The sequence below is a fragment of the Emys orbicularis genome, chromosome 21 (genome assembly GCF_028017835.1).
Source record: "Emys orbicularis isolate rEmyOrb1 chromosome 21, rEmyOrb1.hap1, whole genome shotgun sequence".
NCBI classification, from domain to species: Eukaryota; Metazoa; Chordata; order Testudines; family Emydidae; genus Emys; species Emys orbicularis.
Genome location: NC_088703.1, coordinates 12,333,703 through 12,477,881, shown reverse-complemented (window position 1 = coordinate 12,477,881; position 144,179 = coordinate 12,333,703). Strand labels below are relative to the sequence as shown.

At 43.2% G+C, this 144,179-nt stretch overlaps 1 protein-coding gene and 1 pseudogene across 1 annotated transcript; both read left to right on the top strand.

Moving 5' to 3' along the window:
- The first annotated feature begins 16,550 nt into the window (after positions 1–16,550).
- Positions 16,551–19,691, top strand: LOC135892896 (uncharacterized protein K02A2.6-like; annotated as a pseudogene).
- A 17,412-nt stretch (positions 19,692–37,103) lies between these two features.
- Positions 37,104–133,564, top strand: LOC135892895 (myb-like protein X). The gene is made up of 63 exons (XM_065420660.1): positions 37,104–37,190; positions 38,484–38,516; positions 51,371–51,593; positions 52,872–52,892; positions 53,187–53,207; positions 55,596–55,616; positions 57,525–57,545; positions 59,611–59,631; positions 59,926–59,946; positions 62,305–62,325; positions 63,070–63,090; positions 64,194–64,214; positions 66,278–66,298; positions 66,593–66,613; positions 68,988–69,008; positions 69,753–69,773; positions 70,878–70,898; positions 72,961–72,981; positions 73,276–73,296; positions 75,670–75,690; positions 76,435–76,455; positions 77,559–77,579; positions 79,642–79,662; positions 79,957–79,977; positions 82,351–82,371; positions 83,116–83,136; positions 84,240–84,260; positions 86,323–86,343; positions 86,638–86,658; positions 89,030–89,050; positions 89,795–89,815; positions 90,919–90,939; positions 93,002–93,022; positions 93,317–93,337; positions 95,711–95,731; positions 96,476–96,496; positions 97,600–97,620; positions 99,683–99,703; positions 99,998–100,018; positions 102,396–102,416; positions 103,161–103,181; positions 104,285–104,305; positions 106,368–106,388; positions 106,683–106,703; positions 109,075–109,095; positions 109,840–109,860; positions 111,003–111,023; positions 113,086–113,106; positions 113,401–113,421; positions 115,794–115,814; positions 116,559–116,579; positions 117,284–117,304; positions 119,805–119,825; positions 120,120–120,140; positions 122,203–122,223; positions 122,518–122,538; positions 123,285–123,305; positions 124,447–124,467; positions 126,290–126,310; positions 126,605–126,625; positions 129,096–129,116; positions 129,532–129,588; positions 133,050–133,564. The coding sequence occupies exons 1-63, from the start codon at positions 37,104–37,106 to the stop codon at positions 133,562–133,564; spliced, it is 2,133 nt and encodes a 710-aa protein (XP_065276732.1).
- The last annotated feature ends 10,615 nt before the right edge of the window (positions 133,565–144,179 follow it).

Below are 144,179 nucleotides of genomic sequence, written 5' to 3'. Positions count from 1 at the left end.
GACTAACATTTTGGAGGAAAAAAACCTCTTTGTTAAAGAGCAAATACCCTAATTCCCTTGATTACAGCATGTGTAGTTAACCACATGCATCTTCTAAAACCCTCATCAAATCTTTCAGAAAACTAGAGAGATCAGAGTTGATATTCCTGTTAATCTGATATTCCTAAAATAAAAAGCAAGCAGGAATACTAGGAAACTAGGCTTGTTCTCTTTTCAGTTTTTTCATGATGGATAGAGTAGGAGTGAAATGGCTTGTTTTCTTCTTTTTCCTTCTTCTGCTTATACTTTTACATTAAAATATCTTCCAGCTATGGCAGGACATTCTTTGTTGTATGGAGAACTGGTGAAATAACTACATCACAAAAGCTAAGAAAGCAAACACTGAGTTGTTGAAGGGGAAAGATTTTTTTTATTTTGAATGTTCAAAAATTGTTTGTTTTTTTTAAACATCTTCTAGAAACTGGGGAGGGAAATCAAGGTTGATATTCCTGTTAATCTGATATTTCTAATCTGATCTAAAATCAACAGCAAGCAGGAATAGAATAGAATAGAATAGAATAGAATAGAATAGAATATACTTTCAGGCCCTGTTTATACAGCATGAAATGTGTATGTGAGGAGCATCTATCTATTTTGTTTTCTGAAGTCCTTTCAAGTTCACCATTAAGTTTTGTCATTTCTCACCTCTGTAACTCTACTGAAAGTAATTTATGAAGCTTTACACTTCTATAGAATCCTACTGGATTTTTATCCATTTAAAAAATGGTTGCCGTCAATTCCATCCCCCTCGTTTAGAAAAAGAACAGTTTTTTCCACCGAATACTTTTCATTAAAAAAAACAAAACAACAACAACAAAAAACAGGACCTGGCAAGTGAGTTTTAGCTATTTTGTGAGGTGGGGAAGAGCAGAAGGTGAAGAAGGGTGGGTGTATTGTGACTGCTCTCACAGAAGAAGTGGGTCCCATGGAGGGAGGGGAGCCTCTGCAGGGGAAGTGAGCAAGGAGGAGGGGTACAGAAGGTTCTCCAACTCATAGAACAGGAAGGGACCTCAGAAGGTCATCTAGTCCAACCCCCTGCTCAAAGCAGGACCATCCCCAGATCCCTAAATGGCCCCCTCAAGGATTGCACTCACAACCCAGGGTTTAGGAGGTCAATGCTCAAACCACTGAGCTATCCCTCCCTTACTGCCTGAAGGGTGGCATGTGGAGGCAGTTGGGGAGCCAGGATGAAGCCTAAGCAGGCACTTTGGCCTCTTGGAACCAACCGATGAACAAGTTAATGGCCAACATTGTGGCCCGTGCTGTGGGTTGGGTACACCAGAAGCCCCAGCCTCCAAGGATTTGGAGATGGGGACCTCAGCCACAGGCCAACCCAGCAGCAGGAGAAGAAGGAACAGCAGAAGCAGCAATCACCACCAATGAGCTCTGGCCCCTTCTCCAAAGAACAAGACCAGGTGCTGTTGCTGCTGTGTTTTCTGTGAGTGTGGACAACTGAGCAGCTGAGAAGCACAAGGAGGAGAAAAGGGCCTTTTGAGATCAACATGTGGTCCTGGAGGAGAGGGAGGTTACCCAACAGGAGAAGGGACTAACTTCTCATGAGCAGGCCTTCTTCTGCTGGGTGAAGGGAGTTAAGGCTGCCTCTTCCCCTCCTGAACTTGTTCTGTTTAAAATAATAATAAAAATATAAGTTGGCTTCTCAGGGTAGTATGCAAGGGGAGAGATTTGTCCAAAGCCATGTCTCCCTATCCGTGTTTTGTCCCTTGTTAGTTGGTGAGTCTGAGAACACTGCATTTACAGGAGCTCTCAAACAACACAACATGACTTTCCCCAGCCCTCGCCTCCTTGCTTGCTGTTGGGATGCCTTCTCCAAGCCCATGTGTGTTGCTCACCCTGTCTTTGGTAACTATATCCTCCACCTCATTGGCCATGGAACATGTGCCTTCCTACATTTCTGTTTTCTGAGGGGCACACAGCACCAAATGCAGCAAAGCCCCAGAATGAAGACCCTATGCATTGAACATGCATTACTAAGGCAGAACTGTAGCCAAAGCAGCATGACTGAGGTAGGCCTGGTCCTCCATTCTGCTTTATGGTCCTGACTTAGTCCAGACACAATCCAGGCTTGTATTACAACAGTTTACTACTGCTGGCATGGCAGCAGCCCTTGAAAGGGGAAACCCTCCTCCCGGTATGTCATAAATTCTGTGCGTCTGTGGTGTCCATCCTTATAAATGCTAGATATTGATTTTTAATTTTGATTGTAAACCCGTATTCTCTGTATAAAGTTGCACTCTACTGTGCTATAAATGATCAGTTGTAATATCACTCACCCATCAAAGTGACAGGAGAATCCATCATCATCAACTCTAATACATTAGTGAAAAGCTACGCACTTCATGTACGTTTTGACCACCTTCTTGTCCATTTTATCCCCCCCCAGATTCTGTTCCAAATCCTACAAATGTAGATCCCAATGCTACTGGTAAGTGAAACATTACTCTGAGAAAAATGGCATGGTTTGTGCTACAAATATCAGAACCTGAAGGGTCTGGAAGGCGATATAATTAATACATATCCTATTAGAATCCATGCATATTAATACACTGTAGTCATACAGCATAACAAGTACTGCAACGTTTGGCAACACGAAAAGTCTTTATTTTTCATACTGGTCTTATTTCTCATGGTTCATCCCCTCCCGTGACAGCTAGAATTGAATTTCCCATTTCAAAATCAGAAACTTCCGTTCTGGAATGGAAACAGAAACACAGAATATGGCATTTAAAAATTCTGATAGTGGGAGAGTTTGGAGAAGGGGAAAAGGAGAATATTGAGAACAGGAGAGGAGAGATAGTGTCTCTGGAAGGGACAGGGAGAAGATGGACTGATATTTGGAGAATGATGAAAAGGGGCGGCGGGAAGAAGAAGAAGGAAAAGGAGATGTTATTGCAGTGCATGACTCCGATTGATGGAGGTAGCAGGTGCAATTGTTTCCTTACTTGGCATCGTTTCCATATGGAGGTCTGCAGATGTTCTGATGATGGATTATATGCAACATGCAGCTAATAAATTACTTAGTAACACTCTGAGCACCATGACTAAGTAGGGGATATTGCACAAATACAGTGTGATTAACTTGTGAACATGCAAAATTACTAAAATGTACATAATATATCTGCTGATTATATTTTTAAGCTCGGGCTGCACCAGCTGAGATCAGAGATTACTCTGGTAAGTAATCTGAGAATTCCCGTTGAGCTACATATGTCTTAGCCGCACTTCATAACAGATTCATTTAGTTTGGAGAATAAAATCTGCACTACGCTGAATTTCACCCACAGAAAACACTGTTACAATAAACATGATAATTACTGGTAAATGAAATTTTAATCTGTGAAGAATATCATGGTTTGTGGGACAAATGTCAGAAGCTGGAAGGCCAGAACAAAGATAGTAAATAATATATTTCATTTTGGAATTCAGGTACTTTAAATACATACCTGACTCAGTGAAGTGAGAGCCTCTCTTCTGGAAACAGGATTTTAAGACTATAAGAAGTGATTTCCCAAATTCTAGCCTGTCTGGAAACACAGATTAAACAGCTGACTAATCACTTGTCTTCCATTGATCAAAAAGTTTCCCAGGACAAAGAAAAAAAGCTCCAAACTATACACAGCATGCAGTTTGCCAGCAGAGATGAATTGAAACAATGGAAAGATCTCCTAGAGAAGAAACTTTCAACTTTACAGCCCACTCTGGAAATCAGTCATTTGGAAAAGAAATTAGAACAGCTAGAGAAATCAGGTAAGAGAAGACAATTTCAAATATAAATACATACATATATTTATATATAATATAGTTTTTTACCCGGAGTAGCAGAGAGGGGACATATCAGGCTGTACTTGCATCAGTCATACACAAGCCCTCTTGGGTCTGGAAACACAGATTAAACACCTAACTAATCAGTTGTCCTCCATGGATCAAAAAGTGTCCCAGGAAATAGAAAAAAAGCTCCAAACTATACACAGCATGCAGTTTGCCAGCACAGATGAATTGAAACAATGGCAAAATCTCCTAAGGAAGAAACTTTCAACTTTACAGCCCACTCTGGAAATCAGTCATTTGGAAAAGAAATTAGAACAGCTAGAGAAATCAGGTAAGAGAAGACAATTTCAAATATAAATACATACATATATTTATATATAATATAGTTTTTTACCCGGAGTAGCAGAGAGGGGACATATCAGGCTGTACTTGCATCAGTCATACACAAGCCCTCTCTGACGATGAGAGGAATATCTTCCCGGACTCTTATTGGATTCAGTTTAATTAGGTGAGGAATAACAAAAGAGGCTTCTAGCCAGTTTTAAAAGTTTTTGAAGTATAAAAAGAACCTGAGTGTCCCTTCCTCCCTTTGTGTATCACTCAATGGCACAAAAACTATGTTAATGCAGAGGTACGCTTGCTTAGTGGTATGTCATTCCCTTGCAGTTCTCAGTTTACCTGATTGATCGATGAAGGCATGATTGTTTACAGCTGAAAGCACCGACAAGTTTTCAAGATAAGCAATATGTACATGCTTTTTTGTTAAGGGGGTGGCTTCCATGAATATCTGGAGTTCTATAGACATGGAGGTGCCAAGGATTAGTAGATTCTGCCTAATGCACAGAATTCCTGAATGGGGTTACTTATAGGCTAAAGACCAGTGTTCTGGACTTTAGATCCACTATACTCTTTGTTAATATCATAAAGATTTTAAAGAATAGTTCATTTATATAAATGAATTAAATATACAAAAGGAGAAGGACTACAAGTGTTAATATGTACTAACAGGTACTAACGCAAATATTCTCCTTTAAGTTGCTCTGCATATGATCATATGTGGGGAGTGCTGCCTTGTGCTGCTTTATGGTAGAACCTTCTCCAAGCAGTGCCTGCTGGAGCGCACGTGCACCCTCTCCAAACGCCCCCTTAGTGTCTCTCAATGGTCAATAGCCAGGTCCGCCTGCAGAGGAGGATAGAAGAAGAATCAGGAGACCTGGTTCATCTTGGGTTATGCCAACCAATGCCCTCACCGCTTATGATCCTGGATGCCACCTAGTGGAAAGTGTGGCAGCCATTGGCTTTTTGGGACCTACGAGATCCAACCACAACAGTATTTTAATTATCCGTCTTATAGATGGAAGGGCTAAGTTTCCTCTAATGTGGATCCAGCGGGCAATAAATCCTCTGATCCATCTCCTACTGATCCTGGCACTGCTGAGAAAGCAAGGTATTTGCATGTAGCCACTTTCAGCAGCTAAAGTTCCCTTGCATCACATCAAAGTTGCAATCTCCCTCTTCTCAGATCAGAGGCTGCTTTTCAGTGTTACAAAGTCTAATCTCTGCCCAAGTCAGTGGATTCTTTTTATGTGTTTTATCATAGAATCATAGAATAACAGGGTTGGAAGGACCTCAGGAGGTCATCTAGTCCAACCCCCTGCTCAAAGCAGGACCAGTCACCAACTAAATCATCACAGCCAGGGCTTTGTCAAGCCTGACCTTAAAAACCTCTAAGGAAAGAGATTCCACCACCTCCCTAGGTAACCCATTCCACTGCTTCACCACCCTCCTAGTGAAAAAGTTTTTCCTAATATCCAACCTAAACCTCCCCCACTGCACTTGAGACCATTACTTCTTGTTCTGTCATCTGCTACCACTGAGAACAGTCTAGATACATCCTCTTTGGAACACCCTTTCAGGTAGTTGAAAGCAGCTATCAAGTCCCCCCTCATTCTTCTCTTCTGCAGACTAAACAATCCCAGTTCCCTCAGTTTCTCCTCCTAAGTCATGTGATCCAGCCCCCTAATTATTTTTGCTGCCCTCTGCTGGACTCTTTCCAATTTGTCCACATCCTTCTTGTAGTGTGGGGCCCAAAACTGAACACAGTACTCCAGATGAGGCCTCACCAATGTCGAATAGAGGGGAATGATCACGTCCCTCGATCTGCTGGCAATGCCCCTACTTATACAGCCCAAAATGCCGTTAGCCTTCTTGGCAACAAGGGCACACTGTCAACTCATATCCAGCTTCTTGTCCACTGTAACCCCTAGGTCCTTTTCTGTGGAACTGTTGCTTAGCCATTCGGTCCTCAGTCTGTAGCAGTGCATGGGATTCTTCTGTCCTAAGTGCAGGACTCCGCACTTTTCCTTGTTGAACCTCATCAGGTTTCTATTGGCCCAATCCTCTAATTTGTCTAGGTCCCTCTGTATCCGATCCCTACCCTCCAGCGTATCTACCACTCCTCCCAGTTTAGTGTCATCTGCAAACTTGCTGAGGGTGCAGTCAGTCCACACCATCCTCCAGATCATTAATGAAGATATTGAACAAAACCGGCCCCAGGACCGACCCTTGGGGCACTCCGCTTGATACCGGCTGCCAGCTAGACATGCAGCCGTTGATCACTACCCATTGAGCCTCACGATCTAGCCAGCTTTCTATCCACCTTATAGTCCATTCATCCAGCCCATACTTCTTTAACTTGCTGGCAAGAATACTGTGGGAGACCGTATCAAAACCTTTGCTAAAATCAAAGAATAACACATCCACTGCTTTCCCCTCATCCACAGAGCCACTTATCTCGTCACAGAAGGCAATTAGGTTAGTCAGCCATGACTTGCCCTTGGTGAATCCATGCTGACTCTTCCTGATCACTTTCCTCTCCTCTAAGTGCTTCAGAATTGATTCCCTGTAGACCTGCTCCATGATTTTTCCAGGGACTGAGGTGAGGCTGACTGGCCTGTAGTTCCCCGGATCCTCTTTCTTCCCTTTTTTAAAGATGGGCACTACATTAGCCTTTTTCCAGTCATCCGTGTCCTCCCCCGATCGCCATGAGTTTTCAAAGATAATGGCCAATGGCTCTGCAATCACATCCGCCAACTCCTTTAGCACTCTCATATGCAGCACATCCGGCCCCATGGATTTGTGCTCATCCAGCTTTTCTAAATAGTCCTGAACCACTTCTTTCTCCACGGAGGGCTGGTCACCTCCTCCCCATGCTGTGCTCCCGAGTGCAGCAGTCTGGGAGCTGACCTTGTTCGACTCAGTCAGGATCGCATCCCATTGTTCATGAATCTGTTGAATGTCATTGATAAGACTTTCAATGTTATTCCTCTAAACATCAAGTGTAGCATTGTGTGCTTCAATTACCAGATTAGTTTGGTGGATCATTGTAAATAGCTTCATCCACAAGGATGACATCAGAATACATTCAAATTTGGACATGTGCTTCTGAATAAACTGAAGTTCAGTTCGAGCCTGTGCAGTGAGATTGAGAGATTCAAGCTCATTTAAAGACTAATTTGTGGAAGTCAATTTAAAATCTGTCAAAGATATTTATGTCTGTCTGTATCTGTATGAGTTTTTTCATGAAGTTGATGGATTTCCACTCCATATGGCTAAATGCAGTGCCTTGCATAAGGACAGGTTTCAAAGTAGCAGCCGTGTTAGTCTGTTTTGGAAAAGAAGATGATGTCTGTCTGTATCTGTGTGAGTTTTTTCATGAAGTTGATGGATTTCCACTCCATACGGCTAAATGCAGTGCTTGCATAATGACAGGTTTCAAAGTAGCAGCCCAGATCCTCCTTCTTCCCTTTTTTAAAGATTAGCCTTTTTCTAGTCATCCGGGACCTCGCCCGATCACCATGAGTTTTCAAAGATAATGGCCAATGGCTCTGCAATCACAACTGCCAACTCCTTTAGCGCCCTCGGATGCAGCGCATCCGGCCCCATGGATTTGTGCTCATCCAGCTTTTCTAAATAGTCCCGAACCACTTCTTTCTCCACAGAGGGCTGGTCACCTCCTCCCCATGCTGTGCTGCCCACAAAGTCTGGGAGCTGACCTTGTTCGTGAAGACAGAGGCAAAGAAAGCATTGAGTACATTAGCTTTTTCCATATCCTCTGTCACTAGGTTGCCTCCCTCATTCAGTAAGGGGCCCACACTTTCCTTGACTTTCTCTTTGTTGCTAACATACCTGAAGAAACACTTCTTGTTACTCTTAACATCTCTTGCTAGCTGCAACTCCAAGTGTGATTTGGCCTTCCTGATTTCACTCCTGCATGTCTGAGCAATATTTTTATACTCCTCCCTGGTCATTTGACCAATCTTCCACTTCTTGTAAGCTTCTTTTTTGTGTTTAAGATCAGCAAGGATTTCACTGTTAAGCCAAGCTGGTCGCCTGCCACATTTACTATTCTTTCTACACATTGGGATGGTTTGTTCCTGCAACCTCAATAATGATTCTTTAAAATACAGCCAGCTCTCCTGGACTCCTTTCCCCTTCATGTTATACTCCCAGGGGATCCTGGCCATCAGTTTCCTGAGGGAGTCAAAGTCTGCTTTTCTGAAGTCCCGGGTCCATATTCTGCTGCTCTCCTTTCTTCCTTGTGTCAGGATCCTGAACTCGACCATCTCATGGTCACTGCCTCCCAGGTTCCCATCCACTTTTGCGTCCCCTACTAATTCTTCCTGGTTTGTGAGCAGCAGGTCAAGAAGAGCTCTGCCCCTAGTTGGTTCCTCCAGCACTTCCACCAGGAAATTGTCCCCTACACTTTCCAAAAACTTCCGGGATTGTCTGTGCACCGCTGTATTGCTCTCCCAGCAGATATGCGGGTGATTGAAGTCTCCCATGAGAACCAGGGCCTGCGATCTAGCAACTTCTGTTAGTTGCTGGAAGAAAGCCTCGTCCACCTCATCCCTCTGGGCTGGTGGTCTATAGCAGACTCCCACCACGACATCACCCTTGTTGCTCACACTTCTAAACTTAATCCAGAGACTCTCAGGTTTTTCTGCAGTTTCATACCGGAGCTCTGAGCAGTCATACTGCTCTCATACATGTAATGCAACTCCCCCACCTTTTCTGCCCCGCCTGTCCTTCCTGAACAGTTTATAACCATCCATGACAGTACTGCAGTCATGTAAGTTATCCCACCAAGTCTCTGATATCTTAGGCGTGCGCACGGGGTGTGCCAGGTGTGCCTGTGCACATTCTAATGCAGGGCAGTCAGTGCTGTGGGAGGCGGGGCTGCGTGCTCCCGCGGGGCTGTATGTATGGCTCCGCGCTGAGCCAGACGCTGCTAGGAGCCTGAGGGGGGTTGGACAAGGGGCGGGGGAAGTCGGGGGACAGGGAGCAGGGTGGGTTGGGCCGGGGGGTGGGGTGCTCTCACCTTGGGGGCAGCTCCTCCATCCCCAGCGTCCCTGCGTGCAGGGAGAGTCTCGGCAGAAGCAACGCTGCCCGCTGCCTCCCTCCCAGCGCTGACCCAGTTCCCAGCCCATTGGCCAGGAACCCCGGCCAATGGAAGCTGTGGGGGGGTGGTGCTAGAGCTCCCTGACCGCTCCTCCCCAGCAGGGAGCTGCTCCAGCTCCTCTTGCTCATCCTGCCCCGCCTCCCGGGGCTGAGCCACCTGGGACCAGTGCGGGGTCCGCGTCATTCTCGGCCAGCATGGGGGGAGGGAGGGCTCGTCTGGGCCCCAGGCAAGGGAGTTATGAGGGGGGCAGGCCCCCTCTGATTCCCCCACCAACCCCAGCTGTGACCCTGGCTCAGCCCAGGCAAGGCAAATAGCCCCCACCCAGCAGGCCGGTGAGTGTGGCTGGGGGGCAGGCAGGTGGGGGCGCTGGGTCTCTGGGGATGGTTCTGGGCAGTGGGGATCTATGTGGGGTACTCCTGAGCCCCAGGGGGAATGAAAACAGCCCAGGTTCCCCTCCTGCAGCGTTCTTTGCTTCCCTGCAGAAAGTGAAGGAGAAACAGGGGTGTGTGATTGGGAATGTTCCTGGCATAGTTTGGGGGCATTACCCCCCAAATAGAGGTGAGGGGTGGGGGGCCACATGGGATGCAAGGTCACGCCACTGCCCCCCCCCATTTCTGTGAACACAGAGTTGCTGCAGCCCCGCTGAAAAAAGAAGGTGCTGCTCAGGTTCCTGGACTTTGCAGCTGGACATGACCTTCTGGGTCCTAGGGCTGGTTGAGCTCCCTTCTGTGTGCTAGGAGCCATCCTTCATTTTGTACAACAGTGAGTTGTGGGGCGGGGCAGGGCAGGGGAAAAGAGGCAGGGGGGAAAGATGGGGGTGGGATGGGGAGGAGATGGAGTGGTGGGGAAGGGGCATGGGATGGGAAAGAGAAGAGAATGGGGGACGTGGGGGCAGGGGGGAAGGAAGGTGGTGGGATGGGGAGGAGATGGAGCTGTGGGAAAGAGGCTTGGGATGGGGAAGAGATGAGGATAGGGGAAGCGGGGGCATGGGGAAAGAGGCAGTTTGGGAAGGAAGGGGGTGGGATGCGGAGGAGATGGAGTGGTGGGGAAGGGGAAGAGAAGAGGATAGGGGAAGCGGGGACAGGGGAAAGAGGCAGTTTGGGAAGGAAGGGGATGGGATGCGGGAAGAGAAGGGGATAGGGGAAGTGGGGGCCCAGTGTGCAGATCACCTTGGCAGCAGCTGGGGCTCCCCTGTTAAGCAGGCCCCTCAAACCCTCACTCTGACAAGCCCCACGTTTCCTGCATCTGTACCACCCTGATGAGCCCCCCCAGACACCCTCCCCACTGAGCCCCAACCACCTACACCCAGACCCCCACCCAAATGAACCCCACCTCCCCTGCACCCAGACCCCCCCGCTGAGTTCCAACCACTTTCACTTGGTCCCCCCGCAGACTCCCATTACCCCTGCACCTGGAATCTCCCTGTACATCCAGATCCCCCACTGAGTTGCCTGCACCCAGACTGCCCCACACAGAACCCTCTTACCCCCGCCCAGCCAATCACCGCCTCCCCAGCACTACACATGACCTTTGTTGACTTACATCAGTCATAGCGCTCTTCCACCACTGCGCTCCAGCTTGGTTGGTGCTCTCTGCGCCCACCCTGGAAGTGCCATCACGCCATTGGTCAAGGGGATGTCCAGGGGGTGGGATTTGGTGGGGACTCTGTTCTGAGCTGCGGTGTGGTAAGGGGACTGGGCCAGGTGGGTTGGATATAGGCCAGAGGGTCCTCAGGGGCAGTCAGGGGATGGGGAGCGGTTGGATAGGCATGGGAGTTCTGGGGGTCTGTCTGGGGGCAGGGGTGTGGTTAAGGGTCGGGGCAGTCAGGGGACAGGTAGGGGGTAGGGTCCTAGGAAGGCAGTTACAGTGGGGGGGGTCTCAGGAGGGGGCAGTCAGGGGACAAGGAGCAGGGGGGGTTGGGAGTTCTGAGGGGGGCAGTCGGGGGCGGGAAGTAGGAGGGAGTGGATGGGGGCGGGGCTAGGGCAGGGCGGGGGCAGGGCTAGGGTGGGGCTCCCTGGGTGCACACCCTAATGAAATGTGCTGCGCACGCCTATGTCTAATATTTCAATTGCGTCATAGTTCGTTGACTGTGCCAGGACTTCCAGTTCTCCTTGCTTGTTTCCCAGGCTTCTTGCATATGTGTATAGGCACTTAAGATAACTCGCCGATCATTCCGTTTTCTCAGTATGAGAGAAGAGTCCCCCCCCCGCTGCACTCTCCTGCTCGTGCTTCCTCCCGGTATCCCATTTCCCCACTTACCTCAGGGCTTTGGTCTCCTTCCCCCGGTGAACCTAGTTTAAAGCCCTTCTCACTAGGTTAGCCAGCCTGCTTGGAAAGATGCTCTTCCCTCTCTTCGTTAGGTGGAGCCCGTCTCTACCTAGCACTCCTCCTTCCTGGAACACCATCTCATGGTCAAAGAATCCAAAGCCTTCTCTCCGACACCACCTGCGTAGCCATTCGTTGACTTCCACGATTCAACGGTCTCTACCCCGGCCTTTTCCTTGCACAGGGAGGATGGATGAGAACACCATTTGCGCCTCAAACTCCTTTATCTTTCTTCCCAGAGCCACGTAGTCTGCAGTGATCCACTCAAGGTCATTCTTGGTAGTATCATTGGTGCCCACGTGGAGAAGCAGGAAGGGGTAGCGATCCGAGGGCTTGATGAGTTTCGGCAGTCTCTCCGTCACATCGTGAATCCTTGCTCCTGGCAAGCAGCAGACCTCTCGGTTTTCCCAGTGGTGGTGGCAGATAGTTGACTCAGTCCCCCTGAGGAGGGAGTCCCCGAACACCACCACCCTCCTCCTTATCTTGGGAGTGGTGGTCATGGAACCCCCATCCCTAGGACAGTGCATCTCATGCTGTCCAATCGATGGAGTGTCCTTCTGCTCCCTTCCCTCAGATGTATCATCTAGTCCACTCTCCACATTAGTACCTGTGGAGAGAACATGAAAACGGTTGCTCACCTGTATCTCCATTGCTGGTACATGGACACTCCTCTTTCTTCTTCTGGAGGTCACATGCTGCCAAATTTCTTCACCGTCCCTCTGTCCCCGCTGTGCAGCCTGCTCTGATTCTTCAGAACGTTGTGCCCGTAGAAGCATCTCCTGACACCTGTCCAGGAAATCTTCATTTTCTCTTATGCAACGCAGGGTCGATACTTGTTTCTCCAGACCTCGAACCTTCTCTTCCAATATGGAGACCAGCTTGCACTTTGTACAGACAAAGTCGCTTCTGTCCTGTGGAAGAAAGACAAACATGGCACAACCTGTGCAAGTTACAACAGCTGAACGCTCACCTTCCATATTACCTTCCTTCTAAGAGCTTCCTCAGATGTTGCAGTATCTACTCAGACAAGCCCGAAAGATGAAAGCCTCAGTGGGTGCTCCCCAGGCAAACTCCCAGGCAAACTCCCTCTGTTAGCCTCTGCTGTTCGCCTGAGTAGGGGAGAGAGGCCATCTCCGGCTGGAGGAGGAGCAGTGATAGGCATTGGACTTGGGTGGAGATGGCAAATACTAGCAGATCCCCCAAGAGAAGCAGAGGCAGGAGTGGGTGTGCCCAGCAGAGACCCCTCTCTTTGATAGGGAGCATGTATTTTCTGTCATGCAGCACCACAGCATCCATGCCTCAGCCCATAGTGTGTGATGATGCGGAGAGGGATGACCTCTAGGGAGACAGGGGGGCCTTGGAGGAAGAAGTGGGTGTCCTTAAGGATAGAAAGAAGGGTTTTTATTTTATTTTATTTTATGGTTCCTGTCCTCAGGCTGCTGAGCGCTGTCTCTCCACCTGTTCCCAATCTGACCTTGTCACATTTGGCATATGTTGTAGTTTTTGGATCGTTAACACAAAGTCCTTTTTTTAAGGTGAGCTGCAAAGGGACAAAGTAGGGCTCATTCCCTTTTTAGCTTTTTCATGATGAAGAAAGTAGGTTTGAAATGGCTTGTTTTTTTCTTTTCCTTTCTTCTGATTATTTTTTATATTAAAACTCTGTCCTGTCTAGGCTGGAAGACTCAATTGTGTGTGGCGAACCAGTGAAATAGCTACATCACAAAAGATAGGAAAGCACACACTGAGGGTGGGTCCATCCTGACTGCTCTGTCAGAGGAAGTGGGTCCCATGTAGGGAGGGGAGCATGTGCAGAGAGCAGCAGAGGAAGTGAGAAAGGAGGTGGGAGGATGGGGGCACAGAGGGTTCTCCCACTGCCTGTAAGGAAGGGGAAAGACACACTCAGGAGTAGGTTTGACATGTGGTGGCAACTGGGGAGTCGGGATGAAGTCTAAGCAGGTACTTTGGCCTTTGAACCAACTCATGCACATGTTAATGGCCAAGAATACAGCCTGCTCTGCAGTTGTGAGTTGTGGTTGGGTACACCAGCCACCCCAGCTTCCAAGGTTTTGGAGATGAGGACCTCAGCCTCAGGGTAACCCAGCAGCAGGAGAAGAAGGAACACCAAAGTAGAAATTGCCACCAATGAGCCCTGGCCCCTTCTCCAAAGAAGACCGGGTGCTGTTGGTGCTGAGTTTTCTGTGTGTGTGGACAGCTGAGGAGCTGAGAAGCACAAGGAGGAGAGAAGGGCCTTTTGAGATCAACATGTGGTCCTGGAGGAGAGGGAGCGGGAAGTTACCCAGCAGGAGAAGGACCTAACTTCTCATGAGCAGGCCTTCTTCTGCTGGAAGAAGGGAGTTAAGGCTTCCTGTCCCCCCGCCCCCTGAACCTCTTCTGTTTAAATTAATAATAAAAATATATGTTAAGATGGTGTCTTGGGTAAGTTTGCAGGACGAGGGATTTGTTCAGCCCTATGTTTCCCTACCCATGTTTTGTCTGTGATTTTTTTTGGGGGGGGGAGAGACTGAGAGCACTTCATTTATGGGAGTTTTCAAACAACAAACAACTTTACTTTCCCCAGCCCTCTCCCCTTTGGGCTGCTGTTGGGGTCTTTCTCCAAGCCCACACTGTGTTACTGGCCATATCTGTGGCTACTCCCTCCTCCACTTCATTGGACATGGTCCTTCCTCCATTTCTGTTTTCTGAGGGGCACACAGCACGAAATGTAAGCAAAGTCCCCAACGGAGTAAAGACCTATGTGTGGAACAGGCATTTCTAAGGCAGAGCTGTAGCCAAAGCAGAGGTAGGCCTGGACCCCACTTCTGCTTTTTGGTCATGACTTAGGCCACACACAGTCCAGGCTTGTATTACAACCGTGTGCTACTACTGCATGGCAGCAGCCCCAAAAAGGAGAGAATCGTCCTCTAAATATGTTGTCAATTCTGTGCATCTGTGGTGTCCATCCCTGTAAATGTTAGATATTAATATGAAATTTCTCTTGTAAACCTGTATTTATGTATAAAATTGTAACCTACAGGGATAGAAATCATCAGTTGTAATATCATTCCCCGTCAAAGCAATGGGAGAATCGATAATCATCATCAACTGTAATAGAGTAGTGATAAACTATTCACTTCATCTACATTTTGCCCACCTTTGTATCCTTTGTTTTCTAGATGCTGTTCGAAATCGTAGAAATACAAACTTCAATGCTCCTGGTAAGTGAGACTTCAATCTGTGAAAAATACCATGGTTTGTGAAACACATATCGGAATTTGGAGGGTCTGGATGGAGATATAATACATTTCCAATTAGAATCCATGTAAATTAATATAGTGTAGTCACACTGCAAAACAACCACTGAAATATTTGGCAAAACTGAAAGTTTTTCTCTTTCATACTGGTCTAGTTTCTCATTTTTCATCCCCTTTCCTCACAGCTAGAATTGAATTTTCCATTTCAAAATCTGCAATTACCACTTTTTCATGAAAGCAGAAACACAGAATAAGGGATTTTAAAATTCTGATCCTGGGAGAGTTTAGATTGGGGGAGAGGTGGAGTACTGAGGAGAGGAGAGGGGAGATAGCATCTCTGGAAGGGACAGGGACAAGATGGACTGGTATTTGTAGGATGATGAGCAGGGGAAGGAGAGAAGAAGGAGGAGGCAAAGGAGATGTTACTGCATTGCATGATTCTGATTCAAGGAAGTGGCAGGTGCAATTGTTTCCTTACCTGGCAACTTTTCCGTTTGGAGGTCTGCACAGGTTCTGATGATGGATTATATGCAACATGCAGCTACCACATGATATAGTAACACCCTGAGAACCATAGAATCATAGAATATCAGGGTTTCAAGGAACCTCAGGAGGTCATCTCATCCAACCCCTTGCTCAAAGCAGGACCAACCCCCAACTAAATCATCCCAGCCAGGGATTTGTCAAGCCTGACCTTAAAAACCTTTAAGGAAGGAGATTCCACCACCTCCCTAGGTGCTTCATCACCTATTTGTGACTACTCCTGTTGTGTATTTGGTTGTCGTGGTAATAGAATCTTGTTGTTGCTATGGCAACTGAGTTAGATTATTAGGGGACAGCCCAGCCAGTTTTGGCTGGTTCTTGTTTAGTTCAGTGTGTGGCAATAAGTGGCTGGTTGCAAGGTTTATAGCTCTCTGTGTCTCCAGTGATTTCTTCCTAAAACTGCTACACCCAAGGATATAACAACATGGCGACATGGTGGGATGTCTGTGCTGCCCCAGCAACAGAAGGAAGTAGATGTCAAGGTCCAGAAAAACCTTTTTGCTGCTGGAAGGGCATGAGAACTGGCTTGTTTGCACTGACTGTGGAAACTGAAATTTAAACCATGGCTGCACTTACAGGGCTACTGGAACCTTTTGAGGAGACTATAGTGCAATGGCACATATATACTGAGTGTTTTGAGCTTTTTGTTATTGCAAATGACATTACAGAAGAAAAGAAGGTGCCAATATTCTTAAGTTTTGTAGGGGCTAAGACCTACTCCCTGCTATGCAGTTTACTACACCGTGTTAAGCCAGAGACCAAATCTTACAGTGACACTGTGGACATCCTGTGGTCCCATTTTTCTCCAAAACCATTGGTAATTGCTGAAAGATATAGGTTCAACAAAAGAGCCCAGATAGTAGACGAAACAGTTGTACAATTTGTAGCAACTTTGAGAACGCTTGCAGAACACTGTGAATTTAAGGAGATACTAAATGACGCCCTACGTGCAGGTTAGTGTGTGGCCTGCACAGTGAAGCTATATGGAAGTGCCTATTGATAGAGGTTCAGCTTACTTTACAGAAGGCTGCTGACATTGCGGTCTCTATGGAACTGGCAACAAAGGAGGCGCAATCCAACGGTGTATCCCTTAGGGTGCATAAGGTGTCACAAGAACCTACCCACAAAACTCTGGGGAGTCAGGAATGTTACCAGAATGCTGGTGTAAGGACCTGGTGTGTCGACACTGTGGCAAAAAGGGACACATCAAGTGTGCCTGTAAACAAAAGAAAAAGAGGCCTGTGGTCTCGCCGACCAAAAAGGGAAATCTGCATACCCTAGAGCAGACCCAGGATGACCAAGGAGACATCTCATCACAAGAAGAGCCACTCCACGTTTTGTCTTTGGCAGTGGACTCACATGAATACTGGGTAACCCCGTTGTTGGACGGCAAACATATATGCATGGAACTGGACACTGGTGCAGCCGTCTTGCTGGTTTCTGAGACTGTATATAAAGAAAAGCTACAGCATCTTCCTCTGAAAGCAACAAAAAGAGTTCTGAAGACATATACGGGAGATGCTGTGCCCATATTGGGCACTACTGATGTTAAGGTGGAGCTCAATGGACAGGCTGCTAAATTGCCACTGTTTGTGGTGAGAGGTAATTATCCAGCCTTAATGGGTAGTTCATGGCTTAGGAAGATCCAGCTGAACTGGGCAGAAGTGCACTGAATGACTAAAGAAGAAACCAGTCTGCCTGCTATACTAAGGAAACATGCTGCTGTTTTTGGAGACGATCTGGGAAGTATGAAGGGAATCACTGTGACATTGAACATTAAACCTGACAGGTTTCAGAGTAGCAACCGTGTTAGTCTGTATCCGCAAAAAGAACAGGAGTACTTGTGGCACCTTAGAGACTAACAAATTTATTAGAGCATAAGCTTTCATGGGCTACAACCCACTTCTTCGGATGCATCCGAAGAAGTGGGTTTTAACCCACGAAAGCTTATGCTCTAATAAATTTGTTAGTCTCTAAGATGCCACAAGTACTCCTAAACCTGACAGTCAACCAAAATATCTGAAAGCCAGAACTGTGCCATATGCCATCAGGCCAAAAGTTGAAGTGGACCTGGAGTGCCTGGTCACAAATGGAGTCCTAATACCAGTTACCCATAGCCCATGGGCAACTCCTATTGTTCAAATAGTGAAGATAGATGGCTCCCTCTGGATTTGCGGTGATTTTAAAGTCACTGTCAACCCACTGTTGTGTGCAGAGCAATACCCGCTTCCCCGCATCGATGACCTCTTTGCAGGCCTGGCTGGGGGACAAAAGTTCAGTAAGATTGATCTGAGTCAAGTGTATTTACAGATGCACATCAATGAAAAGTCCCAAAACTATTGTGACACATAAGGGGCTTTATCGATACTGTCGCCTACCCTTCGGAATAACGTCTGCTCCCGCCCTGTTCCAGAGGGCTATGGACCAGATCTTGTTGGCTTGCCAGGAGTCCAGTGCTATCTGGATGACATCCTGGTCACTGGAAGGAATGAGGAGGATCACCTAAAGAATTTAGAGGCTACCCTACAAAAACTGGAAGAGTATGGCCTACGAGTCCACAAAGACAAGTGTGAATTCTTCCAGCCCTCTGTTGAATATTTGGGACACATCATTGATGCTACAGGTCTTCGTAAGACCCCTGCAAAAGTTAAGGCTATTGTGAAGGCTCCCCCTCCTTGAAATGTTAGCCAGCTTTGCTTATTTCTAGGACTATTGAACTATTATGGAAAGTTCATCTCACAGTTAGCCACACTGCTAAAACCACTTCACGAACTCCTTGGGCAGAACAAGGCCTGGAAGTGGACTGAGGCCTGTGATGTTGCATTTAACAAAGCTAAGGATGCATTGCTAAATTCTGAAGTTCTGACGCACTTTGATCCATCCTTACCCCTACAGTTGGCCTGTGATGCACCCCCTTATGGAGTGGGTGCAGTCGTGTCACACATTATGCCTTCGGGAGAAGAGAAGGCTATTGATTTTGCTTCACGCACTCTAAGCAAAGCAGAAATTAACTATGTCAAAATTGAATGTGAGGCATTGGGAATAGTTTTCGGAATTCGGAAGTTTCATCAGTACCTGTTCGGACAGAAGTTTACTCTTCTCACAGACCATCGACCACTGACTTCAATTTTTGGACCCCACACAGGCATTCCCCCATTATCTGCTAGTCGTATTCAACGTTGGGCGTTGTTGCTTTCCGCGCACACCTATGAAATCAAATATCAGAAATCCACTCTGCATGGCAATGCGGATGGTCTCTCAAGGCTGCCTTTGCCAGTCAAACATCAATATATTGCCCAGAAGGAAATCTTTTACTTTGAACAGGTAGAGAATACACCCATCCCCGCTACTCAGGTAAAGATGGCAACTTGAGTTGACACAGTATTGTCCCAAGTTATGGACCTGGTGATGCATGGAACGGACCTCTCCGGTCTCACCTGACCTTGTTACCTACATGTCCAGGAGGACGGAGTTATCAATCCAATCTGGTTGTTTGTTGTGGGGGAGATGTGTCATTATCCCATCACCATTGAGATCACAGATATTAGAACAGCTCCATTCCGGTCACTGTGGAATAGTGCGCATGAAGGAAATTGTGCGAAGCTATTTTTGGTGGCCTGTATTGGACAGTGCTATTGAAGAGAAGGCAAGAGCTTGTCTGTCATGTCAGGGTGTGAGGAATGCACCCCAGTGGGCACTCCTACACCCATGGGACTGGCCTGAAAACCCGTGGCAACATATTCACGTTGACTTCACTAGCCCACTTGAAGGAAGCATGTTCTTGGTGGTGGTAGATGCCCATTCTAAATGACCAGAAGTCTCTATAATGCAGTCCACTACTGCAGAGAGTACTATCCAAAAACTACAAGGACTCTTTAGTCGGTTCGGTCTGCCAGAACAACTTGTGAGTGACAATGGACCGCAAGTATCAGGGGGTAGCCGTGTTAGTCTGTATCTACAAAACCAACAAGGAGTCTGGTGGCACCTTAAAGACTAACAGATTTATTTGGGCATAAGCTTTCGTGAGTAAAAACCTCACTTCTTCGGATGCACCGCAGTTCGTCTCTCAGGAGTTTCAAAAGTTTATGAAGGCAAATGGGATACACCACATCACTTCAGCACCATATCATCCATACACCAATGGATTAGCTGAAAGATTTGTGCAGACAATGAAACAAGCTTTGAAATTGACAAGGGAACAATTATCCATTCAAAAGTGTTACTGGCCCTATCTGTGGCTACTCCCTCCTCCACTTCATTGGACATGGGCCTTCCTCCATTTCTGAGGGGCACTCAGCACCAAATGTAACCAAAGTCCCTAATGGAGTAAAGACCTGTGTGTAGAACATAATTTCTACAGCAGAGCTGTAGCCAAAGCAGAGGTAGGCCTGGACCCCACTTCTGCTTTTTGGGCCTGACTTAGGCCAGACACAGTCTAGGCTTGTATTACAACCGTGAGATACTAATGCATGGCAGCAGCCCCGAAAAGGAGAGAACCGTCCTCTAAATATGTTGTAAATACTGTGCATCTGTGGTGTCCATCCCTGTAAATGTTAGATAGTGATGTGAAATTTCTCTTGTAAACCTGTATTTTCTGTATAAAATTATAATCTACTGGGATAGAAATTATCAGTTGTAATAGTATCGGGGGTAGCCGTGTTAGTCTGTATCTACAAAAACAACAAGGAGTCAGGTGGCACCTTAAAGACTAACAGATTTATTTGGGCATAAGCTTTCGTGGGTAAAAACTTCACTTCTTCAGATGCATAGAGTGAAAGTTACAGATGCAGGCATTATATACTGACACATGGAGAGAAGGGAGTTACTTCAGAAGTGGAGAACCAGTGTTGACAGGGCCAATTCAATCAGGGTGGATGTAGTCCACTCCCAATAATAGATGAGGAGGTGTCAATTCCAGGAGAGGAAAAGCTGCTTCTGTAATAAGCCAGCGACTCCCAGTCCCTATTCAAACCCAGATTAATGGTGTTAAATTTGTAAATGAATTTTAGTTCTGCTGTTTCTCTTTGAAGTCTGTTTCTGAAGTTTTTTTGTTCAATAATAGTGACTTTTAAATCTGTAATAGAATGACCAGGGAGATTGAAGTGTTCACTTACTGGCTTTTGTATGTTACCATTCCTGATGTCTGATTTGTGTCCATTTATTCTTTTGCGGAGGGACTGTCCGGTTTGGCCAATGTACATGGCAGAGGGGCATTGCTGGCACATGATGGCATATATAACATTAGTAGATGTGCAGGTGAATGAGCCCTTGATGGTGTGGCTGATGTGGTTGGGTCCTCTGATGGTGTCGCCAGAGTAGATATGGGGACAGAGTAGGCAACGAGGTTTGCTACAGGGATTGGTTCCTGGGTTGGTGTTTCTGTGATGTGGTGTGTAGTTGCTGGTCAGTATTTGCTTCAGGTTGGGGGGTTGTCTGTAAGCGAGGACTGGCCTGCCTCCCAAGGTCTGTGAGAGTGAGGGATCATTTTCCAGGATAGGTTGTAGATCGTGGATAATGCGCTGGAGAGGTTTTAGCTGGGGGCTGTATGTGATGGCCAGTGGTGTTCTGTTATTGTCCTTGTTGGACCTGTCCTGTAGTAGGTGATTTCTGGGTACCCGTCTTGCTCTGTCAATCTGTTTCCTCACTTCCCCAGGTGGGTATTGTAGTTTTAAGAATGCTTGATAAAGATCTTGTAGGTGTTTGTCTCTGTCTGAGGGGTTGGAGCAAATTCGGTTGTATTTTAGGGCTTGGCTGTATACAATGGATCGCATGATGTGTCTTGGATGGAAGCTGGAGGCATGTAGGTACGTATAACGGTCAGTAGGTTTCCGGTATAGGGTGGTGTTTATGTGACCATCACTTATTTTCACTGTAGTGTCCAGGAAGTGGATCTCTTGTGTGGACTTGTCCAGGCTGAGGTTGATGGTGGGGTGGAAATAACAATAACAGAACACCACTGGAGCAAATACTCACCAGCAACTACACACCACACCACAGAAACACCAACCCAGGAACTAATCCCTGTAGCAAACCTCGTTGCCTACTCTGTCCCCATATCTACTCTGGCAACACCATCAGAGGACCCAACCACATCAGCCACACCATCAAGGGCTCATTCACCTGCACATCTACTAATGTTATATATGCCATCATGTGCCAGCAATGCCCCTCTGCCATGTACATTGGCCAAACCGGACAGTCCCTCCGCAAAAGAATAAATGGACACAAATCGGACATCAGGAATGGTAACATACAAAGCCAGTAAGTGAACACTTCAATCTCCCTGGTCATTCTATTACAGATTTAAAAGTCACTATTATTGAACAAAAAACTTCAGAAACAGACTTCAAAGAGAAACAGCAGAACTAAAATTCATTTGCAAATTTAACACCATTAATCTGGGCTTGAATAGGGACTGGGAGTGGCTGGCTCATTACAGAAGGAGCTTTCCTCTCCTGGAATTGACACCTCCTCATCTATTATTGGGAGTGGACTACATCCACCCTGATTGAATTGACCCTGTCAACACTGGTTCTCCACTTGCGAAGTAACTCCCTTCTCCTCATGTGTCAGTATATAATGCCTGCATCTGTAACTTTCACTCTATGCATCTGAAGAAGTGAAGTTTTTACCCACGAAAGCTTATGCCCAAATAAATCTGTTAGTCTTTAAGGTGCCACCTGACTCCTTGTTGTTTTTATCAGTTGTAATATCACTCACCCATCAAAGCAATGGGAGAATCCATCATCATCATCAACTTTAATACAGTAGTGATAAACTATGCACTTCATCTACATTTTGCCGACCTTCCTATCCTTTGTTTTCTAGATCCTGTTCCAAATCTTATAAATGCAAATTCCAGTGCTCCTGGTAAGTGAGACTTCAATCTGTGAAAAATACCATGGGTTGTGCAAATATATCAATATTTGGAGGGTCTGGATGACGATATAATACATTTCCTATTAGAATTCATTTAAATTAATACAGTGTAGTCACACTGCCAAACGATATTGCACTGCATACTGAAATATTTGGCAAAACTGAAAGTTTTTATTTTTCATACTGGTCTAGTTTCTCATTTTTCATCCCCTCTCCTCACAGCTAGAATTGAATTTTCTATTTCAAAATCTGCAATTATGACTTTTTCATGAAAGCAGAAACATAGAATAAGGGATTTTAAAATTCTGATCCTGGGAGAGTTTAGATTGGGGGAGAGGCGGAGTACTGAGGAGAGGAGAGGGGAGATGGCGTTTTTGGAAGGGACAGGGACAAGATGGACTGTTATTTGGAGGATGATAAAAAGGGGGAGGATGGAAGAAGAAGGAAGAAAAGGAGATCTTACTGTATTGCATGACTCTGACTCATGGAAGTGGCAGGTGCAATTGTTTCCTTACCTGGCACCTTTTCTGTATGGAGGTCTGCACAGGTTCTGACGATGGATTATATTCAACATGTAGGTACAACATGATATAGTAACACTCTGAGAACCAGGCCTGAGTAGGGGAAAGAAGCCATCCCCTGCTGGTGGAGGAGCAATGGTAGGTGCTGGACTGGGGTGGAGATGGCAAATACCAGCAGCTCCCCCAAGAGAAGCAGTGGCAGGAGTGGGTGAGCTCAGCAGAGACCCCTTCTCTTTGATAGGGAGCATGTATTGTCTGCCTGGGAAGAAGGGGGTGTCCTTAAGGATAGAAAGAAGGGTTTTTATTTTATTTTATTGTTCCTGTCCTCAGGCTGCTGAGAACTGTCTCTCCACCTGTTCCCAATCTGACCTTGTCACATGTGACATATGTTGTAGTTTTTGTATCATTAACAGGAAGTCCTTTTTCTAAGGTGAGCTACAAAGGGACAAAATAGGGGTTTTTCACTTTTTAGCTTTTTCATGATGGAGAAAGTGGGTTGGAAATGGCTTGTTTTTTTTTCTTTTCCTTTCGTCTACTTATTTTGTATATTAAAATTCTGCCCTGTCGAGGCTGGAAGACTCAGTTGTGTGTGGCGAACCAGTGAAATAGCTACATCACAAAAGATAAGAAAGCACAAACTGAGGGTGGGTCCATCCTGACTGCTCTGTCAGAGGAAGTGGGTCCCATGTAGGGAGGGGAGCATCTGCAGAGAGTGGCAGAGGAAATGAGAAAGGAGGTGCGAGAATGGGGGTTCTCCCACTGCCTGAAAGGAAGGGGAAAGACACACTCAGGAGTAGGTTTGTGATGTGGTGGCAATTGGGGAGTCGGGATGAAGTCTAAGCAGGTACTTTGGCCTTTGAACCAACTCATGCACATGTTAATGGCCAAAAATACAGCCTGCACTGCAGTTGTGAGTTGTGGTTGGGTACACCAGCCACCCCAGCTTCCAAGGTTTTGGAGATGAGGACCACAGCCTCAGGCCTACCCAAAAAAATAAATAAATAAATTAATGGAGATATCCTATCTCCTAGAACTGGAAGGGACCTTGAAAGGTCATCGAGTCCAGCCCCCTGCCTTCACTAGCAGGACCAAGTACTGATTTTGCCCCAGATCCCTAAGTGGCCCCCGCAAGGATTGAACTCACAACCCTGGGTTTAGCAGGCCAATGCTCAACCACTGAGCTATCCCCTCCCATCCACCCAGCAGCAGGAGAAGAAGGAACAGCAAAGTAGCAATTGCCACCAATGAGCCATGGCCTATTCTCCAAAGAACAAGACCGGGTGCTGTTGGTGTTGAGTTTTCTGTGTGTGTGGACAACTGAGGAGCTCAGAAGCACAAGGAGGAGAGAAGGGCCTTTTGAGATCAACATGTGGTCCTGGAGGAGAGGGAGCGGGAAGTTACCCAGCAGGAGAAGGACCTAATTTCTATGAGCAGGCCTTCTTCTGCTGGCAGAAGGGAGTTAAGGCTGCCCCTCCTCCATCCCCCTGAAACTTTTCTCTTAAAAATAATAATAAAATTATACGTTAAGATGGCTGTTTGGGGAAGTGCTCAGGAGGAGGGATTTCTTCAGCCCTGTGTTTCCCTACCATTGTTTTCTCTCTGGTTTCATTGGGGGAGACTGAGAGCACTTCATTTAAGGGAGTTTTCAAACAACAAACAACATTACTTTCCGCAGCCCTCTCCCCTTTGGGCTGCTGTTGGGGTCTTTCTCCAAGCCCACACTGTGTTACTGGCCATATCTGTGGCTACTCCCTCCTCCACTTCATTGGACATGGGCCTTCCTCCATTTCTGTTTTCTGAGGGGCACACAGCACGAAATGTAAGCAAAGTCCCCAGTGGAGTAAAGACCTATGTGTGGAACAGGCATTTCTAAGGCAGAGCTCTAGCCAATGCAGAGGTAGGCCTGGACCCCACTTCTGCTTTTTGGTCATGACTTGTGCCACACACAGTCCAGGCTAGTGTTACAACAGTGAGCTACTACTGCATGGCAGCAGCCCCGAAAAGGAGAGAACTGTCCTCTAAATACGTTGTAAATTCTGTGCATCTGTGGTGTCCATCCCTGTAAATGTTAGATATTGATGTGAAATTTCTCTTGTAAACCTGTATTGTCTGTATAAAATTGTAATCCACTGGGATAGAAATCATCAGTTGCAATAATACTCACCCGGGAGTTATCATCAGTTATAATACAGTAGTGATAAACTATGCACTTCATCTACATTTTGCCGACCTTCCTATCCTTTGTTTTCTAGATCCTGTTCCAAATCCTACAAATGCAAATTCCAGTGCTCCTGGTAAGTGAGACTTAAATCTGTGAAAAATACCATGGGTTGTGCAAACATATCAATATTTGGAGGGTCTGGATGACGATATAATACATTTCCTATTAGAATCCATTTAAATTAATACAGTGTAGTCACACTGCAAAATGATATTGCACTGCATACTGAAATATTTGGCAAAACTGAAAGTTTTTATTTTTCATACTGGTCTAGTTTCTCATTTTTCATCCCCTCTCCTCACAGCTAGAATTGAATTTTCCATTTCAAAATCTGCAATTATGACTTTTTCATGAAAGCAGAAACATAGAATAAGGGATTTTAAAATTCTGATCCTGGGAGAGTTTAGATTGGGGGAGAGGTGGAGTACTGAGGAGAGGAGAGGGGAGATAGCGTCTCTGGAAGGGACAGGGACAAGATGGACTGGTATTTGGAGGATGATGAAAAGGGGGAGGAGAGAAGAAGGAGGAGGCAAAGGAGATGTTACTGCATTGCATGATTCTGACTCATGGAAGTGGCAGGTGCAGTTGTTTCCTTACCTGGCACCTTTTCCGTTTGGAGGTCTGCACAGGTTCTGATGATGGATTATATGCAACATGCAGCTACCACATAATATAGTAACACCCTGAGCACCATGTTTAAATTCGGGAGAGAGTCCATCTCCGGCTGGAGGAGGAGCAGTGGTAGGCACTGGATTGGGGTGGAGATGGCATGTACCAGCAGCTCCCCCAAGAGAAGCAGTGGCAGGAGTGGGAGGAGTGGGTGTGCTCAGCAGAGACCCCTTCTCTTTGATAGGGAGCATGTATTTTCTGCCATGCAGCACCACAGCATCCATGCCTCAGCCCACAGAGTGTGATGATGTGGAGAGGGATGCCGTCACGGGTGACAGGTGGTCCCTGCTGGAAGTAGGGGGTGTCCTTAAGTATAGAGATGAGGGGTTTTATTTTATTTTATTTTATTTTATTTTATTCTTCCTGTCCCTAAGCTGCTGAGAACTGTCTCTCCAGCTGTTCCCAATCTGACCTTGTCACATGTGGTATACGTTGTCGTTTTTGAATCATTAATAGGAATTCATTTTTCTAAGGTGAGCTACCAGGGGACAAAGTAGGGCTTGTTCTCTTTTTACCTTTTCCATTATGGAGAAAGTACATTTGAAATGGCTTGTTTTTTTCTTTTCCTTTCTTCTGCTTATTTTTTATATTAAAACTCTTTCCTGTCTAGGCTGGAAGACTCAGTTGTGCGTGGCGAACTAGTGAAATAGCTATATCACAAAAAATGATAAAGCACACACTGAGTTGAGAGGGAAAGGGATTTTTTTAGATTTTTTATAACTGTGTTTTTTAACACCCGTTACTTAATTCATTAGCTAGCATATTTTAAAGGACACTTTTTAAGATGGTTCAATGATACAGTTATGCCACTTTGAAAGTATCAGCTGTTATTCTTATTCTAAAGCTTCTGGTCCTGTGAGCACTTTTAACTTTATTACCATGCGTAGTCCCATTGAAATCAAGTGAAGTTAAGCAGATCCTACAAACACTTCTGCATGTGCTTAACTTCAGCTGTTTTCAATAGGAATACTCATAGTAATAAAGTTAAACATGCTCGCAGGACCAGGGGCTTCAGAATGACAGCTGATATTTTCCTAGTAGCCTAATAGTATCTTTGGATGGACATAAGTTTCACTGATAAAAACTTTGCTGCTGTAAGGGCTGTCGTGTAGAAATAGCCTAAGCCAGATGGAATCGTTTCTTTTAAAAAATGTTTGTGCTGCTCTATAAGGTGATGTTAAAGCTTCCGGTCTGGTGTGAATCAGGGACTAAGCCTTGGTTTTCACTATGAATTATTTCCCTTTTCTCCAGAAAAGAAGAAAAGTTTCTCCATGTCGTTTTTCTATTTTGCATCAAACAAAATCACAGAAATAACTCTAATGTGAACTGTCTGAGCAATTTTTTTATATCTGAAATAGGAATATATTTCCAACAATATAGTACAGTAACTGGAATTTGTAATAATGCTTGGATGATACTTCTTCTACCACAGACTGGATGCAGACACTAAATTTTATAGTAGCTGGCCTTACTTTCATCACATCTGCCATCATCCTGTTTAACCAATGCAGACGGGAACGTCGTGGTAAGAATTTGTACTTTAAAAACTATTGAGTTATAGTATATTTTGAATGGATTTGGGATATGAGTGGAAATTTTGTCTTAAAATTGTTACAGTTGCTGAGTTCTCATATTGCAATAATGACAAATGGATTTGGCATATTAAACGCCAAAGACATTGTTTTAACCGTCCTTCTTCTTCAATTGGCCTCTGCATATTTTCACTTGTAGGATCAAGGCACCTGTGCCAGGAGATACCATAATGTTCTGGAGGGCAGCATCTCTTGGGTTTGCTCACCCTTCTCTCCCCTCCCCTCCCAGAGTACTTGGAGGGTGTAAAAAGGAAGCAGCCCCAACCAGCCTTCAGTTCCTTTCTACCATGGAAAGTGCAATGAGCTTGATTCAATCGCACACAGAATCCACAATACTTCTCTCATCGGCTTTATTTCTTTCAGCCCTTGGGAGGCAAATGTTATTTATAGTAGATCAATGGTCACTTGGTTTGATTTCCTATAGGAAAGGAAGAGAAAAGGAGATGCCTGTGACAGTGTACCCCATAAGGCTTTATGGGGGGGGGGGGGGTTTCTTATAAATGTATGTATGACATAACTGGAATATGTTTTGTGCTGCCTGTGCCATGTAACATATCTCCGTAAAGGTTATGGTCTACTATATCTATTCATCCTATTTGTAATATATATCATTTTCTACTTGAGGTTAAGAATATGGGCTGTATACTTGCTTGGTTTCTAAGTAAGCTTTGGGAGGCATTTGGTCAGATTCTTTAGGAAGGAATTCGCAAGGTTAAGTACCTGATCAGGAAGCACTTGGGGAACAATGCATCTTGGAATGCTCCAATCCACTTAAGAAGTCTTCCTGGAGACATACAAGATACCAAGTGGACAATGGCTTCGGCCTGTAAAGACTGAGTCATGCAGGGACATGTGACTTGCCCAGGTGACTCCAGAACTCCATCTTGGAGCTGGACTTTGCATAGAAGGGAGGAGGGGGGTCTCCACCCACAAGAGAGAGTCTATTTAAACCCGTGGGAGACCCCTCCATTTTGTCTTCAGCTGGCTAAAGAAGGAGCCTCTCCATCCCCCCAGGATACTTGAAGGAAACTGGAACAAAGGACAGTAACTACAGGGGGTGTGAGTGATTGCTGGACCCAGGATAAAAGGAGATTAGCCTGTAAAAGGGAGCATTCTGGAACTGGTGAGGATCTTATCTGTATTTAGTTTGATTAGACATAGATTTGTGCATTTTATTTTGTTTTTCTTGGAGACTTACTTTACTCTGTCTGTTACTACTTGGAACCACTTAATTCCTACTTTCTGTATTTAATAAAATCACTTTTTACTTAGTAATTTACTCAGAGTATGTATTAATACCTGGGGGAGCAAACAGCTGTACATATCTCTCTATCAGTGTTATAGAGGGTGAACAATTTATGAGTTTGCCCTGCATAAGCTTTATGCAGGGTAAAACGGATTTATCTGGTTTTAGACCCCACTGGGAGTTGGGCATCTGAGTGCTAAAGACAAGCACACTTTTGTGAGCTGTTTTCGGGTAAACTTGCAGCTGTGGGACAAGTGATTCAGACCCTGGGTCTGTGTTTTAGCAGACGGGAGAGTCTGGCTCAGCAAGACAGGGTGCTGGAGTCCTGAGCTGGCAGGGAAAACAGGAATAAAAGTAGTCTTGGCACATTGGGTGGCAGCTGCCAAGGGGGTTTCTGTGATCCAACCCGTCACAATGCCCATCCAGCATGGGCTTTTTCTGTACCCTCGGAAGTGGGAGGGATACCTCGCACACCCCGCAGTTCCAGTCAGTTTCAGTCTGATCATCTGTAAGTCCAGTATCCATTTAAGGATCCATTCACTCACCTTGGAAGTGAATGAAAGGCCTGTGTGACAGGGTGCTATCACAGGGATTGTGAGCTCTTGGCTGACAATCCCTGAGTTAACAAGGTAATTGGGGAGAATATAAAGGGAGGAAGCAGGAAGCCAGGGAGAAGCTCAGGAGGAGTTTGGAAGGAAGCTCAGAGAATGAGCCTGGGATGGGGAGTGAGGGCTGCAAGGAAGCCTATCTTTGTTGTAAGCCTGTGTTGTGTTGTAAGAGGGAAATAAATACACCCCTTGGTGTTAGATAAACAGTCTGGTGTGTGTTTGTGACCCTGAAACGATCTGAGCTGCCCAGGCAGCGAGGTGCACCGGGTAGTGACAGAGGTGCCCTGTGACAGCCTGTATCAAGTCTTTGAAAAATTACTAACTAACTAAGCTGGAGCTCTTGCACTCACACCTAAGGGTTGAGACATCCATTGCCTACACTTACTGGTGTGTGAAGTTTACTTCTGACCCACAATACAAATGAGGCTTGCCCAGGGTGAGTAATAGGCGTAGGAGGCACAGGGTAAAATGCTGTCTGGCTGTACTAACACCCTCAGGGACGTTGTAGTCAGCTCTGGGGTCCAGGGACAGAGCTCTATGATTTCCAGAACTGTTCCTGAGGCACTCTCCTCTATATGCCATGGTTGCCTCAAAACTACAAGCAACAAGCATAATGAGACAGTCTTGAAAGACAATCATTGTCATATATTGATCTGCCTCTCTATACATACCTCTGAGTGGAGTCCCAAAACGGCACCCTAGGCCAGCAAGTGTTCAGTTAAATGATTGGGTGTTATGGCCATTCTTCTGGAGTGTCTGAGTAGGTGTCTCTCTAAACTTGACCCTCAGTTGGCCACTTGAAGAATAAATACAGGTTATTACCCATAACTGTTGTTCTCCAAGATGAGCCTCTGCATATTCACACTCCCCTCCAACTTCCCCATTTCTTTGCAGTCTTAGGTTAGGAATTCTCTTATTAGGGGAAGGAAATGAAAGGTGTTTGGGCTACTTCCCCTTTGATACCCTCAGAACCTTCCAGGATGTGAAGAAAAGATGGGCGAGTAGCCCCCATGTACACTGCTTCCCAGAACATCCTGATGGCTCATACCTCAGGAACCTTGGTACTATGAGTCTGAATATGCAGATGCTCATTTCAAACATCTCCAGTTATAAGTAAATAACCCTCATTTCTAAAATGCCGTACTTTAATGCTCTTAATTTAAAAACTTGAGTGATGATAAAACAGTGGAATAGCTCTGTTTCCTACACTAAGTTGCTCAGTGCAGTGCTTGGGCTGCTGGAGGAATGCAAGACCAGTCCACTGGGTTCAGTATACTCCCCCACTGCACCAGTTCTACTCACAGGCTGGTGAGGTAGGAAGGGGGATGGCCCAGAGCTGGAAGTTGTGTCTTGTCCTTACATGAGCGGTGCGAAAGGGAGATGGCTTGTTGCACCCTCTATGACCACATAAGTATGAGGCACAACATGGCCTTTATTTTGTTTCATTGGAGTGGGTGGGAGGGTGGGAGGTGGGGCTGGAGATTAAAATAAGAGGGAGGAGGAGACATCTTGCCAGTAATTGTCAGTTTAACTTTTGGGAAAGTGGTCAAGATGCTGAGCAAAGAAGGATGTACATTCAATAAAGCCAAGTGGAAAGAAATAGACTTAGAAAGTAAAAATCAAATATACAACTACAAAATGGGAAATAACTGGCTAGACAGTATTATTGCTGAAAAGAATCTGGTGGTTATAGTGGATGACAAATTGAATATGAATCATCAGTGTGATACTGCTGCAAAAACTGCTAATATCATGCTGCAGTGTATTAAGAGGAGTGATGTGTGTAAGATATGGGATGTCACTGTGCCATTCTGTTTGGCAGTGGTGAGACTTCAGCTGATGCCACACTTTAGGAAAGATGTGGAGAAGTTGGAGAGAGTCCAGAGCAGAGCAACAAAAATGATCAAAGATTTAGAAAACCTGACCTATGAAGAAAGGTTAAAAAAGTTAGGCATATTTAGCCTTGAGAAAAGAAGACTTAGGGGGGAGCACATAGCAGTCTTCAAATATGAGAGCTGTTATAAAGAGGATGGTGACAATGTCCACTAAAGGAAGGAGAGGAAGTAATGGGCTTAATCTGCAGCAAGGGAGATTCAGGTTAGATAGTAGGAAACACTTTCTAATGATAAGGGTAGCTAAGCTCTGGACTAGGCTTCCAAGGGAGGTTGTTGAATCCCTATCATCAGAGGGTTTTCTGAACAAGCTGGAAAAACCCCATGTTGGGGATGGTCAATGTTTACTTGGTCCTGCCTCAGTGCAGGGGGCTGGACTTGATGACTTCCCAAGGTCCCTTCCAGCCCAACATTCCTATAATTCTATAAGGAGGAGACTGTAAAGAGGATTATAGAAGGGAATTGAAGGTAGAGAAGAGGTGGTGGGGACAGGTTGTATGAGAAGCATGTATGGAAGAAAAGAAAACTGTTTTGAAAGGAAGAAGGCTGAGATGAATTATGAGAAAATGGAGTTAGGGCTATGTGGAGACTTGCACTGTTTTAACGTTAGATGAGATTTTTAAATCCATTTAGTTTAATCAGTGCAAAAGGTCATGTTTTATTTTAACCAGGTTTATCTCTGGTTAGCTGGATTCAGAATAGGTTTAATCTAACTCAAAGTAAATCACTCATAACAAAATAAGAGTCTGTTATTGGTTTAACTATATCAGATTAAAATAATGCCTTAAATTAAACTGGCGCCACTTTCTCATGTAGACAAGCTTGTTTAATTGGTACAAAAGTCTGTATGGAAACTCATGTTTCAGGGTAAAATTGGCTTATTTCAGTTTATTTTACATCAGTTAGGAACAGGTTTAAATTAAACCACAGAAGCTGTTCTTCAACAGAAATAATATCGCTACCACTTGGTAGGGTTGCACTGATTTAACAGAATGGGTTTCACTGAACCAGTGTAAATTTGTGTGCAGACAAGACCTTAAGCAGAAGAAAGTTGTTACCCACACAATCTAGGGCACCCCACCTATATCCTACTGAGGTCTCAAGGCGTGACATGGTCAATTTAAATACCCCCACCCTTTCCCTTCTGAGGGCTCAGGGAGTAAGGCACTGTCATGGGACTGTTCACTATCTGGGGGAGGAGTGAGGGGTATTATAGCCCGACGTCTGTGTCCTAATGACTACCCTTAGCCCCAGGGAAGTATGGCCTAATGGCCAGAGTCAATAAGGCAGTCCTCCTCTTCAGGGCTGCAGAGCCTTGCATCCAGACTCAATAAAGCGGCCCTCCTCTTAGGGGCCTAGCAGCCGGAGTCATTATGTCTGCCCCCCTCTGCAGGGCTGTGTGGCCTACTGGCCGAGAGGGAAGTGGGCTGCCACCCAGGGATGGATGGGTTTAGGGTAGGGGAGCCCTGGACCTTCCTGCTCAACCAGGTCCCAACCCAGGGCCTTAATAGCAGCGAATGGATTAGTGACTAGCTCAGCGGAGATCCATTAGAAACACGCTGCCTTTATCCCAGTTCCACAGCTGGACCAATGTCCAGTTCCCCAGGGTTACTTCCTGTCCACAGGGCTCCTGGGCCTCTGGGGTAGGGTGACCAGACGTCCCGATATTATCGGGACAGTCCCAATTTTAGGGGACTTGTCCCGCGTCCCGACCTTACATTGGTCGGGACGTCTGGTCACCCTATATGAGGGGGACTGCGGCAAGCCGGCGCCGCCAGCGCCACTCACCTTTCCTCCCTGGGCCCTGGGGCAGCGCGCAGCTGAGCTCCCGGCGCGGCGGCGCCAGCCCACGGGGCCCGCCGCCAGGCCGGCAGGAGCCTGCAGAGCGCAGTCCTGCCCCTGCCCGGGGCACACAGAGAGGCAGCGAGGAGGTCTCGCTCCCCTGCGTGCTGCAGCGGGGCAGGGCTTATAGACTCCGGCAGCAGGCAGCGGTCGCCGGGCAGAGAGCTCCCCCCGCCTCCCTCCCCTCGACCTGACCCTAGGAAGGGGCCAGAGGGACTGGGAGGGACCTGCCTGCTGGATGCTTCCTGGGAGCCGCTCCAGGTAAGCACTGCTGGGCTCACCTGGCCCCCTGGCAGGTCCCCTCAGCCCCACTGCCCTCATCCCCCACCCTGACCCTGTTCCCTCTGCCTCCCCCACAGTCCCTCCCCTCCCCCCGATCATCTCACCCTGCTGGATGTGGAAATCTGTCCTGGATTCCAGGCTGTCCTTAGCCCCTGGGGCAAAAGATCAGCAGAGGTTTCCAAAGGGAAGTTTGCAGCCTTTGCTCAGACCCAAACATTTTCACTTAAAAAAAAAAAAATACCCAAACCCATCCTGACACCCATCTGCTCTGTCCAGATTTGCTGTTATCCCTGTTGAGGCCAAAGTGGTTTGAAAAATTAAAAATCCTTGACACCATTGTGTTGCTTCCCCCTGTGTTGCTCGTTAATCTGATGGACCTGCCGACAATGAATAAAGATGAATGCCCTGGGAGCAATGTGCCAGGCAGACAGTTTGTCAAGTAGGAAAGTGAATGCTGAAGCCCTCACAAAATGCAGAAGTTTTCTTAACCTGAGAACTGAAAAAGAGCCGGATACCTGCATGGGTTTGAAAGTGACAAGAGCCTAGCGACTGACCAGAGCAGTGCCAGGTTTGACGTGATGAGGAGGGTCTGTGTCATGAAGTCTGCATTTCCACTGAGGACTCTTCCATCGCCAGGGTAGTGCTGGTGCAGGTCTGCCGCCCGGCACAGCAATGCTGAGAGGTGCCAGTGTAGACCCGACCCACTGCCCTCAGCCCCACCCTGACCCTGTTACCTCAGCCTCCCCCGCAGTCCCCCCTGTACCTCCCACCCCAAACCCACTGCCCTCAGTCCCTGCCCCCATTCCAACAGCCTCCCCCACAGTCCCCCTGCTCCCCCCAACCCACTGCCCTCAGCCTTGCCCTACCCCAAATCTCTTCTTCAGCCTCTCCCGTCATCCCACCCCCATCACTCCTCCTGCTGTCCCACCCCCTCAACTTCCCCCCATTCCAGTCCTGCTCCCATCTGTCTCATCCCCTCCAGACCCTGTCCCTCTCCCCAACCCCCCACCCCTCCCCAGCCCAGCCCCATTGTCTCCCCCGCCCCGCCCCACTCTACACAGCTCTCTCTACTCTGTCCCATTCATGCTCCCCTCAGCCCCTACCCTACTCCCCCCATCCCAGTCCTGTCCCATCCCCCTCAGCCCCTCCCGACTCCCCCAGTCCCAGTCCTGTCCCCCTAAGTTCCTCCATCCTGCTTCCCCTGGTCCATCCCCACACACCCACTGACTTCCTCAACCTCTCTCCCCCCAATCCCACTGCCTGGACCCACCCCCGTCCCACTCAGGACATGCAGGAAAAAGAAGCAATGGGCTTAAATTGTAGCAAGGGAGATTTAGGTTAGACATTAGGAAAAACTATTAAGATGTGGGCTGAAATAAAATCAGCATGAATTGCTCAACAATATCAATGGAATCAGCATTGCGCTGCTATATATTGTAAAACATTACAGTGAAATCTTGCAAGTATTACATAGCACGCCGCCTTGCCCAAGTGGTAACTAAGCATAACATCTTCCTGTTTCAACATTCTTAACTTGTATCCCATAGCTCCTAGAAGTTGTTTTTTTTCAAACACTGAATACTGCTAAGTTATGAGTTTTAACAGTTTTTTTTTCTTTTAAACCACAGCACTGAATGTTATTCTAAAATTGTTTTCCAAATATTCTTAAAGTTTATCCCCCGCTGATGTTCATTGTGAAAAGTATTGCAGGTCTAATAATAATATTTGGCAGTTTTGTAATTCACTGTCCAACATGTGTTTTGTGCCCTCCTCTGGTGGATTTTTAGAGGGTAACTGTATAGCTACCAGCTACGGGAGTTATATCTTGAACTCAAGTAGTAGAAGCTCATGCTTTTAAGTCTGGATGGTTTTGGGTTCAATCTGTGGTGACTAGCTATGATGGAGGTTGTTACACTTATAATCCCTTTAATCAGAGGTTCTGAATATGCTTTGTTGTAGGCAGAGCTAGCCTATAGTTAAGCAACCAAAAATTTAGAATGGGAAGTGTTGAAATGTTGGGAAGCCTTATAATTTTGCCAGTCTGGAACGAACATCCCATCTGAGGGATGGGGGCGGGGAGAGAGGAGAGTGAGACAGGACCCCGAAACTGGGACAAGGAATCCAGAGCGGTAGTGGGGGGCAATTGAAATCAGATGAGGAGCTGGGGTGGGTTAGACAGCAATAGGATAGACAGACTGGAGGGGATGGGGAAGAAGGGTCTTTGACTAATAGAGACCACTCCATTCAGGAGCCTGGAATAGACCCAGGATTCCTGAGTTTCACAGTTCCTCTTCTGTCAGCAGATATCTGTGAAACCCAGTGGCAAAAAAAGTGTCTCATCCCCCTATAGAGCTGATCTATCACATATAGGATGACAACCTACTGCCTCTGTCATCACTTACTCCATTAGCTCAAGTGGCAGAAGTCTGTGCAGTGGATCTAAAGGTTCATCAGCAGGGTTGGAGCCATGCGAGTTTCACGATGATTCCACATGACAGAATTTCTGGGGCAGTTCAGTTTTGATTTTTACAAAAAACCCTGGGGAAATGCATACAGAAATAATGTGACCAGATGCCTAAATAGGGGAATCTCAAGCAGGAGTAGAGAGGTTATTTATCTCTGTATTTGGCACTGGTGCAACCACTGCTGGAATACTGTGTCCAGTTCTGGTGTGCACAATTTAAGAAGGATATTGATAAATTGGAGAGTGTTCAGAGAAGAGTTACAAGACTGATTAAAGGATTATAAAACATGTCTTATAGTGATCGACTCAAGGACCTCAATCTATTTAGCTTAAAAAAAAGAAGGTTAAGAAGTGACTTGGTTATAGACTGTAAGTATCTACATGGGGAACAAATAGTTAATAATGGGCACTTCAGTATAGCAGAGAAAGGTAGAGCATGAGCCAATGGTTGGAAGTTGCAGCTAGACAAATTCAGACTTTAAGGCATACCTTTTCAATTGTGAGAGTAATTAACAGTTAACAATATACTAAGGGTCATGGTGTTTTTCTAGAAGCTTTTTCTAAAAGCTATCCTCTAGGAATTATTTTGGGAAAGTTCTATGTCTGTGCTATACAGGCAGTGAGACCAGGTGATCACCGGATCCCTTCTGGCTTTATAATCTCAGAACTAGGTACATCAATTCACATGCAAAATTCTCATTGAATTCAATAGGTGTCCTTGCCCTGTGGCTTGTGGTGCGGGCTGTAGCAGGGGCCGTACAACCCCTCTTGCAGCTTCCCAGGGCCCCGTCTCGCAGCTTCCTAGGGCCCCCTCTCATGGCTCTGTGCACCAGTCTGTCATTGTCGTCCTCTCCCCTCCCCCCACCCCGCTCACCCAATGTGTCCTGATATTTCACTCTTGCGATCTGGTCACCCTATTCTGGGGCCATTGGCTTGTGAAGCTCCAGATTATTCTGTCCCCTCTTGGGCTTCCACAGGCATATGGCAGGGTCTCGGCGCACTTGGTCTCCATGATCTGGGGCTCCAGCAGCCCCTGCAATGTGTGTTCTCTCTCCTCTGCAGTCAGCTCTGACTGAGATGGGATGCTCCCTTTTATACTGAAGCTCCAGTTGGAGCATGCCCAGGAGTGGCGAGGAGGCGTGGCTTCCTCTGCGCACAATATACGGTTAGCCTCTTCTTGTCCAGTGTGGGGCTGGTACACCCCGTCACAGGCACCTACTCTTACCCATGGGGCTCAGTGATAAATCTGGTCAATTTAAGTACCCATCTTTACTCACGGGGCTCAGGGCTCTATGGGTTTGTGGGACCTTTTCCCAGTGAAAGAGACTTGCACAGCTGTGCTCTACACATCTATTTATTAGCAATACCCACAAAATATGTATGCCAAGCAAGTCTATTATGCTTACCACTCCCAATGTACATACAAATTTCACCAGATGGCCAGTCAGGATCCACTCATCTGGGGGTTCCCAGCACCCGTACATGTCACGGAGGAATGATGTCTTGCAGCTTGTTGTTGTACTGAAGTCCGGAGTTGATTCCCGAAGAGATTTGTTCTTCATTTACATAGTACAGATAAAACTAATTACCTCCTTCAAATTTACTAAACCTATCACATTACCCCATACCCTCAAGTAACAAAACATTTAACCAATTACACAGTGGCACCTATGTGTCCTCCTTCCTGCCCAAGTTTTTTATATTTTATCTTTCTTGCCCAAATTGTAACTTTTTTTGTGACCTTCTCTGTTTATACAGATGATCAGCATAAAAACGCTGGCCAGAGCGTATCTTGCCATTTATTGAGTCTCCCTGTATCCTCCCTAATTTCCCAGCACCTAGGTGTCTCTACATTACAACATTGGTGGTTATAACTCTTGTTAGGGGCATTGCTGATGTGCGGTGCTTTAGCAGCAGCAGAGCTTTCTTTTTTTAAAAAAAATTCGAATGGTGAACTCCGTGAGTTTCACCCAAGGCTGGTTTAATATGGGAGGAGTTGATTAAGTCCCAGGCCTACAAAGTGACCATTGTTGAGGTACTGAGAACGAAATATGAGAACAAAAATGAAATATCCAGTGAGAGCAAGGCGGGGAGTTTAAGGCCCTGATTCAGAAGAGTTCTTAACTACATATTTAACTTTAAACACATGCTCCAATTCTACTGGATTGGATGAAACTTAAGCATGTACTTGAATTTAAGCATGTCATTCAGTGCTGTCATGAATAGGAATGTTTTCTTGAATCAGGGCCTAGAGTTGCTGACAGCAGTGTCAAAATGGTCTAAACCACTCACAGGTAGTGGGGAGTACAGAGTGTTACGTATATGGTACCTTAACCATACTATAAATATTTAATTATTATTATCTGAGTTAGGCTTGCACCTGCAAAGTAGTGAGCACTCTGCTTTCAATCCAGCAAAGCACTTACACATGAGCCTTAACTTTAAAACTTGAGTAGTGCACTTTAGTCAATGGGACTGTTCACATGCTTAACTGTAAGCATGTGTTTAAGTGTCTTCTGGAGCAAGATAATAGTTCGCAGTGTCTTGGAAGATTGAGTTCTTAGTGACTTGCATGATATTCCAAAGAACACTAAAACTATCAACTTGAGGGTAACAAACTTGCTTTTTAAGAGCAAGATGAAATTACCATGAAATGTGGTGTGTTCCTGTTAAGAACTGTATAAGTTATTTCAGAAGGAAGAAAAAAAGGTAACCTTTACTGACTGGCAGATTGCTCTCTTTCTCTGCATCTTGTGTTTGGTAAATTGGATAAGAAGATCCTATGTGGTTCAAATGCAGAGCAGTACTGGAAAATTATCTTCTTTGCTTGATTAAATACCTTATATGTGTTTTCTATTTCAGGACATCCCAGGGGATTGGGTGATCATGAAACAGGTAAGAAATATTGTAGACTAATCTAAAACTTTAGCAAGTTTTAAATCATGCCAAGTATAATATTTTTGTTTGATCCTATTTTCATAAAAGGGCAATCCTAATGACACAAGTCTTCCCAGACTCACCTCCTCTGCGATATAACTGGTATTATATATACTGAGGACAATTGGGTTGCAGAGAGAGAGAGTCAGTGGTGAATTTATACATAAGCATTGAAGCCAAAGGGACTATTCATGTACTTAAATTTAGGCCTGTGCTTAAAGATCTTCCTGAAATTAGGTTTCTCAGTCTATACACCCCTAAACTTTGGTTGGTCAGGGAGTGCAACTGTATTTAAACAATACTGGAAAGTACATAGAAAAGCTATATGAAAAGACAGTTATTTAGGCTGCAAAGTCAAGTGCTTGAAAGTTAGACAGTGCCAGATATACAGTTGTCAGTGCAACCTTAATTCTGTCCACTTTGGTATCCATCCTGGGCATTGAATGACACAGGGTTCCTATGGAAAAAATAGTGTTTGATCATAATATTAAAGACTGTATCATAACACGTAAAAGCTCAATCTTTACAAAGCTTTACAAAGAAGTTTAATGGGTTTATATGTTTATTATAAGTTTATAAGTCTCTGTATGGAAAAAATATTTAAGAATGCAGCAAAGAAACTATAACACAATCCAATGGCTGGAATGTGAAGCTAGAAAAATTCATACTGGAAAAAAAAAAAGCATAATTTTTTACCAGTGAGGGTAATTAACCAAGAATAAAATAGAATATAACAAAATTGTTATTAAGCATTGGAACAATTTAGTAAGGGTTGTGGAGGGATTATCTATCACACACAATTGTTAAATCAAGATTGGATGTTCTTTCTAAAAAGATGAGCTCTGGGAATTATTTTGTGGAAGTCAGACTAGATTTGTCATAATGGTCCCTTCTGGCCTTGGAATCTATGAACCTGTGTGTGCACAGGCAACTGGAAATCTGGTATTTCCTAACATTAAATGGCTAGATTTGGGCCCTTAAATAACATTCATTTAATGTCCAGTTTTTGTGTATAAAACTTTCTAAGGTTGTTGTTTTAAAGAAAACAAGTTCAAGCAACTTCTAAGATGTGCAAGTGTAACAACTCCTCCATGATCAGCAGGTTTCAATGCTGAATCTTCAGCACTGCAGCACAGAAAATGACTGTCTGAGCTATTGGATTAACTCTGCTAGCTGGCAGCAGGAAAAGCCTGTTATGCCAGAGGGCTGAGTGGGTGGATGGGACCACTGGGGCCATGCGGTGAATTTGGGGTATTAGTGGAGTGTGAGCAAAATCCTGTTGTCTTCCACTCATTCACTAACTGTGGTAGTTCCTACCTCATATGCTGCTTCCAGAGAGAATATGGGCCACTTGGGATACGTGCAGGTCAGGGTGGGTACTGGCCGGCCCAGCTCACTCCTCCCATAGTTAGAGCTGCTCTGGCAGGTCCCAGTGATACACAGCGTAGGGCGTGCTGCTGATGAACTGTCAGCAGCATGGTTTTGGCCTTAGAATATTTCTGTTTAGCATTTGTTTTGGGGTCTGGCAAAATGTTCCTGAAGAACAAATATGAGAGAAAAGGAAATGGTGATTTTTAACAGTTTTGTTACATGTTTGAGTTTTTAATAATAATAATATAACATGTCAAATATCAGGCTCAAGTAGAATTTATTTAGTTAAAGATTAACCCACAGCAATACAGAGTACAGAAAGGAAGGTTTTATACATTGCAACCAATCTGAAGACTGGAGCTTGATTCACTCCTAACTAAATCCCCAAAGCCCTTGTCTTATATAATGTTCAGGACAAAAACTTCATTTTCCAAAAATTGATCTATCTGTGAATTCTGTCCCAGATATCTCAATTTACCTAATCAGTAATCTAAAGACATCTGCAATTGAGCCATCTGTGATAGCAAGCAATTCTTATTGACCTAACAATCAATCAATAGGTTATTATGGTATCAGTCACAGAACATATTACAATTATCAGTAGACTCTCTTTTTACCTCTAGACACAGTTACTACAGGTCAGTGGGGTCTGAGTAATGTATAACACACACTCCATTATTGATTACATATATTCCAATGTTTTGTCAACCACTAACATTTAATCTAACTCCACAGAACATTTTTAATAGGTGAGGAACACTGAATTTGTAGATAGAAAACATGTTTATGTATACACAAAGGATTTTTGTTAATATCTATCTATGTGGCTATCCATCTAACTAGCTGTCCAAAAGAACTGTAGAGGTTTAATATCTACTAACAGTTTATATCTCAACAAAACCTGAAAGCATTTCATGGGGGAAAGAAAAGGTGCATCCCTAATCCCAGGGTTATCCCCCTGCTGAATTTTAGAGGCTAATTAAAAAAATGGAGATGTGAGAGCTTCTCAAAAAGGTAAATAATAATAATAATAATAATAATTAATAAATAATATAATTAGGCAATCTAAATATAAGAGTCCCTGCCAGATCCCTATATAAATAATATTTTCTAGTATATATGTGCAAGGTTTAGAGGTTGCTGTGAAAACCACAAGACTGAAATTTCCCTGATTTTTTGGTCACTAAAATCTCAGCAATAATAACGGAAGAGGAGTAATCTTTTTTCTGCAGTAAGAGACTGTACCTTCTGTCTTCATTCAAGGAAAACTTCCACTGATTGTCTCATATATACAATTAGAAATAAATCACTCAAAATCCAAAATCTTGGACAAGTTTCTGACCTCAGATACATAAGATCAGATACATAGTTATTCCACTGACTGCAAGCCTTTGTTTCTGGATTCACAGAATTGCAATTGAGAGCAGATTCTGTCCCTTTGTCTCCATATATCAAAAACATGACCCACATAAGATAAAGGGCCCAATTTTTCAGTGTTTGTTTTAGAAAAAAATATTGTGCAGATAATTCTGTGGAAGTCAGTGGATTGGGTGTTCTTCCTAAAAAGATGAGCTCTGGGAATTATTTTGTGGAAGTCAGACTAGATGATCATAATGGTCCCTTCTGGTCTTGGAATCTGTGAACCTGTGTGTGCACAGGCAACTGCAAATCTGGTATTTCCTAACATTAAATGGCTAGATTTGGGCCCTTAAATAACATTCATTTAGTGTAGAGTTTTTGTGTATATAACTTTCTAAGCTTGTTGTTTTAAAGAAAACAAGTTCAAGCAACTTCTAAGATGTGCAAGTGTAACAACTCCTCCATGATCAGCAGGTTTCAATGCTGAATCTTCAGCACTGCAGCACAGAAAATGACTGTCTGAGCTATTGGATTAACTCTGCTAGCTGGCAGCAGGAAAAGCCTGTTATGCCAGAGGGCTGAGTGGGTGGATGGGACCACTGGGGCCATGCGGTGAATTTGGGGTATTAGTGGAGTGTGAGCAAAATCCTGTTGTCTTCCACTCATTCACTAACTGTGGTAGTTCCTACCTCATATGCTGCTTCCAGAGAGAATATGGGCCACTTGGGATACGTGCAGGTCAGGGTGGGTACTGGCCGGCCTAGCTCATTCCTCCCATAGTTAGAGCTGCTCTGGCAGCTCCCAGTGATACCTAGCGTAGGGCGTGCTGCTGCTGAACTGGCAGCAGCATGGTTTTGGCCTTAGAATATTTCTGTTTAGCATTTGTTTTGGGGTCTGGCAAAATGTTCCTGAAGAACAAATATGAGAGAAAAGGAAATGGTGATTTTTAAACAATTTTGTTACATGTTTGAATTTTTTATTAATAATAATAATAATAATAATATAACATGTCAAATATCAGGCTCAAGTAGAATTTATTTAGTTAAAGATTAACCCACAGCAATACAGAGTACAGAAAGGAAGGTTTTATGCATTGCAACCAATCTGAAGACTGGAGCTTGATTCACTCCTAACTAAATCCCCAAAGCCCTTGTCTTTTTTTTTTTGTCTTCATTTTCCAAAAATTGATCTAACTGTGATTTCTGTCCCAGATATCTCAATTTACCTAATCAGTAATCTAAAGACATCTGCAATTGAGCCATCTGTGACAGCAAGCAATTCTTATTGACCTAATAATCAATCAATAGGTTATTATGGTATATTACAATTATCAGTAGACTCTCTTTTTACCTCTAGACACAGTTACTACAGGTCAGTGGGGTCTGAGTAATGTATAACACGCACTCAATTATTGATTACATATATTCCAGTGGTCATGCCTAGTGGTTGGAACAGACATCAGGGCTAGTGCTTGGAAATTATAGTGCTGGGTGGCCTTCTTCCACTTGGTGTCTGCTACCAAGCATCAGAACTCCTCTGTACATTTAGCAACTGGTCAGCTTTCCTGATGCAACACCTGAAGTACAGCTTCAGCTGTAGACTCGTGATTGGGTCATTGACAATCACCACCTCAAACAAAACAAAATCCTCAAATTGTCCCAGAAGTGGGCTTGCTTTTTCCAGGAGTGGAGAAGCCCATGCCAGGGCCTCCCTTGTAAACACTGTTGGCAATCCATCCCATGTTGCCTTCGTCAGCAGGGTACAATTGCGGTCATAGCAGAAATGGGAGCTGATGCTGCTTTAGGAACCCACAAAATTTCTGCAATCTCCATTGAACTTATCAGGCGGGGGAGCTTGGACTCACAGGGAGTGGGGTTTGGACCTGAAGATGGCATGGCTTGAGCTTGCAGGACAGCATTCTGCGCCAGCAAGGTCTGTAGGGCTCCCATTATCTCCATCAGAGAGTTATTGGCCTTTGTAGAATCCATGCTCGCCGTATTGGCTGTAGTTGTCTTATTGTTTCTGCTGAGGCTGCTCAAACTGTCAGTGACTGGGACATGGGCGGTCATGATTTAGTTGGGAATTGGTCCTGCTTTGAGCAGGGGATTGGACTAGATGACCTCCTGAGGTCCCTTCCAACCCTGATATTCTATGATTCTATGCCCAGTGGTTACAGCGGGTGTCATCCCTAGTGGTTAGAGCAGGCGTAGTAGCCTGGAATTGAGCCAGAGTCAGAACCAGAGTCAGATATCAGGAGCTAGAGCCAAGGGTCACAGCTATAGTTAGAAGCCAGGAGTCATAGCTGAGGACCAGAATCAGGTCACCTGGAGCAAGGCAAGGTTGGAGCAGGACTGGGAAAAAGGAGTTGCAGGAACTATTTCAGCCATCAATGAATGACTCTGAACTTCTGCTGATGCTTAAGAGCTGGTCTGCTGATCCATCTGACCAATCAGGCAGTGTAGCTGCCCACTACAGGCCAGCGTCACTTGTTAGGTTGCCTGGAGACTAACTCTGCTGCAGGTCCTTTTTCCTGATACATGTTCTTGGTCCCACAGGGTCACAAGCCAACTGGCTCTGGGCAGTGTCTAGCTGCTGTTTCTAGTTCTGGGTCTCATAAGGCGCTGTCCCAGAATCAGACCTCTGGTCTGATTCCTTTCCTTGGGCAAGAGGGACTTCACAATCCAACTATCCTAGGACCCAAACCTCCCAGGTGATTGCCCCAACCACTGGGCTCTAGAATCACTCTCCTTGCTGCAGTGACTATTCAAATATTGCATATGAAGTCAATGAGGATGATAAGTTGATGAGGAGATACTGAGAGAAGAGTTTCCCACATAATACCCTGTAGCCTGGGAGGTGGAAGGTGTGTGATCAAATCCTTGCTCAAAATCCCTGTCCCACATCTTAAATGAGTGTGCTAACTGCTCCTGCATTTTGTGTGTGTGTGGGGGGGTGATCTGGTAGGTGTGCTCTCAGGCAATCTCTGAGAATGATCATCCGCTCAGGCCCGACAGGAAAAATATGCTGGGGGGACATCTAGCTCGAGCTTCCTGTTGCGGCTGAGGTTTGAACTAGGTGCAGGATATTAAGTGTTAGGCTGCTTTGCACCAGCCCACTGGCCGAAATTTAGACATCTATAGAATTAGGCACAGAGGCATCATTTCAGAAAAAAAAATTGGGGGAGGAGGGCAAAGTTGTGTTAGCATAAAGAACATTATATGTGATGATATTATATCTTAGAAAGTCTGGAAAGGGCAAAAAGTGGAAGACAGACTGGAGCATATTGACCTGCAAAGTCTGGGTGGAGGCAAACCAAAGTCTCTGGGGCAGTCGTGCAACTGCCCCTTTTACCCCATAGCAAATGACCCCCTGGTTAGACAGCACCTGAGTAGAAGTTTTGAGGACCAAAATCTTGGACCTAGGTGTCTAAAGTGGCAGTTAGGCGCCTATCTCCCGTTGTGGACCTAGCCTCTGGGCTTGTTTTTCAACCTCTTTGGGGACAACATGACAGCAAAGAAGAACCACAGGTATAGGCAAAGGGAATTTCTTAACCACAGGTCACTTTACTCTTAAATGCAGCCTTAGAGTTACAGATCTTTGAAAAACAACAAACACCTGAAATGCTGATGTCATCAGGGTCCTCACTACCCCAGGAGGCCTTGGGCTTGGACAGTGTCCCTAGGGGTGTTCAGTTACTTCCTACCTTCACTTTCTCCAGCATTCCTCTTTTAAAACAGCCTCTGACACCTTTTTTGCCTCTGCGCTTCCACTGGGGAGTTTCCAGGGTCCATCCCCAATAAGCTTCTGGGCAGAGTCATTTAAAGTCAATGGGCTTGCTACTAGCAGAACCATTGTCCCACTGCAACAAAGACCCTCAACCCTGATGTCTGCTGATTGCCCTGTCACAGCTTTCCATGCATAGTGTGTCCACTATGTGTTAAATCTCTGCTACAAAAGGGATACTCGAATTCACAATGAGAGACACAATCATAAGTGCCCTTCACAAAACAAAATGGACTTCATCAGTGGTACTTTCTCCCCGCCCCCTCCATGAAAATATGCCAATTTTTTTAAACTGAAACTGTTCATGAAACAAGTTTAGATTCAAAGACTCTCCAGACTAAAAAAAAGTTGAAAAACAGTTTCAAAGTTGTCACAACATTCTGACATTTTCAAAACAAAATATTCCAGTTGAAATGAGTTTTCCTTTCAAAATGTAAGGTAAATACACTAAAAAGGGGGTTACAAAGAATAAAAGGTCAAAATTGAAATGAAACATTTCAAAATTATTGAAACAAAATGTTTCAGTTGGCATGAACTGAATTTTTTGGTTTCTTTTTGGCTTTTTAGTTTGTAAATATTTTCAAAATTTTGGCTTTTTATCTCCAGTTGAGGTGGGGAAAATGTCAAACTCTTGGGCTAGATTCAGTAATCATCACTGGGAAATGTCCTAGTTGCAGTGCAGCCACCTAGTACAATAACTGCAAAGGAATATGCTGGTTTAGGGGGTCTCTGTGACAGATACAATGTGGTGTAGCTGGCTCTAAGCCCCCTTCAGAATTATCCAGCACAGGGGTTATGCTGCTCCAGAGCAGTTGGAGCCATAGCTGGGGCACTCCTATGATCTGGCTGTTCTCAGATAGTGCAACCATGCATAGGTAGTGTTACAGTCAGGGTGCAAATGAAAGCTGCACTCAAGGCTGCTCTAACCTGCTTAAGGGACTGAACCAGCAGCCCTGTAATAGGTGAGGGTGTGGGCGAGTTTACACCCTTCTATTCATGTGTCATCCTCAGCATTGCTGCAAGCTAAAGTAATAAAGTTCATACTCTTTAGGGTAATTCAAAATACTACGTAGACTTAAGGGCCTGAGTTATGTTTGTGAGTGAGGCACAGTTTTAAAGCCTTATGTTGTTTGTGTACAGACTTAAACCTAACATGACATAGTAGGGGTGATATTTTAAAAGGCACAAGAAGGATACAGTCACCCAACTTCCCATGACTTTCAATGGGAGTTGGGCACCTACCTGCCCCTCGTGCCTATGAAAATCTCCCCCTAATTTTTATTGTATTTAATTTCCCTCAATTAATGTGGTTAGTGAATATTTGTGTTAGCATGTTGGGTGATTAGAGACCTGATTTTGTATTTTCATTCATTCCTTTGTATCAGATAATTTTGTAACATCATCTTTAGATGATTTAGTCTGATTAAAGATTTGCTAATTTTTTGCAGGACCATTCCTGGAACAACATGGTAAGTGTGCTTACTTCTGAAAATCTGAGAACAACTCTACGATCAGAGGGTATTGATGTCCCTGTTCCTTGAGAAATGTTTCAGTCTTTATCTTTTGGTACAATGTGTCTAACAAAGCCACAAACCTCTATACAGGGAAGATACATTTTAAGGTTCCATTTCCTGAGATGCAGTATGAGCTTAGCTCCCACTGTTTTCAATGAGAGATGTGGGTAACCCACACATCACAGTACTGAATGTTTTGAGACCATTTTTACTCATCTTATTCACATGAGTATCCTATAAAAAATCAATCTAAACAAAACATTCAATTTCAAATTCAATGAATATTTTCATTTTGTTTCAAAGTTTCCTGACAAAAAATAAATTAAAAAAAAATATTTTCCTGAAAAAAATAAAATCTTTTAACAAAAATGCAGGGGGGAAAAATGGTTGCAAACTTTTTACCAGCTCTAACATGAGCAAGAAGAACAGCATTTAACCCTTAATTCATTAAGTTTTCCCCCAAAAAGTGTGTATATTTCAATATTTGCTTTCCTTTTCAGAGACTCCGAGGGAGGGCAGCAGTGAGTCTTTGCCTATTTTTCATCAGTTTCATTCACACTTTAATTGTAGAAAAAAGAAATATTTTAATTTCCATTCTGAACTCTTCCCCTCCATGATTACAGTGGGAGCATTTAAAAATATACCCTATACTTAAATTAAGGAATATTGCCAAATCTTGAAGAAGTTAGGGAAGTTAAAACTTATAGATTTTCTGGTAGACGATAGTTGTCAAAAACTAGTCAAGGGGAGGGAAAGGGTGTTTTTGTTTGTTTTTGTTTGTTTGTTTCTTGTTTATTTAATGCCTATTATATTTTACCTATATAAGAAGATTCCAGAATTTTCACTCTACTTGTGTGTCACTCTGAAGCCCAGATTATTTGTTGAGTCAGTATGAAATGATATGAACAAGTACAATCATCACTGGGATCACAGTCTGTTTCCATCCAATTTTTAAGTTCTCAGCTTTGAATTACACCAGTGTGACATATGTTCCGCTAGTTCATATACCTAAGCTCTTAGCAAATATGATAAAAATACTTAACATTTTTATGGGGTGTTATGTGTTCAAATCACTGTACAAACATTAACTAATTAAACTGCAGAGTCCTCCCATGATATAGGTGGACAAGTATTATCATCCACATTATGCAAAGAAAAACACAAACAGAACCAAAAAGAAAAAGAAAAAAAAAAGAAAAAAGTTTTTGCTGACCTACTCCATAGGGGGAACAGAAAGAGGCATTCATTTCTTTAAATTTACACCTCCATAACAGAGACTAAAAGTGTTACCCAGAGATTTATTTTCTTTACTCATGTGACTGGGCTGTTATACTAGCTCTGGGACTACTCACAGAATAGAAATTGTGCCCCAACATTAGTGATGTGACTATGTAACCTCAGGATCAGAAAATTGAAAATACCATATGGCAATTACTACTGCGAGGAGAGGTGTCCATGGGACAACATCTCCATGAAGATGTGATCTGTACTATGAAAAAGTTTTAGAACCACTGATTAATAAAAAATATTGATAGTTACATTAAACAGGATATAAGTGTACACAGGGTATGAATCTTCTTACTTCAGGGCAAAATCTAACTGCTCCCAGATAATGCTGGGAAGAAGACTGCCTTATGTGCATGTGTATTCCATTTTTGCCTCCTGCAGGGTTTCTTTCTTACACCTTCCACTGAAGCAACTGGTGCTGGCCACAGGATGGACCCCTGGTCTGATCCAGTCGAGCAATCCTTGGGTTTCTATCAAATGCTAATGATAGATTTTTTAAATGAAACAGGGATATTATATCCATAGTGAGATGAAGGTCATCAATCATACATAAAAGCACTGTCTATCTGCTGTTCCACTGTCTGAAGTTATAGGGATTGAGTGAGCACACGATATCAAGCTGTTACTGAAGTATATCACACACCACTTCTCAACCATCTGTTAAAATACTAGGTTGCAGACTGTGTGATAAATAGCAAGTTTATTTAGTTTCAAGAAATGGTTTCTGAAGCAGTGGCCTTACAACCATCTTTTTGAAGGTCTAACTCACATGTGGTTGGCCACAGCTCCCTCCAATGTATCTCAGTTAATGACAGTGGACAGAACTGCACCAGAGACAGCTGTAAGGTTTGAAACAGGAAGCTGGATCTGAATTTCTTTGCTGCCCCATTTCTCTGTAATTGACCACACTAAAACCTCAGATCTGCATCTCCTCCTTCCTACTCCTACCTGAGGTTTTGGGGCTTTGAGTTTCTGATCCATATTTTGTGACTGGGACCCATTTCTATATGAAATAAATCTACAAACAAAAACATCACTGGCTAGCTGTTATCCATCTCTTCCAGACTTAACTCAGGCTGGCTGTCATCAGAGCTACTGTTGTATACATAGGGCACAAGACCCATCTCTAATTAATATATCCCCACCTGGGGAGGGGATTACATAAAATGATTGATCTCCATTTTGTACTGTCTTCTACAAACAAGCTCTGCTTCTTTCTGGGGAAGAATGAGAGAAAGGATAGGTAGAAGGGAGACACATATTAAATGCTAAGGTGTTTTCTGTCCAGTCTGCATCTCACAAATTAGTAAGGTAATTTTGTTATTTTGTTCAGTGGTTTGTGGAGTATTAACACAGCTGATAAGTGATGTTCACAACACTGATTTGCTTGTAAGTTTCCTCTCTTGATTTTCACAGTTAACACTAACATTTCAACTATGTACCATATTTAAAATGTAGGCATAAAACACAAAGGACCATACTTTTAAAGGTAATTAGTGGTTGCAAATCTATCATTTGTCCTGGAATCCAAGCTGGAGCAGTTCAGGGTGTTCACAAATTCCTACCCACCCAGCTCCATTGGTTGGTGTGGAGAAGTGAGAGTCTGAATGGCCCTGGTTAGAAATGGATTTGGGTGTATGTAGGAGGGTTTTAGCTGAGAACACTTACATACTGTCAAGTTTCAGAGTAGCAGCCGTGTTAGTCTGTATCCGCAAAAATAACAGGAGTACTTGTGGCACCTTAGAGACTAACAAATTTATTAGAGCATAAGCTTTCGTGGGCTACAACCCACTTCTTCTGCCCACGAAAGCTTATGCTCTAATAAATTTGTTAGTCTCTAAGGTGCCACAAGTACTCCTGTTATTTTTGCGGATACAGACTTACATACTGTGTCCATTTTTGAGAAAAAGAAAACTTCTGTTCAAAATAACCCTGTGTGCCTCTCCACTGATTTCCTAGGGTTCATTTGTGCTTAACCAAGGGAGGGTTTGACATCTTTCTTGAAAGCTTAAATATTCATCTTTTTCAGAAAAAAAATCAGTATTGATGGATTGTCTGGTGGTTTCATAAAAATAAAAATAAAATAAAATGAAATGAATTAACTAATTAAATAAAAAGATAAGAGAGAGCCTCTATAATGGAAAAAATGTCTTGAACTTTGTCTTCTCCCTTCCTCCCCCCTCAGCTCAGAAATATCTTTTACTGACTAGGGATCAAATTTTTTAATACTTTTTTTTATACTTACCATTGATTTTGCATCTGTAACTTCAGAGAGCCTGGACTGGACTGATTTTCAAAACTGCAGAGCACTTCTCCAAATTAACTCAACGGGGTGTATTGGTTCTCTGGACATGGAAAATTAGTGGCCACTATTGAAAATTTAATTCTAGATGTGCAATAGCCACAGGGAGGTTACATGTGACTCTGAATAGAACTTTTCATTTTACTTAGTTTTATTATTCTGGTTAATTTTTTCTACAAAACATCTTTTTACATTTTTCTCACATTCCATTCTCTTCTTCATCTTTCCCCTTTAATATTTTTATCTGTGTGCCATGTTCCCTTTCTCTCCATCTCTGTTTTAGTCCTATCATTTCTCATCCTAAAAGATAAGGTAATAATGAATGAAGTATAAAATTCTTGATCTATATCTACCAATATCTCCCACCCCAGATCAGATCACTGGTGCACTTTCTCCTGTGTCATGCCTCAAACACTTTCCTTAAGTTTGGATTTCACAGTGCTGCAGGGCAAATTACATCAAGTTAAATTTGGTCTTTGAAGTTCTCACACCTCTAATTAACTGCTCAGTATCAGTATTCACATTCCACAGAAAAGTGGTGTTAATCACTTTCAGCTGAATTTTGTATCATGGCTGCTTTGACTCTAATATTTGTTCTTGTTCCATGGTGATCTCCAGGAGAAAAGTAAGCTAAGGTTGTTTTGTAAAGAATTTCACTCATGCAGAAGCAGGCGCTGTGCTGAAAATAGGAACCATTGAGGTATTAATTTCACCGGCCTTAAAAAAATTGTAGTTGATTCAGATAGCTCTCTGTTTAAATGTGTGGAAGAAAATCCCCCAGAAACCAGAAAGGGAATTAATATATCTAATTATTTTTTCTTACTCGACCTAGCACTCAAAAATACCTGTGTGGACACCATGGCAGAGGGGGCAGCTCGGGGTAGTCACTCAAGTTTTATGCTGCCTGTCCCCTTGGGTTCGTACTTTGGGATAGCGCAAGCCACCGCCTGGACCACTGTAGCCACACCACAGTTTTTAAGCACTAGTAGCTAGCTCAAATGAGCTGCTTTGTGTACATCCACCCAAACTAGGAATCGCATCTCCCAGCTACTATGTAGACAGCTCATGTGCATCACAAAGAAAGTACAGCAGAGCTGGGAATCTGTCCATTACATTAAATGGGGATGCTACAGCACATATTGCATATTGAAAGACTTGTGTTGTTTTGAAACACATTTTATTTCTATGTTTTTCAGACGAGCTTTGGAAACAGAACAGGAGGTTCTTTGATTTTTGAGTTTAGCATTAATCAGATTGAGCACAAATTACCTGTAGATTCTTGGTTTTATTATAGTGTCTTCAGCGGACTGAGAATTCAACCCATTATCAATAAGGTGTCAGTGGTGATCGGTGGTTGGGAAAATGGCATTTATAAACATGTGGCAGTGGGGTGTGGGCTGGGTCTCCAGCTTTGTGAGAGTACGTGGCCTTGATTTTATTTAGATAAGGAACGCAAGACTCTGATCTGTTACTGAATCTGGGTGATGGATAAGGGGTAGTGTGTACCAGAGGGGATGAATGAGAAAACTGGCAGCTGATGATCCTGGAGGTATGCAGGGACAGCTCCTTCAGTAAAGTGAGGTAATACCTGTTCACCCAATTTGTAATTCAAATCACACTGTTCTATTACAGACTATCTCAGGAGGGAAAATGGTAAGTTCTCTTTGATTTCTCAGCAGCTACTATAATTCACAAAAATGTCTTTAACCAAAAACTGACATTTCTTCATTTCATTGTCTTTCTTCAATCCAAGAAGTGTCCATTATTCAGCCGATTTCTTTTAAACATAATTACATAACTCTGGATAACTTTCTCTCACAGGAAGTTAGTTCTTTGCTCTAGAATATTTGTATTTATTTTCTCTCTGGTCTAAAAGTGAAGGACTGATTTTAAGTATCACTATACAGTATGGATATTCAATAATGCCATATCTCCTTTTCAGTTATTTTTATCTTGCTTATTTTTCAGGATATGGCATGCTTTAGTAATTGGGAAAATCATTTTGAGAAGATCAAAATTATATCTATTTTAAATGTTGTACATATAATTATCAGAAAAGTGGTAGCTGATAATTGGGGAGGTCTGTAGGGACAGTTTGTACACTATCAGGATTGGAAGGGACCTCAGGAGATCGTCTAGTCTTACCCTCTGCTCAAAGCAGGACCAATCCCCAGATTTTTACCCACGATCCCTAAATGGCACTTTCAAGAATTGAACTCATGACCCTGGGTTTAAACAAGCCAATGAGCTATCCCTCCCCCACAAAGAGAAAATGCCCAATGCAGGGCTCAGACACACAACCTTGAAATTAAGCGTCTCATGCTTTACCAACTGAGCTAGCCAGGCTGTTCCTTCAGTGAGAAAAGGTACCACTCTAAAAAGAGCAGTGTAGAGATAGAGGTGGCAACTTCAGTTAGACACCCAAGTACATCACCAGTTGACTCCTTGGGGAGGTGCTTGGTCCAAACCACTGCCACCACACTCCTGTGTTGGGTACAAGTTTGAGAAGAGCTGTTCAGTGTACCTCCACCCAGCTGTCATTCACATCTCCCAGCTGCTGGCTTAACATACCGTGAGTGTCACAAAGGAATTGGAGCAAGGCAGGGAATCGGTCCATTACTTTAAATTTGTCTACTGTATGGTATATTGAAAGACTTGCATTAGTTTGAATTAAATTTTATTTTCATGTTTTTTCAGAGAAGCTTGAGAAAGAGAATGGTAGGTATACTTTGATTTTTGAGTTTAGTGCTAATCAGATTGAGCACAGATTTTTTAAACTCCATAACGGAAGTGTGGAGGATGTTCTCAGACATGAAATTGGTTTGCTACCTTAGAGTATTTTTACTTATTTTCTCTCTCCGGTGATAAATTAGGTGTGGTGTTTAGGGAATGGGATGAATGAGAAAAGTGGCCACTGATGATTGGGGAGGTCTGTAGGGACAGTTCTTTCAGTGAAGAAAGGTGACACCAGTTAACCCATTTTCTAATTGAAATCCCACTGTTCTTTTGTAGAGCAACTCAAGAATGAAAAAGGTAAGTTGTCTTTTAGTTCTCAACTGCTGCTATCTTTCAGTAAAATGTTCTTTAATGAAATGAGATATTTCTTCCTTTCCGAAATCCAAGGAGAGTTCATTACCCAGCAGATTTCTATTTAACCCACAGCAGAACTGCTGAGGATTTTCTCTCACAGCAAATTTAGTCATTACCCTAGTGTATTTGTATGTATTGTCTCTCAAGTCTAAAACTAAGGTACTGATTTTAAGATCACTGAGCAGTAGACAGAGAGAAGGTGGGTGAGGTAAGATCTTTTATTGGGCCAAGTTCTCTTGTTGGAGAGACAAGCTTTCTAGTTTGCATGGAGCTCTTCTTCAGACCTGTGTAACCTGGAAAGCGTGTCTCTCTCTTCAAAAGAATTTGGTCCAATAAATTATATTACCTCCCGCTCCTCGTTCCTCGAATATCCGTGGAGCAACACAGTTACAACAGCACTGCATAAAGAACCGTATACTATAGACATTCAATAATACCAGGCCCCCGCTTTTCTTAATTTTATCTTGATGTCTACGAAGAGGCTGGCATAAGATTTTCACGGTGTTTAGTTTTTCATGATATATTATGTTTTCATTATATTTCCTCTGCTACCAATTTTCAGAAATCCTTTTGAGAAGATCAAAATTACATGTATTTTAAATGTACACTGCTGTGAAAGGAGTGACTGTTTTTATTTAAAAAAAACCCAAACTTTGTTTCATATTCTGCAATACACCGCTGGTTTCTTCAAGCGTCTCTGCCTATGCAACCCCCTGCCAAAAAACAAAACAAAAAAAAAAAAAAAAAATGGAGATGAGCAGGAAGCTATTCTCCTTACACTGGGGAATGGTTGATCTCCCACATCTCCAAAGAAGACAACGGGAGATACAGGTTCTCTGGCCACAGGAGGTCTCAAATTACCTAATGAAACTGAGTGGTCGCTATTGAAATATTGTTTCCTAGAAGTGCAACCCCACAAGGAAGTTCAGCTTAGACTCCGAATAGCTCTTTCTATTTAACTGAGCTTTGATATTTTTGTAAATGTTTTCCACAAAAGCTTTTTGATACCCTTTTCCTCACATTACAATGTTTTCTTAATCATTTCCATTTAATCTTTGTGCCTCGTTCTCTCCCTCTTTCTCTCTCTGTTTTAAACTTCTCATTAAAATTCTTCTCATTTTTATAATTTATCTTCTCATTTTTATAATGTTTATGTATTTTGATATAACTCCCTTCCATCTCAGGTTGAATCATTGGTGCACTTTGTCCTGTGCCATGCCTCAAACACTTGCCTTAGGGTTGGCCTACACTTAAAAGGCCACAGCGGCACAGCTGCACTACTGAAATGGGCCCTTGTCATGCCTTAAACACTTGCCTTAATGCTGGATTTCCTAGTGCTGCCTGGAAAGTTACATCAAGTTAAATTTGGGCTTTGAGCTTCTCACACCTGACTTTTAACTGCTCAGTAACTGTATTTGCATGCCACAAAAAAGTGACATTAGTCACTTTCAGTTGAATTTTTTAACATGTCCGATTTGATTCTCACATTGGTGATTTCCCGGAGAAAATGAGAAGGTTAGGATTGATTTGTGAAGTCACTCAGAAGCAGGCTGTGTGTCAAACTGAGAGCCATTCATATATTCATGGTACTGCCCGTCAAAAAAAAGGCTTTTATGGAGATGTCCCATACAACCCACGGAGGGGGTTCATGTATCCAGTTATTTCTCTTGCTCGAGGTACCACCCTAAAGAGAGCAATGTAGAGACAGAGGTGGCAACTTCAGTTAGATACCCAAGTACAACACCAGTTGACTCCTTGGGGAGGTGCTTGGTCCAAACCCCTGCCACTGACCACTGCCAGCACAGTCCTGTGTTGGGTACAAGTTTGAGCAGAGCTGTTGAGTGTACCTCCACCCAGCTGTCATTCACATCGCCCAGCTGCTAGCTTAACATACCGTGAGTGCCAGAAAGGAACTGGATTAAGGCAAGGGTATTGGTCCACTACTTGAAATTTGTCTACTGTATTGCATATTGAGAGACTTGCATACTGAATTAATTTTGTCCCATGTTTTTCAGAGGAGCTTGAGAAAGAGAATGATAGGTATACTTTGATTTTTGAGTTTAGTGCTAATCAGATTGTGCACACATTTCTTTAAACTCAATAACTGAAGAGTTGAGGATGTTCTCAGGCAGAAAATTGGTTTGCTACCTTAGAGTATTTTTACTTATTTTCTCTCTCTGGTGATAAATTAGGTGTGTTGTGTAGGAAATGGGATGAATCAGAAAAGTGGCCTCTGATGATTGGGGAGGTCTGTAGGGACAGTTCCTTCAGTGAGGAAAGGTGACACCAGTTAACCCACTTTCTAATTGAAATCCCACTGTTCTTTTGCAGAGCAACTCAGGAATGAAAAAGGTAAGTTCTCTTTTATTCCTCAACTGCTGCTATCTTTGAGTAAAATGTTCTTCAATGAACTGAGATATTTCTTCGTTTCCGAAATCCAAGGAGAGTTCAGTACCACATAGATTTCTATTTAACCCACAACAGAACTGTTGAGGACTTTCTCTCACAGGAAATTTAGTCATTACCCTAGTGTATTTGTATGTATCGTCTCTCGTCTAAAACTGAAGTACTGATTTTAAGATCACTGAGCAGTAGACAGAGAGAAGGTGGTTGAGGTAATATCTTTTATTGGGCCAAGTTCTCTTGTTGGAGAGACAAGCTTTCTAGTTTGCACGGATCTCTTCTTCAGACCCGTGTAACCTGGAAAGCGTGTCTCTCTCTTCAAAAGAATTTGGTCCAATAAATTATATTACCTCCCCCTCCTTGTCTCTCAAATAGCAATGTGGACATAAGAGCAGCGGCAGGGGCTTGGGCTCGTCACCAAAGTGCAAAGCCACCCAAACCCCTGGGTACGTACTTGGGCAGATAGAGCAAGTCTCCGCCAGGGACACTGCTACTCTTCGAGACAAGCTCAAGCAGAGCTGTAACATGTCATCCACACAAGCTGAGGATCACACCTCCCAGCTGCTGTGTAAACCCACCCTGGGTGTCCCGAAGGAATTCTGTCCGTTACTTTAAATTGGGATGCTACTGTGCATTTTGCACATGGAAAGATTTAGGTAATTTTGAAATAAAATTTATTGTTATATTTTTCAGACAAGCTTGAGAAAGAGAGCGGTAGGTTCACAAGAACAGGTCCACCTTAACCTGCTGGGTACTTACTTGGGCAGATATCCCAAGCCACCACCTGTTTTCGCTGCCACCGCATTGCTATTTATAGGCACAATCTCGAGCAGAGCAGTCATGTGTACAAAACCCCTGCTTGCTGGGAGTGGCACTCTGTCTCCCCCACTTAGCTAAGGCTGTAGATGGCTCATCAATCTCTGTTGGGCCTAGCTCCCCTAGCGGGGAACAGAGTGGCACTCCCAGCAAGCTGGGCTTACATAGTCACCCTGGGCAGCTATGTACGTCCCCGAGCTTCCGAGACATTCCCAGTTGTATTGCCTGAAATCCTGCTACGGGCCACCCCTTGTAACGCTGGCCCACAAGGGGGCTTTAGCAGTCTGGATCGTACGTGGGACCTCTGGAACTAAATGCATGAGCTAAAAGACCAGACAGGTCTCTGGTAGCCACGGCTGCAGATGGCTCATCGGTCTCTAGCTGGCCTAACCAAAGCTAGAGGGGAAGAGAGCATCACTCACAATGAGCAGGCGTGTCAGGTACATCTACCCAATCTGGGACTCACAACTCCCAGCTTCTCTGTAGGAATAGCCTGAGAGTCACAAAGCAGGGAATCTGTCCATGACTTTAAATATGGAGAATGTAGTGAATATTGGAAGACTTGCATTATTGTGAAACACATATTATTTTTATATTTTTCAGACAAGCTTGGGTTACAGAACGGTAGGTTTACTTATATTTTTCAGTGTAGTGTTAATCAGATTGAGATCAAATGACTTGTAGGCCGTGGGGATTCCTAGGGGTCCTTCAACAGACTGAGGAGTCAAGCCACTGTCAATAAGATAATTACGGTGATGTGTGGTTGAGAGAATGACATTTGTAAACAGGAGTCGTTGGGGTGTGGGCTGGTTCTCCAGTTTTGCGTGTTCACAGGCCTCTGCTTTCTTAATCTATGGAATGCAAGTTTCGGAGTTGTTATTGAATGTGGGTGCGGAATTTGATGCGGTGTGTAGGAAAAGGGCTGAATCAGAGATCTGGCAGCTGATGATTGGGGAGTTCTGTAGGGACAGTTTGTTCAGTGAGGTAAGATAAGGCCTATTTACCCAATTTCTAAGAGAAATCCCACTGTTCGTTTTGCAGACCAATTCAAGAATGAAAAAGGTAAGTTCTCTTGTTATTTCTCAACTGCCGCTACCCTCGAAGAAAATGTTCTTGAATGAAAAGAGATATTTCTTCCTTTCCAAAATCCAAGGAGAGTTTGTTACCCAACAGGACTTTCTCTTACAGCAAGTTGAGCCATTACTGTACAGGTTTTGTACTTATTGTCTCTCAGGTCTTAAATAGAAGTACTGATTTAAAGTACCACTGGGCAGTGCACAGAGAGAAGCTAGGTGAGGTAATATCTTTTATTGGACCAACTTCTCTGGTTGGAGAGACAACCTTTTGAGTTTACACAGAGCTCCTCTTCAGACCTGTGTAAGCTTGAAAGCTTGTCTCTCTCTTCAAAAGAATTTGGTCCAATAAAGGATATTACCTCCCCCTCCTTGTCTCGCTGGTATCCTGGGACCAACACAGCTAAAACAGCACTGCGTACAACACCATGCAGTATAGGCATTCTATAATGCCAGGCCCACTCTTACATTAATTTTACCTTTGTGTATATGCCGAAGTTAGCATAAGAGTTATATGCTGTTTTGTTTTTTCCTGTTGTGTTATTTTTTCATGATATGATCTCTTGTAAATTGGGGAAATCCTTTCGAGAAGATCAAAATAATATGTATTTTAAATGTTGTACACTGCTGTGAGAATAGTCCCAGTTTTTATTTAAGAATTAAAAATCAACACTGTGTGTCATATTCTACGATACACTGCCATTTCTTCAGGAGTCTCTGAATGTAGAAATTCCCCTCCCTCCAAAAATGGACTTGAGATAAGCAGCAGGGGATTCCCCTTAACCTGGTGAATGGTTGATCTCTCACATCTGCAAATATGTCAGCGGGAGAGACAGGTTCTCTGGCCACAGGAGGTCTCAAATTACTCTCTGAAAATGAGTGGTCACTATTGAAAAATTATGTCCTAAGTAGGCAAAGATAGAGGGGAACTCAGCTTAGGCTCGGCAAAGACCTTTCCATTGAAGTAAGCTTTGATAATTCTGTAAATGTTTTCGCAAAAGCCTTGTTATACCTTTTTTCTCACATCACAATATTTTCTTCATCATTTCCCTTTAATTAATGTGCCACATTCTCTCTCTCCATGTTTCTGGTTTAAACTTCTCATAAAAAAGGAATGAAGTGTAAACATCTGGATGGAATCCATTTTCAGTGTTACCTTCTCGATTTTTATAAAGTTTATGTATTTTAATATAACTCCCTTCCATCTCAGGTTGAATCATTGGTGCACTTTGTCCTGTGCCATGCCTCAAACACTTGCCTTAGGGTTGGCCTACACTTAAAAGGCCGCAGGGGCAGAGCTGCACTACTGAAACGGGCCCTTGTCGTGCCCTAAACACTTGCCTTAATGCTGGATTTCCTAGTGCTGCCTGGAAAGTTACATCAAGTTAAATTTGAGCTTTGAACTTCTCACACCTGACTATTAACTGCTCAGTAACAGTATTCACACGCCACAAAAAAGTGTCATTAGTCACTTTCAGTTGAATTTTTTAATATGGCTGATTGATTCTAACATTTGTGATCTCCCGGAGAAAATGAGAAAGTTAGGATTGATTTGTGAAGTCACTCAGAAGCAGACAGTGTGTCAAACTGAGAGCCATTAATATATTCATCTTACTGCCCTTCAAAAAATAAAAAGGCTTTTATTGAGATGTCCCATAAAACCCACGGGGTGGAAGGGGGGGGTGTATCCAGTGATTTCTCTTGCTCGAGGTACCACCATAAAAAGAGCAGTGTAGAGGTAGAGGTGGCAACTTCAGTTAGACACCCAAGTACATCACTCGTTGACTCCTTGGGGAGGTGCTTGGTCCAAACCCCTGCCACTGACCGCTTCCACCACACTCCTGTGTTGGGTACAAGTTTGAGAAGAGCTGTTCAGTGTACCTCCACCCAGCTGTCATTCACATCTCCCAGCTGCTGGCTTAACATACCGTGAGTGTCACAAAGGAATTGGAGCAAGGCAGGGAATCAGTCCATTACTTTAAATTCTTCTACTGTATGGCATATTGAAAGACTTGCATTAGTTTGAATTAAATTTTATTTTCATGTTTTTTCAGAGAAGCTTGAGAAAGAGAATGGTAGGTATACTTTGATTTTTGAGTTTAGTGCTAATCAGATTGAGCACAGATTTTTTAAACTCCATAACGGAAGTGTGGAGGATGTTCTCAGACAGGAAATTGGTTTGCTACCTTAGAGTATTTTTACTTATTTTCTCTCTCCGGTGATAAATTAGGTGTGGTGTTTAGGGAATGGGATGAATGAGAAAAGTGGCCACTGATGATTGGGGAGGTCTGTAGGGATAGTTCTTTCAGTGAAGAAAGGTGACACCAGTTAACCCACTTTCTAATTGAAATCCCACTGATCTTTTGCAGAGCAACTCAAGAATGAAAAAGGTAAGTTGTCTTTTAGTTCTCAACTGCTGCTATCTTTCAGTAAAATGTTCTTTAATGAAATGAGATATTTCTTCCTTTCCGAAATCCAAGGAGAGTTCATTACCCAGCAGATTTCTATTTAACCCACAGCAGAACTGCTGAGGACTTTCTCTCACAGCAAATTTAGTCATTAAACTAGTGTATTTGTATGTATTGTCTCTCAAGTCTAAAACTGAAGTACTGATTTTAAGATCACTGAGCAGTAGACAGAGAGAAGGTGGGTGAGGTAATATCTTTTATTGGGCCAAGTTCTCTTGTTGGAGAGACAAGCTTTCTAGTTTGCATGGAGCTCTTCTTCAGACCTGTGTAACCTGGAAAGCGTGTCTCTCTCTTCAAAAGAATTTGGTCCAATAAATTATATTACCTCCTGCTCCTCGTTCCTCGAATATCCGTGGAGCAACACAGTTACAACAGCACTGCATACAGAACCGTATGCTATAGACATTCAATAATACCAGGCCCCCGCTTTTCTTAATTTTATCTTGATGTATACGAAGAGTCTGGCATAAGATTTTCACGGTGTTTAGTTTTTCATGATATATTATGTTTTCATTATATTTCCTCTGTTACAATCCTTTTGAGAAGATCAAAATTACATGTATTTTAAATGTACACTGCTGTGAAAGGAGTGACTGTTTTTATTTAAAAAAAACCCAAACTTTGTTTCATATTCTGCAATACACCGCTGGTTTCTTCAAGCGTCTCTGCCTATGCAACCCCCTGCCAAAAAACAAAACAAAAAAAAAATGGAGTTGAGCAGGAAGCTATTCTCCTTACACTGGGGAATGGTTGATCTCCCACATCTCCAAAGAAGACAACGGGAGATACAGGTTCTCTGGCCACAGGAGGTCTCAAATTACCTAATGAAACTGAGTGGTCGCTATTGAAATATTGTTTCCTAGAAGTGCAACCCCACAAGGAAGTTTAGCTTAGACTCCAAATAGCTCTTTCTATTTAACTGAGCTTTGATATTTTTGTAAATGTTTTCCACAAAAGCTTTTTGATACCCTTTTCCTCACATTACAATGTTTCTTAATCATTTCCATTTAATCTATGTGCCTCGTTCTCTCCCTCTTTCTCTCTCTGTTTTAAACTTCTCATTAAAATTCTTCTCATTTTTATAATTTATCTTCTCATTTTTATAATGTTTATGTATTTTGATATAACTCCCTTCCATCTCAGGTTGAATCATTGGTGCACTTTGTCCTGTGCCATGCCTCAAACACTTGCCTTAGGGTTGGCCTACACTTAAAAGGCCACAGCGGCACATCTGCACTACTGAAACGGGCCCTTGTCATGCCTTAAACACTTGCCTTAATGCTGGATTTCCTAGTGCTGCCAGGAAAGTTACATCTGGGCTTTGAGCTTCTCACACCTGACTTTTAACTGCTCAGTAACTGTATTTGCATGCCACAAAAAAGTGACATTAGTCACTTTCAGTTGAATTTTTTAACATGTCCGATTTGATTCTCACATTGGTGATTTCCCGGAGAAAATGAGAAGGTTAGGATTGATTTGTGAAGTCACTCAGAAGCAGGCTGTGTGTCAAACTGAGAGCCATTCATATATTCATGGTACTGCCCGTCAAAAAAAAGGCTTTTATGGAGATGTCCCATACAACCCACGGAGGGGGTTCATGTATCCAGTTATTTCTCTTGCTCGAGGTACCACCCTAAAGAGAGCAATGTAGAGACAGAGGTGGCAACTTCAGTTAGATACCCAAGTACAACACCAGTTGACTCCTTGGGGAGGTGCTTGGTCCAAACCCCTGCCACTGACCACTGCCAGCACAGTCCTGTGTTGGGTACAAGTTTGAGCAGAGCTGTTGAGTGTACCTCCACCCAGCTGTCATTCACATCGCCCAGCTGCTAGCTTAACATACCGTGAGTGCCAGAAAGGAATTGGATTAAGGCAAGGGTATTGGTCCACTACTTGAAATTTGTCTACTGTATTGCATATTGAGAGACTTGCATACTGAATTAATTTTGTCCCATGTTTTTCAGAGGAGCTTGAGAAAGAGAATGATAGGTATACTTTGATTTTTGAGTTTAGTGCTAATCAGATTGTGCACACATTTCTTTAAACTCAATAACTGAAGAGTTGAGGATGTTCTCAGGCAGAAAATTGGTTTGCTACCTTAGAGTATTTTTACTTATTTTCTCTCTCTGGTGATAAATTAGGTGTGTTGTGTAGGAAATGGGATGAATCAGAAAAGTGGCCTCTGATGATTGGGGAGGTCTGTAGGGACAGTTCCTTCAGTGAGGAAAGGTGACACCAGTTAACCCACTTTCTAATTGAAATCCCACTGTTCTTTTGCAGAGCAACTCAGGAATGAAAAAGGTAAGTTCTCTTTTATTCCTCAACTGCTGCTATCTTTGAGTAAAATGTTCTTCAATGAACTGAGATATTTCTTCGTTTCCGAAATCCAAGGAGAGTTCAGTACCACATAGATTTCTATTTAACCCACAACAGAACTGTTGAGGACTTTCTCTCACAGGAAATTTAGTCATTACCCTAGTGTATTTGTATGTATTGTCTCTCGTCTAAAATTGAAGTTCTGATTTTAAGATCACTGAGCAGTAGACAGAGAGAAGGTGGTTGAGGTAATATCTTTTATTGGGCCAAATTCTCTTGTTGGAGAGACAAGCTTTCTAGTTTGCACGGAGCTCTTCTTCAGACCCGTGTAAACTGGAAAGCGTGTCTCTCTCTTGAAAAGAATTTGGTCCAATAAATTATATTACCTCCCCCTCCTTGTCTCTCAAATAGCAATGTGGACACAAGAGCAGCGGCAGGGGCTTGGGCTCGTCACCAAAGTGCAAAGCCACCCAAACCCCTGGGTACGTACTTGGGCAGATAGAGCAAGTCTCCGCCAGGGACACTGCTACTCTTCGAGACAAGCTCAAGCAGAGCTGTAACATGTCATCCACACAAGCTGAGGATCACACCTCCCAGCTGCTGTGTAAACCCACCCTGGGTGTCCCGAAGGAATTCTGTCCGTTACTTTAAATTGGGATGCTACTGTGCATTTTGCACATGGAAAGATTTAGGTAAATTTGAAATAAAATTTATTGTTATATTTTTCAGACAAGCTGGAGAAAGAGAACGGTAGGTTCACAAGAACAGGTCCACCTTAACCGCTGGGTACTTACTTGGGCAGATATCCCAAGCCACCACCTGTTTTCGCTGCCACCGCATTTCTATTTATAGGCACAATCTCGAGCAGAGCAGTCATGTGTACAAAACCCCTGCTTGCTGGGAGTGGCACTCTGTCTCCCCCACTTAGCTAAGGCTGTAGATGGCTCATCAATCTCTGTTGGGCCTAGCTCCCCTAGCGGGGAACAGAGTGGCACTCCCAGCAAGCTGGGCTTACATAGTCACCCTGGGCAGCGATTTACGTCCCCGAGCTTCCGAGCCATTCCCAGTTGTATTGCCTGAAATCCTGCTACGGGCCACCCCTTGTAACGCTGGCCCACAAGGGGGCTTTAGCAGTCTGGATCGTACGTGGGACCTCTGGAACTAAATGCATGAGCTAAAAGACCAGACAGGTCTCTGGTAGCCACGGCTGCAGATGGCTCATCGGTCTCTAGCTGGCCTAACCAAAGCTAGAGGGGAAGAGAGCAATCTGGGACTCACAACTCCCAGCTTCTCTGTAGGAATAGCCTGAGAGTCACAAAGCAGGGAATCTGTCCATGACTTTAAATATGGAGAATGTAGTGAATATTGGAAGACTTGCATTATTGTGAAACACATGTTATTTTTATATTTTTCAGACAAGCTTGGGTTACAGAACGGTAGGTTTACTTATATTTTTCAGTGTAGTGTTAATCAGATTGAGATCAAATGACTTGTAGGCCGTGGGGATTCCTAGGGGTCCTTCAACAGACTGAGGAGTCAAGCCACTGTCAATAAGATAATTACGGTGATGTGTGGTTGAGAGAATGACATTTGTAAACAGGAGTCGTTGGGGTGTGGGCTGGTTCTCCAGTTTTGCGTGTTCACAGGCCTCTGCTTTCTTAATCTATGGAATGCAAGTTTCGGAGTTGTTATTGAATGTGGGTGCGGAATTTGATGCGGTGTGTAGGAAAAGGGCTGAATCAGAGAACTGGCAGCTGATGATTGGGGAGTTCTGTAGGGACAGTTTGTTCAGTGAGGTAAGATAAGGCCTATTTACCCAATTTCTAAGAGAAATCCCACTGTTCGTTTTGCAGAACAATTCAAGAATGAAAAAGGTAAGTTCTCTTGTTATTTCTCAACTGCCGCTACCCTCGAAGAAAATGTTCTTGAATGAAAAGAGATATTTCTTCCTTTCCAAAATCCAAGGAGAGTTTGTTACCCAACAGGACTTTCTCTTACAGCAAGTTGAGCCATTACTATACAGGTTTTGTACTTATTGTCTCTCAGGTCTTAAATAGAAGTACTGATTTAAAGTACCACTGGGCAGTGCACAGAGAGAAGCTAGGTGAGGTAATATCTTTTATTGGACCAACTTCTCTGGTTGGAGAGACAACCTTTTGAGTTTACACAGAGCTCCTCTTCAGACCTGTGTAAGCTTGAAAGCTTGTCTCTCTCTTCAAAAGAATTTGGTCCAATAAAGGATATTACCTCCCCCTCCTTGTCTCGCTGGTATCCTGGGACCAACACAGCTAAAACAGCACTGCGTACAACACCATGCAGTATAGGCATTCTATAATGCCAGGCCCACTCTTACATTAATTTTACCTTTGTGTATATGCCGAAGTTAGCATAAGAGTTATATGCTGTTTTGTTTTTTCCTGTTGTGTTATTTTTTCATGATATGATCTCTTGTAAATTGGGGAAATCCTTTCGAGAAGATCAAAATAATATGTATTTTAAATGTTGTACACTGCTGTGAGAATAGTCCCAGTTTTTATTTAAGAATTAAAAATCAACACTGTGTGTCATATTCTACGATACACTGCCATTTCTTCAGGAGTCTCTGAATGTAGAAATTCCCCTCCCTCCAAAAATGGACTTGAGATAAGCAGCAGGGGATTCCCCTTAACCTGGTGAATGGTTGATCTCTCACATCTGCAAATATGTCAGCGGGAGAGACAGGTTCTCTGGCCACAGGAGGTCTCAAATTACTCTCTGAAAATGAGTGGTCACTATTGAAAAATTATGTCCTAAGTAGGCAAAGATAGAGGGGAACTCAGCTTAGGCTCGGCAAAGACCTTTCCATTGAAGTAAGCTTTGATAATTCTGTAAATGTTTTCGCAAAAGCCTTGTTATACCTTTTTTCTCACATTACAATATTTTCTTCATCATTTCCCTTTAATTAATGTGCCACATTCTCTCTCTCCATGTTTCTGGTTTAAACTTCTCATAAAAAAGGAATGAAGTGTAAACATCTGGATGGAATCCATTTTCAGTGTTACCTTCTCGATTTTTATAAAGTTTATGTATTTTAATATAACTCCCTTCCATCTCAGGTTGAATCATTGGTGCACTTTGTCCTGTGCCATGCCTCAAACACTTGCCTTAGGGTTGGCCTACACTTAAAAGGCCGCAGGGGCAGAGCTGCACTACTGAAACGGGCCCTTGTCGTGCCCTAAACACTTGCCTTAATGCTGTATTTCCTAGTGCTGCCTGGAAAGTTACATCAAGTTAAATTTGAGCTTTGAACTTCTCACACCTGACTATTAACTGCTCAGTAACAGTATTCACACACCACAAAAAAGTGTCATTAGTCACTTTCAGTTGAATTTTTTAATATGGCTGATTGATTCTAACATTTGTGATCTCCCGGAGAAAATGAGAAAGTTAGGATTGATTTGTGAAGTCACTCAGAAGCAGACAGTGTGTCAAACTGAGAGCCATTAATATATTCATCTTACTGCCCTTCAAAAAAAAAAAAGGCTTTTATTGAGATGTCCCATAAAACCCACGGGGTGTGGGGGGGGTGTATCCAGTGATTTCTCTTGCTCGAGGTACCACCCTAAAAAGAGCAGTGTAGAGGTAGAGGTGGCAACTTCAGTTAGACACCCAAGTACATCACCCGTTGACTCCTTGGGGAGGTGCTTGGTCCAAACCCCTGCCACTGACCGCTTCCACCACACTCCTGTGTTGGGTACAAGTTTGAGAAGAGCTGTTCAGTGTACCTCCACCCAGCTGTCATTCACATCTCGCAGCTGCTGGCTTAACATACCGTGAGTGTCACAAAGGAATTGGAGCAAGGCAGGGAATGGGTCCATTACTTTAAATTCTTCTACTGTATGGCATATTGAAAGACTTGCATTAGTTTGAATTAAATTTTATTTTCATGTTTTTTCAGAGAAGCTTGAGAAAGAGAATGGTAGGTATACTTTGATTTTTGAGTTTAGTGCTAATCAGATTGAGCACAGATTTTTTAAACTCCATAACGGAAGTGTGGAGGATGTTCTCAGACAGGAAATTGGTTTGCTACCTTAGAGTATTTTTACTTATTTTCTCTCTCCGGTGATAAATTAGGTGTGGTGTTTAGGGAATGGGATGAATGAGAAAAGTGGCCACTGATGATTGGGGAGGTCTGTAGGGACAGTTCTTTCGGTGAAGACAGGTGACACCAGTTAACCCACTTTCTAATTGAAATCCCACTGATCTTTTGCAGAGCAACTCAAGAATGAAAAAGGTAAGTTGTCTTTTAGTTCTCAACTGCTGCTATCTTTCAGTAAAATGTTCTTTAATGAAATGAGATGTTTCTTCCTTTCCGAAATCCAAGGAGAGTTCATTACCCAGCAGATTTCTATTTAACCCACAGCAGAACTGCTGAGGACTTTCTCTCACAGCAAATTTAGTCATTACCCTAGTGTATTTGTATGTATTGTCTCTCAAGTCTAAAACTGAAGTACTGATTTTAAGATCACTGAGCAGTAGACAGAGAGAAAGTGGGTGAGGTAATATCTTTTATTGGGCCAAGTTCTCTTCTTGGAGAGACAAGCTTTCTAGTTTGCATGGAGCTCTTCTTCAGACCCGTGTAAACTGGAAAGCGTGTCTCTCTCTTCAAAAGAATTTGGTCCAATAAATTATATTACCTCCCGCTCCTCGTTCCTCGAATATCCGTGGAGCAACACAGTTACAACAGCACTGCATACAGAACCGTATGCTATAGACATTCAATAATACCAGGCCCCCGCTTTTCTTAATTTTATCTTGATGTATACGCAGAGTCTGGCATAAGATTTTCACGGTGTTTAGTTTTTCATGATATATTATGTTTTCATTATATTTCCTCTGTTACAATCCTTTTGAGAAGATCAAAATTACATGTATTTTAAATGTACACTGCTGTGAAAGGAGTGACTGTTTTTATTTAAAAAAAAACCCAAACTTTGTTTCATATTCTGCAATACACCGCTGGTTTCTTCAAGCGTCTCTGCCTATGCAACCCCCTGCCAAAAAACAAAACAAAACAAAAAAAAATGGAGTTGAGCAGGAAGCTATTCTCCTTACACTGGGGAATGGTTGATCTCCCACATCTCCAAAGAAGACTATGGGAGATACAGGTTCTCTGGCCACAGGAGGTCTCAAATTACCTAATGAAACTGAGTGGTCGCTACTGAAATATTGTTTCCTAGAAGTGCAACCCCACAAGGAAGTTTAGCTTAGACTCCGAATAGCTCTTTCTATTTAACTGAGCTTTGATATTTTTGTAAATGTTTTCCACAAAAGCTTTTTGATACCCTTTTCCTCACATTACAATGTTTTCTTAATCATTTCCATTTAATCTATGTGCCTCGTTCTCTCCCTCTTTCTCTCTCTGTTTTAAACTTCTCATTAAAATTCTTCTCATTTTTATAATTTATCTTCTCATTTTTATAATGTTTATGTATTTTGATATAACTCCCTTCCATCTCAGGTTGAATCATTGGTGCACTTTGTCCTGTGCCATGCCTCAAACACTTGCCTTAGGGTTGGCCTACACTTAAAAGGCCACAGCGGCACAGCTGCACTACTGAAACGGGCCCTTGTCATGCCTTAAACACTTGCCTTAATGCTGGATTTCCTAGTGCTGCCTGGAAAGTTACATCAAGTTAAATTTGGGCTTTGAGCTTCTCACACCTGACTTTTAACTGCTCAGTAACTGTATTTGCACGCCACAAAAAAGTGACATTAGTCACTTTCAGTTGAATTTTTTAACATGTCCGATTTGATTCTCACATTGGTGATTTCCCGGAGAAAATGAGAAAGTTAGGATTGATTTGTGAAGTCACTCAGAAGCAGGCTGTGTGTCAAACTGAGAGCCATTCATATATTCATGGTACTGCCCGTCAAAAAAAAGGCTTTTATGGAGATGTCCCATACAACCCACGGAGGGGGTTCATGTATCCAGTTATTTCTCTTGCTCGAGGTACCACCCTAAAGAGAGCAATGTAGAGACAGAGGTGGCAACTTCAGTTAGATACCCAAGTACAACACCAGTTGACTCCTTGGGGAGGTGCTTGGTCCAAACCCCTGCCACTGACTACTGCCACCACAGTCCTGTGTTGGGTACAAGTTTGAGCAGAGCTGTTGAGTGTACCTCCACCCAGCTGTCATTCACATCGCCCAGCTGCTAGCTTAACATACCGTGAGTGCCAGAAAGGAACCGGATTAAGGCAAGGGTATTGGTCCACTACTTGAAATTTGTCTACTGTATTGCATATTGAGAGACTTGCATACTGAATTAATTTTGTCCCATGTTTTTCAGAGGAGCTTGAGAAAGAGAATGATAGGTATACTTTGATTTTTGAGTTTAGTGCTAATCAGATTGTGCACACATTTCTTTAAACTCAATAACTGAAGAGTTGAGGATGTTCTCAGGCAGAAAATTGGTTTGCTACCTTAGAGTATTTTTACTTATTTTCTCTCTCTGGTGATAAATTAGGTGTGTTGTGTAGGAAATGGGATGAATCAGAAAAGTGGCCTCTGATGATTGGGGAGGTCTGTAGGGACAGTTCCTTCAGTGAGGAAAGGTGACACCAGTTAACCCACTTTCTAATTGAAATCCCACTGTTCTTTTGCAGAGCAACTCAGGAATGAAAAAGGTAAGTTCTCTTTTATTCCTCAACTGCTGCTATCTTTGAGTAAAATGTTCTTCAATGAACTGAGATATTTCTTCGTTTCCGAAATCCAAGGAGAGTTCAGTACCACATAGATTTCTATTTAACCCACAACAGAACTGTTGAGGACTTTCTCTCACAGGAAATTTAGTCATTACCCTAGTGTATTTGTATGTATCGTCTCTCGTCTAAAACTGAAGTACTGATTTTAAGATCACTGAGCAGTAGACAGAGAGAAGGTGGTTGAGGTAATATCTTTTATTGGGCCAAGTTCTCTTGTTGGAGAGACAAGCTTTCTAGTTTGCACGGATCTCTTCTTCAGACCCGTGTAACCTGGAAAGCGTGTCTTTCTCTTCAAAAGAATTTGGTCCAATAAATTATATTACCTCCCCCTCCTTGTCTCTCAAATAGCAATGTGGACACAAGAGCAGCGGCAGGGGCTTGGGCTCGTCACCAAAGTGCAAAGCCACCCAAACCCCTGGGTACGTACTTGGGCAGATAGAGCAAGTCTCCGCCAGGGACACTGCTACTCTTCGAGACAAGCTCAAGCAGAGCTGTAACATGTCATCCACACAAGCTGAGGATCACACCTCCCAGCTGCTGTGTAAACCCACCCTGGGTGTCCCGAAGGAATTCTGTCCGTTACTTTAAATTGGGATGCTACTGTGCATTTTGCACATGGAAAGATTTAGGTAATTTTGAAATAAAATTTATTGTTATATTTTTCAGACAAGCTTGAGAAAGAGAGCGGTAGGTTCACAAGAACAGGTCCACCTTAACCTGCTGGGTACTTACTTGGGCAGATATCCCAAGCCACCACCTGTTTTCGCTGCCACCGCATTGCTATTTATAGGCACAATCTCGAGCAGAGCAGTCATGTGTACAAAACCCCTGCTTGCTGGGAGTGGCACTCTGTCTCCCCCACTTAGCTAAGGCTGTAGATGGCTCATCAATCTCTGTTGGGCCTAGCTCCCCTAGCGGGGAACAGAGTGGCACTCCCAGCAAGCTGGGCTTACATAGTCACCCTGGGCAGCGATTTACGTCCCCGAGCTTCCGAGACATTCCCAGTTGTATTGCCTGAAATCCTGCTACGGGCCACCCCTTGTAATGCTGGCCCACAAGGGGGCTTTAGCAGTCTGGATCGTACGTGGGACCTCTGGAACTAAATGCATGAGCTAAAAGACCAGACAGGTCTCTGGTAGCCACGGCTGCAGATGGCTCATCGGTCTCTAGCTGGCCTAACCAAAGCTAGAGGGGAAGAGAGCAATCTGGGACTCACAACTCCCAGCTTCTCTGTAGGAATAGCCTGAGAGTCACAAAGCAGGGAATCTGTCCATGACTTTAAATATGGAGAATGTAGTGAATATTGGAAGACTTGCATTATTGTGAAACACATGTTATTTTTATATTTTTCAGACAAGCTTGGGTTACAGAACGGTAGGTTTACTTATATTTTTCAGTGTAGTGTTAATCAGATTGAGATCAAATGACTTGTAGGCCGTGGGGATTCCTAGGGGTCCTTCAACAGACTGAGGAGTCAAGCCACTGTCAATAAGATAATTACGGTGATGTGTGGTTGAGAGAATGACATTTGTAAACAGGAGTCGTTGGGGTGTGGGCTGGTTCTCCAGTTTTGCGTGTTCACAGGCCTCTGCTTTCTTAATCTATGGAATGCAAGTTTCGGAGTTGTTATTGAATGTGGGTGCGGAATTTGATGCGGTGTGTAGGAAAAGGGCTGAATCAGAGAACTGGCAGCTGATGATTGGGGAGTTCTGTAGGGACAGTTTGTTCAGTGAGGTAAGATAAGGCCTATTTACCCAATTTCTAAGAGAAATCCCACTGTTCGTTTTGCAGACCAATTCAAGAATGAAAAAGGTAAGTTCTCTTGTTATTTCTCAACTGCCGCTACCCTCGAAGAAAATGTTCTTGAATGAAAAGAGATATTTCTTCCTTTCCAAAATCCAAGGAGAGTTTGTTACCCAACAGGACTTTCTCTTACAGCAAGTTGAGCCATTACTATACAGGTTTTGTACTTATTGTCTCTCAGGTCTTAAATAGAAGTACTGATTTAAAGTACCACTGGGCAGTGCACAGAGAGAAGCTAGGTGAGGTAATATCTTTTATTGGACCAACTTCTCTGGTTGGAGAGACAACCTTTTGAGTTTACACAGAGCTCCTCTTCAGACCTGTGTAAGCTTGAAAGCTTGTCTCTCTCTTCAAAAGAATTTGGTCCAATAAAGGATATTACCTCCCCCTCCTTGTCTCGCTGGTATCCTGGGACCAACACAGCTAAAACAGCACTGCGTACAACACCATGCAGTATAGGCATTCTATAATGCCAGGCCCACTCTTACATTAATTTTACCTTTGTGTATATGCCGAAGTTAGCATAAGAGTTATATGCTGTTTTGTTTTTTCCTGTTGTGTTATTTTTTCATGATATGATCTCTTGTAAATTGGGGAAATCCTTTCGAGAAGATCAAAATAATATGTATTTTAAATGTTGTACACTGCTGTGAGAATAGTCCCAGTTTTTATTTAAGAATTAAAAATCAACACTGTGTGTCATATTCTACGATACACTGCCATTTCTTCAGGAGTCTCTGAATGTAGAAATTCCCCTCCCTCCAAAAATGGACTTGAGATAAGCAGCAGGGGATTCCCCTTAACCTGGTGAATGGTTGATCTCTCACATCTGCAAATATGTCAGCGGGAGAGACAGGTTCTCTGGCCACAGGAGGTCTCAAATTACTCTCTGAAAATGAGTGGTCACTATTGAAAAATTATGTCCTAAGTAGGCAAAGATAGAGGGGAACTCAGCTTAGGCTCGGCAAAGACCTTTCCATTGAAGTAAGCTTTGATAATTCTGTAAATGTTTTCGCAAAAGCCTTGTTATACCTTTTTTCTCACATTACAATATTTTCTTCATCATTTCCCTTTAATTAATGTGCCACATTCTCTCTCTCCATGTTTCTGGTTTAAACTTCTCATAAAAAAGGAATGAAGTGTAAACATCTGGATGGAATCCATTTTCAGTGTTACCTTCTCGATTTTTATAAAGTTTATGTATTTTAATATAACTCCCTTCCATCTCAGGTTGAATCATTGGTGCACTTTGTCCTGTGCCATGCCTCAAACACTTGCCTTAGGGTTGGCCTACACTTAAAAGGCCGCAGGGGCAGAGCTGCACTACTGAAACGGGCCCTTGTCGTGCCCTAAACACTTGCCTTAATGCTGGATTTCCTAGTGCTGCCTGGAAAGTTACATCAAGTTAAATTTGAGCTTTGAACTTCTCACACCTGACTATTAACTGCTCAGTAACAGTATTCACACACCACAAAAAAGTGTCATTAGTCACTTTCAGTTGAATTTTTTAATATGGCTGATTGATTCTAACATTTGTGATCTCCCGGAGAAAATGAGAAAGTTAGGATTGATTTGTGAAGTCACTCAGAAGCAGACAGTGTGTCAAACTGAGAGCCATTAATATATTCATCTTACTGCCCTTCAAAAAAAAAAAGGCTTTTATTGAGATGTCCCATAAAACCCACGGGGTGTGGGGGGGGTGTATCCAGTGATTTCTCTTGCTCGAGGTACCACCCTAAAAAGAGCAGTGTAGAGGTAGAGGTGGCAACTTCAGTTAGACACCCAAGTACATCACCCGTTGACTCCTTGGGGAGGTGCTTGGTCCAAACCCCTGCCACTGACCGCTTCCACCACACTCCTGTGTTGGGTACAAGTTTGAGAAGAGCTGTTCAGTGTACCTCCACCCAGCTGTCATTCACATCTCGCAGCTGCTGGCTTAACATACCGTGAGTGTCACAAAGGAATTGGAGCAAGGCAGGGAATGGGTCCATTACTTTAAATTCTTCTACTGTATGGCATATTGAAAGACTTGCATTAGTTTGAATTAAATTTTATTTTCATGTTTTTTCAGAGAAGCTTGAGAAAGAGAATGGTAGGTATACTTTGATTTTTGAGTTTAGTGCTAATCAGATTGAGCACAGATTTTTTAAACTCCATAACGGAAGTGTGGAGGATGTTCTCAGACAGGAAATTGGTTTGCTACCTTAGAGTATTTTTACTTATTTTCTCTCTCCGGTGATAAATTAGGTGTGGTGTTTAGGGAATGGGATGAATGAGAAAAGTGGCCACTGATGATTGGGGAGGTCTGTAGGGACAGTTCTTTCGGTGAAGACAGGTGACACCAGTTAACCCACTTTCTAATTGAAATCCCACTGATCTTTTGCAGAGCAACTCAAGAATGAAAAAGGTAAGTTGTCTTTTAGTTCTCAACTGCTGCTATCTTTCAGTAAAATGTTCTTTAATGAAATGAGATGTTTCTTCCTTTCCGAAATCCAAGGAGAGTTCATTACCCAGCAGATTTCTATTTAACCCACAGCAGAACTGCTGAGGACTTTCTCTCACAGCAAATTTAGTCATTACCCTAGTGTATTTGTATGTATTGTCTCTCAAGTCTAAAACTGAAGTACTGATTTTAAGATCACTGAGCAGTAGACAGAGAGAAAGTGGGTGAGGTAATATCTTTTATTGGGCCAAGTTCTCTTCTTGGAGAGACAAGCTTTCTAGTTTGCATGGAGCTCTTCTTCAGACCCGTGTAAACTGGAAAGCGTGTCTCTCTCTTCAAAAGAATTTGGTCCAATAAATTATATTACCTCCCGCTCCTCGTTCCTCGAATATCCGTGGAGCAACACAGTTACAACAGCACTGCATACAGAACCGTATGCTATAGACATTCAATAATACCAGGCCCCCACTTTTCTTAATTTTATCTTGATGTATACGAAGAGTCTGGCATAAGATTTTCACGGTGTTTAGTTTTTCATGATATATTATGTTTTCATTATATTTCCTCTGTTACAATCCTTTTGAGAAGATCAAAATTACATGTATTTTAAATGTACACTGCTGTGAAAGGAGTGACTGTTTTTATTTTAAAAAAACCCAAACTTTGTTTCATATTCTGCAATACACCGCTGGTTTCTTCAAGCGTCTCTGCCTATGCAACCCCCTGCCAAAAAACAAAACAAAACAAAAAAAAATGGAGTTGAGCAGGAAGCTATTCTCCTTACACTGGGGAATGGTTGATCTCCCACATCTCCAAAGAAGACAACGGGAGATACAGGTTCTCTGGCCACAGGAGGTCTCAAATTACCTAATGAAACTGAGTGGTCGCTATTGAAATATTGTTTCCTAGAAGTGCAACCCCACAAGGAAGTTCAGCTTAGACTCCGAATAGCTCTTTCTATTTAACTGAGCTTTGATATTTTTGTAAATGTTTTCCACAAAAGCTTTTTGATACCCTTTTCCTCACATTACAATGTTTTCTTAATCATTTCCATTTAATCTATGTGCCTCGTTCTCTCCCTCTTTCTCTCTCTGTTTTAAACTTCTCATTAAAATTCTTCTCATTTTTATAATTTATCTTCTCATTTTTATAATGTTTATGTATTTTGATATAACTCCCTTCCATCTCAGGTTGAATCATTGGTGCACTTTGTCCTGTGCCATGCCTCAAACACTTGCCTTAGGGTTGGCCTACACTTAAAAGGCCACAGCGGCACAGCTGCACTACTGAAACGGGCCCTTGTCATGCCTTAAACACTGGCCTTAATGCTGGATTTCCTAGTGCTGCCAGGAAAGTTACATCAAGTTAAATTTGGGCTTTGAGCTTCTCACACCTGACTTTTAACTGCTCAGTAACTGTATTTGCACGCCACAAAAAAGTGACATTAGTCACTTTCAGTTGAATTTTTTAACGTGTCCGATTTGATTCTCACATTGGTGATTTCCCGGAGAAAATGAGAAGGTTAGGATTGATTTGTGAAGTCACTCAGAAGCAGGCTGTGTGTCAAACTGAGAGCCATTCATATATTCATGGTACTGCCCGTCAAAAAAAAGGCTTTTATGGAGATGTCCCATACAACCCACGGAGGGGGTTCATGTATCCAGTTATTTCTCTTGCTCGAGGTACCACCCTAAAGAGAGCAATGTAGAGACAGAGGTGGCAACTTCAGTTGGATACCCAAGTACAACACCAGTTGACTCCTTGGGGAGGTGCTTGGTCCAAACCCCTGCCACTGACTACTGCCACCACAGTCCTGTGTTGGGTACAAGTTTGAGCAGAGCTGTTGAGTGTACCTCCACCCAGCTGTCATTCACATCGCCCAGCTGCTAGCTTAACATACCGTGAGTGCCAGAAAGGAATTGGATTAAGGCAAGGGTATTGGTCCACTACTTGAAATTTGTCTACTGTATTGCATATTGAGAGACTTGCATACTGAATTAATTTTGTCCCATGTTTTTCAGAGGAGCTTGAGAAAGAGAATGATAGGTATACTTTGATTTTTGAGTTTAGTGCTAATCAGATTGTGCACACATTTCTTTAAACTCAATAACTGAAGAGTTGAGGATGTTCTCAGGCAGAAAATTGGTTTGCTACCTTAGAGTATTTTTACTTATTTTCTCTCTCTGGTGATAAATTAGGTGTGTTGTGTAGGAAATGGGATGAATCAGAAAAGTGGCCTCTGATGATTGGGGAGGTCTGTAGGGACAGTTCCTTCAGTGAGGAAAGGTGACACCAGTTAACCCACTTTCTAATTGAAATCCCACTGTTCTTTTGCAGAGCAACTCAGGAATGAAAAAGGTAAGTTCTCTTTTATTCCTCAACTGCTGCTATCTTTGAGTAAAATGTTCTTCAATGAACTGAGATATTTCTTCGTTTCCGAAATCCAAGGAGAGTTCAGTACCACATAGATTTCTATTTAACCCACAACAGAACTGTTGAGGACTTTCTCTCACAGGAAATTTAATCATTACCCTAGTGTATTTGTATGTATTGTCTCTCGTCTAAAATTGAAGTTCTGATTTTAAGATCACTGAGCAGTAGACAGAGAGAAGGTGGTTGAGGTAATATCTTTTATTGGGCCAAATTCTCTTGTTGGAGAGACAAGCTTTCTAGTTTGCACGGAGCTCTTCTTCAGACCCGTGTAAACTGGAAAGCGTGTCTCTCTCTTCAAAAGAATTTGGTCCAATAAATTATATTACCTCCCCCTCCTTGTCTCTCAAATAGCAATGTGGACACAAGAGCAGCGGCAGGGGCTTGGGCTCGTCACCAAAGTGCAAAGCCACCCAAACCCCTGGGTACGTACTTGGGCAGATAGAGCAAGTCTCCGCCAGGGACACTGCTACTCTTCGAGACAAGCTCAAGCAGAGCTGTAACATGTCATCCACACAAGCTGAGGATCACACCTCCCAGCTGCTGTGTAAACCCACCCTGGGTGTCCCGAAGGAATTCTGTCCATTACTTTAAATTGGGATGCTACTGTGCATTTTGCACATGGAAAGATTTAGGTAAATTTGAAATAAAATTTATTGTTATATTTTTCAGACAAGCTGGAGAAAGAGAACGGTAGGTTCACAAGAACAGGTCCACCTTAACCGCTGGGTACTTACTTGGGCAGATATCCCAAGCCACCACCTGTTTTCGCTGCCACCGCATTGCTATTTATAGGCACAATCTCGAGCAGAGCAGTCATGTGTACAAAACCCCTGCTTGCTGGGAGTGGCACTCTGTCTCCCCCACTTAGCTAAGGCTGTAGATGGCTCATCAATCTCTGTTGGGCCTAGCTCCCCTAGCGGGGAACAGAGTGGCACTCCCAGCAAGCTGGGCTTACATAGTCACCCTGGGCAGCGATTTACGTCCCCGAGCTTCCGAGACATTCCCAGTTGTATTGCCTGAAATCCTGCTACGGGCCACCCCTTGTAACGCTGGCCCACAAGGGGGCTTTAGCAGTCTGGATCGTACGTGGGACCTCTGGAACTAAATGCATGAGCTAAAAGACCAGACAGGTCTCTGGTAGCCACGGCTGCAGATGGCTCATCGGTCTCTAGCTGGCCTAACCAAAGCTAGAGGGGAAGAGAGCAATCTGGGACTCACAACTCCCAGCTTCTCTGTAGGAATAGCCTGAGAGTCACAAAGCAGGGAATCTGTCCATGACTTTAAATATGGAGAATGTAGTGAATATTGGAAGACTTGCATTATTGTGAAACACATGTTATTTTTATATTTTTCAGACAAGCTTGGGTTACAGAACGGTAGGTTTACTTATATTTTTCAGTGTAGTGTTAATCAGATTGAGATCAAATGACTTGTAGGCCGTGGGGATTCCTAGGGGTCCTTCAACAGACTGAGGAGTCAAGCCACTGTCAATAAGATAATTACGGTGATGTGTGGTTGAGAGAATGACATTTGTAAACAGGAGTCGTTGGGGTGTGGGCTGGTTCTCCAGTTTTGCGTGTTCACAGGCCTCTGCTTTCTTAATCTATGGAATGCAAGTTTCGGAGTTGTTATTGAATGTGGGTGCGGAATTTGATGCGGTGTGTAGGAAAAGGGCTGAATCAGAGAACTGGCAGCTGATGATTGGGGAGTTCTGTAGGGACAGTTTGTTCAGTGAGGTAAGATAAGGCCTATTTACCCAATTTCTAAGAGAAATCCCACTGTTCGTTTTGCAGACCAATTCAAGAATGAAAAAGGTAAGTTCTCTTGTTATTTCTCAACTGCCGCTACCCTCGAAGAAAATGTTCTTGAATGAAAAGAGATATTTCTTCCTTTCCAAAATCCAAGGAGAGTTTGTTACCCAACAGGACTTTCTCTTACAGCAAGTTGAGCCATTACTATACAGGTTTTGTACTTATTGTCTCTCAGGTCTTAAATAGAAGTACTGATTTAAAGTACCACTGGGCAGTGCACAGAGAGAAGCTAGGTGAGGTAATATCTTTTATTGGACCAACTTCTCTGGTTGGAGAGACAACCTTTTGAGTTTACACAGAGCTCCTCTTCAGACCTGTGTAAGCTTGAAAGCTTGTCTCTCTCTTCAAAAGAATTTGGTCCAATAAAGGATATTACCTCCCCCTCCTTGTCTCGCTGGTATCCTGGGACCAACACAGCTAAAACAGCACTGCGTACAACACCATGCAGTATAGGCATTCTATAATGCCAGGCCCACTCTTACATTAATTTTACCTTTGTGTATATGCCGAAGTTAGCATAAGAGTTATATGCTGTTTTGTTTTTTCCTGTTGTGTTATTTTTTCATGATATGATCTCTTGTAAATTGGGGAAATCCTTTCGAGAAGATCAAAATAATATGTATTTTAAATGTTGTACACTGCTGTGAGAATAGTCCCAGTTTTTATTTAAGAATTAAAAATCAACACTGTGTGTCATATTCTACGATACACTGCCATTTCTTCAGGAGTCTCTGAATGTAGAAATTCCCCTCCCTCCAAAAATGGACTTGAGATAAGCAGCAGGGGATTCCCCTTAACCTGGTGAATGGTTGATCTCTCACATCTGCAAATATGTCAGCGGGAGAGACAGGTTCTCTGGCCACAGGAGGTCTCAAATTACTCTCTGAAAATGAGTGGTCACTATTGAAAAATTATGTCCTAAGTAGGCAAAGATAGAGGGGAACTCAGCTTAGGCTCGGCAAAGACCTTTCCATTGAAGTAAGCTTTGATAATTCTGTAAATGTTTTCGCAAAAGCCTTGTTATACCTTTTTTCTCACATTACAATATTTTCTTCATCATTTCCCTTTAATTAATGTGCCACATTCTCTCTCTCCATGTTTCTGGTTTAAACTTCTCATAAAAAAGGAATGAAGTGTAAACATCTGGATGGAATCCATTTTCAGTGTTACCTTCTCGATTTTTATAAAGTTTATGTATTTTAATATAACTCCCTTCCATCTCAGGTTGAATCATTGGTGCACTTTGTCCTGTGCCATGCCTCAAACACTTGCCTTAGGGTTGGCCTACACTTAAAAGGCCGCAGGGGCAGAGCTGCACTACTGAAACGGGCCCTTGTCGTGCCCTAAACACTTGCCTTAATGCTGTATTTCCTAGTGCTGCCTGGAAAGTTACATCAAGTTAAATTTGAGCTTTGAACTTCTCACACCTGACTATTAACTGCTCAGTAACAGTATTCACACACCACAAAAAAGTGTCATTAGTCACTTTCAGTTGAATTTTTTAATATGGCTGATTGATTCTAACATTTGTGATCTCCCGGAGAAAATGAGAAAGTTAGGATTGATTTGTGAAGTCACTCAGAAGCAGACAGTGTGTCAAACTGAGAGCCATTAATATATTCATCTTACTGCCCTTCAAAAAAAAAAAGGCTTTTATTGAGATGTCCCATAAAACCCACGGGGTGTGGGGGGGGTGTATCCAGTGATTTCTCTTGCTCGAGGTACCACCCTAAAAAGAGCAGTGTAGAGGTAGAGGTGGCAACTTCAGTTAGACACCCAAGTACATCACCCGTTGACTCCTTGGGGAGGTGCTTGGTCCAAACCCCTGCCACTGACCGCTTCCACCACACTCCTGTGTTGGGTACAAGTTTGAGAAGAGCTGTTCAGTGTACCTCCACCCAGCTGTCATTCACATCTCGCAGCTGCTGGCTTAACATACCGTGAGTGTCACAAAGGAATTGGAGCAAGGCAGGGAATGGGTCCATTACTTTAAATTCTTCTACTGTATGGCATATTGAAAGACTTGCATTAGTTTGAATTAAATTTTATTTTCATGTTTTTTCAGAGAAGCTTGAGAAAGAGAATGGTAGGTATACTTTGATTTTTGAGTTTAGTGCTAATCAGATTGAGCACAGATTTTTTAAACTCCATAACGGAAGTGTGGAGGATGTTCTCAGACAGGAAATTGGTTTGCTACCTTAGAGTATTTTTACTTATTTTCTCTCTCCGGTGATAAATTAGGTGTGGTGTTTAGGGAATGGGATGAATGAGAAAAGTGGCCACTGATGATTGGGGAGGTCTGTAGGGACAGTTCTTTCGGTGAAGACAGGTGACACCAGTTAACCCACTTTCTAATTGAAATCCCACTGATCTTTTGCAGAGCAACTCAAGAATGAAAAAGGTAAGTTGTCTTTTAGTTCTCAACTGCTGCTATCTTTCAGTAAAATGTTCTTTAATGAAATGAGATGTTTCTTCCTTTCCGAAATCCAAGGAGAGTTCATTACCCAGCAGATTTCTATTTAACCCACAGCAGAACTGCTGAGGACTTTCTCTCACAGCAAATTTAGTCATTACCCTAGTGTATTTGTATGTATTGTCTCTCAAGTCTAAAACTGAAGTACTGATTTTAAGATCACTGAGCAGTAGACAGAGAGAAAGTGGGTGAGGTAATATCTTTTATTGGGCCAAGTTCTCTTCTTGGAGAGACAAGCTTTCTAGTTTGCATGGAGCTCTTCTTCAGACCCGTGTAAACTGGAAAGCGTGTCTCTCTCTTCAAAAGAATTTGGTCCAATAAATTATATTACCTCCCGCTCCTCGTTCCTCGAATATCCGTGGAGCAACACAGTTACAACAGCACTGCATACAGAACCGTATGCTATAGACATTCAATAATACCAGGCCCCCACTTTTCTTAATTTTATCTTGATGTATACGAAGAGTCTGGCATAAGATTTTCACGGTGTTTAGTTTTTCATGATATATTATGTTTTCATTATATTTCCTCTGTTACAATCCTTTTGAGAAGATCAAAATTACATGTATTTTAAATGTACACTGCTGTGAAAGGAGTGACTGTTTTTATTTTAAAAAAACCCAAACTTTGTTTCATATTCTGCAATACACCGCTGGTTTCTTCAAGCGTCTCTGCCTATGCAACCCCCTGCCAAAAAACAAAACAAAACAAAAAAAAATGGAGTTGAGCAGGAAGCTATTCTCCTTACACTGGGGAATGGTTGATCTCCCACATCTCCAAAGAAGACAACGGGAGATACAGGTTCTCTGGCCACAGGAGGTCTCAAATTACCTAATGAAACTGAGTGGTCGCTATTGAAATATTGTTTCCTAGAAGTGCAACCCCACAAGGAAGTTCAGCTTAGACTCCGAATAGCTCTTTCTATTTAACTGAGCTTTGATATTTTTGTAAATGTTTTCCACAAAAGCTTTTTGATACCCTTTTCCTCACATTACAATGTTTTCTTAATCATTTCCATTTAATCTATGTGCCTCGTTCTCTCCCTCTTTCTCTCTCTGTTTTAAACTTCTCATTAAAATTCTTCTCATTTTTATAATTTATCTTCTCATTTTTATAATGTTTATGTATTTTGATATAACTCCCTTCCATCTCAGGTTGAATCATTGGTGCACTTTGTCCTGTGCCATGCCTCAAACACTTGCCTTAGGGTTGGCCTACACTTAAAAGGCCACAGCGGCACAGCTGCACTACTGAAACGGGCCCTTGTCATGCCTTAAACACTTGCCTTAATGCTGGATTTCCTAGTGCTGCCAGGAAAGTTACATCAAGTTAAATTTGGGCTTTGAGCTTCTCACACCTGACTTTTAACTGCTCAGTAACTGTATTTGCACGCCACAAAAAAGTGACATTAGTCACTTTCAGTTGAATTTTTTAACATGTCCGATTTGATTCTCACATTGGTGATTTCCCGGAGAAAATGAGAAGGTTAGGATTGATTTGTGAAGTCACTCAGAAGCAGGCTGTGTGTCAAACTGAGAGCCATTCATATATTCATGGTACTGCCCGTCAAAAAAAAGGCTTTTATGGAGATGTCCCATACAACCCACGGAGGGGGTTCATGTATCCAGTTATTTCTCTTGCTCGAGGTACCACCCTAAAGAGAGCAATGTAGAGACAGAGGTGGCAACTTCAGTTAGATACCCAAGTACAACACCAGTTGACTCCTTGGGGAGGTGCTTGGTCCAAACCCCTGCCACTGACTACTGCCACCACAGTCCTGTGTTGGGTACAAGTTTGAGCAGAGCTGTTGAGTGTACCTCCACCCAGCTGTCATTCACATCGCCCAGCTGCTAGCTTAACATACCGTGAGTGCCAGAAAGGAATTGGATTAAGGCAAGGGTATTGGTCCACTACTTGAAATTTGTCTACTGTATTGCATATTGAGAGACTTGCATACTGAATTAATTTTGTCCCATGTTTTTCAGAGGAGCTTGAGAAAGAGAATGATAGGTATACTTTGATTTTTGAGTTTAGTGCTAATCAGATTGTGCACACATTTCTTTAAACTCAATAACTGAAGAGTTGAGGATGTTCTCAGGCAGAAAATTGGTTTGCTACCTTAGAGTATTTTTACTTATTTTCTCTCTCTGGTGATAAATTAGGTGTGTTGTGTAGGAAATGGGATGAATCAGAAAAGTGGCCTCTGATGATTGGGGAGGTCTGTAGGGACAGTTCCTTCAGTGAGGAAAGGTGACACCAGTTAACCCACTTTCTAATTGAAATCCCACTGTTCTTTTGCAGAGCAACTCAGGAATGAAAAAGGTAAGTTCTCTTTTATTCCTCAACTGCTGCTATCTTTGAGTAAAATGTTCTTCAATGAACTGAGATATTTCTTCGTTTCCGAAATCCAAGGAGAGTTCAGTACCACATAGATTTCTATTTAACCCACAACAGAACTGTTGAGGACTTTCTCTCACAGGAAATTTAGTCATTACCCTAGTGTATTTGTATGTATTGTCTCTCGTCTAAAATTGAAGTTCTGATTTTAAGATCACTGAGCAGTAGACAGAGAGAAGGTGGTTGAGGTAATATCTTTTATTGGGCCAAATTCTCTTGTTGGAGAGACAAGCTTTCTAGTTTGCACGGAGCTCTTCTTCAGACCCGTGTAAACTGGAAAGCGTGTCTCTCTCTTCAAAAGAATTTGGTCCAATAAATTATATTACCTCCCCCTCCTTGTCTCTCAAATAGCAATGTGGACACAAGAGCAGCGGCAGGGGCTTGGGCTCGTCACCAAAGTGCAAAGCCACCCAAACCCCTGGGTACGTACTTGGGCAGATAGAGCAAGTCTCCACCAGGGACACTGCTACTCTTCGAGACAAGCTCAAGCAGAGCTGTAACATGTCATCCACACAAGCTGAGGATCACACCTCCCAGCTGCTGTGTAAACCCACCCTGGGTGTCCCGAAGGAATTCTGTCCATTACTTTAAATTGGGATGCTACTGTGCATTTTGCACATGGAAAGATTTAGGTAAATTTGAAATAAAATTTATTGTTATATTTTTCAGACAAGCTGGAGAAAGAGAACGGTAGGTTCACAAGAACAGGTCCACCTTAACCGCTGGGTACTTACTTGGGCAGATATCCCAAGCCACCACCTGTTTTCGCTGCCACCGCATTGCTATTTATAGGCACAATCTCGAGCAGAGCAGTCATGTGTACAAAACCCCTGCTTGCTGGGAGTGGCACTCTGTCTCCCCCACTTAGCTAAGGCTGTAGATGGCTCATCAATCTCTGTTGGGCCTAGCTCCCCTAGCGGGGAACAGAGTGGCACTCCCAGCAAGCTGGGCTTACATAGTCACCCTGGGCAGCGATTTACGTCCCCGAGCTTCCGAGACATTCCCAGTTGTATTGCCTGAAATCCTGCTACGGGCCACCCCTTGTAACGCTGGCCCACAAGGGGGCTTTAGCAGTCTGGATCGTACGTGGGACCTCTGGAACTAAATGCATGAGCTAAAAGACCAGACAGGTCTCTGGTAGCCACGGCTGCAGATGGCTCATCGGTCTCTAGCTGGCCTAACCAAAGCTAGAGGGGAAGAGAGCAATCTGGGACTCACAACTCCCAGCTTCTCTGTAGGAATAGCCTGAGAGTCACAAAGCAGGGAATCTGTCCATGACTTTAAATATGGAGAATGTAGTGAATATTGGAAGACTTGCATTATTGTGAAACACATGTTATTTTTATATTTTTCAGACAAGCTTGGGTTACAGAACGGTAGGTTTACTTATATTTTTCAGTGTAGTGTTAATCAGATTGAGATCAAATGACTTGTAGGCCGTGGGGATTCCTAGGGGTCCTTCAACAGACTGAGGAGTCAAGCCACTGTCAATAAGATAATTACGGTGATGTGTGGTTGAGAGAATGACATTTGTAAACAGGAGTCGTTGGGGTGTGGGCTGGTTCTCCAGTTTTGCGTGTTCACAGGCCTCTGCTTTCTTAATCTATGGAATGCAAGTTTCGGAGTTGTTATTGAATGTGGGTGCGGAATTTGATGCGGTGTGTAGGAAAAGGGCTGAATCAGAGAACTGGCAGCTGATGATTGGGGAGTTCTGTAGGGACAGTTTGTTCAGTGAGGTAAGATAAGGCCTATTTACCCAATTTCTAAGAGAAATCCCACTGTTCGTTTTGCAGACCAATTCAAGAATGAAAAAGGTAAGTTCTCTTGTTATTTCTCAACTGCCGCTACCCTCGAAGAAAATGTTCTTGAATGAAAAGAGATATTTCTTCCTTTCCAAAATCCAAGGAGAGTTTGTTACCCAACAGGACTTTCTCTTACAGCAAGTTGAGCCATTACTATACAGGTTTTGTACTTATTGTCTCTCAGGTCTTAAATAGAAGTACTGATTTAAAGTACCACTGGGCAGTGCACAGAGAGAAGCTAGGTGAGGTAATATCTTTTATTGGACCAACTTCTCTGGTTGGAGAGACAACCTTTTGAGTTTACACAGAGCTCCTCTTCAGACCTGTGTAAGCTTGAAAGCTTGTCTCTCTCTTCAAAAGAATTTGGTCCAATAAAGGATATTACCTCCCCCTCCTTGTCTCGCTGGTATCCTGGGACCAACACAGCTAAAACAGCACTGCGTACAACACCATGCAGTATAGGCATTCTATAATGCCAGGCCCACTCTTACATTAATTTTACCTTTGTGTATATGCCGAAGTTAGCATAAGAGTTATATGCTGTTTTGTTTTTTCCTGTTGTGTTATTTTTTCATGATATGATCTCTTGTAAATTGGGGAAATCCTTTCGAGAAGATCAAAATAATATGTATTTTAAATGTTGTACACTGCTGTGAGAATAGTCCCAGTTTTTATTTAAGAATTAAAAATCAACACTGTGTGTCATATTCTACGATACACTGCCATTTCTTCAGGAGTCTCTGAATGTAGAAATTCCCCTCCCTCCAAAAATGGACTTGAGATAAGCAGCAGGGGATTCCCCTTAACCTGGTGAATGGTTGATCTCTCACATCTGCAAATATGTCAGCGGGAGAGACAGGTTCTCTGGCCACAGGAGGTCTCAAATTACTCTCTGAAAATGAGTGGTCACTATTGAAAAATTATGTCCTAAGTAGGCAAAGATAGAGGGGAACTCAGCTTAGGCTCGGCAAAGACCTTTCCATTGAAGTAAGCTTTGATAATTCTGTAAATGTTTTCGCAAAAGCCTTGTTATACCTTTTTTCTCACATCACAATATTTTCTTCATCATTTCCCTTTAATTAATGTGCCACATTCTCTCTCTCCATGTTTCTGGTTTAAACTTCTCATAAAAAAGGAATGAAGTGTAAACATCTGGATGGAATCCATTTTCAGTGTTACCTTCTCGATTTTTATAAAGTTTATGTATTTTAATATAACTCCCTTCCATCTCAGGTTGAATCATTGGTGCACTTTGTCCTGTGCCATGCCTCAAACACTTGTCTTAGGGTTGGCCTACACTTAAAAGGCCACAGGGGCAGAGCTGCACTACTCAAACGGGCCCTTGTCATGCCCTAAACACTTGCCTTAATGCTGTATTTCCTAGTGCTGCCTGGAAAGTTACATCAAGTTAAATTTGAGCTTTGAACTTCTCACACCTGACTATTAACTGCTCAGTAACAGTATTCACACACCACAAAAAAGTGTCATTAGTCACTTTCAGTTGAATTTTTTAATATGGCTGATTGATTCTTACATTTGTGATCTCCCGGAGAAAATGAGAAAGTTAGGATTGATTTGTGAAGTCACTCAGAAGCAGACAGTGTGTCAAACTGAGAGCCATTAATATATTCATCTTACTGCCCTTCAAAAAAAAAAAGGCTTTTATTGAGATGTCCCATAAAACCCACGGGGTGTGGGGGGGGTGTATCCAGTGATTTCTCTTGCTCGAGGTACCACCCTAAAAAGAGCAGTGTAGAGGTAGAGGTGGCAACTTCAGTTAGACACCCAAGTACATCACCCGTTGACTCCTTGGGGAGGTGCTTGGTCCAAACCCCTGCCACTGACCGCTTCCACCACACTCCTGTGTTGGGTACAAGTTTGAGAAGAGCTGTTCAGTGTACCTCCACCCAGCTGTCATTCACATCTCGCAGCTGCTGGCTTAACATACCGTGAGTGTCACAAAGGAATTGGAGCAAGGCAGGGAATGGGTCCATTACTTTAAATTCTTCTACTGTATGGCATATTGAAAGACTTGCATTAGTTTGAATTAAATTTTATTTTCATGTTTTTTCAGAGAAGCTTGAGAAAGAGAATGGTAGGTATACTTTGATTTTTGAGTTTAGTGCTAATCAGATTGAGCACAGATTTTTTAAACTCCATAACGGAAGTGTGGAGGATGTTCTCAGACAGGAAATTGGTTTGCTACCTTAGAGTATTTTTACTTATTTTCTCTCTCCGGTGATAAATTAGGTGTGGTGTTTAGGGAATGGGATGAATGAGAAAAGTGGCCACTGATGATTGGGGAGGTCTGTAGGGACAGTTCTTTCGGTGAAGACAGGTGACACCAGTTAACCCACTTTCTAATTGAAATCCCACTGATCTTTTGCAGAGCAACTCAAGAATGAAAAAGGTAAGTTGTCTTTTAGTTCTCAACTGCTGCTATCTTTCAGTAAAATGTTCTTTAATGAAATGAGATGTTTCTTCCTTTCCGAAATCCAAGGAGAGTTCATTACCCAGCAGATTTCTATTTAACCCACAGCAGAACTGCTGAGGACTTTCTCTCACAGCAAATTTAGTCATTACCCTAGTGTATTTGTATGTATTGTCTCTCAAGTCTAAAACTGAAGTACTGATTTTAAGATCACTGAGCAGTAGACAGAGAGAAAGTGGGTGAGGTAATATCTTTTATTGGGCCAAGTTCTCTTCTTGGAGAGACAAGCTTTCTAGTTTGCATGGAGCTCTTCTTCAGACCCGTGTAAACTGGAAAGCGTGTCTCTCTCTTCAAAAGAATTTGGTCCAATAAATTATATTACCTCCCGCTCCTCGTTCCTCGAATATCCGTGGAGCAACACAGTTACAACAGCACTGCATACAGAACCGTATGCTATAGACATTCAATAATACCCGGCCCCCGCTTTTCTTAATTTTATCTTGATGTATACGAAGAGTCTGGCATAAGATTTTCACGGTGTTTAGTTTTTCATGATATATTATGTTTTCATTATATTTCCTCTGTTACAATCCTTTTGAGAAGATCAAAATTACATGTATTTTAAATGTACACTGCTGTGAAAGGAGTGACTGTTTTTATTTTAAAAAAACCCAAACTTTGTTTCATATTCTGCAATAAACCGCTGGTTTCTTCAAGCGTCTCTGCCTATGCAACCCCCTGCCACAAAACAAAACAAAACAAAAAAAATGGAGTTGAGCAGGAAGCTATTCTCCTTACACTGGGGAATGGTTGATCTCCCACATCTCCAAAGAAGACAACGGGAGATACAGGTTCTCTGGCCACAGGAGGTCTCAAATTACCTAATGAAACTGAGTGGTCGCTATTGAAATATTGTTTCCTAGAAGTGCAACCCCACAAGGAAGTTTAGCTTAGACTCCAAATAGCTCTTTCTATTTAACTGAGCTTTGATATTTTTGTAAATGTTTTCCACAAAAGCTTTTTGATACCCTTTTCCTCACATTACAATGTTTCTTAATCATTTCCATTTAATCTATGTGCCTCGTTCTCTCCCTCTTTCTCTCTCTGTTTTAAACTTCTCATTAAAATTCTTCTCATTTTTATAATTTATCTTCTCATTTTTATAATGTTTATGTATTTTGATATAACTCCCTTCCATCTCAGGTTGAATCATTGGTGCACTTTGTCCTGTGCCATGCCTCAAACACTTGCCTTAGGGTTGGCCTACACTTAAAAGGCCACAGCGGCACATCTGCACTACTGAAACGGGCCCTTGTCATGACTTAAACACTTGCCTTAATGCTGGATTTCCTAGTGCTGCCAGGAAAGTTACATCAAGTTAAATTTGGGCTTTGAGCTTCTCACACCTGACTTTTAACTGCTCAGTAACTGTATTTGCACGCCACAAAAAAGTGACATTAGTCACTTTCAGTTGAATTTTTTAACATGTCCGATTTGATTCTCACATTGGTGATTTCCCGGAGAAAATGAGAAGGTTAGGATTGATTTGTGAAGTCACTCAGAAGCAGGCTGTGTGTCAAACTGAGAGCCATTCATATATTCATGGTACTGCCCGTCAAAAAAAAGGCTTTTATGGAGATGTCCCATACAACCCACGGAGGGGGTTCATGTATCCAGTTATTTCTCTTGCTCGAGGTACCACCCTAAAGAGAGCAATGTAGAGACAGAGGTGGCAACTTCAGTTAGATACCCAAGTACAACACCAGTTGACTCCTTGGGGAGGTGCTTGGTCCAAACCCCTGCCACTGACTACTGCCACCACAGTCCTGTGTTGGGTACAAGTTTGAGCAGAGCTGTTGAGTGTACCTCCACCCAGCTGTCATTCACATCGCCCAGCTGCTAGCTTAACATACCGTGAGTGCCAGAAAGGAATTGGATTAAGGCAAGGGTATTGGTCCACTACTTGAAATTTGTCTACTGTATTGCATATTGAGAGACTTGCATACTGAATTAATTTTGTCCCATGTTTTTCAGAGGAGCTTGAGAAAGAGAATGATAGGTATACTTTGATTTTTGAGTTTAGTGCTAATCAGATTGTGCACACATTTCTTTAAACTCAATAACTGAAGAGTTGAGGATGTTCTCAGGCAGAAAATTAGTTTGCTACCTTAGAGTATTTTTACTTATTTTCTCTCTCTGGTGATAAATTAGGTGTGTTGTGTAGGAAATGGGATGAATCAGAAAAGTGGCCTCTGATGATTGGGGAGGTCTGTAGGGACAGTTCCTTCAGTGAGGAAAGGTGACACCAGTTAACCCACTTTCTAATTGAAATCCCACTGTTCTTTTGCAGAGCAACTCAGGAATGAAAAAGGTAAGTTCTCTTTTATTCCTCAACTGCTGCTATCTTTGAGTAAAATGTTCTTCAATGAACTGAGATATTTCTTCGTTTCCGAAATCCAAGGAGAGTTCAGTACCACATAGATTTCTATTTAACCCACAACAGAACTGTTGAGGACTTTCTCTCACAGGAAATTTAGTCATTACCCTAGTGTATTTGTATGTATTGTCTCTCGTCTAAAATTGAAGTTCTGATTTTAAGATCACTGAGCAGTAGACAGAGAGAAGGTGGTTGAGGTAATATCTTTTATTGGGCCAAATTCTCTTGTTGGAGAGACAAGCTTTCTAGTTTGCACGGAGCTCTTCTTCAGACCCGTGTAAACTGGAAAGCGTGTCTCTCTCTTCAAAAGAATTTGGTCCAATAAATTATATTACCTCCCCCTCCTTGTCTCTCAAATAGCAATGTGGACACAAGAGCAGCGGCAGGGGCTTGGGCTCGTCACCAAAGTGCAAAGCCACCCAAACCCCTGGGTACGTACTTGGGCAGATAGAGCAAGTCTCCGCCAGGGACACTGCTACTCTTCGAGACAAGCTCAAGCAGAGCTGTAACATGTCATCCACACAAGCTGAGGATCACACCTCCCAGCTGCTGTGTAAACCCACCCTGGGTGTCCCGAAGGAATTCTGTCCATTACTTTAAATTGGGATGCTACTGTGCATTTTGCACATGGAAAGATTTAGGTAAATTTGAAATAAAATTTATTGTTATATTTTTCAGACAAGCTGGAGAAAGAGAACGGTAGGTTCACAAGAACAGGTCCACCTTAACCGCTGGGTACTTACTTGGGCAGATATCCCAAGCCACCACCTGTTTTCGCTGCCACCGCATTGCTATTTATAGGCACAATCTCGAGCAGAGCAGTCATGTGTACAAAACCCCTGCTTGCTGGGAGTGGCACTCTGTCTCCCCCACTTAGCTAAGGCTGTAGATGGCTCATCAATCTCTGTTGGGCCTAGCTCCCCTAGCGGGGAACAGAGTGGCACTCCCAGCAAGCTGGGCTTACATAGTCACCCTGGGCAGCGATTTACGTCCCCGAGCTTCCGAGACATTCCCAGTTGTATTGCCTGAAATCCTGCTACGGGCCACCCCTTGTAACGCTGGCCCACAAGGGGGCTTTAGCAGTCTGGATCGTACGTGGGACCTCTGGAACTAAATGCATGAGCTAAAAGACCAGACAGGTCTCTGGTAGCCACGGCTGCAGATGGCTCATCGGTCTCTAGCTGGCCTAACCAAAGCTAGAGGGGAAGAGAGCAATCTGGGACTCACAACTCCCAGCTTCTCTGTAGGAATAGCCTGAGAGTCACAAAGCAGGGAATCTGTCCATGACTTTAAATATGGAGAATGTAGTGAATATTGGAAGACTTGCATTATTGTGAAACACATGTTATTTTTATATTTTTCAGACAAGCTTGGGTTACAGAACGGTAGGTTTACTTATATTTTTCAGTGTAGTGTTAATCAGATTGAGATCAAATGACTTGTAGGCCGTGGGGATTCCTAGGGGTCCTTCAACAGACTGAGGAGTCAAGCCACTGTCAATAAGATAATTACGGTGATGTGTGGTTGAGAGAATGACATTTGTAAACAGGAGTCGTTGGGGTGTGGGCTGGTTCTCCAGTTTTGCGTGTTCACAGGCCTCTGCTTTCTTAATCTATGGAATGCAAGTTTCGGAGTTGTTATTGAATGTGGGTGCGGAATTTGATGCGGTGTGTAGGAAAAGGGCTGAATCAGAGAACTGGCAGCTGATGATTGGGGAGTTCTGTAGGGACAGTTTGTTCAGTGAGGTAAGATAAGGCCTATTTACCCAATTTCTAAGAGAAATCCCACTGTTCGTTTTGCAGACCAATTCAAGAATGAAAAAGGTAAGTTCTCTTGTTATTTCTCAACTGCCGCTACCCTCGAAGAAAATGTTCTTGAATGAAAAGAGATATTTCTTCCTTTCCAAAATCCAAGGAGAGTTTGTTACCCAACAGGACTTTCTCTTACAGCAAGTTGAGCCATTACTATACAGGTTTTGTACTTATTGTCTCTCAGGTCTTAAATAGAAGTACTGATTTAAAGTACCACTGGGCAGTGCACAGAGAGAAGCTAGGTGAGGTAATATCTTTTATTGGACCAACTTCTCTGGTTGGAGAGACAACCTTTTGAGTTTACACAGAGCTCCTCTTCAGACCTGTGTAAGCTTGAAAGCTTGTCTCTCTCTTCAAAAGAATTTGGTCCAATAAAGGATATTACCTCCCCCTCCTTGTCTCGCTGGTATCCTGGGACCAACACAGCTAAAACAGCACTGCGTACAACACCATGCAGTATAGGCATTCTATAATGCCAGGCCCACTCTTACATTAATTTTACCTTTGTGTATATGCAGAAGTTAGCATAAGAGTTATATGCTGTTTTGTTTTTTCCTGTTGTGTTATTTTTTCATGATATGATCTCTTGTAAATTGGGGAAATCCTTTCGAGAAGATCAAAATAATATGTATTTTAAATGTTGTACACTGCTGTGAGAATAGTCCCAGTTTTTATTTAAGAATTAAAAATCAACACTGTGTGTCATATTCTACGATACACTGCCATTTCTTCAGGAGTCTCTGAATGTAGAAATTCCCCTCCCTCCAAAAATGGATTTGAGATAAGCAGCAGGGGATTCCCCTTAACCTGGTGAATGGTTGATCTCTCACATCTGCAAATATGTCAGCGGGAGAGACAGGTTCTCTGGCCACAGGAGGTCTCAAATTACTCTCTGAAAATGAGTGGTCACTATTGAAAAATTATGTCCTAAGTAGGCAAAGATAGAGGGGAACTCAGCTTAGGCTCGGCAAAGACCTTTCCATTGAAGTAAGCTTTGATAATTCTGTAAATGTTTTCGCAAAAGCCTTGTTATACCTTTTTTCTCACATCACAATATTTTCTTCATCATTTCCCTTTAATTAATGTGCCACATTCTCTCTCTCCATGTTTCTGGTTTAAACTTCTCATAAAAAAGGAATGAAGTGTAAACATCTGGATGGAATCCATTTTCAGTGTTACCTTCTCGATTTTTATAAAGTTTATGTATTTTAATATAACTCCCTTCCATCTCAGGTTGAATCATTGGTGCACTTTGTCCTGTGCCATGCCTCAAACACTTGCCTTAGGGTTGGCCTACACTTAAAAGGCCGCAGGGGCAGAGCTGCACTACTGAAACGGGCCCTTGTCGTGCCCTAAACACTTGCCTTAATGCTGTATTTCCTAGTGCTGCCTGGAAAGTTACATCAAGTTAAATTTGAGCTTTGAACTTCTCACACCTGACTATTAACTGCTCAGTAACAGTATTCACACACCACAAAAAAGTGTCATTAGTCACTTTCAGTTGAATTTTTTAATATGGCTGATTGATTCTAACATTTGTGATCTCCCGGAGAAAATGAGAAAGTTAGGATTGATTTGTGAAGTCACTCAGAAGCAGACAGTGTGTCAAACTGAGAGCCATTAATATATTCATCTTACTGCCCTTCAAAAAAAAAAAGGCTTTTATTGAGATGTCCCATAAAACCCACGGGGTGTGGGGGGGGTGTATCCAGTGATTTCTCTTGCTCGAGGTACCACCCTAAAAAGAGCAGTGTAGAGGTAGAGGTGGCAACTTCAGTTAGACACCCAAGTACATCACCCGTTGACTCCTTGGGGAGGTGCTTGGTCCAAACCCCTGCCACTGACCGCTTCCACCACACTCCTGTGTTGGGTACAAGTTTGAGAAGAGCTGTTCAGTGTACCTCCACCCAGCTGTCATTCACATCTCGCAGCTGCTGGCTTAACATACCGTGAGTGTCACAAAGGAATTGGAGCAAGGCAGGGAATGGGTCCATTACTTTAAATTCTTCTACTGTATGGCATATTGAAAGACTTGCATTAGTTTGAATTAAATTTTATTTTCATGTTTTTTCAGAGAAGCTTGAGAAAGAGAATGGTAGGTATACTTTGATTTTTGAGTTTAGTGCTAATCAGATTGAGCACAGATTTTTTAAACTCCATAACGGAAGTGTGGAGGATGTTCTCAGACAGGAAATTGGTTTGCTACCTTAGAGTATTTTTACTTATTTTCTCTCTCCGGTGATAAATTAGGTGTGGTGTTTAGGGAATGGGATGAATGAGAAAAGTGGCCACTGATGATTGGGGAGGTCTGTAGGGACAGTTCTTTCGGTGAAGACAGGTGACACCAGTTAACCCACTTTCTAATTGAAATCCCACTGATCTTTTGCAGAGCAACTCAAGAATGAAAAAGGTAAGTTGTCTTTTAGTTCTCAACTGCTGCTATCTTTCAGTAAAATGTTCTTTAATGAAATGAGATGTTTCTTCCTTTCCGAAATCCAAGGAGAGTTCATTACCCAGCAGATTTCTATTTAACCCACAGCAGAACTGCTGAGGACTTTCTCTCACAGCAAATTTAGTCATTACCCTAGTGTATTTGTATGTATTGTCTCTCAAGTCTAAAACTGAAGTACTGATTTTAAGATCACTGAGCAGTAGACAGAGAGAAAGTGGGTGAGGTAATATCTTTTATTGGGCCAAGTTCTCTTCTTGGAGAGACAAGCTTTCTAGTTTGCATGGAGCTCTTCTTCAGACCCGTGTAAACTGGAAAGCGTGTCTCTCTCTTCAAAAGAATTTGGTCCAATAAATTATATTACCTCCCGCTCCTCGTTCCTCGAATATCCGTGGAGCAACACAGTTACAACAGCACTGCATACAGAACCGTATGCTATAGACATTCAATAATACCCGGCCCCCGCTTTTCTTAATTTTATCTTGATGTATACGAAGAGTCTGGCATAAGATTTTCACGGTGTTTAGTTTTTCATGATATATTATGTTTTCATTATATTTCCTCTGTTACAATCCTTTTGAGAAGATCAAAATTACATGTATTTTAAATGTACACTGCTGTGAAAGGAGTGACTGTTTTTATTTAAAAAAAAACCAAACTTTGTTTCATATTCTGCAATACACCGCTGGTTTCTTCAAGCGTCTCTGCCTATGCAACCCCCTGCCAAAAAACAAAACAAAACAAAAAAAAATGGAGATGAGCAGGAAGCTATTCTCCTTACACTGGGGAATGGTTGATCTCCCACATCTCCAAAGAAGACAACGGGAGATACAGGTTCTCTGGCCACAGGAGGTCTCAAATTACCTAATGAAACTGAGTGGTTGCTATTGAAATATTGTTTCCTAGAAGTGCAACCCCACAAGGAAGTTCAGCTTAGACTCCGAATAGCTCTTTCTATTTAACTGAGCTTTGATATTTTTGTAAATGTTTTCCACAAAAGCTTTTTGATACCCTTTTCCTCACATTACAATGTTTTCTTAATCATTTCCATTTAATCTATGTGCCTCGTTCTCTCCCTCTTTCTCTCTCTGTTTTAAACTTCTCATTAAAATTCTTCTCATTTTTATAATTTATCTTCTCATTTTTATAATGTTTATGTATTTTGATATAACTCCCTTCCATCTCAGGTTGAATCATTGGTGCACTTTGTCCTGTGCCATGCCTCAAACACTTGCCTTAGGGTTGGCCTACACTTAAAAGGCCACAGCGGCACAGCTGCACTACTGAAACGGGCCCTTGTCATGCCTTAAACACTTGCCTTAATGCTGGATTTCCTAGTGCTGCCAGGAAAGTTACATCAAGTTAAATTTGGGCTTTGAGCTTCTCACACCTGACTTTTAACTGCTCAGTAACTGTATTTGCACGCCACAAAAAAGTGACATTAGTCACTTTCAGTTGAATTTTTTAACATGTCCGATTTGATTCTCACATTGGTGATTTCCCGGAGAAAATGAGAAGGTTAGGATTGATTTGTGAAGTCACTCAGAAGCAGGCTGTGTGTCAAACTGAGAGCCATTCATATATTCATGGTACTGCCCGTCAAAAAAAAGGCTTTCATGGAGATGTCCCATACAACCCACGGAGGGGGTTCATGTATCCAGTTATTTATCTTGCTCGAGGTACCACCCTAAAGAGAGCAATGTAGAGACAGAGGTGGCAACTTCAGTTAGATACCCAAGTACAACACCAGTTGACTCCTTGGGGAGGTGCTTGGTCCAAACCCCTGCCACTGACCACTGCCACCACAGTCCTGTGTTGGGTACAAGTTTGAGCAGAGCTGTTGAGTGTACCTCCACCCAGCTGTCATTCACATCGCCCAGCTGCTAGCTTAACATACCGTGAGTGCCAGAAAGGAATTGGATTAAGGCAAGGGTATTGGTCCACTACTTGAAATTTGTCTACTGTATTGCATATTGAGAGACTTGCATACTGAATTAATTTTGTCCCATGTTTTTCAGAGGAGCTTGAGAAAGAGAATGATAGGTATACTTTGATTTTTGAGTTTAGTGCTAATCAGATTGTGCACACATTTCTTTAAACTCCATAACTGAAGAGTTGAGGATGTTCTCAGGCAGAAAATTGGTTTGCTACCTTAGAGTATTTTTACTTATTTTCTCTCTCTGGTGATAAATTAGGTGTGTTGTGTAGGAAATGGGATGAATCAGAAAAGTGGCCTCTGATGATTGGGGAGGTCTGTAGGGACAGTTCCTTCAGTGAGGAAAGGTGACACCAGTTAACCCACTTTCTAATTGAAATCCCACTGTTCTTTTGCAGAGCAACTCAGGAATGAAAAAGGTAAGTTCTCTTTTATTCCTCAACTGCTGCTATCTTTGAGTAAAATGTTCTTCAATGAACTGAGATATTTCTTCGTTTCCGAAATCCAAGGAGAGTTCAGTACCACATAGATTTCTATTTAACCCACAACAGAACTGTTGAGGACTTTCTCTCACAGGAAATTTAGTCATTACCCTAGTGTATTTGTATGTATTGTCTCTCGTCTAAAATTGAAGTTCTGATTTTAAGATCACTGAGCAGTAGACAGAGAGAAGGTGGTTGAGGTAATATCTTTTATTGGGCCAAATTCTCTTGTTGGAGAGACAAGCTTTCTAGTTTGCACGGAGCTCTTCTTCAGACCCGTGTAAACTGGAAAGCGTGTCTCTCTCTTCAAAAGAATTTGGTCCAATAAATTATATTACCTCCCCCTCCTTGTCTCTCAAATAGCAATGTGGACACAAGAGCAGCGGCAGGGGCTTGGGCTCGTCACCAAAGTGCAAAGCCACCCAAACCCCTGGGTACGTACTTGGGCAGATAGAGCAAGTCTCCGCCAGGGACACTGCTACTCTTCGAGACAAGCTCAAGCAGAGCTGTAACATGTCATCCACACAAGCTGAGGATCACACCTCCCAGCTGCTGTGTAAACCCACCCTGGGTGTCCCGAAGGAATTCTGTCCATTACTTTAAATTGGGATGCTACTGTGCATTTTGCACATGGAAAGATTTAGGTAAATTTGAAATAAAATTTATTGTTATATTTTTCAGACAAGCTGGAGAAAGAGAACGGTAGGTTCACAAGAACAGGTCCACCTTAACCGCTGGGTACTTACTTGGGCAGATATCCCAAGCCACCACCTGTTTTCGCTGCCACCGCATTGCTATTTATAGGCACAATCTCGAGCAGAGCAGTCATGTGTACAAAACCCCTGCTTGCTGGGAGTGGCACTCTGTCTCCCCCACTTAGCTAAGGCTGTAGATGGCTCATCAATCTCTGTTGGGCCTAGCTCCCCTAGCGGGGAACAGAGTGGCACTCCCAGCAAGCTGGGCTTACATAGTCACCCTGGGCAGCGATTTACGTCCCCGAGCTTCCGAGACATTCCCAGTTGTATTGCCTGAAAACCTGCTACGGGCCACCCCTTGTAACGCTGGCCCACAAGGGGGCTTTAGCAGTCTGGATCGTACGTGGGACCTCTGGAACTAAATGCATGAGCTAAAAGACCAGACAGGTCTCTGGTAGCCACGGCTGCAGATGGCTCATCGGTCTCTAGCTGGCCTAACCAAAGCTAGAGGGGAAGAGAGCAATCTGGGACTCACAACTCCCAGCTTCTCTGTAGGAATAGCCTGAGAGTCACAAAGCAGGGAATCTGTCCATGACTTTAAATATGGAGAATGTAGTGAATATTGGAAGACTTGCATTATTGTGAAACACATGTTATTTTTATATTTTTCAGACAAGCTTGGGTTACAGAACGGTAGGTTTACTTATATTTTTCAGTGTAGTGTTAATCAGATTGAGATCAAATGACTTGTAGGCCGTGGGGATTCCTAGGGGTCCTTCAACAGACTGAGGAGTCAAGCCACTGTCAATAAGATAATTACGGTGATGTGTGGTTGAGAGAATGACATTTGTAAACAGGAGTCGTTGGGGTGTGGGCTGGTTCTCCAGTTTTGCGTGTTCACAGGCCTCTGCTTTCTTAATCTATGGAATGCAAGTTTCGGAGTTGTTATTGAATGTGGGTGCGGAATTTGATGCGGTGTGTAGGAAAAGGGCTGAATCAGAGAACTGGCAGCTGATGATTGGGGAGTTCTGTAGGGACAGTTTGTTCAGTGAGGTAAGATAAGGCCTATTTACCCAATTTCTAAGAGAAATCCCACTGTTCGTTTTGCAGACCAATTCAAGAATGAAAAAGGTAAGTTCTCTTGTTATTTCTCAACTGCCGCTACCCTCGAAGAAAATGTTCTTGAATGAAAAGAGATATTTCTTCCTTTCCAAAATCCAAGGAGAGTTTGTTACCCAACAGGACTTTCTCTTACAGCAAGTTGAGCCATTACTATACAGGTTTTGTACTTATTGTCTCTCAGGTCTTAAATAGAAGTACTGATTTAAAGTACCACTGGGCAGTGCACAGAGAGAAGCTAGGTGAGGTAATATCTTTTATTGGACCAACTTCTCTGGTTGGAGAGACAACCTTTTGAGTTTACACAGAGCTCCTCTTCAGACCTGTGTAAGCTTGAAAGCTTGTCTCTCTCTTCAAAAGAATTTGGTCCAATAAAGGATATTACCTCCCCCTCCTTGTCTCGCTGGTATCCTGGGACCAACACAGCTAAAACAGCACTGCGTACAACACCATGCAGTATAGGCATTCTATAATGCCAGGCCCACTCTTACATTAATTTTACCTTTGTGTATATGCAGAAGTTAGCATAAGAGTTATATGCTGTTTTGTTTTTTCCTGTTGTGTTATTTTTTCATGATATGATCTCTTGTAAATTGGGGAAATCCTTTCGAGAAGATCAAAATAATATGTATTTTAAATGTTGTACACTGCTGTGAGAATAGTCCCAGTTTTTATTTAAGAATTAAAAATCAACACTGTGTGTCATATTCTACGATACACTGCCATTTCTTCAGGAGTCTCTGAATGTAGAAATTCCCCTCCCTCCAAAAATGGACTTGAGATAAGCAGCAGGGGATTCCCCTTAACCTGGTGAATGGTTGATCTCTCACATCTGCAAATATGTCAGCGGGAGAGACAGGTTCTCTGGCCACAGGAGGTCTCAAATTACTCTCTGAAAATGAGTGGTCACTATTGAAAAATTATGTCCTAAGTAGGCAAAGATAGAGGGGAACTCAGCTTAGGCTCGGCAAAGACCTTTCCATTGAAGTAAGCTTTGATAATTCTGTAAATGTTTTCGCAAAAGCCTTGTTATACCTTTTTTCTCACATCACAATATTTTCTTCATCATTTCCCTTTAATTAATGTGCCACATTCTCTCTCTCCATGTTTCTGGTTTAAACTTCTCATAAAAAAGGAATGAAGTGTAAACATCTGGATGGAATCCATTTTCAGTGTTACCTTCTCGATTTTTATAAAGTTTATGTATTTTAATATAACTCCCTTCCATCTCAGGTTGAATCATTGGTGCACTTTGTCCTGTGCCATGCCTCAAACACTTGTCTTAGGGTTGGCCTACACTTAAAAGGCCACAGGGGCAGAGCTGCACTACTCAAACGGGCCCTTGTCATGCCCTAAACACTTGCCTTAATGCTGGATTTCCTAGTGCTGCCTGGAAAGTTACATCAAGTTAAATTTGAGCTTTGAACTTCTCACACCTGACTATTAACTGCTCAGTAACAGTATTCACACGCCACAAAAAAGTGTGATTAGTCACTTTCAGTTGAATTTTTTAATATGGCTGATTGATTCTAACATTTGTGATCTCCCGGAGAAAATGAGAAAGTTAGGATTGATTTGTGAAGTCACTCAGAAGCAGACAGTGTGTCAAACTCAGAGCCATTAATATATTCATCTTACTGCCCTTCAAAAAAAAAAGGCTTTTATTGAGATGTCCCATAAAACCCACGGGGTGGAGGGGGGGGTGTATCCAGTGATTTCTCTTGCTCGAGGTACCACCCTAAAAAGAGCAGTGTAGAGGTAGAGGTGGCAACTTCAGTTAGACACCCAAGTACATCACCCGTTGACTCCTTGGGGAGGTGCTTGGTCCAAACCCCTGCCACTGACTGCTTCCACCACACTCCTGTGTTGGGTAAAAGTTTGAGAAGAGCTGTTCAGTGTACCTCCACCCAGCTGTCATTCACATCTCCCAGCTGCTGGCTTAACATACCGTGAGTGTCACAAAGGAATTGGAGCTAGGCAGGGAATCGGTCCATTACTTTAAATTCTTCTACTGTATGGCATATTGAAAGACTTGCATTAGTTTGAATTAAATTTTATTTTCATGTTTTTTCAGAGAAGCTTGAGAAAGAGAATGGTAGGTATACTTTGATTTTTGAGTTTAGTGCTAATCAGATTGAGCACAGATTTTTTAAACTCCATAACGGAAGTGTGGAGGATGTTCTCAGACAGGAAATTGGTTTGCTACCTTAGAGTATTTTTACTTATTTTCTCTCTCCGGTGATAAATTAGGTGTGGTGTTTAGGGAATGGGATGAATGAGAAAAGTGGCCACTGATGATTGGGGAGGTCTGTAGGGACAGTTCTTTCAGTGAAGAAAGGTGACACCAGTTAACCCACTTTCTAATTGAAATCCCACTGATCTTTTGCAGAGCAACTCAAGAATGAAAAAGGTAAGTTGTCTTTTAGTTCTCAACTGCTGCTATCTTTGAGTAAAATGTTCTTTAATGAAATGAGATGTTTCTTCCTTTCCGAAATCCAAGGAGAGTTCATTACCCAGCAGATTTCTATTTAACCCACAGCAGAACTGTTGAGGACTTTCTCTCACAGCAAATTTAGTCATTACCCTAGTGTATTTGTATGTATTGTCTCTCAAGTCTAAAACTGAAGTACTGATTTTAAGATCACTGAGCAGTAGACAGAGAGAAAGTGGGTGAGGTAATATCTTTTATTGGGCCAAGTTCTCTTGTTGGAGAGACAAGCTTTCTAGTTTGCATGGAGCTCTTCTTCAGACCTGTGTAAACTGGAAAGCGTGTCTCTCTCTTCAAAAGAATTTGGTCCAATAAATTATATTACCTCCCGCTCCTCGTTCCTCGAATATCCGTGGAGCAACACAGTTACAACAGCACTGCATACAGAACCGTATGCTATAGACATTCAATAATACCAGGCCCCCGCTTTCCTTAATTTTATCTTGATGTATACGAAGAGTCTGGCATAAGATTTTCACGGTGTTTAGATTTTCATGATATATTATGTTTTCATTATATTTCCTCTGTTACAATCCTTTTGAGAAGATCAAAATTACATGTATTTTACATGTACACTGCTGTGAAAGGAGTGACTGTTTTTATTTAAAAAAAACACAAACTTTGTTTCATATTCTGCAATAAACCGCTGGTTTCTTCAAGCGTCTCTGCCTATGCAACCCCCTGCCACAAAACAAAACAAAACAAAACAAAAAAAATGGAGTTGAGCAGGAAGCTATTCTCCTTACACTGGGGAATGGTTGATCTCCCACATCTCCAAAGAAGACAACGGGAGATACAGGTTCTCTGGCCACAGGAGGTCTCAAATTACCTAATGAAACTGAGTGGTCACTATTGAAATATTGTTTCCTAGAAGTGCAACCCCACAAGGAAGTTTAGCTTAGACTCCGAATAGCTCTTTCTATTTAACTGAGCTTTGATATTTTTGTAAATGTTTTCCACAAAAGCTTTTTGATACCCTTTTCCTCACATTACAATGTTTTCTTAATCATTTCCATTTAATCTATGTGCCTCGTTCTCTCCCTCTTTCTCTCTCTGTTTTAAACTTCTCATTAAAATTCTTCTCATTTTTATAATTTATCTTCTCATTTTTATAATGTTTATGTATTTTGATATAACTCCCTTCCATCTCAGGTTGAATCATTGGTGCACTTTGTCCTGTGCCATGCCTCAAACACTTGCCTTAAGGTTGGCCTACACTTAAAAGGCCACAGCGGCACAGCTGCACTACTGAAACGGTCCCTTGTCATGCCTTAAACACTTGCCTTAATGCTGGATTTCCTAGTGCTGCCAGGAAAGTTACATCAAGTTAAATTTGGGCTTTGAGCTTCTCACACCTGACTTTTAACTGCTCAGTAACTGTATTTGCACGCCACAAAAAAGTGACATTAGTCACTTTCAGTTGAATTTTTTAACATGTCCGATTTGATTCTCACATTGGTGATTTCCCGGAGAAAATGAGAAGGTTAGGATTGATTTGTGAAGTCACTCAGAAGCAGGCTGTGTGTCAAACTGAGAGCCATTCATATATTCATGGTACTGCCCGTCAAAAAAAAGGCTTTCATGGAGATGTCCCATACAACCCACGGAGGGGGTTCATGTATCCAGTTATTTATCTTGCTCGAGGTACCACCCTAAAGAGAGCAATGTAGAGACAGAGGTGGCAACTTCAGTTAGATACCCAAGTACAACACCAGTTGACTCCTTGGGGAGGTGCTTGGTCCAAACCCCTGCCACTGTCCACTGCCACCACAGTCCTGTGTTGGGTACAAGTTTGAGCAGAGCTGTTGAGTGTACCTCCACCCAGCTGTCATTCACATCGCCCAGCTGCTAGCTTAACATACCGTGAGTGCCAGAAAGGAATTGGATTAAGGCAAGGGTATTGGTCCACTACTTGAAATTTGTCTACTGTATTGCATATTGAGAGAATTGCATACTGAATTAATTTTGTCCCATGTTTTTCAGAGGAGCTTGAGAAAGAGAATGATAGGTATACTTTGATTTTTGAGTTTAGTGCTAATCAGATTGTGCACACATTTCTTTAAACTCCATAACTGAAGAGTTGAGGATGTTCTCAGGCAGAAAATTGGTTTGCTACCTTAGAGTATTTTTACTTATTTTCTCTCTCTGGTGATAAATTAGGTGTGTTGTGTAGGAAATGGGATGAATCAGAAAAGTGGCCTCTGATGATTGGGGAGGTCTGTAGGGACAGTTCCTTCAGTGAGGAAAGGTGACACCAGTTAACCCACTTTCTAATTGAAATCCCACTGTTCTTTTGCAGAGCAACTCAGGAATGAAAAAGGTAAGTTCTCTTTTATTCCTCAACTGCTGCTATCTTTGAGTAAAATGTTCTTCAATGAACTGAGATATTTCTTCATTTCCGAAATCCAAGGAGAGTTCAGTACCACATAGATTTCTATTTAACCCACAACAGAACTGTTGAGGACTTTCTCTCACAGGAAATTTAGTCATTACCCTAGTGTATTTGTATGTATTGTCTCTCGTCTAAAATTGAAGTTCTGATTTTAAGATCACTGAGCAGTAGACAGAGAGAAGGTGGTTGAGGTAATATCTTTTATTGGGCCAAATTCTCTTGTTGGAGAGACAAGCTTTCTAGTTTGCACGGAGCTCTTCTTCAGACCCGTGTAAACTGGAAAGCGTGTCTCTCTCTTCAAAAGAATTTGGTCCAATAAATTATATTACCTCCCCCTCCTTGTCTCTCAAATAGCAACGTGGACACAAGAGCAGCGGCAGGGGCTTGGGCTCGTCACCAAAGTGCAAAGCCACCCAAACCCCTGGGTACGTACTTGGGCAGATAGAGCAAGTCTCCGCCAGGGACACTGCTACTCTTCGAGACAAGCTCAAGCAGAGCTGTAACATGTCATCCACACAAGCTGAGGATCACACCTCCCAGCTGCTGTGTAAACCCACCCTGGGTGTCCCGAAGGAATTCTGTCCATTACTTTAAATTGGGATGCTACTGTGCATTTTGCACATGGAAAGATTTAGGTAAATTTGAAATAAAATTTATTGTTATATTTTTCAGACAAGCTGGAGAAAGAGAACGGTAGGTTCACAAGAACAGGTCCACCTTAACCGCTGGGTACTTACTTGGGCAGATATCCCAAGCCACCACCTGTTTTCGCTGCCACCGCATTGCTATTTATAGGCACAATCTCGAGCAGAGCAGTCATGTGTACAAAACCCCTGCTTGCTGGGAGTGGCACTCTGTCTCCCCCACTTAGCTAAGGCTGTAGATGGCTCATCAATCTCTGTTGGGCCTAGCTCCCCTAGCGGGGAACAGAGTGGCACTCCCAGCAAGCTGGGCTTACATAGTCACCCTGGGCAGCGATTTACGTCCCCGAGCTTCCGAGACATTCCCAGTTGTATTGCCTGAAATCCTGCTACGGGCCACCCCTTGTAACGCTGGCCCACAAGGGGGCTTTAGCAGTCTGGATCGTACGTGGGACCTCTGGAACTAAATGCATGAGCTAAAAGACCAGACAGGTCTCTGGTAGCCACGGCTGCAGATGGCTCATCGGTCTCTAGCTGGCCTAACCAAAGCTAGAGGGGAAGAGAGCAATCTGGGACTCACAACTCCCAGCTTCTCTGTAGGAATAGCCTGAGAGTCACAAAGCAGGGAATCTGTCCATGACTTTAAATATGGAGAATGTAGTGAATATTGGAAGACTTGCATTATTGTGAAACACATGTTATTTTTATATTTTTCAGACAAGCTTGGGTTACAGAACGGTAGGTTTACTTATATTTTTCAGTGTAGTGTTAATCAGATTGAGATCAAATGACTTGTAGGCCGTGGGGATTCCTAGGGGTCCTTCAACAGACTGAGGAGTCAAGCCACTGTCAATAAGATAATTACGGTGATGTGTGGTTGAGAGAATGACATTTGTAAACAGGAGTCGTTGGGGTGTGGGCTGGTTCTCCAGTTTTGCGTGTTCACAGGCCTCTGCTTTCTTAATCTATGGAATGCAAGTTTCGGAGTTGTTATTGAATGTGGGTGCGGAATTTGATGCGGTGTGTAGGAAAAGGGCTGAATCAGAGAACTGGCAGCTGATGATTGGGGAGTTCTGTAGGGACAGTTTGTTCAGTGAGGTAAGATAAGGCCTATTTACCCAATTTCTAAGAGAAATCCCACTGTTCGTTTTGCAGACCAATTCAAGAATGAAAAAGGTAAGTTCTCTTGTTATTTCTCAACTGCCGCTACCCTCGAAGAAAATGTTCTTGAATGAAAAGAGATATTTCTTCCTTTCCAAAATCCAAGGAGAGTTTGTTACCCAACAGGACTTTCTCTTACAGCAAGTTGAGCCATTACTATACAGGTTTTGTACTTATTGTCTCTCAGGTCTTAAATAGAAGTACTGATTTAAAGTACCACTGGGCAGTGCACAGAGAGAAGCTAGGTGAGGTAATATCTTTTATTGGACCAACTTCTCTGGTTGGAGAGACAACCTTTTGAGTTTACACAGAGCTCCTCTTCAGACCTGTGTAAGCTTGAAAGCTTGTCTCTCTCTTCAAAAGAATTTGGTCCAATAAAGGATATTACCTCCCCCTCCTTGTCTCGCTGGTATCCTGGGACCAACACAGCTAAAACAGCACTGCGTACAACACCATGCAGTATAGGCATTCTATAATGCCAGGCCCACTCTTACATTAATTTTACCTTTGTGTATATGCCGAAGTTAGCATAAGAGTTATATGCTGTTTTGTTTTTTCCTGTTGTGTTATTTTTTCATGATATGATCTCTTGTAAATTGGGGAAATCCTTTCGAGAAGATCAAAATAATATGTATTTTAAATGTTGTACACTGCTGTGAGAATAGTCCCAGTTTTTATTTAAGAATTAAAAATCAACACTGTGTGTCATATTCTACGATACACTGCCATTTCTTCAGGAGTCTCTGAATGTAGAAATTCCCCTCCCTCCAAAAATGGACTTGAGATAAGCAGCAGGGGATTCCCCTTAACCTGGTGAATGGTTGATCTCTCACATCTGCAAATATGTCAGCGGGAGAGACAGGTTCTCTGGCCACAGGAGGTCTCAAATTACTCTCTGAAAATGAGTGGTCACTATTGAAAAATTATGTCCTAAGTAGGCAAAGATAGAGGGGAACTCAGCTTAGGCTCGGCAAAGACCTTTCCATTGAAGTAAGCTTTGATAATTCTGTAAATATTTTCGCAAAAGCCTTGTTATACCTTTTTTCTCACATCACAATATTTTCTTCATCATTTCCCTTTAATTAATGTGCCACATTCTCTCTCTCCATGTTTCTGGTTTAAACTTCTCATAAAAAAGGAATGAAGTGTAAACATCTGGATGGAATCCATTTTCAGTGTTACCTTCTCGATTTTTATAAAGTTTATGTATTTTAATATAACTCCCTTCCATCTCAGGTTGAATCATTGGTGCACTTTGTCCTGTGCCATGCCTCAAACACTTGTCTTAGGGTTGGCCTACACTTAAAAGGCCACAGGGGCAGAGCTGCACTACTCAAACGGGCCCTTGTCATGCCCTAAACACTTGCCTTAATGCTGGATTTCCTAGTGCTCCCTGGAAAGTTACATCAAGTTAAATTTGAGCTTTGAACTTCTCACACCTGACTATTAACTGCTCAGTAACAGTATTCACACGCCACAAAAAAGTGTGATTAGTCACTTTCAGTTGAATTTTTTAATATGGCTGATTGATTCTAACATTTGTGATCTCCCGGAGAAAATGAGAAAGTTAGGATTGATTTGTGAAGTCACTCAGAAGCAGACAGTGTGTCAAACTCAGAGCCATTAATATATTCATCTTACTGCCCTTCAAAAAAAAAAGGCTTTTATTGAGATGTCCCATAAAACCCACGGGGTGGAGGGGGGGGTGTATCCAGTGATTTCTCTTGCTCGAGGTACCACCCTAAAAAGAGCAGTGTAGAGGTAGAGGTGGCAACTTCAGTTAGACACCCAAGTACATCACCCGTTGACTCCTTGGGGAGGTGCTTGGTCCAAACCCCTGCCACTGACTGCTTCCACCACACTCCTGTGTTGGGTAAAAGTTTGAGAAGAGCTGTTCAGTGTACCTCCACCCAGCTGTCATTCACATCTCCCAGCTGCTGGCTTAACATACCGTGAGTGTCACAAAGGAATTGGAGCTAGGCAGGGAATCGGTCCATTACTTTAAATTCTTCTACTGTATGGCATATTGAAAGACTTGCATTAGTTTGAATTAAATTTTATTTTCATGTTTTTTCAGAGAAGCTTGAGAAAGAGAATGGTAGGTATACTTTGATTTTTGAGTTTAGTGCTAATCAGATTGAGCACAGATTTTTTAAACTCCATAACGGAAGTGTGGAGGATGTTCTCAGACAGGAAATTGGTTTGCTACCTTAGAGTATTTTTACTTATTTTCTCTCTCCGGTGATAAATTAGGTGTGGTGTTTAGGGAATGGGATGAATGAGAAAAGTGGCCACTGATGATTGGGGAGGTCTGTAGGGACAGTTCTTTCAGTGAAGAAAGGTGACACCAGTTAACCCACTTTCTAATTGAAATCCCACTGATCTTTTGCAGAGCAACTCAAGAATGAAAAAGGTAAGTTGTCTTTTAGTTCTCAACTGCTGCTATCTTTGAGTAAAATGTTCTTTAATGAAATGAGATGTTTCTTCCTTTCCGAAATCCAAGGAGAGTTCATTACCCAGCAGATTTCTATTTAACCCACAGCAGAACTGCTGAGGACTTTCTCTCACAGCAAATTTAGTCATTACCCTAGTGTATTTGTATGTATTGTCTCTCAAGTCTAAAACTGAAGTACTGATTTTAAGATCACTGAGCAGTAGACAGAGAGAAAGTGGGTGAGGTAATATCTTTTATTGGGCCAAGTTCTCTTCTTGGAGAGACAAGCTTTCTAGTTTGCATGGAGCTCTTCTTCAGACCCGTGTAAACTGGAAAGCGTGTCTCTCTCTTCAAAAGAATTTGGTCCAATAAATTATATTACCTCCCGCTCCTCGTTCCTCGAATATCCGTGGAGCAACACAGTTACAACAGCACTGCATACAGAACCGTATGCTATAGACATTCAATAATACCAGGCCCCCACTTTTCTTAATTTTATCTTGATGTATACAAAGAGTCTGGCATAAGATTTTCACGGTGTTTAGTTTTTCATGATATATTATGTTTTCATTATATTTCCTCTGTTACAATCCTTTTGAGAAGATCAAAATTACATGTATTTTAAATGTACACTGCTGTGAAAGGAGTGACTGTTTTTATTTTAAAAAAACCCAAACTTTGTTTCATATTCTGCAATAAACCGCTGGTTTCTTCAAGCGTCTCTGCCTATGCAACCCCCTGCCACAAAACAAAACAAAACAAAAAAAATGGAGTTGAGCAGGAAGCTATTCTCCTTACACTGGGGAATGGTTGATCTCCCACATCTCCAAAGAAGACAACGGGAGATACAGGTTCTCTGGCCACAGGAGGTCTCAAATTACCTAATGAAACTGAGTGGTCGCTATTGAAATATTGTTTCCTAGAAGTGCAACCCCACAAGGAAGTTTAGCTTAGACTCCAAATAGCTCTTTCTATTTAACTGAGCTTTGATATTTTTGTAAATGTTTTCCACAAAAGCTTTTTGATACCCTTTTCCTCACATTACAATGTTTCTTAATCATTTCCATTTAATCTATGTGCCTCGTTCTCTCCCTCTTTCTCTCTCTGTTTTAAACTTCTCATTAAAATTCTTCTCATTTTTATAATTTATCTTCTCATTTTTATAATGTTTATGTATTTTGATATAACTCCCTTCCATCTCAGGTTGAATCATTGGTGCACTTTGTCCTGTGCCATGCCTCAAACACTTGCCTTAGGGTTGGCCTACACTTAAAAGGCCACAGCGGCACATCTGCACTACTGAAACGGGCCCTTGTCATGACTTAAACACTTGCCTTAATGCTGGATTTCCTAGTGCTGCCAGGAAAGTTACATCAAGTTAAATTTGGGCTTTGAGCTTCTCACACCTGACTTTTAACTGCTCAGTAACTGTATTTGCACGCCACAAAAAAGTGACATTAGTCACTTTCAGTTGAATTTTTTAACATGTCCGATTTGATTCTCACATTGGTGATTTCCCGGAGAAAATGAGAAGGTTAGGATTGATTTGTGAAGTCACTCAGAAGCAGGCTGTGTGTCAAACTGAGAGCCATTCATATATTCATGGTACTGCCCGTCAAAAAAAAGGCTTTTATGGAGATGTCCCATACAACCCACGGAGGGGGTTCATGTATCCAGTTATTTCTCTTGCTCGAGGTACCACCCTAAAGAGAGCAATGTAGAGACAGAGGTGGCAACTTCAGTTAGATACCCAAGTACAACACCAGTTGACTCCTTGGGGAGGTGCTTGGTCCAAACCCCTGCCACTGACTACTGCCACCACAGTCCTGTGTTGGGTACAAGTTTGAGCAGAGCTGTTGAGTGTACCTCCACCCAGCTGTCATTCACATCGCCCAGCTGCTAGCTTAACATACCGTGAGTGCCAGAAAGGAATTGGATTAAGGCAAGGGTATTGGTCCACTACTTGAAATTTGTCTACTGTATTGCATATTGAGAGACTTGCATACTGAATTAATTTTGTCCCATGTTTTTCAGAGGAGCTTGAGAAAGAGAATGATAGGTATACTTTGATTTTTGAGTTTAGTGCTAATCAGATTGTGCACACATTTCTTTAAACTCAATAACTGAAGAGTTGAGGATGTTCTCAGGCAGAAAATTAGTTTGCTACCTTAGAGTATTTTTACTTATTTTCTCTCTCTGGTGATAAATTAGGTGTGTTGTGTAGGAAATGGGATGAATCAGAAAAGTGGCCTCTGATGATTGGGGAGGTCTGTAGGGACAGTTCCTTCAGTGAGGAAAGGTGACACCAGTTAACCCACTTTCTAATTGAAATCCCACTGTTCTTTTGCAGAGCAACTCAGGAATGAAAAAGGTAAGTTCTCTTTTATTCCTCAACTGCTGCTATCTTTGAGTAAAATGTTCTTCAATGAACTGAGATATTTCTTCGTTTCCGAAATCCAAGGAGAGTTCAGTACCACATAGATTTCTATTTAACCCACAACAGAACTGTTGAGGACTTTCTCTCACAGGAAATTTAGTCATTACCCTAGTGTATTTGTATGTATTGTCTCTCGTCTAAAATTGAAGTTCTGATTTTAAGATCACTGAGCAGTAGACAGAGAGAAGGTGGTTGAGGTAATATCTTTTATTGGGCCAAATTCTCTTGTTGGAGAGACAAGCTTTCTAGTTTGCACGGAGCTCTTCTTCAGACCCGTGTAAACTGGAAAGCGTGTCTCTCTCTTCAAAAGAATTTGGTCCAATAAATTATATTACCTCCCCCTCCTTGTCTCTCAAATAGCAATGTGGACACAAGAGCAGCGGCAGGGGCTTGGGCTCGTCACCAAAGTGCAAAGCCACCCAAACCCCTGGGTACGTACTTGGGCAGATAGAGCAAGTCTCCGCCAGGGACACTGCTACTCTTCGAGACAAGCTCAAGCAGAGCTGTAACATGTCATCCACACAAGCTGAGGATCACACCTCCCAGCTGCTGTGTAAACCCACCCTGGGTGTCCCGAAGGAATTCTGTCCATTACTTTAAATTGGGATGCTACTGTGCATTTTGCACATGGAAAGATTTAGGTAAATTTGAAATAAAATTTATTGTTATATTTTTCAGACAAGCTGGAGAAAGAGAACGGTAGGTTCACAAGAACAGGTCCACCTTAACCGCTGGGTACTTACTTGGGCAGATATCCCAAGCCACCACCTGTTTTCGCTGCCACCGCATTGCTATTTATAGGCACAATCTCGAGCAGAGCAGTCATGTGTACAAAACCCCTGCTTGCTGGGAGTGGCACTCTGTCTCCCCCACTTAGCTAAGGCTGTAGATGGCTCATCAATCTCTGTTGGGCCTAGCTCCCCTAGCGGGGAACAGAGTGGCACTCCCAGCAAGCTGGGCTTACATAGTCACCCTGGGCAGCGATTTACGTCCCCGAGCTTCCGAGACATTCCCAGTTGTATTGCCTGAAATCCTGCTACGGGCCACCCCTTGTAACGCTGGCCCACAAGGGGGCTTTAGCAGTCTGGATCGTACGTGGGACCTCTGGAACTAAATGCATGAGCTAAAAGACCAGACAGGTCTCTGGTAGCCACGGCTGCAGATGGCTCATCGGTCTCTAGCTGGCCTAACCAAAGCTAGAGGGGAAGAGAGCATCACTCACAATGAGCAGGCGTGTCAGGTACATCTACCCAATCTGGGACTCACAACTCCCAGCTTCTCTGTAGGAATAGCCTGAGAGTCACAAAGCAGGGAATCTGTCCATGACTTTAAATATGGAGAATGTAGTGAATATTGGAAGACTTGCATTATTGTGAAACACATGTTATTTTTATATTTTTCAGACAAGCTTGGGTTACAGAACGGTAGGTTTACTTATATTTTTCAGTGTAGTGTTAATCAGATTGAGATCAAATGACTTGTAGGCCGTGGGGATTCCTAGGGGTCCTTCAACAGACTGAGGAGTCAAGCCACTGTCAATAAGTTAATTACGGTGATGTGTGGTTGAGAGAATGACATTTGTAAACAGGAGTCGTTGGGGTGTGGGCTGGTTCTCCAGTTTTGCGTGTTCACAGGCCTCTGCTTTCTTAATCTATGGAATGCAAGTTTCGGAGTTGTTATTGAATGTGGGTGCGGAATTTGATGCGGTGTGTAGGAAAAGGGCTGAATCAGAGAACTGGCAGCTGATGATTGGGGAGTTCTGTAGGGACAGTTTGTTCAGTGAGGTAAGATAAGGCCTATTTACCCAATTTCTAAGAGAAATCCCACTGTTCGTTTTGCAGACCAATTCAAGAATGAAAAAGGTAAGTTCTCTTGTTATTTCTCAACTGCCGCTACCCTCGAAGAAAATGTTCTTGAATGAAAAGAGATATTTCTTCCTTTCCAAAATCCAAGGAGAGTTTGTTACCCAACAGGACTTTCTCTTACAGCAAGTTGAGCCATTACTATACAGGTTTTGTACTTATTGTCTCTCAGGTCTTAAATAGAAGTACTGATTTAAAGTACCACTGGGCAGTGCACAGAGAGAAGCTAGGTGAGGTAATATCTTTTATTGGACCAACTTCTCTGGTTGGAGAGACAACCTTTTGAGTTTACACAGAGCTCCTCTTCAGACCTGTGTAAGCTTGAAAGCTTGTCTCTCTCTTCAAAAGAATTTGGTCCAATAAAGGATATTACCTCCCCCTCCTTGTCTCGCTGGTATCCTGGGACCAACACAGCTAAAACAGCACTGCGTACAACACCATGCAGTATAGGCATTCTATAATGCCAGGCCCACTCTTACATTAATTTTACCTTTGTGTATATGCAGAAGTTAGCATAAGAGTTATATGCTGTTTTGTTTTTTCCTGTTGTGTTATTTTTTCATGATATGATCTCTTGTAAATTGGGGAAATCCTTTCGAGAAGATCAAAATAATATGTATTTTAAATGTTGTACACTGCTGTGAGAATAGTCCCAGTTTTTATTTAAGAATTAAAAATCAACACTGTGTGTCATATTCTACGATACACTGCCATTTCTTCAGGAGTCTCTGAATGTAGAAATTCCCCTCCCTCCAAAAATGGACTTGAGATAAGCAGCAGGGGATTCCCCTTAACCTGGTGAATGGTTGATCTCTCACATCTGCAAATATGTCAGCGGGAGAGACAGGTTCTCTGGCCACAGGAGGTCTCAAATTACTCTCTGAAAATGAGTGGTCACTATTGAAAAATTATGTCCTAAGTAGGCAAAGATAGAGGGGAACTCAGCTTAGGCTCGGCAAAGACCTTTCCATTGAAGTAAGCTTTGATAATTCTGTAAATGTTTTCGCAAAAGCCTTGTTATACCTTTTTTCTCACATCACAATATTTTCTTCATCATTTCCCTTTAATTAATGTGCCACATTCTCTCTCTCCATGTTTCTGGTTTAAACTTCTCATAAAAAAGGAATGAAGTGTAAACATCTGGATGGAATCCATTTTCAGTGTTACCTTCTCGATTTTTATAAAGTTTATGTATTTTAATATAACTCCCTTCCATCTCAGGTTGAATCATTGGTGCACTTTGTCCTGTGCCATGCCTCAAACACTTGCCTTAGGGTTGGCCTACACTTAAAAGGCCGCAGGGGTAGAGCTGCACTACTCAAACGGGCCCTTGTCGTGCCCTAAACACTTGCCTTAATGCTGGATTTCCTAGTGCTGCCTGGAAAGTTACATCAAGTTAAATTTGAGCTTTGAACTTCTCACACCTGACTATTAACTGCTCAGTAACAGTATTCACACGCCACAAAAAAGTGTGATTAGTCACTTTCAGTTGAATTCTTTAATATGGCTGATTGATTCTAACATTTGTGATCTCCCGGAGAAAATGAGAAAGTTAGGATTGATTTGTGAAGTCACTCAGAAGCAGACAGTGTGTCAAACTGAGAGCCATTAATATATTCATCTTACTGCCCTTCAAAAAAAAAAGGCTTTTATTGAGATGTCCCATAAAACCCACGGGGTGGAGGGGGGGGTGTATCCAGTGATTTCTCTTGCTCGAGGTACCACCCTAAAAAGAGCAGTGTAGAGGTAGAGGTGGCAACTTCAGTTAGACACCCAAGTACATCACCCGTTGACTCCTTGGGGAGGTGCTTGGTCCAAACCCCTGCCACTGACCGCTTCCACCACACTCCTGTGTTGGGTACAAGTTTGAGAAGAGCTGTTCAGTGTACCTCCACCCAGCTGTCATTCACATCTCGCAGCTGCTGGCTTAACATACCGTGAGTGTCACAAAGGAATTGGAGCTAGGCAGGGAATCGGTCCATTACTTTAAATTCTTCTACTGTATGGCATATTGAAAGACTTGCATTAGTTTGAATTAAATTTTATTTTCATGTTTTTTCAGAGAAGCTTGAGAAAGAGAATGGTAGGTATACTTTGATTTTTGAGTTTAGTGCTAATCAGATTGAGCACAGATTTTTTAAACTCCATAACGGAAGTGTGGAGGATGTTCTCAGACAGGAAATTGGTTTGCTACCTTAGAGTATTTTTACTTATTTTCTCTCTCCGGTGATAAATTAGGTGTGGTGTTTAGGGAATGGGATGAATGAGAAAAGTGGCCACTGATGATTGGGGAGGTCTGTAGGGACAGTTCTTTCGGTGAAGACAGGTGACACCAGTTAACCCACTTTCTAATTGAAATCCCACTGATCTTTTGCAGAGCAACTCAAGAATGAAAAAGGTAAGTTGTCTTTTAGTTCTCAACTGCTGCTATCTTTCAGTAAAATGTTCTTTAATGAAATGAGATGTTTCTTCCTTTCCGAAATCCAAGGAGAGTTCATTACCCAGCAGATTTCTATTTAACCCACAGCAGAACTGCTGAGGACTTTCTCTCACAGCAAATTTAGTCATTACCCTAGTGTATTTGTATGTATTGTCTCTCAAGTCTAAAACTGAAGTACTGATTTTAAGATCACTGAGCAGTAGACAGAGAGAAAGTGGGTGAGGTAATATCTTTTATTGGGCCAAGTTCTCTTGTTGGAGAGACAAGCTTTCTAGTTTGCATGGAGCTCTTCTTCAGACCTGTGTAAACTGGAAAGCGTGTCTCTCTCTTCAAAAGAATTTGGTCCAATAAATTATATTACCTCCCGCTCCTCGTTCCTCGAATATCCGTGGAGCAACACAGTTACAACAGCACTGCATACAGAACCGTATGCTATAGACATTCAATAATACCAGGCCCCCGCTTTCCTTAATTTTATCTTGATGTATACGAAGAGTCTGGCATAAGATTTTCACGGTGTTTAGTTTTTCATGATATATTATGTTTTCATTATATTTCCTCTGTTACAATCCTTTTGAGAAGATCAAAATTACATGTATTTTACATGTACACTGCTGTGAAAGGAGTGACTGTTTTTATTTAAAAAAAACCCAAACTTTGTTTCATATTCTGCAATAAACCGCTGGTTTCTTCAAGCGTCTCTGCCTATGCAACCCCCTGCCACAATACAATACAAAACAAAAAAAATGGAGTTGAGCAGGAAGCTATTCTCCTTACACTGGGGAATGGTTGATCTCCCACATCTCCAAAGAAGACAACGGGAGATACAGGTTCTCTGGCCACAGGAGGTCTCAAATTACCTAATGAAACTGAGTGGTCGCTATTGAAATATTGTTTCCTAGAAGTGCAACCCCACAAGGAAGTTTAGCTTAGACTCCGAATAGCTCTTTCTATTTAACTGAGCTTTGATATTTTTATAAATGTTTTCCACAAAAGCTTTTTGATACCCTTTTCCTCACATTACAATGTTTTCTTAATCATTTCCATTTAATCTATGTGCCTCGTTCTCTCCCTCTTTCTCTCTCTGTTTTAAACTTCTCATTAAAATTCTTCTCATTTTTATAATTTATCTTCTCATTTTTATAATGTTTATGTATTTTGATATAACTCCCTTCCATCTCAGGTTGAATCATTGGTGCACTTTGTCCTTTGCCATGCCTCAAACACTTGCCTTAGGGTTGGCCTACACTTAAAAGGCCACAGCGGCACAGCTGCACTACTGAAACGGTCCCTTGTCATGCCTTAAACACTTGCCTTAATGCTGGATTTCCTAGTGCTGCCAGGAAAGTTACATCAAGTTAAATTTGGGCTTTGAGCTTCTCACACCTGACTTTTAACTGCTCAGTAACTGTATTTGCACGCCACAAAAAAGTGACATTAGTCACTTTCAGTTGAATTTTTTAACATGTCCGATTTGATTCTCACATTGGTGATTTCCCGGAGAAAATGAGAAGGTTAGGATTGATTTGTGAAGTCACTCAGAAGCAGGCTGTGTGTCAAACTGAGAGCCATTCATATATTCATGGTACTGCCCGTCAAAAAAAAGGCTTTTATGGAGATGTCCCATACAACCCACGGAGGGGGTTCATGTATCCAGTTATTTCTCTTGCTCGAGGTACCACCCTAAAGAGAGCAATGTAGAGGCAGAGGTGGCAACTTCAGTTAGATACCCAAGTACAACACCAGTTGACTCCTTGGGGAGGTGCTTGGTCCAAACCCCTGCCACTGACCACTGCCACCACAGTCCTGTGTTGGGTACAAGTTTGAGCAGAGCTGTTGAGTGTACCTCCACCCAGCTGTCATTCACATCGCCCAGCTGCTAGCTTAACATACCGTGAGTGCCAGAAAGGAATTGGATTAAGGCAAGGGTATTGGTCAACTACTTGAAATTTGTCTACTGTATTGCATATTGACAGACTTGCATAATGAATTAATTTTGTCCCATGTTTTTCAGAGGAGCTTGAGAAAGAGAATGATAGGTATACTTTGATTTTTGAGTTTAGTGCTAATCAGATTGTGCACACATTTCTTTAAACTCCATAACTGAAGAGTTGAGGATGTTCTCAGGAAGAAAATTGGTTTGCTACCTTAGAGTATTTTTACTTATTTTTTCTCTCTGGTGATAAATTAGGTGTCTTGTGTAGGAAATGGGATGAATCAGAAAAGTGGCCTCTGATGATTGGGGAGGTCTGTAGGGACAGTTCCTTCAGTGAGGAAAGGTGACACCAGTTAACCCACTTTCTAATTGAAATCCCACTGTTCTTTTGCAGAGCAACTCAGGAATGAAAAAGGTAAGTTCTCTTCTATTCCTCAACTGCTGCTATCTTTGAGTAAAATGTTCTTCAATGAACTGAGATATTTCTTCGTTTCCGAAATCCAAGGAGAGTTCAGTACCACATAGATTTCTATTTAACCCACAACAGAACTGTTGAGGACTTTCTCTCACAGGAAATTTAGTCATTACCCTAGTGTATTTGTATGTATTGTCTCTCGTCTAAAATTGAAGTTCTGATTTTAAGATCACTGAACAGTAGACAGAGAGAAGGTGGTTGAGGTAATATCTTTTATTGGGCCAAATTCTCTTGTTGGAGAGACAAGCTTTCTAGTTTGCACGGAGCTCTTCTTCAGACCCGTGTAAACTGGAAAGCGTGTCTCTCTCTTCAAAAGAATTTGGTCCAATAAATTATATTACCTCCCCCTCCTTGTCTCTCAAATAGCAATGTGGACACAAGAGCAGCGGCAGGGGCTTGGGCTCGTCACCAAAGTGCAAAGCCACCCAAACCCCTGGGTACGTACTTGGGCAGATAGAGCAAGTCTCCGCCAGGGACACTGCTACTCTTCGAGACAAGCTCAAGCAGAGCTGTAACATGTCATCCACACAAGCTGAGGATCACACCTCCCAGCTGCTGTGTAAACCCACCCTGGGTGTCCCGAAGGAATTCTGTCCATTACTTTAAATTGGGATGCTACTGTGCATTTTGCACATGGAAAGATTTAGGTAAATTTGAAATAAAATTTATTGTTATATTTTTCAGACAAGCTGGAGAAAGAGAACGGTAGGTTCACAAGAACAGGTCCACCTTAACCGCTGGGTACTTACTTGGGCAGATATCCCAAGCCACCACCTGTTTTCGCTGCCACCGCATTGCTATTTATAGGCACAATCTCGAGCAGAGCAGTCATGTGTACAAAACCCCTGCTTGCTGGGAGTGGCACTCTGTCTCCCCCACTTAGCTAAGGCTGTAGATGGCTCATCAATCTCTGTTGGGCCTAGCTCCCCTAGCGGGGAACAGAGTGGCACTCCCAGCAAGCTGGGCTTACATAGTCACCCTGGGCAGCGATTTACGTCCCCGAGCTTCCGAGACATTCCCAGTTGTATTGCCTGAAAACCTGCTACGGGCCACCCCTTGTAACGCTGGCCCACAAGGGGGCTTTAGCAGTCTGGATCGTACGTGGGACCTCTGGAACTAAATGCATGAGCTAAAAGACCAGACAGGTCTCTGGTAGCCACGGCTGCAGATGGCTCATCGGTCTCTAGCTGGCCTAACCAAAGCTAGAGGGGAAGAGAGCATCACTCACAATGAGCAGGCGTGTCAGGTACATCTACCCAATCTGGGACTCACAACTCCCAGCTTCTCTGTAGGAATAGCCTGAGAGTCACAAAGCAGGGAATCTGTCCATGACTTTAAATATGGAGAATGTAGTGAATATTGGAAGACTTGCATTATTGTGAAACACATGTTATTTTTATATTTTTCAGACAAGCTTGGGTTACAGAACGGTAGGTTTACTTATATTTTTCAGTGTAGTGTTAATCAGATTGAGATCAAATGACTTGTAGGCCGTGGGGATTCCTAGGGGTCCTTCAACAGACTGAGGAGTCAAGCCACTGTCAATAAGTTAATTACGGTGATGTGTGGTTGAGAGAATGACATTTGTAAACAGGAGTCGTTGGGGTGTGGGCTGGTTCTCCAGTTTTGCGTGTTCACAGGCCTCTGCTTTCTTAATCTATGGAATGCAAGTTTCGGAGTTGTTATTGAATGTGGGTGCGGAATTTGATGCGGTGTGTAGGAAAAGGGCTGAATCAGAGAACTGGCAGCTGATGATTGGGGAGTTCTGTAGGGACAGTTTGTTCAGTGAGGTAAGATAAGGCCTATTTACCCAATTTCTAAGAGAAATCCCACTGTTCGTTTTGCATACCAATTCAAGAATGAAAAAGGTAAGTTCTCTTGTTATTTCTCAACTGCCGCTACCCTCGAAGAAAATGTTCTTGAATGAAAAGAGATATTTCTTCCTTTCCAAAATCCAAGGAGAGTTTGTTACCCAACAGGACTTTCTCTTACAGCAAGTTGAGCCATTACTATACAGGTTTTGTACTTATTGTCTCTCAGGTCTTAAATAGAAGTACTGATTTAAAGTACCACTGGGCAGTGCACAGAGAGAAGCTAGGTGAGGTAATATCTTTTATTGGACCAACTTCTCTGGTTGGAGAGACAACCTTTTGAGTTTACACAGAGCTCCTCTTCAGACCTGTGTAAGCTTGAAAGCTTGTCTCTCTCTTCAAAAGAATTTGGTCCAATAAAGGATATTACCTCCCCCTCCTTGTCTCGCTGGTATCCTGGGACCAACACAGCTAAAACAGCACTGCGTACAACACCATGCAGTATAGGCATTCTATAATGCCAGGCCCACTCTTACATTAATTTTACCTTTGTGTATATGCAGAAGTTAGCATAAGAGTTATATGCTGTTTTGTTTTTTCCTGTTGTGTTATTTTTTCATGATATGATCTCTTGTAAATTGGGGAAATCCTTTCGAGAAGATCAAAATAATATGTATTTTAAATGTTGTACACTGCTGTGAGAATAGTCCCAGTTTTTATTTAAGAATTAAAAATCAACACTGTGTGTCATATTCTACGATACACTGCCATTTCTTCAGGAGTCTCTGAATGTAGAAATTCCCCTCCCTCCAAAAATGGACTTGAGATAAGCAGCAGGGGATTCCCCTTAACCTGGTGAATGGTTGATCTCCCACATCTGCAAATATGTCAGCGGGAGAGACAGGTTCTCTGGCCACAGGAGGTCTCAAATTACTCTCTGAAAATGAGTGGTCACTATTGAAAAATTATGTCCTAAGTAGGCAAAGATAGAGGGGAACTCAGCTTAGGCTCGGCAAAGACCTTTCCATTGAAGTAAGCTTTGATAATTCTGTAAATGTTTTCGCAAAAGCCTTGTTATACCTTTTTTCTCACATCACAATATTTTCTTCATCATTTCCCTTTAATTAATGTGCCACATTCTCTCTCTCCATGTTTCTGGTTTAAACTTCTCATAAAAAAGGAATGAAGTGTAAACATCTGGATGGAATCCATTTTCAGTGTTACCTTCTCGATTTTTATAAAGTTTATGTATTTTAATATAACTCCCTTCCATCTCAGGTTGAATCATTGGTGCACTTTGTCCTGTGCCATGCCTCAAACACTTGCCTTAGGGTTGGCCTACACTTAAAAGGCCGCAGGGGTAGAGCTGCACTACTCAAACGGGCCCTTGTCGTGCCCTAAACATTTGCCTTAATGCTGGATTTCCTAGTGCTGCCTGGAAAGTTACATCAAGTTAAATTTGAGCTTTGAACTTCTCACACCTGACTATTAACTGCTCAGTAACAGTATTCACACGCCACAAAAAAGTGTGATTAGTCACTTTCAGTTGAATTCTTTAATATGGCTGATTGATTCTAACATTTGTGATCTCCCGGAGAAAATGAGAAAGTTAGGATTGATTTGTGAAGTCACTCAGAAGCAGACAGTGTGTCAAACTGAGAGCCATTAATATATTCATCTTACTGCCCTTCAAAAAAAAAAGGCTTTTATTGAGATGTCCCATAAAACCCACGGGGTGGAGGGGGGGGTGTATCCAGTGATTTCTCTTGCTCGAGGTACCACCCTAAAAAGAGCAGTGTAGAGGTAGAGGTGGCAACTTCAGTTAGACACCCAAGTACATCACCCGTTGACTCCTTGGGGAGGTGCTTGGTCCAAACCCCTGCCACTGACCGCTTCCACCACACTCCTGTGTTGGGTACAAGTTTGAGAAGAGCTGTTCAGTGTACCTCCACCCAGCTGTCATTCACATCTCGCAGCGGCTGGCTTAACATACCGTGAGTGTCACAAAGGAATTGGAGCTAGGCAGGGAATCGGTCCATTACTTTAAATTCTTCTACTGTATGGCATATTGAAAGACTTGCATTAGTTTGAATTAAATTTTATTTTCATGTTTTTTCAGAGAAGCTTGAGAAAGAGAATGGTAGGTATACTTTGATTTTTGAGTTTAGTGCTAATCAGATTGAGCACAGATTTTTTAAACTCCATAACGGAAGTGTGGAGGATGTTCTCAGACAGGAAATTGGTTTGCTACCTTAGAGTATTTTTACTTATTTTCTCTCTCCGGTGATAAATTAGGTGTGGTGTTTAGGGAATGGGATGAATGAGAAAAGTGGCCACTGATGATTGGGGAGGTCTGTAGGGACAGTTCTTTCGGTGAAGACAGGTGACACCAGTTAACCCACTTTCTAATTGAAATCCCACTGATCTTTTGCAGAGCAACTCAAGAATGAAAAAGGTAAGTTGTCTTTTAGTTCTCAACTGCTGCTATCTTTCAGTAAAATGTTCTTAAATGAAATGAGATGTTTCTTCCTTTCCGAAATCCAAGGAGAGTTCATTACCCAGCAGATTTCTATTTAACCCACAGCAGAACTGCTGAGGACTTTCTCTCACAGCAAATTTAGTCATTACCCTAGTGTATTTGTATGTATTGTCTCTCAAGTCTAAAACTGAAGTACTGATTTTAAGATCACTGAGCAGTAGACAGAGAGAAAGTGAGTGAGGTAATATCTTTTATTGGGCCAAGTTCTCTTCTTGGAGAGACAAGCTTTCTAGTTTGCATGGAGCTCTTCTTCAGACCCGTGTAAACTGGAAAGCGTGTCTCTCTCTTCAAAAGAATTTGGTCCAATAAATTATATTACCTCCCGCTCCTCGTTCCTCGAATATCCGTGGAGCAACACAGTTACAACAGCACTGCATACAGAACCGTATGCTATAGACATTCAATAATACCATGCCCCCGCTTTACTTAATTTTATCTTGATGTATACGAAGAGTCTGGCATAAGATTTTCACGGTGTTTAGTTTTTCATGATATATTATGTTTTCATTATATTTCCTCTGTTACAATCCTTTTGAGAAGATCAAAATTACATGTATTTTAAATGTACACTGCTGTGAAAGGAGTGACTGTTTTTATTTTAAAAAAACCCCAAACTTTGTTTCATATTCTGCAATACACCGCTGGTTTCTTCAAGCGTCTCTGCCTATGCAACCCCCTGCCAAAAAACAAAACAAAACAAAAAAAAATGGAGATGAGCAGGAAGCTATTCTCCTTACACTGGGGAATGGTTGATCTCCCACATCTCCAAAGAAGACAACGGGAGATACAGGTTCTCTGGCCACAGGAGGTCTCAAATTACCTAATGAAACTGAGTGGTCGCTATTGAAATATTGTTTCCTAGAAGTGCAACCCCACAAGGAAGTTCAGCTTAGACTCCGAATAGCTCTTTCTATTTAACTGAGCTTTGATATTTTTGTAAATGTTTTCCACAAAAGCTTTTTGATACCCTTTTCCTCACATTACAATGTTTTCTTAATCATTTCCATTTAATCTTTGTGCCTCGTTCTCTCCCTCTTTCTCTCTCTGTTTTAAACTTCTCATTAAAATTCTTCTCATTTTTATAATTTATCTTCTCATTTTTATAATGTTTATGTATTTTGATATAACTCCCTTCCATCTCAGGTTGAATCATTGGTGCACTTTGTCCTGTGCCATGCCTCAAACACTTGCCTTAGGGTTGGCCTACACTTAAAAGGCCACAGCGGCACAGCTGCACTACTGAAACGGGCCCTTGTCATGCCTTAAACACTTGCCTTAATGCTGGATTTCCTAGTGCTGCCAGGAAAGTTACATCAAGTTAAATTTGGGCTTTGAGCTTCTCACACCTGACTTTTAACTGCTCAGTAACTGTATTTGCACGCCACAAAAAAGTGTCATTAGTCACTTTCAGTTGAATTTTTTAATATGGCTGATTGAGTCTAACATTTGTGATCTCCGGGAGAAAATGAGAAAGATAGGATTGATTTGTGAAGTCACTCAGAAGCAGGCTGTGTGTCAAACTGAGAGCCATTCATATATTCATCGTACTGCCTGTCAAAAAAAAGGCTTTTATTGAGATGTCCAATACAACCCACGGAGGGGGTTCATGTATCCGGTGATTTCTCTTGCTCGAGGTACCACCCTAAAGAGAGCAGTGTAGAGACAGAGGTGGCAACTTCAGTTAGACACCCAAGTACATCACCCGTTGACTCCTTGGGGAGGTGCTTGGTCCAAAGCCCTGCCACTGACCGTTGCCACCACAGTCCTGTGTTGGGTACAAGTTTGAGCAGAGCTGTTGAGTGTATCTCCACCCAGCTGTCATTCACATCTCCCAGCTGCTGGCTTAACATACCGTGAGTGTCACAAAGGAATTGGAGCAAGGCAGGGAATCAGTCCATTACTTGAAATTTGTCTACTGTGTGGCATATTGAAAGACTTGCATTAGTTTGAATTAAATTTTATGTTCATGTTTTTTCAGAGAAGCTTAAGAAAGAGAATGGTAGGTATACTTTGATTTTTGAGTTTAGTGCTAATCAGATTGAGCACAGATTTTTTAAACTTCATAACGGAAGTGTGGAGGATGTTCTCAGACAGGAAATTGGTTTGCTACCTTAGAGTATTTTTACTTATTTTCTCTCTCTGGTGATAAATTAGTTGTGGTGTGTAGGGAGTGGGATGAATGAGAAAAGTGGCCACTGATGATTGGGGAGGTCTGTAGGGACAGTTCCTTCAGTGAGGAAAGGTGACACCAGTTAACCCACTTTCTAATTGAAATCCCACTGTTCTTTTGCAGAGCAACTCAAGAATGTAAAAGGTAAGTTGTCTTTTAGTTCTCAACTGCTGCTATCTTTGAGTAAAATGTTCTTTAATGAAATGAGATGTTTCTTCCTTTCCGAAATCCAAGGAGAGTTCATTACCCAGCAGATTTCTATATAACCCACAGCAGAACTGCTGAGGACTTTCTCTCACAGCAAATTTAGTCATTACCCTAGTGTATTTGTATGTTTTGTCTCTCAAGTCTAAAACTGAAATACTGATTTTAAGATCACTGAGCAGTAGACAGAGAGAAGGTGGGTGAGGTAATATCTTTTACTGGGCCAAGTTCTCTTGTTGGAGAGACAAGCTTTCTAGTTTGCATGGAGCTCTTCTTCAGACCTGTGTAACCTGGAAAGCGTGTCTCTCTCTTCAAAAGAATTTGGTCCAATAAATTATATTACCTCCCCCTCCTTGTCTCTCAAATAGCAATGTGGACACAAGAGCAGCGGCAGGGGCTTGGGCTCGTCACCAAAGTGCAAAGCCACCCAAGCCTCTGGGTATGTACTTGGGCAGATAGAGCAAATCTCTGCCACGGACACTGCTACTCTTCGAGACAAGCTCAAGCAGAGCTGTAACATGTCATCCACACAAGCTGATAATCACACCTCCCAGCTGCTGTGTAGACCCTGGCTGGGTGTCCCGAAGGATGTCTGTCCATTACTTTAAATTGGGATGCTACTGTGCATTTTGCACATGGAAAGATTTAGGTAATTTTGAATTAAAATTTATTGTTATATTTTTCAGACAAGCTGGAGAAAGAGAACGGTAGGTTCACAAGAACAGGTCCACCTTAACCGCTGGGTACTTACTTGGGCAGATATCCCAAGCCACCACCTGTTTTCGCTGCCACCGCATTGCTATTTATAGGCACAATCTCGAGCAGAGCAGTCATGTGTACAAAACCCCTGCTTGCTGGGAGTGGCACTCTGTCTCCCCCACTTAGCTAAGGCTGTAGATGGCTCATCAATCTCTGTTGGGCCTAGCTCCCCTAGCGGGGAACAGAGTGGCACTCCCAGCAAGCTGGGCTTACATAGTCACCCTGGGCAGCTATGTACGTCCCCGAGCTTCCGAGACATTCCCAGTTGTATTGCCTGAAATCCTGCTACGGGCCACCCCTTGTAACGCTGGCCCACAAGGGGGCTTTAGCAGTCTGGATCATACGTGGGACCTCTGGAACTAAATGCATGAGCTAAAAGACCAGACAGGTCTCTGGTAGCCACGGCTGCAGATGGCTCATCGGTCTCTAGCTGGCCTAACCAAAGCTAGAGGGGAAGAGAGCATCACTCACAATGAGCAGGCGTGTCAGGTACATCTACCCAATCTGGGACTCACAACTCCCAGCTTCTCTGTAGGAATAGCCTGAGAGTCACAAAGCAGGGAATCTGTCCATGACTTTAAATATGGAGAATGTAGTGAATATTGGAAGACTTGCATTATTGTGAAACACATGTTATTTTTATATTTTTCAGACAAGCTTGGGTTACAGAACGGTAGGTTTACTTATATTTTTCAGTGTAGTGTTAATCAGATTGAGATCAAATGACTTGTAGGCCGTGGGGATTCCTAGGGGTCCTTCAACAGACTGAGGAGTCAAGCCACTGTCAATAAGTTAATTACGGTGATGTGTGATTGAGAGAATGACATTTGTAAACAGGAGTCATTGGGGTGTGGGCTGGTTCTCCAGTTTTGTGTGTCACAGGCCTCTGCTTTCTTAATCTATGGAATGCAAGATTCGGAGTTGTTACTGAATGTGGGTGCGGAATTTGATGCGGTGTGTTGGAAAAGGGCTGAATCAGAGAACTGGCAGCTGATGATTGGGGAGTTCTGTAGGGACAGTTTGTTCAGTGAGGTAAGATAAGGCCTATTTACCCAATTTCTAAGAGAAATCCCACTGTTCGTTTTGCAGACCAATTCAAGAATGAAAAAGGTAAGTTCTCTTGTTATTTCTCAACTGCCGCTACCCTCGAAGTAAATGTTCTTGAATGAAAAGAGATATTTGTTCCTTTCCAAAATCCAAGGCGAGTTTGTTACCCAACAGGACTTTCTCTTACAGCAAGTTGAGCCATTACTATACAGGTTTTGTACTTATTGTCTCTCAGGTCTTAAATATATTTATATTATCTCCTGCTCCTCGTTGCTCGAATATCCGTGGAGCAACACAGTTACAAGAGCACTGCATAAAGAACCGTATACTATAGACATTCAATAATACCAGGCCCCCTCTTTCCTTAATTTTATCTTGATGTATATGAAGAGGCTGGCATAAGATTTTCACAGTGTTTAGTTTTTCATGATATATTATGTTTTCATTGTATTTCCTCTGTTACAAATTTTCAGAAATCCTTTTGAGAAGGTCAAAATTACATGTATTTTAAATGTACACTGCTGTGAAAGGAGTGACAGTTTTTATTTAAAAAAACCCCAAACTTCGTTTCATAATCTGCAATACACCCCTGGTTTCTCCTAGCGTCTCTGCCTATGCAACCCCCTGCCCCCCCCCGCAAAAATGAAGATGAGCAGCAGGGTATTCTCCTTACTCTGGAGAATGGTTGATCTCCCACATCTCCAAAGAAGACAACGGGAGATACAAGTTCTCTGGCCACAGGAGGTCTCAAATTACTGAATGAAACTGAGTGGTCACTATTGAAAAATTGTTTCCTAGAAGTGCAACCCCAAAAGGAAGTTCAGCTTAGACTCCGAATAGCTCTTTCTATTTAACTGAGCTTTGATATTTTTGTAAATGTTTTCCACAAAAGCTTTTTGATACCCTTTTCCTCACATTACAATGTTTTCTTAATCATTTCCATTTAATCTATGTGCCTCGTTCTCTCCCTCTCTCTCTCTCTGTTTTAAACTTCTCATTAAAATTCTTCTCATTTTTATAATGTTTATGTATTTTGATATAACTCCCTTCCATCTCAGGTTGAATCATTGGTGCACTTTGTCCTGTGCCATGCCTCAAACACTTGCCTTAGGGTTGGCCTACACTTAAAAGGCCACAACGGCACAGCTGCACTACTGAAACGGGCCCTTGTCATGCCTTAAACATTTGCCTTAATGCTGGATTTCCTAGTGCTGCCAGGAAAGTTACATCAAGTTAAATTTGAGCTTTGAACTTCTCACACCTGACTTTTAACTGCTCAGTAACTGTATTTGCACGCCACAAAAAAGTGACATTAGTCACTTTCAGTTGAATTTTTTAACATGTCCGATTTGATTCTCACATTGTTGATCTCCCGGAGAAAATGAGAAAGTTAGGATTGATTTGTGAAGTCACTCAGAAGCAGACAGTGTGTCAAACTGAGAGCCATTCATATATTCATCGTACTGCCTGTCAAAAAAAAGGCTTTTATTGAGATGTCCAATACAACCCACAGAGGGGGTTCATGTATCCAGTTATTTCTCATGCTCGAGGTACCACCCTAAAGAGAGCAGTGTAGAGACAGAGGTGGCAACTTCAGTTAGACCCCCAAGTACATCACCAATTGACTCCTTGGGGAGGTGCTTGGTCCAAACCCTTGCCACTGACCGCTGCCACCACAGTCCTGTGTTGGGTACAAGTTTGAGCAGAGCTGTTGAGTGTACCTCCACCCAGCTGGCATTCACGCCCAGCTGCTGGCTTAATATACCGTGAGTGTCACAAAGGAATTGGAGCAAGGCAGGGAATCGGTCCACTACTTGAAATTTGTATTCTGTATTGCATATTGCGAGACTTGCATACTGAATTAATTTTGTCCCATGTTTTTCAGAGCAGCTTGAGAAAGAGAATGGTAGGTATACTTTGATTTTTGAGTTTAGTGCTAATCAGATTGAGCACAGATTTTTTAAACTTCATAACGGAAGTGTGGAGGATGTTCTCAGAGAGGAAATTGGTTTGCTACCTTAGATTATTTTTTCTTATTTTCTCTCTCCGGTGATAAATTAGGTGTGGTCTGTAGGGAATGTGATGAATGAGAAAAATGGCCACTGATGATTGGGGAGGTCTGTAGGGACAGTTCCTTCAGTGAGGAAAGGTGACACCAATTAACCCACTTTCTAATTGAAATCCCACTGTTCTTTTGCAGAGCAACTCAAGAATGTAAAAGGTAAGTTGTCTTTTAGTTCTCAACTGCTGCTATCTTTCAGTAAAATGTTCTTTAATGAAATGAGATATTTCTTCCTTTCCGAATTCCAAGGAGAGTTCATTACCCAGCAGATTTCTATTTAACCCACAGCAGAACTGTTGAGGACTTTCTCTCACAGCAAATTTAGTCATTACCCTAGTGTATTTGTATGTATTGTCTCTCAAGTCTAAAACTGAAGTACTGATTTTAAGATCACTGAGCAGTAGACAGAGAGAAGGTGGTTGAGGTAATATCTTTTATTGGGCCAAGTTCTTTTGTTGGAGAGACAAGCTTTCTAGTTTGCATGGAGCTCTTCTTCAGACCTGTGTAACCTGGAAAGCGTGTCTCTCTCTTCAAAAGAATTTGGTCCAATAAATTATATTACCTTCCCCTCCTTGTCTCTCAAATAGCAATGTGGACACAAGCGCAGTTGCAGGGGCTTGGGTTCGTCACCAAAGTGCAAAGCTACCCAAACCTCTGGGTACGTACTTGGGCAGTTAGAGAAAGTCTCCGCCAGGGACACTGCTATTCTTTGAGACAAGCTCAAGCAGAGCTGTAACATGTCATCCACACAAGCTGAGGATCACACCTCCCAGCTGCTGTGTAAACCCACCCTGGGCATCCTGAATGAATTCTGTCCATTACTTTAAATTGGGATGCTACTGTGCATTTTGCACATGGAAAGACTTAGGTAATTTTGAAATAAAAATTATTGTTATAGTTTTCAGACAAGCTGGAGAAAAAGAATGGTAGGTTTACAAAAACAATGCCACCTGAACTGATGGGTACTTACTTGGGCAGATAGCCCAAGTCACCACCTGTTTTCGCTGCCACCGCATTGCTATTTATAGGCACAAGCTCGAGCAGAGCTGTCATGTGTACGTAACCCCTGCTTGCTGGGAGTGGCACTCTGTCTCCCCCACTTAGCTAAGGCTGTAGATGGCTCATCAATCTCTGTTGGGCCTAGCTCCCCTAGCGGGGAACAGAGTGGCACTCCCAGCAAGCTGGGCTTACATAGCCACCCTGGGCAGCGATGTACATCCCCGAGCTTCCGAGACATTCCCAGTTGTATTGCCTGAAATCCTGCTATGGGCCACCCCTTGTAACGCTGGCCCACAAGGGCGCTTTAGCAGTCTGGATCGTATGTGGGACCTCTGGAACTAAATGCATGAGCTAAAAGACCAGACAGGTCTCTGGTAGCCACGGCTGCAGATGGCTCATCCGTCTCTAGCTGGCCTAACCAAAGCTAGAGGGGAAGAGAGCATCACTCACAATGAGCAGGCGTGTCAGGTACATCTACCCAATCTGGGACTCACAACTCCCAGCTTCTCTGTAGGCATAGCCTGAGAGTCACAAAGCAGGGAATCTGTCCATGACTTTAAATATGGAGACTGTAGTGAATATTGGAAGACTTGCATTATTGTGAAACACATGTCAGTAAGTTTATTACGGTGATGTGTGGTTGAGGAAATGACATTTGTAAAGAGGAGTTGGTGGGGTGTGGGCACCCACACACATTTTTGTGTGTTCACAAGCTTGTGTTACAGAACTGTAAGTTTACTTAAATTTTTCAGTGCAGTGTTAATCAGATTGAGCTCAAATGACTTGAATTTTTTAACATGGCTGATTTGATTCTCACATTTGTAATCTCCCGGAGAAAATGAGAAAGTCAGAATTGATTTGTGAAGTCAGCCAGAAGCAGGCTGTGTTTCAAACTGAGAGCCATTAATATATTCATCTTACTGTGCTTCAGAAAAAAAACAGGCTTTTATTGAGATGTCCCATACAACCCGGGGAGCGGGTTCATGTATCCAGTTATTTCTCTTGCTCGAGGTAAAAAGAGCAGTGTAGAGATAGAGGTGGCAACTTCAGTTAGGGTACGTCTATACCGACCCTAGTTCGGCGGCAGGCAATCGAACTTCTGGGTTTGACTTATCGCGTCTTGTCTAGACGCGATGAGTCGAACCTGGAAGTGCTCGCCGTCGACTGCGGTACTCCTTGTCTGCGAGAGGAGTACCGCGGAGTCAATGGGGGAGCCTGCCTGCCGCGTCTGGACCGAGGTAAGTTCGAACTAAGGTACTTCGAACTTCAGCTACATTATTCAGGTAGCTGAAGTTGCGTACCTTAGTTCGAATTGGGGGTTTAGTGTAGACCAGACCTAAGACACCCAAGTACATCACCAGTTGACTCCTTGGGGAGGTGCTTGGTTCAAACCGCTGCCACTGACTGCTGCCACCACAGTCCTGTGTTGGGTACAAGTTTGAGCAGAGCTGTTGAGTGTACCTCCACCCAGCTGTCATTCACATCTCTCAGCTGCTGGGTTAACATACCGTGAATGTCACGAAGGAATTGGAACAAGGCAGGGAATCAGTCCATTACTTTAATTTGGCTACTGTATTGCATATTGAAAGACTTGCATTAGTTTGAATTAATTTTTCCATGTTTTTTTCAGAGAAGCTTGAGAAAGAGAATGGTAGGTATACTTTGAATTTTGAGTTTAGTGCTAATCAGGTTGAGCTCAAATGACTTGTAGGTTGTGGGGATTACTAGGGGTCCTTCAAAAGACGGACGTCTCAAGGCACTGCCAATAAGATAATTACGGTGATGGGTGGTTAAGAGAAGGACATACGTAAACAGGAGTCTGTAGGGTGTGGGCTGGGTCTCCAGTTTTGTGTGTTCACAGGCATTTACTTTTTTTAGCTATGGAACGCAAGATTCAGAGTTGTTACTGAATCTGGGTGAGGAATCAGATTCAGTGTGTAGGAGAGGGGACAAATTGGAAAACTAGCAGCTGAGATTGGTGAGGTCTGTAGGCAGAGTTCCTTCAGTGAGATAAGATAAGACCTGTTCACCCAAACTCTAATTGAAATCCCACTCTTCTTTTGCAGAGAATCTCCAGCGGGAATATGGTAAATTCTCTTTTAATTTCTCAGCTGCTACTATTCGTAAGAAGAATGTACTTAACTGGAAACAGATATTTCTTTATTTCATTGTCTTTCCTCAATCTAAGGAGAGTTTCTTACCCATCCATTTTATTTTTCACCCCATAACAGATCTGTGGATGACTTTTTCATCACAGGAAATTTGTCCATTACCCTTTTGTCTACTCTAAAATTAATGGTCTAATTTTAAGTATCTCTCAACAGGATAGACCATGTGTACTCTTCCTTTCAATTTATCATAGCCTTTATTTAAATTGACTGATATTTCTATGTTGTTTGTCCATCTCCTCTGTTGCTACAGTTTTAAGATCATCAGGGTGAAAATTACCGTTATTGATTTTCTTAGGTTGGCAGGCTTAGGAACACATGGAGAACCAGGACATGGCTACAAATACAGTCACAAGTAAATAATCTTGTCTGTATGTTAAGTTTCTAAGCAGTTACAATCTAAAACAAATAGGTAAAACCTGAGAGGGCCCAAGCAAATCCCCACATCCCCCAAGATATTCCGGAGTCTGGTAGATCTCTCAATGTATTGTCATCAATAGAGGGATGATTCCTGCTAGGCTCTTACCTGCTAGGGTCTTGCAATAGGCTCTTATTCATACCAGTGAATTTTGACCACACCTAGCACCTTATCCATATGCATGAGGATTCCAACTCCTCTTCCTTATCAGTACTTCAGCACGCCATACATTTTGAGGTGCCCTGTTTCTCAGAGGTTATTCTCTTAGTTCCCTTTATTCTTATTAGCATCTTATTAACATTTACATAATCAGGTTCCCATGGTAACCAGCAGTCAGAACAGAACCTGGGGTCTAGATGGGTCCATTATGGCATATTTTCTTGAACCTCATCTATTGGTACATTCTTTTCAGTAATCATGTATCTTTCCTGGCACAGGGCTATTCCTAGATTACCTACTTCTGTCAAGCCTCCTTAAGCCTGAGGCCAAGGGTAGAACTAAACTTAATTGCTGCAGCGGCACAACTCTACCGGTGCAGTTGCACTGCGACAGCACTTCAGTGAAGATACTACCTATGCTGATGGGAGGGCTTCTTCTGTCAGCATAGATGCTCCACCTTCACAAGAGGCAGTACCTGTATCTACTGGAGAAGCCCGTCGTGCTGCCTACAGCAGGGGTCACATCAGTATCACTGCAGCACTCAGTTTTTCATTTTAGAGCATGGTGTTTGTCTTTTTTTCCCCACATAATTGTTGGGGCATTTAGGGCACAGGATGAGGTACACCACATGCTGTGATAGGCATGTGTAGGACCTCTGGATCTGAAAAGGTGTGTGGGAGAGGGTGTCTTGATCATTGTAGCGGCGTAGATATTTCTGTAGGTTTTGCATTTGTTGTTCTGGCTGGGTCTGGTGCTGCTTTTAGTTGGTGTGTTCTGGTCAGACACCCACTACGCTCATGGATGAACTCACACAGGAAAATGGTAAAAGTCAAAAATTCCATATCATCTGTGGGTGAAGACCTTTCACAAAGTGATCACTCCATATCTGACCTCTCAGTCCTCATCCTCAAAGGAACAGTGCAACAGTTTCAAAAGAAGATCCTGGGATCTTAAATTCATAACTTTGCTAAACACTAAAAATTATGATCTGAATAGACACTGGATTTATGGCTTATTATAAGGATTTGTAACCCACTAACCCATCCTGCACACAATCAAAGATAGTGCATAGTGGGCACCTACCTCAGGCTTGTAAACTCCATCGTATGGCTTGGTGCCTAAAAGTTAGATGCTGAAATGCTTAGTACTGCAATGTCCAAGTACTTTTGTGGCTTTGGGACCTAGTCCTTATCTCACTCGGGGTGTACTGCCTCTGCCACACTACCAAAGTAAATAATAATAGTAGGGTCTGAACTATTGTTTACAGAGTCTCCAATGGTTTGACAGAGTGTGTGTATGGTTGAGGGGAAGTGTGAGAGAGTTTGGTTTATGTAAGAAAAAGTCAAAAACATACCACACCCAAAATAGAGCATATGACATGAGGTATTGGCTTGAGGAGTGAGACAGACAAAGCAGTTCTTATGTAGACTAAAACCCCTGCTCAGGTTCAAATCACAGGAGTTCAGCAAAGCCCACATGTAGGTATGGTGTACTACGTCTCTCTGTGCATGCATTCTAGGGGAAATTTTTCTGTGTATTTTATCCTACCACCAGAGGAAGGAAACTCTTTAGTATGGGCCTCTTTTAATTCAATGTCTGTTATTTCTCTCTCCGATTCAGCATGGAGGAAGGCTTGCTGTAAAAGAGGTAATAGAATACACATTTTTCAGGTATTAAGAAATCATTGTGTTAATGCAGTAACCAAACTAGAAACATACCATAGAACACTGTTTTCCTGAGAACAAATCCTGAGAGCCATGCTCAGTTTTTACAGTTTTTACTTAGGCAAAACACGCATGTATATCAAGACCTGATCTGACTTCATATCAGTTTCACAACAGTGTAATTTCATGGATCTATGTGAAGTCACTCCTAATTTACACAAAGTAAGATCAGAATCAGCCCACAATGGGAATTAGATCTGAGTAAGGACTGAGGAAATGCTAAGTCGGGGCCTCAGGATTTGGAGCAGGATAAAAGTACAGATGAGGTGGTGGCAGTGATGGTGATTCCACTGATTATAGTAGTAAAAGAAATGATGACAGGGGTTATGCTGGTGGGTAGTTGTGGCCAAGAGTAAAATGTGTGTGATCATGATTGCATTTGATATGACGAAGACAGTGGTGAAAAGTTAGTTCTGGTGGTGGTGGTGGTGTTGACTTGTGATTAATGCTGAATTTGGTGATGGTGGAAAAAATGAATATGGTACTTAGAGATGATCATTAAGAGGGTGATGAAACCAGATAGATGCAGTAATTTTCTTTTCAACAATCTGAGTGTCTGTTTGGTGATTAATGGTCTTTCCAAGACCCCAGTTCAGCAGGGTACTTAAGCAAGGGCGAAACTTTAAGCTTATTTAAGAGTGGCACTAGTTTGTGAATCCTCCTGGGGCTTGGGAATGAGTTAGGTGTGAAGCTGCTGGGCAATGTCAGGACTCAGGTGGCTGAGTGCAGGCCCAGCTGCAAAAGTTTAGGCATCTTGGGAACTTTAATTGTTGAAACCTAGGTGTGTAGGGAATTTATGAGCCTGCACAGTAGCAGCTGAGCAAGGGCTTTGTGAATGCCAGTGTCATCTAAATGTTTGACTTATGTGGCTATAGCCCCCTCGTGAGTGCCACCCAAATAATTCAGAATCACTTTCACTTTTGTATTAACCTGAAACAACTGTCATATATCTGAAATATTTTGATATAACTAAAACATTGTCAAGCAGGATTCAGTCAGGCAAAACTCCCTTGTGAGAAAGGAGTGCACGATGGGGCCACCCTGTAAACTTTCTCATATCCCAGCTCAGACTGACATTAGAACAGTACTTCTGAAAACCCAATCTCTCTTTGCAGATGTCATCACTCTTGATGCAGGAACAGCCCACCCCAATCTCTCCATTGCTGGGGATAAGAAGACTTTTACTCATGAACCCCAACCTCAGCAAGTTCCACCAAATCCAGAGAGGTTCGATTCGACCGTCTGTGTGTTGGGCTCTGAAGGATTCTCCTCTGGAGAGCACTACTGGGAGGTGGACGTTGAGAAGAGCAGTGACTGGGACCTGGGAGTGGCCACAAAATCAATACAGAGAAGAGGAAAACTTTCCTTGTCCCCTAAAGAGGGATTCTGGGCTCTGGGTCTGAGTGGCAGAGATTATTGGGCAAAAACAGATCCATGGAGCAGGGTAATGGTGCAGAAAAAGCCCAAGAAAATTGGAGTTTACCTTAATTACCAACAGCAGGAGGTGACATTTTTCAGTGTAACTGACATGTCTGTGTTGTTCACATTTAATGATTGTTCATTCTCAGGAGAAGTTTATCCATTCTTTAAAAATTCACAGAAAGAAACAACAATGAGAATTTGTTCATAAATTTAAAATGGCAGTGATACTCAGTTTTGTTAACCAAACTAATCCAAAGCCCCATGATACGTCATGGCGCTGTTGACCCAACTGAACAAAGGTAACAGAATTCCCTGCAGCCAGAAGAAAGGTGAACTGGAAAAAAATTGCCAGTGAAATTATTTTAAAAAAGCATAATGATAAAATATAATTATCTATAAAACAATTATAAATTATATTTATTATTAATAATTACATCTATTAATATATATAATTGTTCATAATTGTATAGTTGTAATTATAATTATAAAAATTATAAAGAAATTGCCAGTGAAAATATAGTTACCTACATTGCTAATGCTAGGGGTGGCTCCCCATATTAGAAATGGAACAATACTGGAATCTATCAAACTTAGGTCTCACAAACAGAACTTTCAACTAGGAGTGTAATTTTTTTTTCATTGCTAACTACTAGTTTATCTGGATTATGTGTATTAGCAGCTAAGAATGAGCAAATAAAATTCTATATTACACCAGTATATCTGTGCTATTTGTATAACCAATCTTCAAGTCAGGTATAAAGAGAGGTGGGGTATGCATACAATCTTGAGAAAGTTTAACCAGCTACATGGATGTCTTCAGGATGGGTTGGCAACTAATTGACTTTTTCTTTCTGTATATTGCTGTGTTAATCTTTGCTTAATATTCTTGATGAATAAAAGTTGATTGAGCCTAGTTATTTGACATCTCATATTATTCACTTATATCAAACACATAACAATTTATAGTGATATATCTTTTTGGGGGGATAACAGGAAGAGCTGTTTACTGTTTGAGGTGCCATCTTATCTGTATGTTTTCCATAAAAAAAAGTTTTTCACCACTTGAGAAATACTGATTCTGTAAAACCTTTCAATAATATGATGTTTCTCACACAGAATGAGGAAAATGCTGCATTGTTTCATAATATCAGTGGTTGGCATTGGCCTAGGAAACAAAATAACACCAAACTTATTCCTAAGGGTAATGTAGACTAAAAAACAGACGTGACTACATCCATATGATCTGCAGGGCGAAGGTCGAGAGACTCATAGTGATGTACAGCCCTCCAAATTGAATCACTGTCAACCCAGGAGGAACTCACAGAGCTGCTGCCTAACACGGCACTGGAATACCACATATCCCTTGTCTTCAGGGACAGCTATCTTCACATGAACAATGCAAATGATACCATAATACATGATCTCATGGTCCACATGGGACTCGGCCAGACAGTCTCTGGACCTACACATGCCACCAGACATAGGTTGAATCCTATCTTCAGCCTAACACTGTAAATATGTGTTGTCCCAATGTACCACATTCCTGATCTGATCACTCCTTTGCTCCACTGGTGGCACTCCTCTTTTTTATTATTATTATTATTTTTTTGCTCCACTGCCATGTGTCCCGATATTTTCTTCCTCTCATCTGGTCACCCTAGTAAGCCTAACTTCAGTACCAGGCAAATTGGTTGAAACTACAGTAAAGAAGAGAATTAGAATACACATAGATGAACATGATATGTTGGGGAAGAGTCAACAAGGCTTTTTGTAAAGGCAAATCATGCCTCACCAGTCTATTAAAATTCTTTGAGGAAGTAAGCAAGCATGTGAATAAGGGTTATCCACCTGATGTTGGGTACTGAATCTCTCAGAATGCCTTTAACAAGATCCCACACCAAAGGCTTTTAAGGAAACTAAGCAGCTATGATATAAGAGAGAAGGTCCTCTCATGGATCAGTAACTGGTTAAACGTTTGAAAACTAATGGTAGGCATAAATGGTCAATTTCCACAATGGATAGATTATCTGTACTGTGATCTGTGAAGTTCTGCATATTCAGAAATTATCTGGAAAAGAGGGTGAACAGTGAGGTGGCAAAATTTGCAAATAATACAAAATTATTCAAGATAGTTAAATCCAAAGCGGACTGAAAGGAGTTATAAAGGAATCCCACTACACTGAGTTTGTGTTATTGGGCGAAAAAATGACAGATGAAATTAAATGTTTATAAGTGAAAAGTAATATACATTGCAAAACATAATTCCAACTATAAATACAAAATGATGGGGATCTGAATTAGTAGTTACCACTACAAAAATAAAGGGATCTTGGAGTCATTGTGGATAGTTCTCTGAAAACATGCTCAGTGTGAAGCAGCAGTCAAAAATTAACAGAATGTTACAAACCATTAGGAAAGGGATAGATAATAAGACAAAAGATAACATAATGCCACTATATAAATACATGATATGACAACACCTTGAAAGCTGAGTCCAATTCTGGTTGCCCCAGATTTTTAAAAAAAAGATACATTAGAATTGGAAAAAATCACAACAAAATAATGGCAACAAAAATTATCACGGGTACAGAATATCTGAGAAGAAATTTAAAAGACTGGGCTTAGTCTAGAGACGACTAAGGGGGGGATATGGTAGACATCTATAAAGATCAAGAATGGTGTGGAGAAAGTGTATAAAGAATAAAGGCAGCAGGTTTAAAATAAATATAAGGAAGTATTTCCTCATGCAATGCACAGTCAACCTGTGATGTGGCGGGGCCTGTGGAGGAGGGCAAGGTAGGGATATCGCCGGGCATAGAAGAGGGCATGCCCCAGGGAGAATCCTCCCTCCTACATGCTACCCCACCATTACCTCCCCGAGTCCCTAAGCCTTCGCCCTTGCTCCCTGACCCAACACCTGTTAGCCAGCCCCCAGATGATGCCATGGAGGGCTGGTCCTTAGTACAGGGGAAGCGGGGCAAGCGGAAGGCTCGAGCTCCGCTCCTCCCATCTGATGCGGTAGCCCCCCGGAAGACCAGGAAGGGGGGCACCGATGCTGAGCCTTCCACTTTGCCCCCGGGTGGATTTTGTCCACCATTGCTGGCTGGGGAAGACGTGGCAACATCAGAGGATAGCACTGCCCCTACTCCAGAGTCCTTTCCTATGAAAGCCCCTGATGGAGCCCCTCTCGCCCCTTTACAATCTGAAGCCCCTGCAAGCACCAAGGCGAGCGTCGCTTCGAGTGCTGGCGGGGAGAGCCCTGAGGTGGTGGACGGCGATCTCCCCTCCATTTATGAGGAGATCGAGGCCCTGGGTCTGACCCCGGTTACCCAGGGGGAGGACGACCCTCTGCCAGCGGGCCTCGATCTGAGCGACCTCGCCTCAGCCCCCCTTTCCCCATGTTCCGTCCCCTTACCCACTGCTTCCGCTCCCGCCTCCGAGGAGCCCCAGGACTCTTCCACCAACCCAGCTTCCACCAACCCAGCTGCAGATGGCACCCCACTAGCGGCCGCCTCTTGAGGCGACGGCCAGTGCCATGCAACCGGGACCCGAGTCGCCAGGGGACTCCCTCATGGCTGAGGGGCAGCCGACCTCCTTCCTGGGTGGGGGCCCCGTCGTTCATTCTCCACCTACGGATGCCGTGGCCTTACCATCTGCCTTGGAGCACGAGCCCGGCATCACGGAGGGCCCACCTCCCTCCCCGCAAATCCCTGAGCCCATTTGCGGGGTGCCACCCCCTCCACCCAAGAGCCTGGCTGCTGGGGCCCCCGATCCCACTATCGCCCCTTCCCCTGTCCCTATTCCTGACTCCGACCCTGCCCCTGACACCGACCCAGTCTCTATCCCATCCACTTCCTGTGATGCTATTGCCGCCCCTGGGGCTGTCTCCTTCCATATCCCAGAGGACGACCCCCAAGGAGCGGCGTTTGTTTTTCCCTGTCCCGACCCACCAGGGGCTGCTATTTTCCCTCCGCCGCCCCCCATTGAGCCAGGGTCTGAGGCGGGCCACGTGGCACCAGCCCATCGGACGCCACGTCGAGGGTCTGCCCCCTGCTTGCCCGTCTCGGTGGGCCACGGGGCTGTGACAGGGGCCCCGCTGGGGGATAGCCATAGATCGGTAACCCCACCCCCCTATACGCTGAGAGAGGAGCTACGAGAGTTCCTTGCGGACGTCCGTGGCTCCCGCAACAAGGTACAGCTTGCACTCCAGCGATGGGGGGATATTCATCAGATCCTCCGGGCCGCAAGGGCCCTCATGGGGGAGGGTAAGAGTTCCGGGAGGCAGGCCGCCGCGGCCTACCAACGGGTCCGCCTCTTCCGTGACTCCTTAATCGCCTACGGGGTAGGTCACGGATTGTTGCGCGGCCCGACGGAGGCCGTGAGCGTCTCTGCCGGCGAGGATCCCCCCCAGCCCTCCTTATGGCACCGATCACCTTTGCAACATTAAACACCCGGGGCTGTAGGATGGGTCTCCGCAGGAGCCAGGTGCTCTCCTTCCTTCGGGAGGGGGGGTACTCTGTGATTTTCCTGCAGGAGACCCATACGGATCCGGCCGCTGAAGCTAGCTAGCGGCTGGAGTGGGGGGACAGGGTCTATTTTAGCCACCTCACAGTTCGTACGGCTGGAGTGGCGACCCTGTTCTCCCCCGACCTACGGCCCAAGGTGCTGGGGGTCGCCGAGGCTGTGCCAGGCCGCCTGCTACACCTCCGGGTCCGCATGGAGGGGCTTGTGGTTAATCTCGTCAACGAGCTCTGGTACCGGCTCAACACCCTGGTCCCAGCCCCGGGCTTCCTGACCACCCTCCGGACGTTGATTCTGGAGTTCTTTTGGTCAGGACTGCACTGGGTCTCTGCGGGGGTTCTCCATCTACCCCTGGAGGAGGGAGGGCAGGGCCTGAAGTGTCTGCACGCTCAGGTCCACGTCTTCCGCCTCCGGGCCCTGCAGAGGCTTCTTTATGGTGCAGGTAGTCCGGCATGGAGCATATTGGCGCACGCCTTCCTGCGCCGCTTCCGAGGGCTCCGATATGACCGGCAGCTCCTTTGTCTCCATCCGAGAGGTCTTCCGCGAGGCCTCTCCGAGCTGCCGGTCTTCTACCAGGACCTCCTCCAGACCTGGAAACTGTTTTCAGTGACCAGGTCCGTGGCGGCCACCGTGGGGGCAGATCTCCTCACGGAGCCCCTGCTACACAACCCCCAGCTTCGTGTGCAGGTGGCGGAGTCCCCCATGGTGCGCCAGAGGTTGGTCCTAGCAGAAGTCACCAAAGTCGGAGACCTCCTGGACTACGACCGGGGAGACTGGCTGGATCCCCTGACGCTCGCTCAGCACATGGGGCTCTCCAGACCTCGTACTCCCCGGCGCGTACTTCAGGAGGTGAGGGCTGCTTTGCCGCCCTCTGCTCGGGACTATCTCGACCAGGTCCTGCGAGAGGGCACGCCCCGCCCACCCTCCACTCCGAGCCCTCCAGACTTTTTCATCGGGCCCCTGCCCCGTGGACCCAACCAGCCCCCTCCCCGTCCATTCGCCATGAGCCGGCTCCACCATCTGCAGCCGGTTCTGTTCCGGACCGCGCCAAGGAAACATCTATACACGCTCGTGCTCCATGTTCTTCATGTCCTCACCCTCGCGTCCCGCCCCGATACGAAGTGGCGGGACCTTCTGCCACCTCTGGAGGGTGAGGAGCCCCGGTGGGCCAGCCTTTATTCTGCTCTGATCCCGAAGCCCACCGGGGACATCAGTTGGCGGCTCCGTCACGGAGCTGTGAGCACGGGCGTGTACTTGGCGCGGTTTACCCCTATCCCAAACACCTGCCCCTTTTGTGGCATGAGGGAGACCCTGGCGCATGTTTACCTGGAGTGCGCCAGGCTGCAGCCCCTATTCCGGCTCCTCACGGATATTTTGTTAAGATTTTGGTTGCACTTTTCTCCTCACCTTTTTATTTATGCACTCCCTATCCGTCACCCCACAAAGTCGTGGGACCTCCTGGTCAACCTCCTTCTGGCCCTAGCGAAACTGGCCATCTATAAAACCAGAGTGAGGAGGTTGGCCGATGGAGTTTCCTGTGACTGTGGGGCATATTTCAGGTCCTCCGTTCTTTCACGTATCCGGGCAGAGTTCCTCTGGGCGGCGTCCACTGGCTCCCTTGACGCCTTCGAGGAGCAGTGGGCGCTGTCCGGGGTTCTCTGCTCGGTGTCCCCGTCTGGTTCGCTTCGTTTGACCCTTTGACCTCACTCCTGTCCCTGTTCTTTTATTAGTTGTCCCCCATAATTTTTTGGTCTCCAGGTCCTGTGGACCCCCCCTTAGGCTGGGGGGGATCCTTTAGCAGTGGGCAGGCTTCGCCCGCCCACTTCCTGGATCCCAATATGTCTGGTCACTCAGGGAACAGAAAACTATTCATCCAGTGACCAGTATATTTGCCCTCTACCAGACTCCTGTACCCCACTGGTCTGGGTCTGTCACACTACATAACCTGAGCACTGGATAATAGAAAATTCCATATGCACAAACCTGGTGTATGGTGACTCAGACTTCTCTGCTGCCAGCTAGCCTGTGCAGGAACAACAGACCCATAAAGATGAACAGCTTCAGTTCTCCTGCATGAAGGGACAGGCAACAGAAATGCTACACAGTGGACTCCTCAACCCTGCTTCTTGTGGAGCACTTATGTGTTGCAGCTCTCCCCACAACGAGGAAAGGGTAGGTTGAATAGGGGGTTGCTTACCCTGTCTACAAACTGCAAGGATCCTCTGGCTGAACTGAGTTGATGTGAGGCAAGCAGCATGCCACTGGAACAGCCCAGAACACACTGTCAGAAAGTATGATGGAGGGGAAAAAGCTTAGTTGGTTTCTAGAAAAGAATTATATCCTTACATGAATCGTAATATTTCTCAAACAGTGGTCCCTAAAATTAGTTTTCTATATAAGCAATTACTGTGCTTGCTTATATAGAAAACAGCTGTTAGGCTGTTATTTGATTGCTATTGGGAGGAGAGGTGTCCATGGGATAATATCTCCATGAAGATGTGGACTGCACTATGAAAAAGTTTTATAACCACTGATTAATAAAAATATCCACAGTTACATTAGTTAGGATTAAAATGTACACAGAGTATAAACCATCTTGCTTCAGGGCAAAAGCCAACTGCTCACTGAAATTTGGGAAGAAAATTCCCATATGGGCATGTTTATTCCACTGCGTCCAACAGGGTTTCTTTCTTATACATTCCTTTGAAGCATCAGGTGCTGGCCACAGAATGGACCCCTTGTGTGATCCAGTCTGGCAAGCCCTGGGTTGCTATCTGTAAGCAGGGGAATAGTTCCACTCTTGTGGGGAACTTTCCTGGCAACCCAGGTGCAATCAACTAGTGAAAGGATCTGAGTCTTCATTCCCCTTACCTGAAGGCCTGCCTTATCTTGAGGACTCAGCTTCCACTCTCCTATGCAGCAGAGTCCTTGTAACAGGGACTGGAGTGTCCTCACACCTGGGTGCTCTCTCCACACCAGATGCTTTCCTGACCTGCTTATCATTACATATAGTTCAAACCAAATACAATTCATTAAACAAGTGTAAGAAAAATATGGGGAAAATGGAAAAGTTTAAAGGAACAAGGGACCCCATCCTGTGGACACAGGGAACACCTTAAACAGCTGTCTGTTTACATAAGAAAAGTTCATAGTCCATTCTTCACAATCATAGAATCATAGAAGATTAGGGTTGGAAGAGACCTCAGGAGGTCATCTAGTTCAACCCCCTACTTGAAGCAGGACCAAACCCAACTAAATCATCCCAGACAGGGCTTTGTAAAGCCTGACCTTAAAAACCTCTAAGGATGGAGATTCCACCACCTCCCTAGGTAACCCATTCCAGTGCTTCACCACCCTCCTAGAGAAAGTTTTTCCTAATATACAACCTAGACCACCACCACTGCAACTTGAGACCATTGCTCCTGGTTCTGTCATCTGCCACCCCTGAGAACAGCCTATCTCCATCCTCTTTGGAACCCCCCTTCAGGTAGTTGAAGGCTGCTAACAAATCCCCCCTCACTCTTCTCTTCTGCAGACTAAATAAGCTCAGTTCCCTCAGCCTCTCCTCATAAGTCATGTGCCCCAGACCCCTAACCATTTTCGTTGCCCTCTGCTGGACTCTCTCCAATTTGTCCACATCCTTTCTGTAGGGGGGGGGGGGGCAAAACTGGACGCAATACTCCAGATGTGGCCTCACCAGTGCTGAATAGAGGGGAATAATCACTTCCCTCAATCTGCTGGCAATGCTTCTACTAATGCAGCCCAATATGCTGTTAGCCTTCTTGGCAATAAGGGCTCACTGTTGACTAATATCCAGCTTCTCATACACTGTAATCCCCAGGTCTTTTTTTGCAGAACTGCCGCTTAGCCAGTCGGTCCCCAGCCTGTAGCAGTGCATGGGATTCTTCCGTCCTAAGTGCAGGATTCTGCACTTGTCCTGGTTGAACCTATTCAGATTTATTTTGGCCCAATCCTCCAATTTGTCTAGGTCACTCTGGACCCTTTCCCTACCCTGCAGCATATTTACCTCTCCCCCCAGCTTAGTGTCATCTGTGAACTTGCTGAGGGTGCAATCCATCCCATCATCCAGATCATTAATGAAGATGTTGAACAAAACTGGCCCCAGGACAGACCCCTGGGGCACTCCGCTTGATACTGGGTGCCAACTGGACATCGAGCCGTTGATCACTACCCATTGAGCCCGAAGATCTAACCATATTTCTATCCACCTTATAGTCCATTCTTCCAAACCATACTTCTTTAACTTGCTGGCAAAAATACTGCTGGAGACGATATCAAAAGCTTTGCTAAAGTCAAAGTATATCAAGTCCACTGCTTTCCCCATATCCACAGAGCCAGGTATCTCATCATAGAAGGCAATCAGGTTGGTCAGGCCTGACTTGCCCTTGGTGAATCCATGTTGACTGTTTCTGATCACCCTCCTCTCCTCCAAGTGCTTCAAAATGGGTTCTCTGAGGACGTGTTCCATGATCTTTCCAGGGACTGAGGTGAGGCTAACTATATATAGATGAACACTATATTTGCCTTTTTCCAATCATCTGAAACCACCTCTGATCACCATAAGTTTTCAAAGATAATGTCCAATGGCTCGGTAATCACATATGCCAACTCTGTCAGCACCCTCGGATGCATTGCATCCAGCCGCATGGACTTGTGCATGTCCAGCTTTTCTAAATAGTCCTTAACCTGTTCTTTCACCACTGAGGGCTGCTCACCTCCTCCCCATACTGTGCTGCCCAGTGCAGCAGTCTTGGAGCTGACCTAGTCTGTGAAGACCGAGGCAAAAAAAGCATTGAGTACTTCAGCTTTTCCACATAATCTGTCACTAGGTTGCCTCCCCCATTCCGTAAGGGTCCCTCACTTTCCCTGACCTTCTTCTTGTTGCTAATGTACCTGTAGAAACCCTTCTTGTTACTGTTACCAGCTTTTCCCATTGCTTTGGGGTATGCTCATTTATTAGGGTTACTCTTCTGGGGTGGGGGGAATTCTGTACTTCTATCAATGTACTGCTTGTGTCACTTGTGTTCTCAAAAGGAGCTCTACTTCTCCCTGCTGCAAGTTCCCTCTCAATGGAGCTATCCTGCAACCCCAGAAGCAGATGAATACACACACATTAACCGAGCACGTCTGAGAGGACCAGGTTAATCAGCACTCTTAAGCTGACCCCTTATATGTCCCTGGACTCAATAGGCTGGGTCGAGCAGCACTTCCAAGCTGTCACCCTCATATGCCATGTGCACTGCACCGGAATAGAGTATGCCTGAGCAGGTTGGGTAGAGCAGCACTTCCAAGCTGCCACCCTCATATGTGCCAGGTTCAGCACGTCTCTATCCCCACTTTCATGTTACAATTGTTCTGGTAGTAACCCACTTGATGAGCAAACCCCACAGGATTTTTGGGTGCTGCAGGGATCTTTTAGCTTATGTATGAGGAGCATTGCTGCAGAGCGAATGAGGAAATCAAAAAACACCCACGAGGGGGAGAGAGAGAGAGGGAGAGAGAAGCAACCATCTTAATCATTAAAGATATTTATTGCCAGGTAATAACCATAGGGGAGCCAAACAAACAAAACATTTATAATATTAAATCTAACTTAAACTTGATTACAAAAGTCATGTTTAGAAAACTATAATTGATCACAAACGTCAGGGTCAGAGGATTTATTACTCGAATTGATCTGATAACTACTGAGCTGGGTGTGTGCAGGCATTAACATCTGGAGCAGAGATTCCCCCATCATGCAGTGCTTCCCTGCTTATTTGGTCCCAGAGTTCCGTGCGGTCCTTCTCTTGGAATCTCTGTTCTCCATTCTGTATGCTAATAGAGATGCCTCCTTGTCCCATATTCGATGCAAATGAGACTAGAGGAGTTTAATCCTCTCATCCTTGTCTCTGGGGATAAGTGAGTATCCCCATCACATACTTACTCCATGGTACCGGGTCTGATCTTCAATCCATTGCATCCACTGCATCAGTCACTGGATCCAGCAAACCAGTAGAACCAGACCAATTGCTAATATAATTTGGAAACTGATGATCACCACAATGGGGTGAAGCATGATATTCAAATGACCTGTTGCACTGGGGTTCCACCCAAGCATAGTCTCCCATCAGGAGTGATGGCCTGTGTTTTTAACTGTAGCTGCTAGCCTAGAGATCTCCTGGTTGTGGTGCTGAATTTTGAGTTTGCCATTCTCCCCCAAAGTTCAGAGCTTTTGCAGCTCCGTTTGTAAGGAAGGATGAGTTAATAGTCCCTTAATGGCAGTGAGACCCATTCCCAGT

Bases quoted from the DNA above. Each gene is read 5' to 3' on its own strand.
- LOC135892895 (XM_065420660.1), top strand. From the start codon at position 37,104: ATGTCACGGAGGAATGATGTCTTGCAGCTTGTTGTTGTACTGAAGTCC. The intron at 99,704-99,997 runs GTAGGTATACTT...GATCTTTTGCAG, and splicing joins GAAGCTTGAGAAAGAGAATG to AGCAACTCAAGAATGAAAAA. The intron at 113,422-115,793 runs GTAAGTTGTCTT...GTTCTTTTGCAG, and splicing joins GCAACTCAAGAATGAAAAAG to AGCAACTCAGGAATGAAAAA.